This window comes from Panulirus ornatus, chromosome 58, assembly GCF_036320965.1.
Source record: "Panulirus ornatus isolate Po-2019 chromosome 58, ASM3632096v1, whole genome shotgun sequence".
Taxonomy (NCBI): domain Eukaryota; kingdom Metazoa; phylum Arthropoda; class Malacostraca; order Decapoda; family Palinuridae; genus Panulirus; species Panulirus ornatus.
In genome coordinates, this window is record NC_092281.1 from 5,298,073 (window position 1) to 5,404,391 (window position 106,319).

The 106,319-nt window shown below is 41.6% G+C and overlaps 1 protein-coding gene across 4 annotated transcripts; it reads right to left on the bottom strand.

Annotated features, from left to right (window-relative positions):
* Positions 1-508: 508 nt before the first annotated feature.
* Positions 509-98,451, bottom strand: LOC139766866 (solute carrier family 25 member 35-like). Of its 4 annotated transcripts, none has more exons than XM_071695873.1 (8): positions 98,327-98,451; positions 54,873-55,063; positions 49,279-49,488; positions 45,590-45,656; positions 45,085-45,236; positions 21,733-21,847; positions 11,707-11,888; positions 509-7,613 (listed from the first exon to the last, which is right to left on the bottom strand). In XM_071695873.1, the coding sequence occupies exons 2-8, from the start codon at positions 55,035-55,037 to the stop codon at positions 7,563-7,565; spliced, it is 942 nt and encodes a 313-aa protein (XP_071551974.1). In that variant the 5' UTR covers positions 55,038-55,063; positions 98,327-98,451; the 3' UTR covers positions 509-7,562. The 4 variants fall into 4 exon arrangements, with proteins under 4 accessions (XP_071551974.1, XP_071551975.1, XP_071551972.1 ...); XM_071695874.1 differs by lacking the exon at positions 98,327-98,451 and adding an exon at positions 98,164-98,280 and having other exon boundaries at positions 509-717; XM_071695871.1 differs by lacking the exon at positions 98,327-98,451 and adding an exon at positions 98,164-98,280.
* Between the last annotated feature and the right edge of the window lie 7,868 nt (positions 98,452-106,319).

Sequence of the window (106,319 nt, forward strand, 5' to 3'; positions counted from 1 at the left end):
GACTCTAGTTCTGCTAAATATGCTCCCTTAAAGAATGCATTCCTATATGCAGTTGACCCATTCCATGTAAGTGGGAATGGAGTTTATGAAAACTGTTTATACAGACATCTATAATATTGTACCATTCTTCCCTGTCTTCTGTGCATTTTTCATCTTCCCTATGTCAATATTTGTGTTTCAAAAAGTTACATATTTCTTTGTTAATCAAAGTGACCTTAACTGTTCCTTTTATACCAAGAATTATTTCATGAATATTGTAACTGTCTACCTTTACAAGCCATTTCAAATACAGTGATCTGAAGAAAAATAATATCAAAAGAATGCTGTGAAATCTTTACATTCAAATACAAAATATGTAAAACTTTTGAATAATCTCAAGCATAAACGGAAAAGTTAACTTCCTTTGTGTCATCTTCCTCATTTTGTAAGGTGGTAAATGATAAGATTGAATGGATGACTCCATATGCAGTACTAAGAATAATACCTATTAAATCAAGCTAGATTAGTGAAAAAAAAAAAATATAACAGGTTTACTATTGTTGCAATATATCTAGGGTTTAGTAAGGGTGAAGATCATTAAAAGAATTTATGCAATACTGGCATAATCCATCTAAAATCTTCAATCAATCACCATATATAACCCAATTACCAATATTTCTAATGGGCTAAAGGCATGTTTGGTTTTCATCAGCTTTCATCATCATCCTCCTTCCCATGCTGGAAAAAAAAGTCTATGTCAGTAATGAATTACTATATATTTGCTATGCATGGGAAATGCTACAAACTGACAATAAAAAAACTAAAGTAATTCATGTTTAACAAATCATAACATATCAATATAGGACACAAGAAATGCAATAACTTTATGTTAGTTTCTTTTACTTTTTATTTTTTACCTGACTGCCGCTTCCTATGTTAGTGAGGTATCACCAAGACATATGAAGAAAGGCCACATCCACTCACATCCATTTTCTAGCTGTCATGTGAAATGCACCAAAATCACAGCTCCCTTTCCACAACCATGCCACACAGACCTTTCCATGGTTTACCCTGGATGCTTCACATGCCCAGCTTCAGTCTACTGACACCATGTCAACTCCAGTAAACCACAACATACCAATTCACTCCTTCCCATGCACACCTTTCACCTTCCTGTCTGTACAGGCACTGATAACTCAAAATCTTTCTCACTCCATCCTTCCATCTCCAATTTGGTCTCCCCGTTCCCTTTGCTCCCTCCACTTCTGACTCATATATCCTCTCTTAACCTTTCCTCACTCATTCTTTTCATATGTCCAAACCATTTTTGCACAACCTCTTCTGCTCTCTTAAACACATTCTTTCTATTACCATACATCTCCCTTACCATTTCATTACTCATTCAGTCAAACCACCTCATGCCACATAATGTCCTCAATCATTTAATTTCAAACATATCACACCCCCTCCTCCGCACAGCCTTCTCTATAGCCAATGCCCCACATCCATATAATGTTGTTGGGACTACTGTTCCTTCAAACATACCCAATTTTGCCTTCCTAGATAATGTTTTCTCTTTCCAAGCATTCTTCAGTGCCCCCAGAACCTTCACTCCCCCTCCCCAACCCTATGAAACTTCCACTTCCATTGTTCCATTTGCTGCCATATCTACTCCAAGGTGTTTAAAACACTTCACTAGCTCCAGTTATTCTCCATACAAACTTACACCTCAACTAACCTTTCCCTCAAACCTGCTGAACCTAATAACCTTGCTTTATTCACATCACTCTCAAATTTCTACCTTTACACACTCTTCCAAACTCAGTCGCCAACTTCTGCAGTTTCTCACTTGAATCTGTCATCTATCACCAGTGCTAAATCATCAACAAACAGCAACTGACTCACTTCACAGGCCCTCTTATCTCCCACAGACTGCATACTTGCCCCTCTCTCCAAGACTCACATTTGTCTTCCCCTTCACCCCATCCATAAAAAACTGAATAACCATGGTGACATCACACACTCCTGCCACAGATCAACCTTCACTTGGAACCATTCACCCTCTTTCCCTACTTGCATACAAACCTTACACCCTTGATAAAAACTTCTCACTGCATCTAGCAGCTTTTCTCCCACACTGTATATTCTTAAGACCTTCCACAAAGCATCTCTATCAACCCTATTTTATGCCTTCTAAAGATCCATAAATGTCACATACAAATCCATCTGCTTTTCTAAGAATTTCTCACACATTCTTCAGAACAAAGACTTGATCCAAACATCCTCTACCACTTATGAAATCAAACTACTCCTCCCATTAGATACTTTGTACATGCCTGCACCCTGTCAATCAATACCCTCCAATACAACTTATCAGGTGTATACAAAAGACTTATACCTTTGTAGTTTGAACACCCACCTTTATCCCCCTTGCCTTTATACAGTGGCACTATACATGCATTCTGCCAATCCTTAGGTACCTTACCATGATCCATATATACAGTGGAATTCCTTACCAACCAATCAACATCATAGTCACCCTCTTTCTAAATAAATTCACCTTCAATACCATCTGCCTTGCTGCATTTTTAACAATGTAGGTTTTAAAGGATGAAAAGTCATTTCTCTATTGTAGGCAACACCTTATTCACTTCTAGGACAGCACGTGCTTGGTGAGAAGCTAAAACTGTGAAATCCCAATGCCCTGTTCACCTCTAAGACAGCATCATTTGCTTGCCGAGAGGTTAAACACTGTTTTACCCCCCAAAATAAACTGTATAAATGAGGATTCACTCCCTCCTTTGATCATCATAAAGCAGGAACCAAAAGATGTTCTTTTAAAATGGACTCAATGACCATTTAGCATCTTGTCCAGGTCTATGATGTCAGAGTGTTAAGGTGAGGGAGAGTCAAGTGGCCTGTAACCATTATCTGTGCCTGGCCTGTTACCAGTTTTTTTTCAAAAGGGAAAGATGGGATAGAAAGGAAGGGGAAATAAATGGATGCCCATTGGGCATCCAATCCTCACCTGCACACAAGGCAACACAAGCATCAGAGTATAAAACATGAAGAAAGAAAGTAAAAATTTGGCCCCCATTTTTACCATCCTTCTCTGAGGGCAACATATCTAAACCAAAGCCACACAAGGTAGGCTAAACAGATGCAGAGACACCATCAAACAAGGCATTTATCAAAAGCTAAAAAACCCTCTTACATGATCTCCAATATGATACATGAAACCAAAGTTAAGACCACTCTTCCTATAACACGGGCTCTAGCAGACAACCCTGGCTGATCCAACTAGAAAGGTTCCTCATTAATAAAGGCTTCAAGGAGCTAAAAGAAAAAACATATGCTCTCCTTAGTAATTTTGTGAGACAAGGATTTCTTTAAGTATCTTTATTGCATATAAATGATGTTCCAGAGGAGAAATCTTAATGACTTTATCAGGTTTGGATGGTATTGCAGTGGAATCTATTAAAAAAGGGGGTGACTGTATTGCTGACTGGTTGGTAAGGTTATTTAATGTATGTATGACTCATGGAGAGGTGCCTGAGGATTGGCGGAATGCGTGCATAGTGCCATTGTACAAAGGCAAAGGGGATAAGAGTGAGTGCTCAAATTACAGAGGTATAAGTTTGGTGAGTATTCCTGGTAAATTATATGGGAGGGTATTGATTGAGAGGGTGAAGGCATGTACAGAGCATCAGATTGGAGAAGAGCAGTGTGGTTTCAGAAGTGGTAGAGGATGTGTGGATCAGGTGTTTGCTTTGAAAAATGTATGTGAGAAATACTTAGAAAAGCAAATGAATTTGTATGTAGCATTTATGGATCTGGAGAAGGCATATGATAGAGTTGATAGAGATGCTCTGTGGAAGGTATTAAGAATATATGGTGTGGGAGGCAAGTTGTTAGAAGCAGTGAAAAGTTTTTATCGAGGATGTAAGGCATGTGTACCTGTAGGAAGAGAGGAAAGTGATTGGTTCTCAGTGAATGTAGGTTTGTGGCAGGGGTGTGTGATGTCTCCATGGTTGTTTAATTTGTTTATGGATGGGGTTGTTAGGGAGGTGAAAGCAAGAGTTTTGGAAAGAGGGGCAAGTACGAAGTCTGTTGTGGATGAGAGAGCTTGGGAAGTGAGTCAGTTGTTGTTCGCTGATGATACAGCGCTGGTGGCTGATTCATGTGAGAAACTGCAGAAGCTGGTGACTGAGTTTGGTAAAGTGTCCGAAAGAAGAAAGTTAAGAGTAAATGTGAATAAGGGCAAGGTTATTAGGTACAGTAGGGTTGAGGGTCAAGTCAATTGGGAGGTAAGTTTGAATGGAGAAAAACTGGAGGAAGTAAAGTGTTTTAGATATCTGGGAGTGGATCTGGCAGCGGATGGAACCATGGAAGTGGAAGTGAATCATAGGGTGGGGGAGGGGGGCGAAAATCCTGGGAGCCTTGAAGAATGTGTGGAAGTCGAGAACATTATCTCGGAAAGCAAAAATGGGTATGTTTGAAGGAATAGTGGTTCCAACAATGTTGTATGGTTGCGAGGCGTGGGCTATGGATAGAGTTGTGCGCAGGAGGGTGGATGTGCTGGAAATGAGATGTTTGAGGACAATGTGTGGTGTGAGGTGGTTTGATCGAGTAAGTAATGTAAGGGTAAGAGAGATGTGTGGAAATAAAAAGAGTGTGGTTGAGAGAGCAGAAGAGGGTGTTTTGAAATGGTTTGGGCACATGGAGAGAATGAGTGAGGAAAGATTGACCAAGAAGATATATGTGTCGGAGGTGGAGGGAACGAGGAGAAGTGGGAGACCAAACTGGAGGTGGAAAGATGGAGTGAAAAAGATTTTGAGTGATCGGGTCCTGAACATGCAGGAGGGTGAAAGGCAGACAAGGAATAGAGTGAATTGGATCGATGTGGTATACCGGGGTTGACATGCTGTCAGTGGATTGAATCAGGGCATGTGAAGCGTCTGGGGTAAACCATGGAAAGTTGTGTGGGGCCTGGATGTGGAAAGGGAGCTGTGGTTTCGGGCATTATTGCATGACAGCTAGAGACTGAGTGTGAACGAATGGGGCCTTTGTTGTCTTTTCCTTGCGCTACCTCGCACACATGATGGGGGAGGGGGATGGTATTCCATGTGTGGCGAGGTGGCGATGGGAATGAATAAAGGCAGACAGTGTGAATTGTGTGCATGGGTATATATGTATGTGTCTGTGTGTGTATATATATGCGTACACTGAGATGTATAGGTATGTATATTTGCGTGTGTGGACGTGTATGTATATACATGTGTATGGGGGTGGGTTGGGCCATTTCCTTCGTCTGTTTCCTTGCGCTACCTTGCAAACGCGGGAGACAGCGACAAAGCAAAATAAATAAATATAATATTTATCAAAATATGCTTGTTCCTAACTAAAACCCTCTCATTTTTGGCATTAAACTTTTGAGTGTGGATTAATCTATCTATCTATCTCTCTATCTATCTCTGACGTCCATTCCCTCTGGGAATTCCCATCAAGAGGGAGCCACGGCAAAAGAGCCTCCACTTATCCCTGTCCTTACATGCCTCCCTCACATACACCATTCCTCTGTTTCTCACCCTCCAGTATTCCTCTACGCTATTTGCCTATGTCACAGGTGGTTTTCCACACACACTAACCCCTTTACTTGTACTATCATACACTCTCCTTGTAAAATCCCAGTCTTGCATTCTTTCCACATGCCCAAACCACCTCAAAGTAATATTTTTCACCCATTCTACCACTCCACAATTCACTACCTTTGCATTCCTGGCCAAACCATAACTCTCACACAGCCTTTCATTTCTTTCTACATTCCATCTAATCACAACACATGCTCTTCTCAAACCGCTAATTTCCACATCCTAGATTCTTGACTACTGTGCCTCATTCCACATCCATGTTTCAGCTGCATAGGTCACTGTTGGGAGGACTATGCTGTCCCTTAATCCCTTCTTCATTTCCATACTTACACCTCTACCCTTCATTATTCTATTAAGGGACCCAATGACTCTTCTACCCTGTAATACTCTCTTCCTTATCTCTCTTTCCATATCAACACACTTTCTCAAGACAGCTCCCAGATACTTAAATTCCCTCACTTCAGTCTTTTTTCCCCATATCCAAGGCACAAATTAGCACACTTTCTTCTTTCACTCTACATAGTTCTACAAAATCTATACTTTCACACCATTTTCTTTCAAACACCATTACTTTACTTGTACTTGCATTTACCTTCATTCTCCTACATGTGCATACATCATAAAACATACAAGCTTCTGCAACTCCTCTTCACTCTCTGCAAACAATACAGTATCATCCATAAACAGGCTTGCCACTAGCCACCATATCTCACTGCCACACTCCATCTGCACCCCTTTTCCCTAATTTTCTTTCAACTCTCTTATCACTCCATCCATATATATATATATCAAAAAGCCACTGTGACATAACACAGCCTTGCCTCACACCTACATGTATCCCAAGCCTTTTGCTCAGCTCTCCATCCACTCTTACACACATTTGCTCCTCTATACAAAGCTTGTACAGCAACAAATAGTTGTCCCCCTATACCATATATCCTTAATACATCCCACAAAGAAAGACACGACAGCTGTGTCAGAGGAGTACAAACTGACAAACACTGAAGTGCTGGCTAACTAAGCAGCCATTTCTAAACATTCTGATATTCAGGCAGGTAGTACCAGTACCATAACTCCCCAGTTGGTGGCTGCTCACCAATGATTACCTATAGCATGAGAAACAAATTCAAAACATAAAATATGAAGTACTGGTTAGGTTGACACATCACAACTAGATCTAAGGTTGAAGCCATACTGTGACCACTGATGATGGTGGTGTCTCCAAATATACTAGCTTTAAAGACAGAACAAATTACTTACAATATGTATCATGAAAAACACAAATAAAAGAAAAGAATACCTATTTGACACTCTGAAGGCCAAACATTAAAGTGAATCCACTGTAAGCTCACAGACAGCAACATTTAGCTTGCCAACTATGCACCAGAACAGGCAAGAGGATAATGAAATCAGTTGGCAACTTGATATTATCTCATCTCTGTACTGGGACATCAGAGACCTATGCAGGCTATTGTATGCTTGTGAACAAGCATATGACAGTCACATCTGTTTTATCATGGTCAAAGAGGATGAATCCTTATGGATCCATCTTACTTTGGGAAGCTTAAAAAATAGAGATTCAGCTCTCCACTGAGGAAGTACTCTCTGATCTTCACATGGCTCTGTCCTTATGTGAGAAATGAACTCAAGGATGTTGCAAATTATGCTGTGATTTAAGGAAAAAATATGCCTTATTGCTTTTTCCACCTTAGTTAGGAAGCATCAGGAACAAATGAATAACAGCCTCATTTTTGCACATCCATTCACAAGCCATCATGTATAACGTATTCAAACCATACTCCACACAGTATTCTGCTGTTTACTTTGAATGCTTCATATGCCCTGGTCCAGACCAGCGACAGCATGTTGCCCCCAGTACTAAGTCAATCCAATTCATTTTATAACATGCATTCCTCTCAACTCTCCTGAATGTTAAGGCCTCGATACCCCAAAGCCTCCAACTGATCCTTCCATAATATCAATCTGAAAAGTAAAAGCATAAACAAATATCAAAAAGGTGTATGATAAGAACTAACACGTAAAGATCACAAATTATATGCTAAGAAGCATAGCTTAGGATGACAGCTACAGAAGCTAATGGATTTAAGAGCTTTTATGCACCAGCTAAAAATAGCAATGACAGAGTGTTTTGCAGAAAATAAAAATGCAATACCTAAACATGATTGTTTAATAAAAACTTTAGTGATATAATGAAATACTATGGCTGAAAATAAAACACTAAAGCAAAATGAAAGTTTGGAAGAATGTGAAAGCTTGGTATGTTCCTTAATAGAGAGAATTATGATATACTTATCTTTAATAAATGAAACTGAGAAACTGCACTGAACTGTAGACCAGTTTTTATGATGAAAGTGGTCTATAAAGCATCAGAAAAGAAAATCAGAAAATGAATGAATGATTGCTTCAAAGATAGAACTACCCAAATGAAAGACATAGCCTTAGGGAAAGGAAGTCATGAGTAATAAATTTATTAAGACTTCTATGACAGAATGACATAGGTTGACTGTCCCTAGACAGCCAGAAAGCATGACACTGTACTACAAAGGAGGCTGGTAAAGATGAATTTTCGGAAGGGAAGATAAGAAATTACCAGAGTGGAAGGGACCTTAGGTTTCTTGTCTGCAGAGCCTTCTCAAAATGGATTTGGTCACCAGTGGCATGCTATAGGGCAGGCTATTAGGACCACTGCTTTTCTTGGTATATGTAAATAACATGCCAAAAGGACTGAACTCATACTTGGTTATGCTTGTAGATGATGCCAATGTAATGAAAGAAGTAAAGAATGCTGTGGAATGCAACAACTTTCAAGGGTACTTAGAAAACCTATGAAATTATTCTGATACTTGGTTCAAGTAAGTGAATACAAGAAGATGCAAAGTAATGAGGATGGGACAAAGTGAAGAAGGCTTTGTTATGAATATAATCTAGCAAGAAAGAAGCTACAGAAATCCATGTGGTGACATAGGATCAACACTGTACCTAACCTGTCACCAGAGCTTCACCCCAGGAAAACTGTTAAATACAAACTATTCGCATGCAAATATCAAAATTCCATTAAGAATATGGACAAAGACATACAGCTGTATTAAGATAGCTGAAATGCAGTGAGAGGTTAGAGGATATACATCTAACATAAAAGCTTTGTGGAAGATGAAAGCCAGCAAGGCAGAGGGTTTGAATGGTATTGCAGTGGAATATATTAAAAAAGGGGGTGACTGTATTGTTGACTGGTTGGTAAGGTTATTTAATGTATGTATGACTCATGATGAGGTGCCTGAGGATTGGCGGAATACTTGCATAGTGCCATTGTACAAAGGCAAAGGGGATAAAAGTGAGTGCTCAAATTACAGAGGTATAAGCTTGTTGAGTATTCCAGGGAAATTATATGGGAGGGTACTGATTGAGAGGGTGAAGGCATGTACAGAGCATCAGACTGGGGAAGAGCAGTGTGGTTTTAGAAGAGGTAGAGGATGTGTGGATCAGGTGTTTGCTTTGAAGAATGTATGTGAGAAATACTTAGAAAAGCAAATGGATTTGTATGTAGCATTTATGGATCTGGAGAAGGCATATGATAGAGTTGATAGAGATGTTTTGTGGAAGGTATTAATGTGTGGGAGGCAAGTTGTTTGAAGCAGTGAAAAGTTTTTATCAAGGATGTAAGGCATGTGTACGTGTAGGAAGAGAGGAAAGTGATTGGTTCTCAGTGAATGTAGGTTTGCGGCAGGAGTGTGTGATGTCTCCATGGTTGTTTAATTTGTTTATGGATAGGGTTGTTAGAGAGGTGAATGCAAGAGTTTTGGAAAGAGGGGCAAGTATGCAGTTTGTTGTGGATGAGAGAGCTTGGGAAGTGAGTCAGTTGTTGTTCACTGATGATACAGCACTGGTGGCTGATTTGGGTGAGAAACTGCAGAAGCTGGTGACTGAGTTTGGTAAAGTGTGTGAAAGAAGAAAGCTGAGAGTAAATGTGAATATGAGCAAGGTTATTAGGTACAGTAGGGTTGAGGGACAAGTCAATTGGGAGGTAAGTTTGAATGGAGAAAAACTGGAGGAGGTGAAGTGTTTTAGATATCTGGGAGTGGATTTGGCAGCGGATGGAACCATGGAAGCGGAAGTAAATCATAGGGTGGGGGAGGGGGTGAAAGTACTGGGAGCGTTGAAGAATGTGTGGAAGTCGAGAACATTATCTCGGAAAGCAAAAATGGGTATGTTTGAAGGAATAGTGGTTCCAACAATGTTATATGGTTGCGAGGCGTGGGCTATCGATAGAGTTGTGTGGTGGAGGGTGGATGTGCTGGAAATGAGATGTTTGAGGACAATATGTGGTGTAAGATGGTTTGATCGAGTAAGTAATAATACGGTAAGAGAGATGTGTGGTAATAACAAGAGTGTGGTTGAGAGAGTAAAAGAGGGTGTTTTGAAATGGTTTGGTCACATGGAGAGAATGAGTGAGGAAAGATTGACCAAGAGGATATATGTGTCAGAGGTGGAGGGAACGAGGAGAAGTGGGAGACCAAATTGGAGGTGGAAAGATGGAGTGAAAAAGATTTTGAGTGATCGGGGCCTGAACACGCAGGAGGGTGAAAGGCATGCAAGGAATAGAGTGAATTGGAACGATGTGGTATACCAGGGTCGACGTGCTGTCAATGGATCGAACCAGGGCATGTGAAGCGTCTGGGGTAGAGCATGGAAAGTTCTGTGGGGCCTGGATGTGGAAAGGGAGCTGTGGTTTCGGTGCATTATTACATGACAACAAGAGACTGAGTGTGAACAAATGTGGCCTTTGTTGTCTTTTCCCAGCTCTACCTCGCGCACATGATGGGGGGAGGGAGTTGTTATTTCATGTGTGGCGGGGTGGTGATGGGAATGAATAAAGGCAGACAGTATTATATACATGTGTATATATGTATATGTCAGTGTGTGTATATATAGGTATATGTTGAGATGTATAGGTATGTATATTTAAGTGTGTGGATGTGTATGTATATACATGTATATGTGGGGGTGTTGGGCCATTCTTTCGTCTGTTTCCTTGTGCTACCTCGCTAATGCGGGACACAGGGACAAAGCAAAATAATAAGTATAAAAAACATCAAAGTATGGGGCAACTTGATCATTACCTTAATGTTTCTACACCAGATTAACGATGTCATTCATAAACTAATTCTATAAAATACAAAGATAGAGAAACTAGAGGCCACAGCAAGAAGACACTTTGAGAAAATGTAAAAAAGTACTTTTTAATAACATTTTGAATGAATGACATACTAAATGATGAAGCTGCGAATGCTGACAGTACACCGAAGTTTAGAGATATATGAGAGCTGAGAAACTTCAAGAGATGTTGCCATAGGAGCATAAAACTCCCAACTAATGCCGCACAAATATGTAATTACATTAAGGTATATAATATTCACCAAGCATGCATTACTGCTGAGAAGAACCACATCTCTTGGGCTATGAGTGCAAACTGCAAGTGCTAAACTTAATGAACTTATGACAATAGAACTGCTTACTCATCCCTAAGATAGAGACTATCTATGCAATTCTAACAGTATTTACATTATCAGAAATATGAAAATATGTTTCAGAAACCATGGCATGTGAAGCAGTCAAGGTAAATCACAAATGAATTGGCAGTAGATGATAGGCATTTGTTCTAGTACATACATGGCTGCCAAAAAGTGGATGTGTGCAACTAAAGAAATGCTTACAAACGAGGGAGAATAAATTAGGTATGAAAAACTTAGGCATTCCTAGAAACTGTTCTACAAGTGATTTCTAAAAGGATATACAGTAATATCAATTTCAGAATCACCTATCAATCTAGGTAGTCTGTTTGTAACAATTTCCAGCATACAGGCTCAGATGCAGCTGATACTTAAACCAATGATAACAATTTCATAACAAACCTGTCTCCATAAAAAAAATACTAAAAAGTATCTCAAACCTCACTGAATATCATTTTTCTATTCTTGTGATATGCTTGCCTTTCTGCTCACACAATATCAACTGACTGGACAACAGATTTATCAGTTTAAATGTACAAAGTGCTTACCTTCATATAAAACTTCTGCAAATAGTCCCAAAATATTAAGTTGAAGAAGCTGTGAGGTCCAATTCTGAAGTATATGGCAGACCATCCCTTGTAGAAACCCCAGAGGCCTTCAGTTCTAAAGATCTTGAATATGCAGTCACTTATGCCCTTATAGAGCAATCCTCGTCCTTGGCTATCCAATCCTAAGAAATTTACCAAACATTATATCAAAACATTCCAGAAATCAGTTATATTTCATTCTTTAAGCTAGTAGGCTCTTGGTATGAATAAAAAAAATTAGAGGAAAAGAAGTGTTTTAGACATCTGGGAATGGACTTAGCAGCGAATGGAACCATGGAAGCGGAAGTAAATTATAGGATGGGAGGTTGGGGGAGGGTTCTGGGAGCCTTGAAGAATGTGTGGAAGTCGAGAACATTATCTCCGAAAGCAAAAATGGGTATGTTTGAAGGGATAGTGGTTCCAACAATGTTGTATGGTTGCGAGGCATGGGCTATGGATAGAGTTGTGCGCAGGAGGGTGGATGTGCTGGAAGTGAGATGTTTGAGGACAATATGTGGTGTGGGGTGGTTTGATCGAGTAAGTAATACTAGGGTAAGAGAGATGTGTGGTAATAAAAAGAGTGTGGTTGAGAAAGCAGAAGACAGTGTTTTGAAATGGTTTGGTCACATGGAGAGAATGAGTGAGGAAAGACTGACCAAGAGGATATATGTGTCAGAGGTGGAGGGAACGAGGAGAAGTGGGAGACCAAATTGCAGGTAGAAAGATGGAGTGAAAAAGATTTTGAGTGATCGGGGCCTGAACATGCAGGAGGGTGAAAGGCGTGCAAGGAATAGAGTGAACTGGAATGATGTGGTATACCAGGGTCGACGTGCTGTCAATGGATTGAACCAGGGCATGTGAAGCATCTGGGGTAAAGCATGGAAAGTTCTGTGGGGCCTAGATGAGGAAAGGGAGCTGTGGTTTTGGTGCATTATTACATGACAGCTAGAGACTGAGTGTGAATGAATGGGGCCTTTGTTGTCTTTTCCTAGCACTATCTCACACACATGAGGGGGGAGGGGGTTGTTATTTCATGTGTGGCGGGGTGGCGATGGGAATGAATAGAGGCAGACAGTATGAATTATGTACATGTGTATATATGTATATGTTTGTGTGTGTATATATATGTATATGTTGAGATGTATAGGTATGTATATTTGCGTGTGTGGATGTATATGTATATACATGTGTATGTGGGTGGGTTGGGCCATTCTTTCATCCGTTTCCTTGCGCTACCTCGCTAATGCGGGAGACAGCGACAAAGCAAAATAAAATAAATAAATAAAAATGGGTATGTTTGAAGGAATAGTGGTTCCAACAATGTTGTATATATATGTTTATGGAAGGGGTTGTTAGGGAGGTGAATGCAAGAGTTTTGGAAAGAGGGGCAGGTATGAAGTCTGTTGTGGATGAGGGAGCTTAGGAAGTGAGTCAGTTGTTGTTCGCTGATGATACAGCGCTGGTGGCTGATTCATGTGAGAAACTGCAGAAGCTGGTGACTGAGTTTGGTAAAGTGTGTGAAAGAAGAAAGTTAAGAGTAAATGTGAATAAGAGCAAGGTTATTAGGTACAGTAGGGTTGAGGGTCAAGTCAATTGGGAGGTAAGTTTGAACGGAGAAAAACTGGAGGAAGTAAAGTGTTTTAGATATCTGGGAGTGGATCTGGCAGCGGATGGAACCATGGAAGCGGAAGTGGATCATAGGGTGGGGGAGGGGGCGAAAATCCTGGGAGCCTTGAAGAATGTGTGGAAGTCGAGAACATTATCTCGGAAAGCAAAAATGGGTATGTTTGAAGGAATAGTGGTTACAACAATTTTGTATGGTTGCGAGGCGTGGGCTATGGATAGAGTTGTGCGCAGGAGGGTGGATGTGCTGGAAATGAGATGTTTGAGGACAATGTGTTGTGTGAGGTGGTTTGATCGAGTAAGTAACGTAAGGGTAAGAGAGATGTGTGGAAATAAAAAGAGCGTGGTTGAGAGAGCAGAAGGGGGTGTTTTGAAATGGTTTGGTCACATGGAGAGAATGAGTGAGGAAAGATTGACCAAGAGGATATATGTGTTGGAGGTGGAGGGAACGAGGAGAAGTGGAAGACCAAATTGGAGATGGAAAGATGGAGTGAAAAAGATTTTGTGTGATCGGGGCCTGAACATGCAGGAGGGTGAAAGGTGGGCAAGGAATAAAGTGAATTGGATCGATGTGGTACACCGGAGTTGACGTGCTGTCAATGGACTGAATCAGGGCATCTGACGCGTCTGGGTAAACCATGGAAAGTTTTGTGGGGCCTGGATGTGGAAAGGGAGCTGTGGTTTCAGGCATTATTGCATGACAGCTAGAGACTGAGTGTGAACGAATGGGGCCTTTGTTGTCTTTTCCTAGCGCTACCTCGCACACATGAGGGGGGAGGGGGATGGTATTCCATGTGTGGCGAGGTGTGATGGGAATGAATAAAGGCAGACAGTGTGAATTGTGTGCATGGGTATATATGTATGTGTCTGTGTGTGTATATATATGTGTACATTGAGATGTATAGGTATGTATATTTGCGTGAGTGGACGTGTATGTATATACATTATGAGTGGGGGTGGGTTGGGCCATTTCTTTCGTCTGTTTCCTTGCGCTACCTCGCAAACGCGGGAGACAGTGACAAAGCAAAAAAAATCCTCCCCTCCTTGTATTTTTTTTAACTTTCTAAAATGGGAAACAGAAGAAGGAGTCACGCGGGGAGTGCTCATCCTCCTCGAAGGCTCAGATTGGGGTGCCTAAATGTGTGTGGATGTAACCAAGATGTGAAAAAAGGAGAGATAGGTAGTATGTTTGAGGAAAGGAACCTGGATGTTTTGGCTCTGAGTGAAACGAAGCTCAAGGGTAAAGGGGAAGAGTGGTTTGGGAATGTCTTGGGAGTAAAGTCAGGGGTTAGTGAGAGGACAAGAGCAAGGGAAGGAGTAGCAGTACTCCTGAAACAGGAGTTGTGGAAGTATGTGATAGAATGTAAGAAAGTAAATTCTCGATTAATATGGGTAAAACTGAAAGTTGATGGAGAGAGATGGGTGATTATTGGTGCATATGCACCTGGGCATGAGAAGAAAGATCATGGGAGGCAAGTGTTTTGGGAGCAGCTGAATGAGTGTGTTAGTGGTTTTGATGCACGAGACCGGGTTATAGTGTTGGGTGATTTGAATGCAAAGGTGAGTAATGTGGCAGTTGAGGGAATAATTGGTATACATGGGGTGTTCAGTGTTGTAAATGGAAATGGTGAAGAGCTTGTAGATTTATGTGCTGAAAAAGGACTGATGATTGGGAATACCTGGTTTAAAAAGCGAGATATACATAAGTATACTTATGTAAGTAGGAGAGATGGCCAGAGAGCGTTATTGGATCACGTGTTAATTGTCAGGCGCGCGAAAGAGAGATTTTTGGATGTTAATGTGCTGAGAGGTGCAACTGGAGGGATGTCTGATCATTATCTTGTGGAGGCTAAGGTGAAGATTTGTATGGGTTTCCAGAAAAGAAGAGTGAATGTTGGGGTGAAGAGGGTGGTGAGAGTAAGTGAGCTTGGGAAGGAGACTTGTGTGAGGAAGTACCAGGAGAGACTGAGTACAGAATGGAAAAAGGTGAGAACAATGGAAGTAAGGGGAGTGGGGGAGGAATGGGATGTATTTAGGGAATCAGTGATGGATTGTGCAAAAGATGCTTGTGGCATGAGAAGAGTGGGAGGTGGGTTGATTAGAAAGGGTAGTGAGTGGTGGGATGAAGAAGTAAGAGTATTAGTGAAAGAGAAGAGAGAGGCATTTGGATGATTTTTGCAGGGAAAAAATGCAATTGAGTGGGAGACGTATAAAAGAAAGAGACAGGAGGTCAAGAGAAAGGTGCAAGAGGTGAAAAAAAAGGGGCAAATGAGAGTTGGGGTGAGAGAGTATCATTAAATTTTAGGGAGAATAAAAAGATGTTCTGGAAGGAGGTAAATAAAGTGCGTAAGACAAGGGAGCAAATGGGAACTTCAGTGAAGGGCGCAAATGGGGAGGTAATAACAAGTAGTGGTGATGTGAGAAGGAGATGGAGTGAGTATTTTGAAGGTTTGTTGAATGTGTTTGATGATAGAGTGGCAGATATGGGGTGTTTTGGTCGAGGTGGTGTGCAAAGTGCGAGAGTTAGGGAAAATGATTTGGTAAACAGAGAAGAGGCAGTAAAAGCTTTGCGGAAGATGAAAGCCGGCAAGGCAGCAGGTTTGGATGGTATTGCAGTGGAATTTATTAAAAAAGGGGGTGACTGTATTGTTGACTGGTTGGTAAGGTTATTTAATGTATGTATGACTCATGGTGAGGTGCCTGAGGATTGGCGGAATGCGTGCATAGTGCCATTGTACAAAGGCAAAGGGGATATGAGTGAGTGCTCAAATTACAGAGGTATAAGTTTGTTGAGTATTCCTGGCAAATTGTATGGGAGGGTATTGATTGAGAGGGTGAAGGCATGTACAGAGCATCAGATTGGGGAAGAGCAGTGTGGTTTCAGAAGTGGTAGAGGATGTGTGGATCAGGTGTTTGCTTTGAAGAATGTATGTGAGAAATACTTAGAAAAGCAAATGGATTTGTATGTAGCATTTATGGATCTGGAGAAGGCATATGATAGAGTTGATAGAGATGCTCTGTGGAAGGTATTAAGAATATATGGTGTGGGAGGCAAGTTGTTAGAAGCAGTGAAAAGTTTTTATCGAGGATGTAAGGCATGTGTACGTGTAGGAAGAGAGGAAAGTGATTGGTTCTCAGTGAATGTAGGTTTGCGGCAGGGGTGTGTGATGTCTCCATGGTTGTTTAATTTGTTTATGGATGGGGTTGTTAGGGAGGTGAATGCAAGAGTTTTGGAAAGAGGGGCAAGGGTATGAAGTCTGTTGTGGATGAGAGAGCTTGGAAGTGAGTCAGTTGTTGTTCGCTGATGATACAGCGCTGGTGGCTGATTCATGTGAGAAACTGCAGAAGCTGGTGACTGAGTTTGGTAAAGTGTGTGAAAGAAGAAAGTTAAGAGTAAATGTGAATAAGAGCAAGGTTATTAGGTACAGTAGGGTTGAGGGTCAAGTCAATTGGGAGGTAAGTTTGAATGGAGAAAAACTGGAGGAAGTAAAGTGTTTTAGATATCTGGGAGTGGATCTGGCAGCGGATGGAACCATGGAAGCGGAAGTGGATCATAGGGTGGGGAGGGGGCGAAAATTCCTGGGAGCCTTGAAGAATGTGTGGAAGTCGAGAACATTATCTCGGAAAGCAAAAATGGGTATGTTTGAAGGAATAGTGGTTACAACAATTTTGTATGGTTGCGAGGCGTGGGCTATGGATAGAGTTGTGCGCAGGAGGATGGATGTGCTGGAAATGAGATGTTTGAGGACAATGTGTTGTGTGAGGTGGTTTGATCGAGTAAGTAACGTAAGGGTAAGAGAGATGTGTGGAAATAAAAAGAGCGTGGTTGAGAGAGCAGAAGAGGGTGTTTTGAAATGGTTTGGCACATGGAGAGAATGAGTGAGGAAAGATTGACCAAGAGGATATATGTGTTGGAGGTGGAGGGAACGAGGAGAAGTGGGAGACCAAATTGGAGATGGAAAGATGGAGTGAAAAAGATTTTGTGTGATCGGGGCCTGAACATGCAGGAGGGTGAAAGGTGGGCAAGGAATAAGTGAATTGGATCGATGTGGTACACCGGAGTTGACGTGCTGTCAATGGATTGAATCAGGGCATGTGAAGCGTCTGGGTAAACCATGGAAAGTTTTGTGGGGCCTGGATGTGGAAAGGGAGCTGTGGTTTCAGGCATTATTGCATGACAGCTAGAGACTGAGTGTGAACGAATGGGCCTTTGTTGTCTTTTCCTAGCGCTACCTCGCACACATGGGGGGGAGGGGATGGTATTCCATGTGTGGCGAGGTGTGATGGGAATGAATAAAGGCAGACAGTGTGAATTGTGTGCATGGTATTATGTATTGTCGTGTGTGTATATATATGTGTACATTGAGATGTATAGGTATGTATATTTGCGTGAGTGGACGTGTATGTATATACATGTATGAGTGGGGTGGGTTGGGCCATTTCTTTCGTCTGTTTCCTTGCGCTACCTCGCAAACGCGGGAGACAGTGACAAAGCAAAAAAAATCCTCCCCTCCTTGTATTTTTTTATAACTTTCTAAAATGGGAAACAGAAGAAGGAGTCACGCGGGGAGTGCTCATCCTCCTCGAAGGCTCAGATTGGGGTGCCTAAATGTGTGTGGATGTAACCAAGATGTGAAAAAGGAGAGATAGGTAGTATGTTTGAGGAAAGGAACCTGGATGTTTTGGCTCTGAGTGAAACGAAGCTCAAGGGTAAAGGGGAAGAGTGGTTTGGGAATGTCTTGGGAGTAAAGTCAGGGGTTAGTGAGAGGACAAGAGCAAGGGAAGGAGTAGCAGTACTCCTGAAACAGGAGTTGTGGAAGTATGTGATAGAATGTAAGAAAGTAAATTCTCGATTAATATGGGTAAAACTGAAAGTTGATGGAGAGAGATGGGTGATTATTGGTGCATATGCACCTGGGCATGAGAAGAAAGATCATGGGAGGCAAGTGTTTTGGGAGCAGCTGAATGAGTGTGTTAGTGGTTTTGATGCACGAGACCGGGTTATAGTGTTGGGTGATTTGAATGCAAAGGTGAGTAATGTGGCAGTTGAGGGAATAATTGGTATACATGGGGTGTTCAGTGTTGTAAATGGAAATGGTGAAGAGCTTGTAGATTTATGTGCTGAAAAAGGACTGATGATTGGGAATACCTGGTTTAAAAAGCGAGATATACATAAGTATACTTATGTAAGTAGGAGAGATGGCCAGAGAGCGTTATTGGATCACGTGTTAATTGTCAGGCGCGCGAAAGAGAGATTTTTGGATGTTAATGTGCTGAGAGGTGCAACTGGAGGGATGTCTGATCATTATCTTGTGGAGGCTAAGGTGAAGATTTGTATGGGTTTCCAGAAAAGAAGAGTGAATGTTGGGGTGAAGAGGGTGGTGAGAGTAAGTGAGCTTGGAAGGAGACTTGTGTGAGGAAGTACCAGGAGAGACTGAGTACAGAATGGAAAAAGGTGAGAACAATGGAAGTAAGGGGAGTGGGGGAGGAATGGGATGTATTTAGGGAATCAGTGATGGATTGTGCAAAAGATGCTTGTGGCATGAGAAGAGTGGGAGGTGGGTTGATTAGAAAGGGTAGTGAGTGGTGGGATGAAGAAGTAAGAGTATTAGTGAAAGAGAAGAGAGAGGCATTTGGATGATTTTTGCAGGGAAAAAATGCAATTGAGTGGGAGACGTATAAAAGAAAGAGACAGGAGGTCAAGAGAAAGGTGCAAGAGGTGAAAAAAAAGGGGCAAATGAGAGTTGGGGTGAGAGAGTATCATTAAATTTTAGGGAGAATAAAAAGATGTTCTGGAAGGAGGTAAATAAAGTGCGTAAGACAAGGGAGCAAATGGGAACTTCAGTGAAGGGCGCAAATGGGGAGGTAATAACAAGTAGTGGTGATGTGAGAAGGAGATGGAGTGAGTATTTTGAAGGTTTGTTGAATGTGTTTGATGATAGAGTGGCAGATATGGGGTGTTTTGGTCGAGGTGGTGTGCAAAGTGCGAGAGTTAGGGAAAATGATTTGGTAAACAGAGAAGAGGCAGTAAAAGCTTTGCGGAAGATGAAAGCCGGCAAGGCAGCAGGTTTGGATGGTATTGCAGTGGAATTTATTAAAAAAGGGGGTGACTGTATTGTTGACTGGTTGGTAAGGTTATTTAATGTATGTATGACTCATGGTGAGGTGCCTGAGGATTGGCGGAATGCGTGCATAGTGCCATTGTACAAAGGCAAAGGGGATATGAGTGAGTGCTCAAATTACAGAGGTATAAGTTTGTTGAGTATTCCTGGCAAATTGTATGGGAGGGTATTGATTGAGAGGGTGAAGGCATGTACAGAGCATCAGATTGGGGAAGAGCAGTGTGGTTTCAGAAGTGGTAGAGGATGTGTGGATCAGGTGTTTGCTTTGAAGAATGTATGTGAGAAATACTTAGAAAAGCAAATGGATTTGTATGTAGCATTTATGGATCTGGAGAAGGCATATGATAGAGTTGATAGAGATGCTCTGTGGAAGGTATTAAGAATATATGGTGTGGGAGGCAAGTTGTTAGAAGCAGTGAAAAGTTTTTATCGAGGATGTAAGGCATGTGTACGTGTAGGAAGAGAGGAAAGTGATTGGTTCTCAGTGAATGTAGGTTTGCGGCAGGGGTGTGTGATGTCTCCATGGTTGTTTAATTTGTTTATGGATGGGGTTGTTAGGGAGGTGAATGCAAGAGTTTTGGAAAGAGGGGCAAGGATGAAGTCTGTTGGGGATGAGAGAGCTTGGGAAGTGAGTCAGTTGTTGTTCGCTGATGATACAGCGCTGGTGGCTGATTCATGTGAGAAACTGCAGAAGCTGGTGACTGAGTTTGGTAAAGTGTGTGAAAGAAGAAAGCTGAGAGTAAATGTGAATAAGAGCAAGGTTATTAGGTACAGTAGGGTTGAGGGTCAAGTCAATTGGGAGGTAAGTTTGAATGGAGAAAAACTGGAGGAAGTGAAGAGTTTTAGATATCTGGGAGTGGATTTGGCAGTGGATGGAACCATGGAAGTAGAAATGAATGATAGGGTGGTGGAGGGGGCGAAAGTTCTGGGAGCGTTGAAGAATGTGTGGAAGTCGAGAACATTATCTTGGAAAGCAAAAATGGGTATGTTTGAAGAAATAGTGGTTTCAAGAATGATATATGGTTGCGAAGCCTGAGGGTGAGAAGGTGTCACAATCTCATGAGAGGAATTTAGAAAGTGGAAGAAAATAAAATTTGTAGAATTTAGGAGAGCAATAGGTGAAACAGAGGACAAGTGTGGTAATAAGGAGACAGACTTTGAGCCACATAACATTTTTGGAGTTTTGGAATTTGGAGACTCAAGGTCCTTGAGACGTGCAACAGGTGTGCTTATGATGGATTAAGAACAAACACCACCTTAGAACTGGAATCGTGAGGGGTTATACTTATCCATGAAAAAGAGACTAATGAGAACATCATTACATGACTGTATCTCAAAGAGAAGTAAGATATTAGGAAAGGTAATAGACAGATGGTGTTCAAATGAGAAGTTACTAAAGAGACCACAAATGTTGGTACAACGAATAGGAAGAGAGACAGGTCTCACACAGAGGGAAAGGTTGTGGGAGGGGCTGGTACTACTATGGCCTGAGCTCTCCCTCTCATTGGCAGTAAAGTCAGGCAGAAACCCAGACATTTTTAGCAGCCCATGATGCTGGGGACTAGGGGGCCATAGATTTGATGGACTCTGTCATGATGATACTTTTAAATGTTTGAGTGGACAGGAATTGGCAAAAGTGCTTATGTGAAAAAACATAATATAATGAGCAAGGTTTGATTAGGTATGTTGTGCTTGTAAATGAAGATGGTAGGACTAGCCCAGTAGTCCATTTTGATGGGACAGAAAGTAAGACCAGGAATCCTGATATGGAGAGTGTAAGATGGTTTTGGGCACCACTTTAACACTCCTCAGTCAGGATGGTACTACCATCCTGGGCAGCTGTTGTCAGCAACCTTCTACTTTGGTCATTACAGTTTGTGTATATTTCATCAATGCTGCATTTAGAGGAAGGATACAAATCTGTGAGTATAGGATGCTTCAGCTTGAAGTAGATATAAGCTTCTTTCGACATGGAGGCTGGTGACTGGTTATGGAATTGTTTAGGTGGGAAAGGTGTAGAGGTATTGTTGTAAAGAACTGAATGTTTTACATAATGGAATGCAATACTAATACTATATATATCAATAATTATGAATATTCTTCTCAATGTATATTTTCATTATCACTTTTCTTAAAATAGCAGTTACGAAAATAATGGACAATTATACAAACCTTCTTATGAAATGAGTATGCACAAGCCATTTTCACAAAATAACTACTAAACACAAAATACAATAACTACCTTGATTATATATTCTAGTAGCAACAACATCAAAAGGGCTCATGCAGGATGATATAACCAGTCCACTTGTCATTGCTCCAAGAAAGGTGCTCTGCCAACTGTCTCGAGAGTACAGCTGCAAAGAGTATGTGCATAGTTACTGGGTAAGCTGAAAAGTGCAGAGACTGATGATACTAGACTGAATGAACTATTGAACAGCAGGGTTTCTCTTAACATTTTTGTGATAAGAGCAACAACAGTGATCTGGGTGGGAAGTAGGCAATCAACAAAAGTAAAAATGCTGTTAAAGTTTAACAATCATGAAACATCCATATTTCTTGAACTAATACAGGGATCTACATAAATTTCTCTGAATTCTAGCTTGAGACCTCAATCATGATGGTAAAGGAAAATTAAATTCAATAAAATCGTTTTAGGGAAAACTGCACATCATTGTATAAGTATGCATAAAGAAATTGCATATAAGACAAAAACACTATAATAATTCATGTAAACTATAAAATGAGGTATGAATTAAAAAATTTTAAGGAAAAATGAAAATATATCAAAATTTTAGTTCAAAAAGTTACGGCATAAGAAAATCACTAAATCATAATTGCATTTTCTGATATTCCTTATGGTTCTGTGTTTTTTCTTTTTTTAAACATGGGCTAAAAGAAGGCAAAATACCCATGTCAAAAACAGAAAAATATGATAAGGTGATCACAGACATGAAGTTACGAACATGTGTGTGCATGTGCCCACATGTTCGTGTATATAACGTGTGTGTCGTTGTGTATGGTGTTGTTGTTATTTCTTATCAGGACGAGGATTAAGGTCTCCCTCTCAGACTGGTTCGGATCTCACTTCCCACCGAGCATTAGGCTTAATAATTTTGTTTTGAAACCAGATGGCAATCAGTCCTCCAGCACCCGCACCCTTATCAGAGGCGTGAGATTAAGTTGTCAGTCAGCTACAGGGTATGTCATCCCGCACATTATCACCACTGTTGTAAACGAGAGAACAAAGGAGGTTGAACTCTAGGCAAAATGTGGGACGGACTTACGATCCTCCAACCAATCACAATTGGATCTTAGGCCCATAGCCAATCAAGGGTAACATTATAGTAACAGGGCGGACAAACGTTCTTACTTGTAATAAATACCCCTGACACCCGTTGAGCCTTGATTTCTCTCTCTCTAGCCCAGCGAGGTAAGTGGTGTTCCCCCTGTCACTAAGCCCGTTACCCGAGTGAAGTGTGCGATACAGACTCTACATTGTTTTGCCTCTGTCATAATTTTGAGTATCATAGAGTTGTAACGTGTCACAGAAGGGTCTAACTAAGTGTAATGTTATCGAAGAAATTGTCATAAAGGAAAGAGATCTCCTGGTTTGAAATCTTATCTGGAATGTTAAACTCATGTTCAGTGTTAAATTCATGCTCAATGTTAAACTCATGTTCAGTGTTACTGTAAATGATTCATGCCTGATTTATGTGCTTATTTTGTACACAGTGATTCTTTCATTATAAGTAGTTTTATTGCTGGTGTTTGATTTAATCCCATAACTAAGATAGTGTTATCCTGTGTTGTGCAACACAACAAATCTAACGTCGCTGCAAAGACAAGGATCAGTATATTATTTGTAACATATATATGTTATTGGCGACCTTGCTCAAATAAGTACTGAGCTTGTAACAATGATCTATAATCATCAATGATGTTATTCAAAGACAATATGATTAAGTCATTCTATAAAGACCTACACTACAAATAAACCTGTTTATATTGATATTGGGTTATCATTGAATAAACAAAATATTTGGGGTACTCAACAATTGGTTCACTGCAGAGACTAACATTGTACTGACCAGTCTTTAGGCTATCGAATTGGGCACTGGTCATAATAAATAATGGTGAAAATTCAAAGTTTCACTTTTAAAATTGGGATATATATATATTATCAACATTTCATATCTATTTCCCCCATTACAGGATCTTTAATATCAACACAAATGCTTTTGATGGATCAAAGCCATCAAATGTAATACAGGAGTCAGTCAGTCCTTAGTGGTTCAACTGAGATGTTAAGCTGCTAGTTCAAGATATCTTTATAATGAAGTAACTTGACTTGCAGTTCATCTGGGTATTCCTTAGTCATTCACCTAAGTCCTAGTCATATAGCTTCCTATGGTCTGAGTGGAGTCCTGATACTTGCATTGTGGTGAGTTGGCTCAGCTGTAATGTCACAACATGGCTTGGAACTTGGTGAAGTGATTCTTAACCCTACTGGCAGTGACACTCATGACCTTGTTTGCTGTTGCCTTTTTCCCCTCTCTTGTCTGAGATGGAAGTTGCAGCCAACATATGCTACCTGAGCACTTTCTCAACATGTCCTTTGTTGAGCTTATGAAAAGCACAAAACCTTTTACAGACCCACTGCAAATCACTGTCTTACTGCACACTGCAAACTATGTTGATCTACTGCTGATCTTTTCCGACATCCATGTTTGTTTGATTACCAAAATATTAACAAGTCTTTATATCTAGTCATTCCGGAGCTTAAAGTCACCAATTGCTAAAAATGCTTAAAACTTTCAACTGTAACAAGCCCCGTAAACTAAATGCAGAAACCATCCCTACATGGTTGGCCAACACCAAATGGTGCAGTTCCTTGTTGATGAAATTGCTCAAGAAATAGCTTTGTTTTGTTTCATTTGCTACTGTTTCCCTTCACTGTATCTCCCTCCTTCTACTTATGTATGCACAGGAACGACCAAGCTAATCCTTATCACTGGTGTCACTCATGGCACACGACACACAACATGATGGATCGCTCTGGAACTTTGAATCATACTGATGTGGTATATGAGTACCAATGCAATATTGGGGACTGTCAGCCTCACCACATAAACTACATTGGACATACAATCTGAACCCTGAGCAGCTGCCTCTTGCTCCACTTACAAGACAGTGGAATCAAACATCATGAATGAAAAAATGGAAGGAGACTAATGAGAAAGATTATAGTGAATAACACCAAAATCATTATGAGTTGCAGTGATTGGAGGAGACTACAGATATCAGAAGTCATTCACATTAAAGAGAAAGCACCTGTCGTCAACATCAAGACAAACATGACCACTGCCATGCAGCTCTTTGATGGCCCACCAATAGGCTGTAGACAGAAGGGACACGTCACTGACCCATCACAGGCTACCGAGTCCGCCATCCCAGTACAGCAGGAACACATTCCCGGGTTATGAAGGTCAGAGAATCAGACGAGCCCATCCTGACCTCAACTCTGCATCCAAACAGTAATGGTCTTACTTGACCTACTTGGTGCATTTAGTGATGGATTTTCTAAGTTACTACCTCGCGTAATATTGTTCTTCTGTGTTTTTCCTCAACTGTAAGTTTTTCTATATTTCTGTTTCAATATGCTGTACTTAGATTGTTGCTCACACTACCCTTCTTGATTTTGTCAATTGTTTCTTTTCTAGTGTTTTCCCTTGCTTTTATTTGCTATGTACTGTGTTTTTCTGAGTGTTTTTATACTTTGTTTGCATTTTCCATGTCACTTGCTAGTTTTGTGACAGTTTTTTCTACTTTTTGTAGGATCTTGATGATGACTCTATGTAGGAGAAAGCTTGAATGTAATAAATGAAGTATGGACAACAAGTGATTGAACACCCACCTAATGGTAGAAGAATACTGATAAAATCAGAGAACATAAGAAAGAAGATTATGAACTCTAAATAAGTTGTCATGTTCAATTCTATGTGCATATATATATCTTTTATTTCTAAACTTAATCGCTAATTTCCTGCATCAGCAAGGTAGTGCCAGGAAACAAACAAAGAATGGCTCATCCACTCATTTGCGCTACCTCGCAAACGCGGGAGACAGCGACAAAGTATAAAAAAAAAAAAAAAAAAAAAAAAAAATATATATATATGCCTTCCACAGAGCATCTCTATCAACTCTATCATATGCCTTCTCCAGATCTATAAATGCTACATACAAATCCATTTGCTTTTCTAAGTATTTCTCACATACATTCTTCAAAGCAAACACCTGATCCACACATCCTCTACCACTTCTGAAACCACACTGCTCCTCCCCAATCTGATGCTCTGCACATGCCTTCACCCTCTCAATCAATAACCTCCCTTATAATTTACCAGGAATACTAAACAAACTTATACCTCTGTAATTTGAGCACTCACTCTTATCCCCTTTGCCTTTGTACAATGGCACTATGCAAGCATTCTGCCAATCCTCAGGCACCTCACCATGAATCATACATACATTAAATAACCTTACCAACCAGTCAACACTAGTCATCCCCTTTTTTAATAAATTCCACTGCAATTCCATCCAAACCCGCTGCCTTGCCGGATTTCATCTTCTGCAAAGCTTTTACTACCTCTTCTCTGTTTACCAAATCATTTTCCCTAACCCTCTCACTTTGCACACCACCTCGACCAAAACACCCTATATCTGCCACTCTATCATCAAACACATTTAACAAACCTTCAAAATACTCACTCCATCTTCTCACATCACCACTACTTGTTATCACCTCACAATTAGCCCCCTTCACTGATGTTCCCATTTGTTCCCTTGTCTAACGCACTTTATTTACCTCCTTCCAAAACATCTTTTTTTTCTTTTTTTTGCTTTGTCGCTGTCTCCCGCGTTTGCGAGGTAGCGCAAGGAAACAGACGAAAGAAATGGCCCAACTCCCCCCCCATACACATGTATATACATACGTCCACACACGCAAATATACATACCTACACAGCTTTCCATGGTTTACCCCAGACGCTTCACATGCCCTGCTTCAATCCACTGACAGCACGTCAACCCCGGTATACCACATCGCTCCAATTCACTCTATTCCTTGCCCTCCTTTCACCCTCCTGCATGTTCAGGCCCCGATCACACAAAATCTTTTTCACTCCATCTTTCCACCTCCAATTTGGTCTCCCTCTTCTCCTCGTTCCCTCCACCTCCGACACATATATCCTCTTGGTCAATCTTTCCTCACTCATTCTCTCCATGTGACCAAACCACTTCAAAACACCCTCTTCTGCTCTCTCAACCACGCTCTTTTTATTTCCACACATCTCTCTTACCCTTACGTTACTTACTCGATCAAACCACCTCACACCACACATTGTCCTCAAACATCTCATTTCCAGCACATCCATCCTCCTGCACACAACTCTATCCATAGTCCACGCCTCGCAACCATACAACATTGTTGGAACCACTATTCCTTCAAACATACCCATTTTTGCTTTCCGAGATAATGTTCTCGACTTCCACACATTCTTCAAGGCTCCCAGAATTTTCGCCCCCTCCCCCACCCTATGATCCACTTCCGCTTCCATGGTTCCATCCGCTGCCAGATCCACTCCCAGATATCTAAAACACTTCACTTCCTCCAGTTTTTCTCCATTCAAACTCACCTCCCAATTGACTTGACCCTCAACCCTACTGTACCTAATAACCTTGCTCTTATTCACATTTACTCTTAACTTTCTTCTTTCACACACTTTACCAAACTCAGTCACCAGCTTCTGCAGTTTCTCACATGAATCAGCCACCAGCGCTGTATCATCAGCGAACAACAACTGACTCACTTCCCAAGCTCTCTCATCCCCAACAGACTTCATACTTGCCCCTCTTTCCAAAACTCTTGCATTCACCTCCCTAACAACCCCATCCATAAACAAATTAAACAACCATGGAGACATCACACACCCCTGCCGCAAACCTACATTCACTGAGAACCAATCACTTTCCTCTCTTCCTACACGTACACATGCCTTACATCCTCGATAAAAACTTTTCACTGCTTCTAACAACTTGCCTCCCACACCATATATTCTTAATACCTTCCACAGAGCATCTCTATCAACTCTATCATATGCCTTCTCCAGATCCATAAATGCTACATACAAATCCATTTGCTTTTCTAAGTATTTCTCACATACATTCTTCAAAGCAAACACTTGATCCACACATCCTCTACCACTTCTGAAACCACACTGCTCTTCCCCAATCTGATGCTCTGTACATGCCTTCACCCTCTCAATCAATACCCTCCCATATAATTTGCCAGGAATACTCAACAAACTTATACCTCTGTAATTTGAGCACTCACTCTTTTCCCCTTTGCCTTTGTACAATGGCACTATGCACGCATTCCGCCAATCCTCAGGCACCTCACCATGAGTCATACATACATTAAATAACCTTACCAACCAGTCAACAATACAGTCACCCCCTTTTTTAATAAATTCCACTGCAATACCATCCAAACCTGCTGCCTTGCCGGCTTTCATCTTCCGCAAAGCTTTTACTACCTCTTCTCTGTTTACCAAATCATTTTCCCTAACCCTCGCACTTTGCACACCACCTCGACCAAAACACCCTATATCTGCCACTCTATCATCAAACACATTTAATAAACCTTCAAAATACTCACTCCATCTCCTTCTCACATCACCACTACTTGTTATCACCTCCCCATTTGCGCCCTTCACTGAAGTTCCCATTTGCTCCCTTGTCTTACGCACTTTATTTACCTCCTTCCAGAACATCTTTTTATTCTCCCTAAAATTTAATGATACTCTCTCACCCCAACTCTCATTTGCCCTTTTTATTTCACCTCTTGCACCTTTCTCTTGACCTCCTGTCTCTTTCTTTTATACGTCTCCCACTCAATTTCATTTTTTCCCTGCAAAAATCGTCCAAATGCCTCTCTCTTCTCTTTCACTAATACTCTTACTTCTTCATCCCACCACTCACTACCCTTTCTAATCAACCCACCTCCCACTCTTCTCATACCACAAGCATCTTTTGCGCAATCCATCACTGATTCCCTAAATACATCCCATTCCTCCCCCACTCCCCTTACTTCCATTGTTCTCACCTTTTTCCATTCTGTACTCAGTCTCTCCTGGTACTTCCTCACACAAGTCTCCTTCCCAAGCTCACTTACTCTCACCACCCTCTTCACCCCAACATTCACTCTTCTTTTCTGAAAACCCATACAAATCTTCACCTTAGCCTCCACAAGATAATGATCAGACATCCCTCCAGTTGCACCTCTCAGCACATTAACATCCAAAAGTCTCTCTTCGCGCGCCTGTCAATTAACACGTAATCCAATAACGCTCTCTGGCCATCTCTCCTACTTACATAAGTATACTTATGTATATCTCGCTTTTTAAACCAGGTATTCCCAATCATCAGTCCTTTTTCAGCACATAAATCTACAAGCTCTTCACCATTTCCATTTACAACACTGAACACCCCATGTATACCAATTATTCCCTCAACTGCCACATTACTCACCTTTGCATCTTTTTATTCTCCCTAACTAATTCTCCCAACTCTCATTTGCCCTCTTTTTCACCTCTTGCACCTTTCTCTTGACCTCCTGCCTCTTTCTTTTATACATTTCCACTCATTTGCATTATTTCCCAGCATAAATCGTCCAAATGCCTCTCTCTTCTCTTTCACTAATAATCTTACTTCTTCATCCCACCACTCACTACCTTTTCTAATCAACCCACCTACCACGCTTCTCATGCCACAAGCATCTTTTGCGCAAGCCATCACTGCTTCCTTAAATACATCCCATTCCTCCCCCACTCCCCTTACCTCCTTTGTTCTCACCTTTTTCCATTCTGTATTCAGTCTCTCCTGGTACTTCCTCACACAAGTCTCCTTCCCAAGCTCACTTACTCTCACCACTCTCTTCACCCCAACATTCTCTCTTCTTTTCTGAAAACCTCTACAAATCTTCACCTTCCCCTCCACAAGATAATGATCAGACATCCCTCCAGTTGCACCTATCAGCACATTAACATCCAAAAGTCTCTCTTTCGCGCGCCTATCAATTAACACAAAATCCAATAACACTCTCTGGCCATCTCTCCTACTTAAATACGTACACTTATGTATATCTCTCTTTATAAACCAGGTATTCCCAATCACCAGTCCTTTTTCAGCACATAAATCTACAAGCTCTTCACCATTTCCATTTACAACACTGAACACCCCATGTCTACCAATTATTCCCTCAACTGCCACATTACTCACCTTTGCATTCAAATCACCCAGGAAGGTATCAAGAATATATGGTGTGGGAGGCAAGTTGTTAGAAGCAGTGAAAAGTTTTTATCGAGGATGTAAGGCATGTGTATCTGTAGGAAGAGAGGAAAGTGATTGGTTCTCAGTGAATGTAAGGTTTGCGGTAGGGGTGTGTGATGTCTCCATGGTTGTTTAATTTGTTTATGGATGGGGTTGTTAGGGAGGTGAATGCAAGAGTTTTGGAAAGAGGGGCAAGTATGCAGTCTGTTGTGGATGAGAGCTTGGGAAGTGAGTCAGTTGTTGTTCGCTGATGATACAGCGCTGGTGGCTGATTCATGTAAGAAACTGCAGAAGCTGGTGACTGAGTTTGGTAAAGTGTGTGAAAGAAGAAAGTTGAGAGTAAATGTGAATAAGAGTAAGGTTGTTAGGTACAGTAGGGTTGAGGGTCAAGTCAATTGGGAGGTGAGTTTGAATGGAGAGAAACTGGAGGAAGTGAAGTGTTTTAGATATCTGGGAGTGGATCTGGCAGCGGATGGAACCATGGAAGCGGAATTGGATCGTAGGGTGGGGGAGGGGGCGAAAATCCTGGGGGTCTTGAAGAATGTGTGGAAGTCGAGAACATTATCTCGGAAAGCAAAAATGGGTATGTTTGAAGGAATAGTGGTTCCAACAATGTTGTATGGTTGCGAGGCGTGGGCTATGGATAGAGTTGTGCGCAGGAGGATGGATGTGCTGGAAATGAGATGTTTGAGGACAATGTGTGGTGTGAGGTGGTTTGATCGAGTGAGTAACGTAAGGGTAAGAGAGATGTGTGGAAATAAAAAGAGCGTGGTTGAGAGAGCAGAAGAGGGTGTTTTGAAGTGGTTTGGGCACATGGAGAGGATGAGTGAGGAAAGATTGACCAAGAGGATATATGTGTCGGAGGTGGAGGGAACAAGGAGAAGAGGGAGACCAAATTGGAGGTGGAAAGATGGAGTGAAAAAGATTTTGTGTGATCGGGGCCTGAACATGCAGGAGGGTGAAAGGAGGGCAAGGAATAGAGTGAATTGGAGCGATGTGGTATACCGGGGTTGACGTGCTGTCAGTGGATTGAAGCTGGGCATGTGAAGCGTCTGGGGTAAACCATGGAAAGTTGTGTAGGTATGTATATTTGCGTGTGTGGACGTATGTATATACATGTGTATGGGGGGGGAGTTGGGCCATTTCTTTCGTCTGTTTCCTTGCGCTACCTCGCAAACGCGGGAGACAGCGACAAAGTATAATAAAAATAAAAAAAAATATATATATATTCTTTTTTTTTTGCTTTGCCGCTGTCTCCCGCGTTTGCGAGGTAGCGCAAGGAAACAGACGAAAGAAATGGCCCAACCCACCCCCATACACATGTATATACATACGTCCACACACGCAAATATACATACCTACACAGCTTTCCATGGTTTACCCCAGACGCTTCACATGCCCTGATTCAATCCACTGACAGCACGTCAACCCCGGTATACCACATCGATCCAATTCACTCTATTCTTTGCCCTCCTTTCACCCTTCTGCATGTTCAGGCCCCGATCACACAAAATCTTTTTCACTCCATCTTTCCACCTCCAATTTGGTCTCCCACTTCTCCTCGTTCCATCCACCTCCGACACATATATCCTCTTGGTCAATCTTTCCTCACTCATTCTCTCCATGTGCCCAAACCATTTCAAAACACCCTCTTCTGCTCTCTCAACCATGCTCTTTTTATTTCCACACATCTCTCTTACCCTTACGTTACTTACTCGATCAAACCACCTCACACCACACATTGTCCTCAAACATCTCATTTCCAGCACATCTATCCTCCTGCGCACAACTCTATCCGTAGCCCACGCCTCACAACCATACAACATTGTTGGAACCACTATTCCTTCAAACATACCCATTTTTGCTCTCCGAGATAATGTTCTCGACTTCCACACATTCTTCAAGGCTCCCAGGATTTTCGCCCCCTCCCCCACCCTATGATCCACTTCCGCTTCCATGGTTCCATCCGCTGCCAGATCCACTCCCAGATATCTAAAACACTTTACTTCCTCCAGTTTTTCTCCATTCAAACTTACCTCCCAATTGACTTGACCCTCAACCCTACTGTACCTAATAACCTTGCTCTTATTCACATTTACTCTTAACTTTCTTCTTTCACACACTTTACCAAACTCAGTCACCAGCTTCTGCAGTTTCTCACATGAATCAGCCACCAGCGCTGTATCATCAGCGAACAACAACTGACTCACTTCCCAAGCTCCCTCATCCACAACAGACTTCCTACTTGCCCCTCTTTCCAAAACTCTTGCATTCACCTCCCTAACAACCCCATCCATAAACAAATTAAACAACCATGGAGACATCACACACCCCTGCCGCAAACCTACATTCACTGAGAACCAATCACTTTCCTCTCTTCCTACACGTACACATGCCTTACATCCTCGATAAAAACTTTTCACTGCTTCTAACAACTTGCCTCCCATACCATATATTCTTAATACCTTCCACAGAGCATCTCTATCAACTCTATCATATGCCTTCTCCAGATCCATAAATGCTACATACAAATCCATTTGCTTTTCTAAGTATTTCTCACATACATTCTTCAAAGCAAACACCTGATCCACACATCCTCTACCACTTCTGAAACCACATATATATATATATATATATATATATATATATATATATATATATATATATATATATATATATATATACATATGAAAAATGTAAGAAATAATTTAGAAATGAAAAATGAATGTCACATAATGGTTCAACCTCTGGCTATGGAAAAGGGAAATGTATAATTCATTTACACAAACGTCAATAGTAGTTTTCATCAATTTAACCACTGTATCATACTGCCTAGTCCACTTCTCTTATCATGAAACAGGAATATTGGCTTATGATGTTTCTCAATTGTCTTCATTACACAAAGTACAACCATATCTTGGATACATGAGGGTAGATAGTTGGTCATCTGCCATAATAAAGCCTTGACAGACCAAAAATTTATCTGGACCTCAACTTTTCCAGTACATTTATGAAAAACACCTTTTTGCTTTCCATCTCTATCACTTTGAAAAAAACTCCCTTTGTTCACATTTCAATGAAAGAATAAGCTTCAATGTCTAAGCTACATTTTTTTCCAATTTCACTATTTTCTTGTCAGAGCACCATGTATGAAAACTATCACTCCAGTAACACAACTATAAACATTTACTTCCCCTTTAAAAAAGTTCTGGGGAAGTCTGTCTCGATACACTGCGGGTCACTCTACCACCTGGCGAGGTTTGTGTTGCAATGGTTCTTAATTCACAAACGTAGTAGCATCACTGGTGGGCGGAAGAACATTCTTGTAACCAAAGCGAGGATCACAGTCCGTGCAACTACTTGTACCACCACGTCCAAGTATGTTCACCCGAAGCGGTTCCGTGCACCTTGATCCTACACAACTGCTTCTTTGACGCAGTAAGAGTGGTCGATGTCCAAGATGGGATGGGACACGGGACATTCACAGATGTTCCTGTTGCACTCGCTGTCGCTTCTCCATCCTCACCATATTCACACTCCTTCCACATAACTAGCCACCTTCTCTCTCTCTCTCTCTAATTTCCGTCAACCAGATACAGTCGCTGTGGCCCGGAGCACCACAGGGATAAAGTCACCGTCTGTCTCCCGTACAACGTGTTGTTCCTCTTGCTGTCTCCGTCATCGGGAAACGTGTGTGACGAGGCTCAACGATGAATATTTATTTTTCAAAGGAGTCAATTCCCACGCCAAAGCAGACTCCATCAGCCGTACGATGATCAGTATGTATGCACTTCCTTTGCTGCACTGATGTATACGAGTTTTCTTACTCATAAGCCTCTGTAATTTCTCAATACAACAATGTCTTAGTATTTACCATGTATGTACATATACAGTTGCATATTTACTTCACCAAACCAAAATATTGATTTGTTCCAGTCACTATCATGTTCTTCATATCACTGTCAGCATAAAGTAGTCGTCCACTTCCTTAGAATTCTCCTCTTAGGTTTATTCCAGAAAGATCTAGTTGACAAAGGTGAGGCAGCTTTGCTAGAAACTCAAGAGACCTGATACGTGAGTTGTATGCCAAACTTAGATTACACAGTGACTTTGACGTATGCAAGACAGACATCACTGCTTCATCATCTAGGCCACACATCTCCTACTCCAAGCACTCTGTTCCATTACCAGCAAGAAGTTTAATCACAGGAACAACACAGTAGATGGGGGTAGATACAATGCGAACCCTCCGAAACCTGATGACCAGTCCAGCACCATGCTGACAACTCAGCTTGCAGATAACATTAAGAGAGTCAAAAACTTCAAATGCTTCACCATCTAATTTTGCATCCATTACTATCTCATTTTTAACATGATGTGGTCGACAGCTTGGGTTGTGAGCTAGTGTGACATATTTTTTCAGCAAGGATAGGTCAATCAAGCCTGACCCCTGCGGGTAGTAGCCAGAAATATCCAATCTGCAAAATGGTGCTTTCGTTTCTGGATTTTTTCTTGACTTACTTTTGATGAATGTATGAGGTATGAGTTGCAAGATGTCAACAAAAAACATATTAAGCCTTTCTCGCACTACTTGGAGAGTCATTCTATTCGGCTTTATTGTGGGAGATGGTGAGGGTGGCACAAGGTCTCGTAGGACCATGGTCTCATGTGGCCAGTTGATAACAAAAGCACCTAAAGATGTTGATGCTGCCATATGTTTCTTCTTTATGTTCAGACTGTCATAAAAGCTCTTCTGTATGATAGCCTGAAAAAGTGCAGGATAAAATCTCTGAGGAGTGATTGGCAAGATCTGTTGGGCTGTGTCCATGTCCTGCATAATCTTGCACGCACTGAGGAACTCCAGCCTCAGGAAATGTGTACGTGTAGGAAGAGAGGAAAGTGATTGGTTCTCAGTGAATGTAGGTTTGCGGCAAGAGTGTGTGATGCCTCCATGGTTGTTTAATTTGTTTATGGTTGGGGTTGTTAGGGAGGTGAATGCAAGAGTTTTGGAAAGAGGGGCAAGTATGAAGTCTGTTGTGGATGAGAGAGCTTGGGAAGTGAGTCAGTTGTTGTTCACTGATGATACAGCGCTGGTGGCTGATTCATGTGAGAAAATGCATAAGCTGGTGATTGAGTTTGGTAAAGTGTCTGAAAGAAGAAAGTTAAGAGTAAATGTGAATAAGAGCAAGGTTATCAGGTACAGTAGGGTTGAGGGTCAAGTCAGTTGGCAGGTAAGTTTGAATGAAGAAAAACTGGAGGAAGTAAAGTGTTTTAGATATCTGGGAGTGGATCTGGCAGCGGATGGAACCATGGAAGCGGAAGTGAATCATAGGGTGGGGGAGGGGGCGAAAATCCTGGGAGCCTTGAAGAATGTGTGGAAGTCGATAACATTATCTCGGAAAGCAAAAATGGGTATGTTTGAAGGAATAGTGGTTCCAACAATGTTGGATGGTTGTGAGGCGTGGGCTATGGATAGAGTTGTGCGCAGGAGGGTGGATGTGCTGGAAATGAGATGTTTGAGGACAATGTGTGGTGTGAGGTGGTTTGATCGAGTAAGTAATGTAAGGGTAAGAGAGATGTGTGGAAATAAAAAGAGTGTGGTTGAGAGAGCAGAAGAGGGTGTTCTGAAATGGTTTGGGCACATGGAGAGAATGAGTGAGGAAAGATCGACCAAGAGGATACATGTATCGGAGGTGGAGGGAACGAGGAGAAGTGAGAGACCAAATTGGAGGTGGAAAGATGGAGTGAAAAAGATTTTGAGTGATCGGGGCCTGAACATGCAGGAGGGTGAAAGGCGGGCAAGGAATAGAGTGAATTGGATCAATGTGGTATACCGGGGTTGACGTGCTGTCAGTGGATTGAATCAGGGCATGTGAAGCGTCTGGGGTAAACCATGGAAAGTTGTGTGGGGCCTGGATGTGGAAAGGGAGCTGTGGTTTCAGGCATTATTGCATGACAGCTAGAGACTGAGTGTGAACGAATGGGGCCTTTGTTGTCTTTTTCTAGTGCTACCTCGCACACATGAGGGGGGAGGGGGATGGTATTCCATGTGTGGCGAGGTGGCGATGGGAATGAATAAAGGCAGACAGTGTGAATTGTGTGCATGGGTATGTAGGTATGTGTCTGTGAGTGTATATATATGTGTACATTGAGATGTATAGGTATGTATATTTGCGTGTGTGGACGTGTATGTATATACATGTGTATGGGGGTGGGTTGGGCCATTTCTTTCGTCTGTTTCCTTGCGCTACCTCGCAAACGCGGGAGACAGCGACAAAGCAAAATATAAATAAATATATATGTATAAAAGAAAGAGGCAGGAGGTCAAGAGAAAGGTGCAAGAGGTGAAAAAGAGGGCAAATGAGAGTTGGGGTGAGAGAGTATCATAAAATTTTAGGGAGAATAAAAAGATGTTTTGGAAGGAGGTAAATAAAGTGCGTAAGACAAGGGAACAAATGGGAACTTCAGGGAAGGGGGCAAATGGGGAGGTGATAGCAAGTAGTGATGATGTGAGAAGGAGATGGAGTGAGTATTTTGAAGGTTTGTTAAATGTGTTTGATGATAGAGTGGCAGATATAGGGTGTTTTGGATGAGGTGGTGTCCAAAGTGAGAGGGTTAGGGAAAATTATTTGGTAAACAGAGAAGAGGTAGTAAAAGCTTTGCGGAAGATGAAAGCTGGCAAGGCAGCGGGTTTGGATGGTATTGCAGGGGACTTTATTAAAAAAGGGGGAGACTGTATTGTTGACTGGTTGGTAAGGTTATTTACTGTATGTATGATTCATGGTGAGGTGCCTGAGGATTGGCGGAATGCTTGCATAGTGCCATTGTACAAAGGCAAAGGGGATAAGAGCGAGTGCTCAAATTACAGAGGTATAAGTTTGTTGAGTATTCCTGGGAAATTATATGGGAGGGTATTGATTGAGAGGGTGAAGGCATGTACAAAGCATCAGATTGGGGAAGAGCAGTGTGGTTTCAGAAGTGGTAGAGGATGTGTGGATCAGGTGTTTGCTTTGAAGAATGTATGTCAGAAATACTTAGAAAAGCAAATGGATTTATATGTATTATTTATGGATCTGGAGAGGGCATATGATAGAGTTGACAGAGATGCTCTGTGGAAGGAATTAAGAATATATGGTGTGGGAGGCAAGTTGTTAGAAGCAGTGAAAAGTTTTTATTGAGGATGTAAGGCATGTGTACGTGTAGGAAGAGAGGAAAGTGATTGGTTCTCAGTGAATGTAGGTTTGTGGCAGGGGTGTGTGAGGTCTCCATGGTTGCTTAATTTGTTTATGGATGGGGTTGTTAGGGAGGTGAATGCAAGAGTTTTCGAAAGAGGGGCAAGTATGCAGTCTGTTGTGGATGAGAGAGCTTGGGAAGTGAGTCAGTTGTTGTTCGCTGATGATACAGCGCTGGTGGCTGATTCATGTGAGAAACTGCAGAAGCTGGTGACTGAGTTTGGTAAAGTGTGTGAAAGAAGAAAGTTGAGAGCAAATGTGAATAAGAGTAAGGTTATTAGGTACAGTAGGGTTGAGGGTCAAGTCAATTGGGAGGTAAGTTTGAATGGAGAAAAACTGGAGGAAGTGAAGTGTTTTAGATATCTGGGAGTGGATTTGGCAGAGGATGGAACCATGGAAGCGGAAGTGAATCATAGGGTGGGGTAGGGGGAGAAAATTCTGGGAGCCTTGAAGAATGTGTGGAAGTCGAGAACATTATCTCGGAAAGCAAAAATGGGTATGTTTGAAGGAATAGTGGTTCCAACAATGTTGTATGGTTGCGAGGCATGGGCTATGGATAGAGTTGTGTGCAGGAGGGTGGATGTGCTGGAAATGAGATGTTTGAGGACAATATGTGGTGTGAGGTGGTTTGATCGAGTAAGTAATAATAGGGTAAGAGAGATGTATGGTAATAAAAAGGGTGTGGTTGAGAGAGCAGAAAAGGGTGTTTTGAAATGGTTGGGTCAAATGGAGAGAATGAGAGGAAAGATTGACTAAGAGGATATATGTGTCAGAGGTGGAGGGAACGAGGAGAAGTGGGAGACCAAATTGGAGGTGGAAAGATGGAGTGAAAAAGATTTTGAGTGATCGGGGCCTGAACATGCAGGAGGGTGAAAGACGTGCAAGGAATAGAGTGAATGTGCTGCCAATGGATTGAACCAGGGCATGTGAAGCGTCTGGGGTAAACTATGGAAAGTTCTGTGGGGCCTGGATGTGGAAAGGGAGCTGTGGTTTCGGTGCATTATTACATGACAGCTAGAGACTGAGTGTGAATGAATGGGGCCTTTGTTGTCTTTTCCTAGCGCTACCTCGCACATATGAGGGGGGAGGGGGTTGTTATTACATGTGTGGCGAGGTGGCGATGGGAATGAATAAAGGCAGACAGCATGAATTATGTACATGTGTATATATGTGTATGTCTGTGTGTATATATATGTATACATTGAGATGTATAGGTATGTATATTTGCGTGTGTGGACATGTATGTATATACATGTGTATGTGGGTGGGTTGGGCCATTCTTTCGTCTGTTTCCTTGCGCTACCTCGCTAATGCGGGAGACAGCGACAAAGCAAAATTAAAAAATTAATAATATAAATAATATATAAATAATATTTATTCAAACTTACCTCCCAATTGACTTGATCCTCAACCCTACTGTACCTAATTACCTTGCTCTTATTCACATTTACTCCTAACTTTCTTCTTTAACACACTTTACCAAACTCAGTCACCCGCTTCTGCAGTTTCTCACATGAATCAGCCACCATGATCTTGTGGAGGTGAAGGTGAAGATTTGTAGGGGTTTTCAGAAAAGAAGAGAGAATGTTGGGGTGAAGAGAGTGGTGAGAGTAAGTGAGCTTGGGAAGGAGACCTTTGTGAGGAAGTACCATGAGAGACTGAGTACAGAATGGTAAAAGGTGAGAACAAAGGAGGTAAAGGGAGTGGGGGAGGAATGGGATGTATTTAGGGAAGCAGTAATGGCTTGCGCAAAAGATGCTTGTGGCATGAGAAGCATGGGAGGTGGGTTGATTAGAAAGGGTAGTGAGTGGTGGGATGAAGAAGTAAGATTATTAGTGAAAGAGAAAAGAGAGGCATTTGGACGACTTTTGCAGGGAAAAAATGCAAATGAGTGGGAGATGTATAAAAGAAAGAGGCAGGAGGTCAAGAGAAAGGTGCAAGAGGTGAAAAAAAGGGCAAATGAGAGTTGGGGTGAGAGAGTATCATTAAATTTTAGGGAGAATAAAAAGATGTTTTGGAAGGAGGTAAATAAAGTGCGTAAGACAAGGGAGCAAATGGGAACTTCAGTGAAGGGGGCTGATAGGGAGGCGATAACAAGTAGTGGTGAGGTGAGAAGGAGATGAAGTGAGTATTTTGAAGGTTTGTTGAATGTGTTTGATGATAGAGTGGCAGATATAGGGTGTTTTGGTCGAGGTGGTGTGCAAAGTGAGAGGGTTAGGGAAAATGATTTGGTAAACACAGAAGAGGTAGTAAAAGCTTTGTGGAAGATGAAAGCTGGCAAGGCAGCAGGTTTGGATGGTATTGCAGTGGAATTTATTAAAAAAGGGGGTGACTGTATTGTTGACTGGTTGGTAAGGTTATTTAATGTATGTCTGATTCATGGTGAGGTGCCTGAGGCTTGGTGGAATGCTTGCATAGTGCCATTGTACAGAGGCAAAGGGGATAAAAGTGAGTGCTCAAATTACAGAGGTATAAGTTTGTTGAGTATTCCTGGTAAATTATATGGGAGGGTATTGATTGAGAGGGTGAGGCATGTACAGAGCATCAGATTGGGGAAGAGCAGTGTGGTTTCAGAAGTGGTAGAGGATGTGCGGATCAGGTGTTTGCTTTGAAGAATGTATGTGAGAAATACTTAGAAAAGCAAGTGGATTTGCATGTAGCATCTATGGATCAGGAGAAGCCATATGATAGAGTTGATAGAGATGCTCTGTGGAAGGTATTAAGAATATATGGTGTGGGAGGCAAGTTGTTAGAAGCAGTGTAAAGTTTTTATCGAGGATGTAAGGCATGTGTACCTGTAAGAAGAGAGGAAAATGATTGGTTCTCAGTGAATGTAGGTTTGCGGCAGGGGTGTGTGATGTCTCCATGGTTGTTTAATTTGTTTATGGATGGGGTTGTTAGGAAGGTGACTGCAAGAGTTTTGGAAAGAGGGGCAAGTATGCAGTCTCTTGTGGATGAGAGAGCTTGGGAAGTGAGTCAGTTGTTGTTCAGTCTATTGACAGCATGTTGACCCTGGTATACCACATCATTCCAAATCACTCTATTCCTTCTACGCCTCTCACCCTCCTGTATGCTCAAAATGTGTGGAAAGTGAGAACGTTATCTCAGAGAGCAAAAATGGGTATGCTTGAAAGAATAGTGGGTACAACAATGTTATATGGTTGCGAGGCATGAGCTATAGATAAGGTTGTGCAAAGGAGGGAAGACGTGTTGGAAATGAAATGCTTGAGGACAATATGTGGTGTCTCTCAACCACACTCTTTTTATCACCGCACATTTCTCTTACCCTTTCATTACTTACTCGATCAAACCACCTCACACCACATATTGTCCTCAAACATTTAATTTCCAAAACATCAACCCCCCTCCGCACAACCCTATCCATAGCCCGTGCCTCGCAATGATATAACACTGTTGGAACCACTATTCCTTCATACATACCCATTTTTGCTCTTCGAGATAACGTTCTAGCCTCCCACACATTCTTCAATGCTCCCAGAACCTTCACCCCCTCCCCCAACCTGTGGCTCACTTCCGCTTCCATGGCTCCATTCGCTGTTAAATCCACTCCCAGATATCTAAAACACATGTACATATCCATCCTTGCAGCCTTCATCCATTCCTGTCACCACCCCACCACATGTGAAATAGCATTCCCCCCCTCCAGCAAGGCAGTGCCAGGAACAGACAAAGAACCACATTCGTTCACACTCAGTCTCTAGCTGTCATGTGTAATGCACAGAAACCACAGCTCCCTTTCCACATCCAGGCCCCACAAAACTTTCCACGGTTACCCCAGATGCTTCACATGCCCTGGTTCAATCCACTGACAGCATGTCGATCCCAGTATACCACATTGTTCTAATTCACTCTATTCCTTGCACGCCTTTCACCCTACTGTATGTTCAGACCCCAATCACTCAAAATATTTTTCACTCCATCCTTTCACCTCCAATTTGGTCTTCAGCTTCTCCTTCTTCCCTCCACCTCTGACACATATTATCTTCTTTGTCAATCTTTCCCCAGTCATTCTCTACGTATGTCCAAACCATTTCAACACCCTCTTCTGCTCTCTCAACCACACACTTTTTATTACCACACATCTCTCTTACCCTTTCATTACTTACTCGGTCAAAAACCTCACACTTCATATTGTCCTCAAACATTTAATTTCCAACACATCCACCCTCCTCTGTACAACCCTATCTATAGCCCATGCCTCGCAACCATATAACATTGTTGGAACCACTATTCCTTCAAACATACACATTTTTGCTCTCCGAGATAACGTTCTCGCCTTCCACACATTCTTCAATGCCCTAAGAACCTTCACTTCCTCCCCACCCCGTGACTCACTTCAACTTCCATGGTTCCATTCACTGCTATGTCTACTCTCAGATATCTAATACACTTCACTTCCTACAGTTTTTCTCCATTCAAATTTACCTCCCAATTGACTTGTCCCTCAATCCTACTGAACCTAATAACCCTGCTCTTATTCACGTTTCCTCACACCTTTCTTCTTTCACACACTTTATCAAACTCAGTCACCAGCTTCTGCAGTTTCTCACCCGAATCAGCCACCAGCGCTGTAACATCAGCAAACAACTGACTGACTTCTAAAGCCCTCTCATGCACAACAGACTGCATACTTACTCCTCTATCCAAAACTCTTGCATTCACCTCCCTAACCACCCCATCCATAATCAAATTAAACAGCCATAAAGGCATCACACACCCCTGCTGCAAACCGACATTCACTGGGAACCAATCACTCTCCTCTCTTCCTACTCATACACATGCCTTACATCCTTGATAAAAACTTTTCACTGCTTCTAGCAACTTACCTCCCACACCATATACTCTCAAAACCTTCCACAAAGCATCTCTATCCACCCTATCATATGCCTTCTCCAGATCCATAAATGATACATACAAATCTACCTGTTTTTCTAAGTATTTCTCACATACATTCTTCAGAGCAAACACCTGATCCACACATCTACCACTAGTGAAACCACACTGCTCTTCCTCAATCTGATGCTCTGTATATGACTTTAGCCTCTCAATCAATACCCTCCCATATAATATCCCAGGAATACTCAACAAACTTATGCCTCTGTAATTTGAACACTCTTCTTTATCCCCTTTGCCTTTGTACAATGGCACTATGCATGCATTCCGCCAATCCTCAGGCACATTACCATGATCCGTACATGCATTGAATATCCTACTAACCATTCAACAACACAGTCACCCCCTTTTTATATTAAATTCCACTGCAATACCATCCAAACCCACCATCTTGCTGGCTTTCATCTTCCACAAAGCTTTTACTACCTCTTCTCTGTTCACCAAACCATTCTCCCTGACCCTCTCACTTCGCACACCACCCTGACCAAAACACCCTACAACTGCCACTCTATCAAACACACTCAACAAGCCTTCAAAATATTCACTCCATCACCTTCTCACTTCATCACTACTTGTTACCTCCCCATTTGCCCCATTTACCAATGTTCCCATTTGTTCTCTTGTCTTATGCACTTTATTTACCTCCTTCCAAAACATCTTTTTATCCTCCCTAAAATTTAATGATACTCTCTCACCCCAACTCTCATTTATCCTCTTTTTCACCTGCTGCACCTTTCTCTTAACCTCCTGCTGCTTTCTTTAATACATCTCCCAGTCATTTGCACTACTTCCCGGCAAAAATCATCCAAATGCCTCTCTCTTCTCTTTCACTAACAATCTTACTTTTTCATCCCACCATTCACAACCCTTTCTAATACCTGTTCGCCATCAACCATTCCCAAAGCCATCCCTCCACACAGGAAACAGCATAAATGCAAACAAAAACAAAAAAATAACATACATCTCACCAACACCCAATTGCTACCCCCCCTCATCAGTGAGTTTCCACCAGAAATAAATGAAGAGAGGCCACACCTGCTCTCTTCCACACACAAGATGTCATATGTAATACACCGAAACCATACTTCCCTATCCTTATCCAAGCCCCACAGACCTTTCCATGGTTTACTTTAATTAATTTAATAAGTCTACTTTAAATACATTCATAAATTTGTACATAAATCTGCAAATTCACATTAATTATATCAGTAAATATGTACATACAGCTGCAAACTCACTTTATATCTGTAAGTTTGCTTATACAACTGCAAACTCTACTTATATCTGTAAATTTGTACAAACGTCTGCAAACTCATCAATTACATCGATGAATTTGTATATAGAGCTGTAAACTCACTTTAAATTATTTATATTTATTATACTTTGTCGCTGTCTCCCACGTTAGCGAGGTAGCACAAGGAAACAGACGAAAGAATTGCCCAACCCACCCACATACACATGTATATACATACACGTCCACACAGGCACATATACATACCTATACATCTTAACGTATACATATATATACACACACAGACATATATATTTACACACATGTACATAATTCATACTGTCTACCCTTATTCATTCCTGTCGCCACCCCGCCACACATAAAATGACAACCCCCTCCCCCTGCATGTGCGCGAGGTAGCGCTAGGAAAAGACAACAAGGCCACATTCGTTCACACTCAGTCTCTAGCCGTCCTGTATAATGCACTGAAACCACAGCTCTCTTTCCACATCCAGGCCCCACAAAACTTTCCATGGTTTACCCCAGATGCTTCACATGCCCTGGTTCAATCCACTGACAGCACGTCGACCCCGGTATACCACATTGTTCCAATTCACTCTATTCCTTGCATGCCTTTCACCCTCCTGCATGTTCAGGCCCCTATCACTCAAAATCTTTTTCACTTCATCTTTCCACCTCCAATTTGGTCTCCCACTTCTCGTTCCCTCCACCTCTGACACATATATCCTCTTGGTCAATCTTTCCACACTCATTCTCTCCATGTGACCAAACCAATTCAAAACACCCTCTTCTCTCTTAACCACACTCTTTTTATTAACACACATCTCTCTTACCCTTTCATTACTTACTCGATCAAACCACCTCACACCCCATATTGTTCTCAAACATCTCATTTCCAGCACATCCACCCTCCTCCACACAACTCTATCCATAGCCCATCCCTCACAACCATATAACATCGTTGGAACCACTATTCCTTCAAACATACCCATTTTTGCTTTCCAAGATAACGTTCTCAACTTCCACACATTTTTCAACGCTCCCAGAACTTTCACCCCCTCCCCCACCCTATGATTCACTTCCGCTTCCATGGTTCCATCCGCTGCCAAATCCACTCCCAGATATCTAAAACACCTCACTTCTTCCAGTTTTTCTCCATTCAAACTTACCTCCCACTTGAATTGTCCCTCAACCCTACTGTACCTAATAACCTTGCTCTTATTCACATTTACTCTCAGCTTTCTTCTTTCACACACTTTACCAAACTCAGTCACCAGCTTCTGCAGTTTCTCACCCGAATCAGCCACCAGCGCTGTATCATCAGCGAACAACAACTGACTCACTTCCCAAGGTCTCTCATCCACAACAGACTGCATACTTGCCCCTCTTTCCAAAACTTTAATCATATCAGTAAATTTAATGATATACCGGGATAAAACAAGTAGATGGGTATAATGGCTATTTGTAGTTATTCTTATAATTTCTTTCTTGTTAAATTCCATTGGTTATCTACTGGGTAAGTAGTTCCCCAAATGGATACATAGAAAGTGAGGTGAAGGTTCAATAAGTTGTGGTAAACTGAAAGACACTATGCACTTGATCCAATCCATGTAAATAAGATGAAAAAAATCTAATGCTGATTTTAGTTTCCAAAATTGTTTTTCCCATATACGATAAAGATTTAGATAAATCTGCATATTAACAATAAATTCTGAATAGTTTTCATGAGAAAAGAAGTAAAAGAATGTGCTGTTAATTCTATGATAAAAATGACAAAACCATAACAAGGAAAAATGCAACATACCCCATATTGGTCCAACCAGTCTTTACTTTTGGAATATGTGAATAACTGTGATGCAGAGCCTATGCCAACCCGTGGTATAGATGTGGATGCTCCACGCCACAAGCCCTTTATACCCTCTGTCTGAGCAATATTAAAAAATGCAGAGAAAATCCCTGAAAACAAATTAAAGATGTTATGACACCAAAATCAAAAGTTACGCCCATAAAGTTGCTTTATTCATAACCTTTAGATGACTGCCTAATACTACTAACAATCAGAATTTCAGTTATATCCATACAATCAAAACATTAACACAACTTAGATTATCAATAATACATAACCTAAGAAATGTGATTCTAAAGCAAAAACACTGGGTTACATTATCAATTAATACAAAGTATGTATACTATAATATGGTGAACATGTAAAGAAACAAAAGAGTTAGATAAAATTAATGTCTAATTAAGTAGAATCAATACTGATTCTGGGATATGGAGAACATGAAACAATTTATGATAACACTAACCCTGATGTTTATGCTGGTAACCAACAGCAATAGTATCTGCTGCCTGAGACTGTAAATGAGTTTTTACCTGTAGAAATAATCAAACATTGGCATAATAATAATCAGCTAGAAGAATCAACTCACGGGCTCTTAGCAGCAGCATAAGTTTGGAAATAGAGTCAAAAGTCAATTACCCACATATCATAATCACCAAACAATCCACATGTTTGAGCCTAAAATGATTACCAATTTTTTACAAACTATATATCCATCCATATCACAAAAGAGAAAACAATTGGAAATATAATTCTGATCCTATGCTCAGTCTTCAATAATTAAAAGAAATACTGGAATTGTCATATATAGTGGATGTTATTTATTATGACTGCTGGCCAAGAGTGTTGCTGAGTAATGAAGACCACAAAGTATAATAAAAGCAGTATGTTATGATATGATTCCTTCCCTTTTCCCTAGGAAGGGAGGAAAGAGTCATTTCAAACCAGTGCACTAGGTTTTCAGCATACCATATGTTGGTCATTAAAATTTCATCATCTCCCACTTTGTTTTCAAAATGAGCACTGCACAGCATGAAACTCCAAGTGGATGTTTTAGTGACGGACATGCTACTTCCAAATGTAAGCTGTTACATCAAATCTGGAGGAAAGACCATGTGATAAATCAAATTGGTGGAGAAAATGCATTGTCAGTGGTTGATGTGTTTGGAACTGTTGCGTATACTGTTCATTATTTATATACACTAAAGGATGACCTAAAGTTTATAGTGATTGTGAAGCACAGCATATGGGAAAAAACCCAATTATTAACAGGGTAGCATTTGAGTGATTTGAACAGTGTCATGCTTGGAACAAAAGTTTTAAGTGTTTCAAATGAATAAGTAAATGGTAGCTTTGAGCCAGAAAAAAGTATATCAATATGTTAGGATCCTCACTTGACCTCATCCTTGTAGTTCTCCTGTGAACATTCTGGATTATCCTAGGTAGAACACAAGACTAATCATATCATGATCATGTTTAATGCATGCAAAAATTATGTGTACCAAAAGCAAGGGAGAAAGATTTCCTACGTATTTCCTGCATGTCATAGAAGGTGACTAAAGGGGGTTAGAGAGGGGCTGCAAATCCTTCCCTTTTCATATTTCAATTTCTAACATCCAGAAAAGAAGCTAGGTGGGGAGTGCTCAGCCTCCTCAAAGGCTCAAGATGGGGTGTTTAAATAATGTGTGGATGTTGGCAACTCAAGGGTGGGCCATTTTGATAACTGTCTTTTTCCCTACTCCTTGGGGCTTTGGAACTCTCAACCCTCTCATGTATTTCTTAACAGCTATGACCTAGCTCATTTTATAAGACAAATTTTTCAGTTACATCAAAAATCATAAATTCTTTCCTTTATCTCTTCATTTTCCCTTTCATTAACCTCTCTACATTCCAATTAAGGCCTGGTCTAGATGTGGACTTTTGTCCATGACTTGATCCTCTATTTATTTTTTTTTTTTTTTATTATACTTTGTCGCTGTCTCCCGCGTTTGCGAGGTAGCGCAAGGAAACAGACGAAAGAAATGGCCCAACCCCCCCCCATACACATGTATATACATACGTCCACACACACAAATATACATACCTACACAGCTTTCCATGGTTTACCCCAGACGCTTCACATGCCTTGATTCAATCCACTGACAGCACGTCAACCCTGGTATACCACATCGTTCCAATTCACTCTATTCCTTGCCCTCCTTTCACCCTCCTGCATGTTCAGGCCCCGATCACACAAAATCTTTTTCACTCCATCTTTCCACCTCCAATTTGGTCTCCCTCTTCTCCTCGTTCCCTCCACCTCCGACACATATATCCTCTTGGTCAATCTTTCCTCACTCATTCTCTCCATGTGCCCAAACCACTTCAAAACACCCTCTTCTGCTCTCTCAACCACGCTCTTTTTATTTCCACACATCTCTCTTACCCTTATGTTACTCACTCGATCAAACCACCTCACACCACACATTGTCCTCAAACATCTCATTTCCAGCACATCCATCCTCCTGCGCACAACTCTATCCATAGCCCACGTCTCGCAACCATACAACATTGTTGGAACCACTATTCCTTCAAACATACCCATTTTTGCTTTCCGAGATAATGTTCTCGACTTCCAAACATTCTTCAAAGCTCCCAGAATTTTCGCCCCCTCCCCCACCCTATGATCCACTTCCGCTTCCATGGTTCCATCCGCTGCCAGATCCACTCCCAGATATCTAAAACACTTCACTTCCTCCAGTTTTTCTCCATTCAAACTCACCTCCCAATTGACTTGACCCTCAACCCTACTGTACCTAATAACCTTGCTCTTATTCACATTTACTCTTAACTTTCTTCTTACACACACTTTACCAAACTCAGTCACCAGCTTCTGCAGTTTCTCACATGAATCAGCCACCAGCGCTGTATCATCAGTGAACAACAACTGACTCACTTCCCAAGCTCTCTCATCCCCAACAGACTTCATACTTGCACCTCTTTCCAAAACTCTTGCATTTACCTCCCAAACAACCCCATCCATAAACAAATTAAACAACCATGGAGACATCCCACACCCCTGCCGCAAACCTACATTCACCGAGAACCAGTCACTCTCCTCTCTTCCTACACGTACACATGCCTTACATCCTCGATGTAATGTAGAAAAATAAAAAAATATTCATGGTGCTTTCTCTCACACATACTTTTCTTTTTGCTATTCCTTGCTTAGCATGGCAGTGCCAAGAACAGATGAACTGTCTCATTCACTCACATCCACTCTCTAGCTGTCATGCATAATGCACCAAAACCAGAGCCTCCTCCCAGAAGGCAAGCTATAGGTATCAGGCTCTGCCAGCTTGAAGTTATTTTGTAAAAAGTCACCTCAAGTAAAGCTGTACCACTATCAGCTGATGAAACAGCCTTTTAGTCACATCAAAGGACTTCTGTCTTTGAAGGAGTCCATCATGTGTTTGCTAGTAAAAGTAATGAATCCTTGAAGCTGCAGGAGCCCCTGAAGAAGGGGTTCATCTAACAGCAAATACAAAAACGTTTTTGAGATTGGCAAATGAACTGGAGCAACTGTGGTAGCATGATATCACAGACTGCTGCATGAGAAGGTTCAAGCTGCACTTAGTAGGTGACTGCTATATTGTTTTTAAGTATCTTTTTTTTATCACCTTCAAAACATATAGCTAAGCTTTCTACGTGTATCAAATGTGACTGTGGTATGATTACTCATGTTCCCCTCCCTCACCTAGGGTGATCCAATGGCTGAGAAAACTACACAGGTTACAGTAAGTTAGGGAGTCTACTTTCAGAAAAGGATACATAGTGTTGGAACTTTTTTTTGTTCAACACAATCCAGAGTCTCTGTGATATATGGATGGTTATCAAGAATGCTGACTGAGGTTCAGTAATTTCCAATTGATTTCCACAGATCAGACATTTGTTCCCTTACATGAATCATTTTCTTATTTCCAAAATTTCTATACTGCACAATAAAATCTGATAAAGAGAGATGAATAATTCATAATGAGTGCTGAAACACATATATTCTTAGCTAAACATGTTAAACGTTTAGATTATTCAGTATCATTTTGAAATGATTTCACTTTGTGATGGTCAATGTATACAAACTAGTTCAGCATCAAAATGCATTTTCCTGGAACTTACTAGGTATAAAGGACTCCCAACAAAGCCTCCAATAACACCCACACCAGCTCCAGCAAGAACACATCCCAAGGTCGAAACACTTCCATCTGCCTGAGCTATGACACCTGAGTCAAGGACTCTCTTGTATAGTCCAAACCTTATCCCATTCATTACCACTTGATATCCCAAAGCTGGAACCAATCCTTTCTGAAGTCCCAGTAATCCATCAGCCTGTAATACAAAACTTTCAAAAAATATTCAGTAAAATAATCCTCATATAAAGATAACTCACCAGTGATTAGCAGGTATCACAGCCTTTAATCCTAGTTTTCTTTACCCACTGACTGCCAATTTACCATAAAAATCAAGGGATGCCTCTGGAAGTTGACTGCAAATGTGCTGTATACAGTCAGGGGCATTAAAAAATCCCAGGCACAATAGAGTGGAAAAGTGAATCAGGAAACAACTACTGGCAACTTAGACAATGTTTCCACATCCTTCATTCATATCTTTTCAATTCATCTACTCAGTAACAATGAAAATGCCACTGGAGATGGTGAATTACTCTTGCACTGTCCAGACAGCAACAAAAATGTATATGGATAATGTATATGGACTTATATAAATAATGTATATAGATGCATATGAACAGTGTGACACATACAACTGGAAATTAAATAACTGCATAGTGTGAAGTGTATATATTATGCTGTTAGAAGGCAACAAATCGTGTCTGTCAGTGATGCAGCCTGAACATTATACTTGTTTGATAATTTCACCATGCTCATAAGAAACATGTTATTATTCAATTTTTTTTCATAACTGACTGTGTTTGTCATGTTAGTGAGTTAACACCAGGAACAGATGAAGAAATGCTACATCCACCCACATCCATCCTCTAGCTATCTTGTGTGATGAAAAGAAACCACAGCTCCCAGTCCACAACTAGGCCCCACAGACCTTTCCATGCCAGTTGTTCAGCACAACACTTTAATGCCTTGGCTGGCACACTGTCAAGTCCCATGGCCTTTCCAGGCCTAATAAGGTTCAGGGACTGCAATACACAATATCACAATTCTTTCCTCATTTTCCTTCTTGAATGACTGACATAACATTACTGCACTCTTCGCTAAAATAATTTTTTTCAAATCTTGCAAAAATTGAATTTATACGTATGTATCAATGTTTTCAAAAGTAGGGTTGAGGGACAAGTTAATCGGGAGGTAAATTTGAATGGAGAAAAACTGGAGGCATTGAAGTGTTTTAGATATCTGGGAGTGAATTTAGCAGTGAATGGAACCATGGAAGTGGAAGTGAGTCACAGGGTGGGGGAGGGGGCGAAGGTTCTAGGAGCACTGATGAATGTGTGGAAGGCAAGAACGTTATCTCGGAGAGAAAAAATGGGTATGTTTGAAGGAATAGTGGTTCCAACAATGTTATATGGTTGTGAGGCATGGGCTATACATAGGGTTGTGTGGAGGAGGGTGGATGTGTTGGAAATGAAATGTTTGAGGACAATATGTGTTGTGAGGTGGTTTGACCAAGTAATGAAAGGGTAAGAAAGATGTGCAGAAATAAAAAGTGTGGTTGAGAGAGCAGAACAGGGTGTATTGAAATGGTTTGGTCACATGGAGAGAATGAGGTTGAGGGAATGAGAAGTGGAAGACCAAACTGGAGGTGGAAGGATGGAGTGAAAAAGATTTTGAGCAACTGGGGCCTAAACATACAGGAGGGTGAAAGACATGCAAGGAATAGAGTGAGTTGGAGTGATTTAGTATACCGGTGGTTGATGTGCTGTCAATGGATTGAACCAGAGCATGTGAAGCGTGTGGTGTAAACCATGGAAAGTTTTGTGGGGCCTGGATATGGAAGGGGAGCTATGGTTTCAGTGCATTACACATGACAGCTAGAGACTAAGTGTGAATGAATGTGGCCTTTGTTGTCTTTTCCTAGTGCTACCTCGCATGCGCGTGAGAGGAGGGGGAGTGCCATTTCATGTGTGGTGGGGTGGCGACGGGAATGGATGAAGGCAGCAAGTATGAATATGTACATGTGTATAAATGTATATGTCTGTGTATGTATATGTATGTATGCATTGAAATGTATATGTGCTTGTGTGGGAGTTTATGTATATACATGTGTATGTGGGTGAGTTGGGCCATTCTTTCGTCTATTTCTTTGTGCTACCTCACTAACGTGGGAGACAGCGACTAAGTATAACAAAAAAAAAATATAATATCAATGTTTTCTGATTCAGGTATGTTCAGTTTTTATTATAACCACATAATGTTTTTAATCCTCTCCCTGTATCTTTCGCATGACGTGTTCTAAGCAACCCCTCAACCTTTCCCTTGTAAGCTCTTTTTGAATCCAATATTTTCTTAACTGTTTTTGTATTAACCATAGTGTCCCACATTTTCCTTTACATATTAGTTACCACTTATGGTGGTGAGAGATCTCTTTCTTATTAAATCTATCTTCCTCATTGAAAAGCATAAAAATGATTCATCATTCAGTCAAGAAACAATGAATGGCTTGAGTTTGCAATTCTTTTTTTGTACTTTTGCTATTATTTGTAGAGAGATTTTTTTTGTTCAAAAGCATAAAAAATTGCTCCATATCTTATTCAGCTACGAAAGAATGAACAGCTTAGATATGCTCAACACTTAGTCTGAACTTTTGAATACATGACAAAGTGATCATTCTACCAACAGAAAAGTTCACTCCAGATATAAGTGAGATACCCTAAAGAACCTGACTCAGACTGAAGTGTTTATGTAATTTATACTGTACCTGATATTCCAACACATTTACTTTTAAACTTGTTAATTCAGTATAATCTTTTTAGAATAATTTTCATCTTTATGATTGTCAAATCAGTTAAGCTTGTAAACTCAGCAGCAGCACCCAAGAATCAATCTAATCCTATATGTATTGAACAAAGTACGGTGTGTATGGATTAGGTGGTTCTAAACCTAAGGGTGACAGGGAAGGTAATCCATCCCTGAAAACATGGTTGATGAAGTTAAATCCAAGCATATGTCATAAAATGGAGATAACAGTCCACTCTGTGCATGAATGAATTATTGTTTAAATGCTACAGATCAGTACAGGAGCCAAAGGACAAATCCTAGGACCACAAAAAATCCCAAGGTAACAGTTATCACACATATATAAAAGGGACTCATCCAGTAAAAGTTCTGAAATGGGTATGAAAATCAATAATCAAGATACAACACACTAATAATGCAGCAGAAATAAGTGAATCAACATGATTTAAAGCAGATTCCATTAAGCGAAGGGGCCAGCACAGAGGACCACTATCCAGGACCCCATCACCCTCATACTTGGCTTTCATTCACTTGTTTATCACATAGCAACTGCTTCTAATTTTCTCTTTATATATTCTTAGGGTGGCAAAGGATTTTGGTAACAGATAAGAGAGGAAAGTGATTGGTTCTCAGTGAATGTAGGTTTGTGGCAGGGGTGTGTGATGTCTCCATGTTTGTTTAATTTGTTTATGGATGGGGTTGTTAGGGAGGTGAATGCAAGAGTTTTGGAAAGAGGGGCAAGTATGCAGTCTGTTGTGGATGAGAGAGCTTGGGAAGTGAGTCAGTTGTTGTTCGCTGATGATACAGCGCTGCTGGCTGATTCGTGTGAGAAACTGCAGAAGCTGGTGACTGAGTTTGGTAAAGTGTGTGAAAGAAGAAAGTTGAGAGTAAATGTGAATAAGAGCAAGGTTATTAGGTACAGTAGGGTTGAGGGTCAAGTCAATTGGGGAGTAAGTTTGAATGGAGAAAAACTGGAGGAAGTGAAGTGTTTTAGATATCTCGGAGTGGATTTGGCAGCGGATGGAACCATGGAAGCGGAAGTGAATCATAGGGTGGGGGAGGGGGAAAAAATTCTGGGAGCCTTGAAAAATGGGTGGAAGTCGAGAACATTATCTCGGAAAGCAAAAATGGGTATGTTTGAAGGAATAGTGGTTCCAACAATGTTATATGGTTGTGAGGCGTGGGCTATGGATAGAGTTGTGCACAGGAGGGTGGACGTGCTGGAAATGAGATGTTTGAGGACAATATGTGGTGTGAGGTGGTTTGTCGAGTATGTAATGATAGGGTACGAGAGATGTGTGGTAATAAAAAGAGCATGGTTGAGAGAGCAGAAGAGGGTGTTTTGAAATGGTTTGGTCACACGGAGAGAATGAATGAGGAAAGATTGACAAGGAGGATATATGTGTCAGAGGTGGAGGGAGTGCTGAGAAGTGGGAGACAAAATTGGAGGTGGAAAGATGGAGTGAAAAAGATTTTGAGTGATCGGGGCCTGAACATGCAGGAGGGTGAGAGGCATGCAAGGAATAGAGTGAATTGGAACGATGTGGTATACCAGGGTTGACGTGCTGTTAATGGATTGAACCAGGGCATGTGAAGCGTCTGGGGTAAACCATGGAAAGTTCTGTGGGGCCTGGATGTGGAAAGGGAGCTGTTGTTTCGGTGCATTATTACATGATAGCTAGAAACTGAGTGTGAACGAATGGGGCCTTTGTTGTCTTTTCCTAGCGTTATCTCGCACACATGAGGGGGAGGAGGATGTTATTTCATGTGTGGCGAGGTGGCGATGGGAATGAATAAAGGCAGACAGTATGAATTATGTACATGTGTATATATGTATATGTCTGTGTGTGTATATATATGTATACGTTGAGATGTATAGGTATGTATATTTGCGTGTGTGCGTGTATGTATATACATGTGTATGTGGGTGGGTTGGGCCATTCTTTCGTCTGTTTCCTTGCGCTACCTCGCTAACATGGGAGACTGTGAAAAAGTAAAATAAATAAATAAAAAATAAAAGTAAGGAGCTAAACTAATTTCATTGAAAATGCCTTCATTATCCTCCCTAAACATGTCAGCCAATTTCCCTTTTTCCACTCTTTTTTTACAGAAGTATGATTTCTAAAAATATTCATTTTATTCGACATAAATGCTGTGCCTATGTATGAAATAAGAGGAGATTGTGAAAACAAGTTCAGGTAAAAGAAAAAACAGGACCTCCAATATCTATCCTACATGTTTCAGCCACTCTCCCTCCTCACTCACTCTTTTTTGTGTGTGAGTAGTCTAATACCTATAACCATATTATTCACAAACAAAACTGCTTGTGAAGGAAATAAGAGTAGAGTGAGATATCAAGTTCAAGAGAGAGAAAGAAAAACACATTCACATCATCCTCTCTAAATCAAGAGCCGTTAGATAAGTCATCCACACCTCCTCCCCATCACTCAGCACTGAACCTCGGCAACACAACTGTATCTATAATACTTTTAAGTATTTTCTCTAATCTTTGTATGCTAATCTATCATTTAAGAAAGGATCTTTTTTTTTATTGTGCAAATGAGGATGAACACTGCAGTTAATCCCACTATATATGGGTTAATGAGTCAAATTTTAATGGCACTATCTGAACTGATATCTGTGATTTTTGCAAAGCACACCAATCTAGACTAAAACACACTGTTTTCTTATGTATGATTACAGTCTAAATCTCATCCCAATAGTTTAGTTCTCAGTGTATGCTTAATTAAGCATGTGTTAAGATCTAAAGAGAATGATAAATACCTTAGCAACAGCATACCCAGCATGAATTATATTCTTATAAATAATTGCATAGTGTCCTCGAGCTCTCAATTCCCCTTGAAGCTGCATGCGAGTCTTCAAGACATCCATGGGGTTTGAAAACAAGCATGCTCCACAAGCTGCAGCAGCACCAATGACAAACTCCATGATGCAGTTTCAATAATTCGTTATCACTGAAAATGGGAACATATGATACAGCAGGTTCACACAAACAAAATACATTTCATATTATCTGTGGAAGGTATTAAGAATATATGGTGTGGGAGGAAAGTTGTTAGAAGCAGTGAAAAGTTTTTATCGAGGATGTAAGGCATGTGTACGTGTAGGAAGAGAGGAAAGTGATTGGTTCTCAGTGAATGTAGGTTTGCGGCAGGGGTGTGTGATGTCTCCATGGTTGTTTAATTTGTTTATGGATGGGGTTGTTAAGGAGGTAAATGCAAGAGTTTTGGAAAGAGGGGCAAGTATGAAGTCTGTTGGGGATGAGAGAGCTTGGGAAGTGAGTCAGTTGTTGTTCGCTGATGATACAGCGCTGGTGGCTGATTCATGTGAGAAACTGCAGAAGCTGGTGACTGAGTTTGGTAAAGTGTGTGGAAGAAGAAAGTTAAGAGTAAATGTGAATAAGAGCAAGGTTATTAGGTACAGTAGGGTTGAGGGTCAAGTCAATTGGGAGGTGAGTTTGAATGAAGAAAAACTGGAGGAAGTGAAGTGTTTTAGATATCTGGGAGTGAATCTGGCAGCGGATGGAACCATGGAAGCGGAAGTGGATCATAGGGTGGGGGAGGGGGCGAAAATTCTGGGGGCCTTGAAGAATGTGTGGAAGTCGAGGACATTATCTCGGAAAGCAAAAATGGGTATGTTTGAAGGAATAGTGGTTCCAACAATGTTGTATGGTTGCGAGGCGTGGGCTATGGATAGAGTTGTGCGCAGGAGGATGGATGTGCTGGAAATGAGATGTTTGAGGACAATGTGTGGTGTGAGGTGGTTTGATCGAGTGAGTAACGTAAGGGTAAGAGAGATGTGTGGAAATAAAAAGAGCGTGGTTGAGAGAGCAGAAGAGGGTGTTTTGAAGTGGTTTGGGCACATGGAGAGAATGAGTGAGGAAAGATTGACCAAGAGGATATATGTGTTGGAGGTGGAGGGAATGAGGAGAAGAGGGAGACCAAATTGGAGGTGGAAAGATGGAGTGAAAAAGATTTTGTGTGATCGGGGCCTGAACATGCAGGAGGGTGAAAGGAGGGCAAGGAATAGAGTGAATTGGAGCGATGTGGTATACCGGGGTTGACGTGCTGTCAGTGGATTGAATCAAGGCATGTGAAGCGTCTGGGGTAAACCATGGAAAGCTGTGTAGGTATGTATATTTGCGTGTGTGGACGTATGTATATACATGTGTATGGGGGGGGGTTGGGCCATTTCTTTCGTCTGTTTCCTTGCGCTACCTCGCAAACGCGGGAGACAGCGACAAAGTATAATAAAAAAATAATATAATAAATTATCATCATACCTAATCGCTGTTTCCCACATCAGTGAGGTAACGCCAGGAAACAGATGAAGAATGGCCCATCCACTCAAATACACACACATATATATATACACACATATATATATATGGATTGAATCAGGGCATGTGAAGCGTCTGGGGTAAACCATGGAAAGTTGTGTAGGTATGTATATTTGCGTATGTATATTTCCTCACTCATTCTCTCCATGTGCCCAAACCTTTTCAAAACACCCTCTTCTGCTCTCTCAACCACGCTCTTTTTATTTCCACACATCTCTCTTACCCTTACATTACTTACTTGATCAAACCACCTCACACCACACATTGTCCTCAAACATCTCATTTCCAGCACATCCATCCTCCTGCACACAACTCTATCCATAGCCCACACCTCGCAACCATACAACATTGTTGGAACCACTATTCCTTCAAACATACCCATTTTTGCTTTCCGAGATAATGTTCTCGACTTCCACACATTCTTCAAGGCTCCCAGGATTTTCGCCCCCTCACCCACCCTATGATTCACTTCCACTTCCATGGTTCCATCTGCTGCCAGATCCACTCCCAGATATCTAAAACACTTTACTTCCTCCAGTTTTTCTCCATTCAAACTTACCTCCCAACTGACTTGACCCTCAACCCTACTGTACCTAATAACCTTGCTCTTATTCACATTTACTCTTAACTTTCTTCTTTCACACACTTTACCAAACTCAGTCACCAGCTTCTGCAGTTTCTCACATGAATCAGCCACCAGCGCTGTATCATCAGCGAACAACAACTGACTCACTTCCCAAGCTCTCTCATCCCCAACAGACTTCATACTTGCCCCTCTTTCCAAAACTCTTGCATTCACCTCCCTAACAACCCCATCCATAAACAAATTAAACAACCATGGAGACATCACACACCCCTGCCGCAAACCTACATTCACTGAGAGCCAATCGCTTTCCTCTCTTCCTACACGTACACATGCCTTACATCCTCGATAAAAACTTTTCACTGCTTCTAACAACTTGCCTCCCACTCCATATATTCTTAATACCTTCCACAGAGCATCTCTATCAACTCTATCATATGCCTTCTCTAGATCCATAAATGCTACATACAAATCCATTTGCTTTTCTAAGTATTTCTCACATACATTCTTCAAAGCAAACACCTGATCCACACATCCTCTACCACTTCTGAAACCACACTGCTCTTCCCCAATCTGATGAAAGCCGGCAAGGCAGCAGGTTTGGATGGTATTGCAGTGGAATTTATAAAAAAAGGGGGTGACTGTATTGTTGACTGGTTGGTAAGGTTATTTAATGTATGTATGACTCATGGTGAGGTGCCTGAGGATTGGCGGAATGCATGCATAGTGCCATTGTACAAAGGCAAAGGGGATAAGAGTGAGTGCTCAAATTATAGAGGTATAAGTTTGTTGAGTATTCCTGGTAAATTATATGGGAGGGTATTGATTGAGAGGGTGAAGGCATGTACAGAGAATCAGATATATTTTTTTTTTTTTTTTTTTATACTTTGTCGCTGTCTCCCGCCTTTGCGAGGTAGCGCAAGGAAACAGATGAGAGAAATGGCCCCCCCCCCATACACATGTATATACATACGTCCACACACGCAAATATACATACCTACACAACTTTCCATGGTTTACCCCAGACGCTTCACATGCCTTGATTCAATCCAGTGACAGCATGTCAACCCCGGTATACCACATCGCTCCAATTCACTCTATTCCTTGCCCTCCTTTCACCCTCCTGCATGTTCAGGCCCCGATCACACAAAATCTTTTTCACTCCATCTTTCCACCTCCAATTTGGTCTCCCTCTTCTCCTCGTTCCCTCCACCTCCGACACATATATCCTCTTGGTCAATCTTTCCTCACTCATTCTCTCCATGTGCCCAAACCACTTCAAAACACCCTCTTCTGCTCTCTCAACCACGCTCTTTTTATTTCCACACATCTCTCTTACCCTTACGTTACTCACTCGATCAAACCACCTCACACCACACATTGTCCTCAAACATCTCATTTCCAGCACATCCATCCTCCTGCGCCCAACTCCATCCACAGCCCACGCCTCGCAACCATACAACATTGTTGGAACCACTATTCCTTCAAATATACCCATTTTTGCTTTACAAGATAATGTTCTCGACTTCCACACACTCTCCAAGGCCCCCAGAATTTTCGCCCCCTCCCCCACCCCACGATCCACTTCCGCTTCCATGGTTCCATCCGCTGCCAGATCCACTCCCAGACATCTAAAACACTCCACTTCCTCCAGTTTTTCTCCATTCAAACTCACCTCCCAATTGACTTGACCCTCAACCCTACTGTACCTAATAACCTTGCTCTTATTCACATTTACTCTTAACTTTCTTCTTCCACACACTTTTCCAAACTCAGTCACCAGCTTCTGCAGTTTCTCACATGAATCAGCCACCAGCGCTGTATCATCAGCGAACAACAACTGACTCACTTCCCAAGCTCTCTCATCCCCAACAGACTTCATACTTGCCCCTCTTTCCAAAACTCCTGCATTTACCTCCCTAACAACCCCATCCATAAACAAATTAAACAACCATGGAGACATCACACACCCCTGCCGCAGACCTACATTCACTGAGAACCAATCACTTTCCTCTCTTCCTACACGTACACATGCCTTACATCCTCGATAAAAACTTTTCACTGCTTCTAACAACTTTCCTCCCACACCATACATTCTTAATACCCTCCACAGAGCATCTCTATCAACTCTATCATATGCCTTCTCCAGATCCATAAATGCTACATACAAATCCATTTGCTTTTCTAAGTATTTCTCACATACATTCTTCAAAGCAAACACCTGATCCACACATCGTCTACCACTTCTGAAACCACACTGCTCTTCCCCAATCTGATGCTCTGTACATACATTCACCCTCTCAATCAATACCCTCCCATATAATTTACCAGGAATACTCAACAAACTTTATTTATTTTTATTATACTTTGTCGCTGTCTCCCGCGTTTGCGAGGTAGCGCAAGGAAACAGACGAAAGAAATGGCCCAACCCCCCCCATACACATGTATATACATACGTCCACACACGCAAATATACATACCTACACAGCTTTCCATGGTTTACCCCAGACGCTTCACATGCCTTGATTCAATCCACTGACAGCACGTCAACCCCGGTATACCACATCGATCCAATTCACTCTATTCCTTGCCCTCCTTTCACCCTCCTGCATGCTCAGGCCCCGATCACACAAAATCTTTTTCACTCCATCTTTCCACCTCCAATTTGGTCTCCCTCTTCTCCTTGTTCCCTCCACCTCCGACACATATATCCTCTTGGTCAATCTTTCCTCACTCATCCTCTCCATGTGCCCAAACCACTTCAAAACACCCTCTTCTGCTCTCTCAACCACGCTCTTTTTATTTCCACACATCTCTCTTACTCTTACGTTACTCACTCGATCAAACCACCTCACACCACACATTGTCCTCAAACATCTCTTTTCCAGCACATCCATCCTCCTGCGCACAACTCTATCCACAGCCCACGCCTCGCAACCATACAACATTGTTGGAACCACTATTCCTTCAAACATACCCATTTTTGCTTTCCGAGATAATGTTCTCGACTTCCACACATTCTTCAAGGCCCCCAGGATTTTCGCCCCCTCCCCCACCCTATGATCCACTTCCGCTTCCATGGTTCCATCCGCTGCCAGATCCACTCCCAGATATCTAAAACACTTCACTTCCTCCAGTTTTTCTCCATTCAAACTCACCTCCCAATTGACTTGACCCTCAACCCTACTGTACCTAATAACCTTGCTCTTATTCACATTTACTCTTAACTTTCTTCTTCCACACACTTTTCCAAACTCAGTCACCAGCTTCTGCAGTTTCTCACATGAATCAGCCACCAGCGCTGTATCATCAGCGAACAACAACTGACTCACTTCCCAAGCTCTCTCATCCCCAACAGACTTCATACTTGCCCCTCTTTCCAAAACTCTTGCATTTAACCTCCCTAACAACCCCATCCATAAACAAATTAAACAACCATAGAGACATCACACACCCCTGCCGCAAACCTACATTCACTGTGAACCAATCACTTTCCTCTCTTCCTACTTATACCTCTGTAATTTGAGCACTCACTCTTATCCCCTTTGCCTTTGTACAATGGCACTATGCACGCATTCCGCCAATCCTCAGGCACCTCACCATGAGTCATACATACATTAAATAACCTTACCAACCAGTCAACAATACAGTCACCCCCTTTTTAATAAATTCCACTGCAATACCATCCAAACCTGCTGCCTTGCCGGCTTTCATCTTCCGCAAAGCTTTCACTACCTCTTCTCTGTTTACCAAATCATTTTCCCTAACCCTCTCACTTTGCCCACCACCTCGACCAAAACACCCTATATCTGCCACTCTATCATCAAACACATTCAACAAACCTTCAAAATACTCACTCCATCTCCTTCTCACATCACCACTACTTGTTATCACCTCCCCATTTGCGCCCTTCACTGAAGTTCCCGTTTGCTCCCTTGTCTTACGCACTTTATTTACCTCCTTCCAGAACATCTTTTTATTCTCCCTAAAATTTAATGATACTCTCTCACCCCAACTCTCATTTGCCCTTTTTTTCACCTCTTGCACCTTTCTCTTGACCTCCTGTCTCTTTCTTTTATACATCTCCCACTCAATTGCATTTCTTCCCTGCAAAAATCGTCCAAATGCCTCTCTCTTCTCTTTCACTAATACTCTTACTTCTTCATCCCACCACTCACTACCCTTTCTAATCAACCCACCTCCCACTCTTCTCATGCCACAAGCATCTTTTGCGCAATCCATCACTGATTCCCTAAATACATCCCATTCCTCCCCCACTCCCCTTACTTCCATTGTTCTCACCTTTTTCCATTCTGTACTCAGTCTCTCCTGGTACTTCCTCACACAGGTCTCCTTCCCAAGCTCACTTACTCTCACCACCCTCTTCAGCCCAACATTCACTCTTCTTTTCTGAAAACCCATACAAATCTTCACCTTAGCCTCCACAAGATAATGATCAGACATCCCTCCAGTTGCACCTCTCAGCACATTAACATCCAAAAGTCTCTCTTTCGCACGCCTGTCAATTAACACGTAATCCAATAACGCTCTCTGGCCATCTCTCCTACTTACATAAGTATACTTATGTATATCTCGCTTTTTAAACCAGGTATTCCCAATCATCAGTCCTTTTTCAGCACATAAATCTACAAGCTCTTCACCATTTCCATTTACAACACTGAACACCCCATGTATACCAATTATTCCCTCAACTGCCACATTACTCACCTTTGCATTCAAATCACCCATCACTATAACCCGGTCTCGTGCATCAAAACCACTAACACACTCATTCAGCTGCTCCCAAAACACTTGCCTCTCTTGATCTTTCTTCTCATGCCCAGGTGCATATGCACCAATAATCACCCACCTCTCTCCATCAACTTTCAGTTTTACCCATATTAATCGAGAATTTACTTTCTTACACTCTATCACATACTCCCACAACTCCTGTTTCAGGAGTATTGCTACTCCTTCCCTTGCTCTTGTCCTCTCACTAACCCCTGACTTTACTCCCCAGACATTCCCAAACCACTCTTCCCCTTTACCCTTGAGCTTCGTTTCACTCAGAGCCAAAACATCCAGGTTCCTTTCCTCAAACATACTATATATATATATATATATATATATATATATATATATTTTTTTTTTTTTTTTTTTTCATACTATCCGCCATTTCCCGCGACAGCGAGGTAGCGTTAAGAACAGAGGACTGGGCCTTTGAGGAAATATCCTCACCTGGCCCTCTTCTCTGTTCCTTCTTTTGGAAAATTAAAAAAAAGAAAAAAAAAAAAAAACGAGAGGGGAGGATTTCCAGCCCCCCGCTCCCTTCCCTTTTAGTCGCCTTCTACGACACGCAGGGAATACGTGGGAAGTATTCTTTGCTTTGTCGCTGTCTCCCGCGTTTGCGAGGTAGCGCAAGGAAACAGACGAAAGAAATGGCCCAACCCACCCCTATACACATGACTTGATTCAATCCACTGACAGCACGTCAACCCCGGTATACCACATCGCTCCAATTCACTCTATTCTTTGCCCTCCTTTCACCCTCCTGCATGTTCAGGCCCCGATCACACAAAATCTTTTTCACTCCATCTTTCCACCTCCAATTTGGTCTCCCTCTTCTCCTCGTTCCCTCCACCTCCGACACATATATCCTCTTGGTCAATCTTTCCTCACTCATTCTCTCCATGTGACCAAACCATTTCAAAACACCCTCTTCTGCTTTCTCAACCACGCTCTTTTTATTTCCACACATCTCTCTTACCCTTACGTTACTTACTCGATCAAACCACTTCACACCACACATTGTCCTCAAACATCTCATTTCCAGCACATCCATCCTCCTGCGCACAACTCTATCCATAGTCCACGCCTCGCAACCATACAACATTGTTGGAACCACTATTCCTTCAAACATACCCATTTTTGCTTTCCGAGATAATGTTCTCAACTTCCACACATTCTTCAAGGCTCCCAGAATTTTCGCCCCCTCCCCCACCCTATGATCCACTTCCGCTTCCATGGTTCCATCCGCTGCCAGATCCACTCCCAGATATCTAAAACACTTCACTTCCTCCAGCCTTTCTCCATTCAAACTCACCTCCCAATTGAATTGACCCTCAACCCTACTGTACCTAATAACCTTGCTCTTATTCACATTTACTCTTAACTTTCTTCTTTCACACACTTTACCAAACTCAGTCACCAGCTTCTGCAGTTTCTCACATGAATCAGCCACCAGTGCTGTATCATCAGCGAACAACAACTGACTCACTTCCCAAGCTCTCTCATCCCCAACAGACTTCATACTTGCCCCTCTTTCCAAAACTCTTGCATTTACCTCCCTAACAACCCCATCCATAAACAAATTAAACAACCATGGAGACATCACACACCCCTGCCGCAAACCTACATTCACTGAGAACCAATCACTTTCCTCTCTTCCTACACGTACACATGCTTTACATCCTCGATAAAAACTTTTCACTGCTTCTAACAACTTGCCTCCCACACCATATATTCTTAATACCTTCCACAGAGCATCTCTATCAACTCTATCATATGCCTTCTCCAGATCCATAAATGCTACATACAAATTCATTTGCTTTTCTAAGTATTTCTCACATACATTCTTCAAAGCAAACACCTGATCCACACATCCTCTACCACTTCTGAAACCAAGGGAGTAAAGACAAGGGAGCAAATGGGAACTTCAGTGAAGGGCACAAATGGGGAGGTGATAACAAGTAGTGGTGATGTGAGAAGGAGATGGAGTGAGTATTTTGAAGGTTTGTTGAATGTGTTTGATGATAGAGTGGCAGATATAGGGTGTTTTGGTCGAGGTGGTGTGCAAAGTGCGAGGGTTAGGGAAAATGAGTTGGTAAACAGAGAAGAGGTAGTAAAAGCTTTGCGGAAGATGAAAGCTGGCAAGGCAGCAGGTTTGGATGGTATTGCAGTGGAATTTATTAAAAAAGGGGGTGACTGTATTGCTGACTGGTTGGTAAGGTTATTTAATGTATGTATGACTCATGGTGAGGTGCCTGAGGATTGGCGGAATGCGTGCATAGTGCCATTGTACAAAGGCAAAGGGGATAAGAGTGAGTGCTCAAATTACAGAGGTATAAGTTTGTTGAGTATTCCTGGCAAATTATATGGGAGGGTATTGATTGAGAGGGTGAAGGCATGTACAGAGCATCAGATTATATATATATATATATATATATATATATATGTATATATATATATATATATATATATATATATATATATATATATATATATATATATATATATATATTTTTTATTATTTTGCTTTGTCGCTGTCTCCCGCGTTAACGAGGTAGCGCAAGAAAACAGACGAAAAGAATGGCCCAACCCGCCCACATACACATGTATATACATACATGTCCACACACCCACAATATACATACCTATACATCTTAATGTACACATATATACAAACACAGACATATACATATATACACATGTACATAATTCATACTGTCTGCCTTTATTTGTTCCCATCGCCACCTCGCCACACATGGAATAACAACCCCCTCCCCCCTCATGTGTGCGAGGTAGCGCTAGGAAAAAACACCAAAGGCCCCATTCGTTCACACTCAGTCTCTAGCTGTCATGTAATAATGCACCGAAACCACAGCTCCCTTTCCACATCCAGGCCCCACACACTTTGCATGGTTTACCCCAGACGCTTCACATGCCCTGGTTCAATCCATTGACAGCACGTCGACCCCGGTATACCACATCATTCCAATTCACTCTATTCCTTGCACGCCTTTCACCCTCCTGCATGTTCAGGCCCCGATCACTCAAAATCTTTTTCACTCCATCTTTCCACCTCCAATTTGCTCTCCCACTTCTCCTCGTTCCCTCCACCTCTGATATATCCTCTTGGTCAATCTTTCCCCACTTATTCTCTCCATGTGACAAAACCATTTCAAAACACCCTCACACCACACATTGTCCTCAAACATCTCATTTCCAGCACATCCACCCTCCTGCACACAACTCTATCCATAGCCCACGCCTCGCAACCATACAACATTGTTGGAACCACTATTCCTTCAAACATACCCATTTTTGCTTTCCGAGATAATGTTCTCGACTTCCACACATTCTTCAAGGCTCCCAGGATTTTCGCCCCCTCACCCACCCTATGATTCACTTCCGCTTCCATGGTTCCATCCGCTGCCAGATCCACTCCCAGATATCTAAAACACTTTACTTCCTCCAGTTTTTCTCCATTCAAACTTACCTCCCAATTGACTTAACCCTCAACCCTACTGTACCCATTAACCTTGCTCTTATTCACATTTACTCTTAACTTTCTTCCTTCACACACTTTACCAAACTCAGTCACCAGCTTCTGCAGTTTCTCACATGAATCAGCCACCAGCGCTGTATCATCAGCGAACAACAACTGACTCACTTCCCAAGCTCTCTCATCCCCAACAGACTTCATACTTGCCCCTCTTTCCAAAACTCTTGCATTCACCTCCCTAACAACCCCATCCATAAACAAATTAAACAACCATGGAGACATCACACACCCCTGCCGCAAACCTACATTCACAGGGAACCAATCACTTTCCTCTCTTCCTATATGTACACATGCCTTACATCCTCGATAAAAACTTTTCACTGCATCTAACAACTTGCCTCCCACATCATATATTCTTAAAACCTTCCACAGAGCATCTCTATCAACTCTATCATATGCCTTCTCCAGATCCATAAATGCTACATACAAATCCATTTGTTTTTCTAAGTATTTCTCACATACATTCTTCAAAGCAAACACCTGATCAACACATCCTCTACCACTTCTGAAACCACACTGCTCTTCCCCGATCTGATGCTCTGTACATGCCTTCACCCTCTCAATCAATACCCTCCCATATAATTTACCAGGAATACGCAACAAACTTATACCTCTGTAATTTGAGCACTCACTCTTATCCCCTTTGCCTTTGTACAATGGCACTATGCAAGCATTCCGCCAATCCTCAGGCACCTCACCATGAATCATACATACATTAAATAACCTTACCAACCAGTCAACAATACAGTCACCCCCTTTTTTAATAAATTCCACTGCAATACCATCCAAACCTGCTGCTTTGCCGGCTTTCATCTTCCGTAAAGCTTTTACTACCTCTTATCTATTTACCAAATCATTTTCCCTAACCCTCTCACTTTGCACACCACCTCGACCAAGACACCCCACATCTGCCACTCTATCATCAAACACATTCAACAAACCTTCAAAATACTCACTCCATATCCTTCTCACATCACCACTAATTGTTATCACCTCCCTATTTGCGCCCTTCACTGAAGTTCCCATTTGCTCCCTTGACTTACGTACTTTATTTACCTCCTTCCAAAACATCTTTTTATTCTACCTGAAATTTAATGATACTCTCTCACCCCAACTCTCATTTGCCCTCTTTTTCACCTCTTGCACCTTTCTCTTGACCTCCTGCCTCTTTCTTTTGTACCTCTCCCACTCATTTGCATTTTTTCCCTGCAAAAATCGTTCAAATGCCTCTCTCTTCTCTTTCACTAATAATGTTACTTCTTCATTCCACCACTCACTACCTTTTCTAATCAACCCACCTCCCATGCTTCTCATGCCACAAGCATCTTTTGCGCAAGCCATCACTGATTCCCTAAATACATCCCATTCCTCCCCCACTCCTTTACCTCCTTTGTTCTCACCTTTTTCCATTCTGTACTCAGTCTCTCCTGGTACTTCCTCACACAAGTCTCCTTCCCAAGCTCACTTACTTTCACCACTCTCTTCACCCTAACATTCTCTCTTCTTTTCTGAAAACCCCTACAAATCTTCACCTTCGCTTCCACAAGATAATGATCAGACATCCCTCCAGTTGCACCTCTCAGCACATTAACATCCAAAAGTCTCTCTTTCGTGCGTCTATCAATTAACACGTAATCCAATAGCGCTCTCTGGCCATCTCTCCTACTTACATACGTATACTTATGTATGTCTCGCTTTTTAAACCAGGTATTCCCAATCACCAGTCCCTTTTCAGCACATAAATCTACAAGCTCTTCACATTTCCATTTTACAACACTGAACACTCCATGTATACCAATTATTCCCTCCACTGCCACATTACTCACCTTGCAATTCAAATCACCCATCACTATAACACCGGACTTGTGCATCAAACCACGAACATACACACTCATTCAGACGCTCCCAAAAAACACTTGCCTCTCATGATCTTTTCTCTCATGCCCTGGTGCATATGCGCCAATAATCACACCACACCATCTCTCCATCAACTTTCAGTTTTACCATATCAATCTAGAATTTACTGTTCTTACACTCTCTCACATACTGCCCACAACCTCCTATTTCAGGAGTAGTGCTACTCTTCCCTTGCTCTTGTCCTCATCACTAACCCCCCTGACTTTCTCCCAAGACATTCCCAAAAACCACTCTTCCCCTTTACCCGTTAGCTTCGTTTCACTCAGAAGCCAAAACATCCAGGTTCCTTTCCTCAAACTACTATATATATATATATATAATATATATAATATAAATATTTTTTTTTTTTTTTTTTGTGTTTTACATACATTAATCCGCCAATTTTCCTCTCCCTTCCCGCACAGCGAGGTAGCGTTAAGAAAACAGAAGGACGGGTCCTTTGATGGAAATATCCCCACATGGCCCTCTTCTCTGTTCCTTCTTTTGGCAAATTAAAAAAAAAAAGAAAAAAAAAAAAAAAACAGAGGGGGAGGATTTCCCAGCCCCCGTCCCCTTCCTTTTAGGTCGCCTTCTACGACACGCAGGGAATACGTGGGTAAGTTATTTCTTTGCTTTTGTCCGCTTGTCCTCCCCCCCCGTCCCCGCGTTTGCGAGGTAGCGCAAGAAACAGGGACGAAAGAAATGGCCGCAACCCCAACCCCTAACACATGACTTGATTCAATCCACTGACAGCACGTCAACCCCGGTATACCACAATCGCTCCAATTCACTCTATTCTTTGCCCTCCTTTCAAACCCTCCCTGCATGTTCAGAGCCACCGATCACACAAAATCTTTTTCACTCCATCTTTCCACTCTCCAATTTGGTCTCCCTCCCTCTCTCCTCGTTCCCCTTCCACCTCCGACAACATATCTCCCTTTGGTCAATCTTTCCTCACTCATCTCTCCATGTGACCAAAACCATTTCAAAACACCCTCTTCTGCTTTCCTTCTCACCACGCTCTTTTTTATATTTCCACACAATCTACTCTCTAAAACCCTACGTTACGTACCGATCAAACACTTCCAACACCACACCATGTCCTCAACTTCTCAATTTTCCAGCACAATATCCATTCCTCTCTGCGCAACAACTCTATCCATAGTCCCCACGCCTCGCAAAACCCATACAACATTGTTTGTGAACCACCACTATTCCTTCAAACATACCCATTTTTGCTTTCCGAATAATTGTTTCTCAACTTCCACACATTCTTCAAGGCTCCCAGAATTTTTTTTCCGCCCCCTCCCCCACCCTATGATCCACTTCCGCTTCCATGGTTCCATCCGCGCCAGATCACTCCAGATATCTAAAACACTTCACTTTCCTCCGCCCCTTTCCTCCATTCAAACTCCACCTCGCCAATTGGAATTGACCCTCAACCCTACTTGGTAACCTAAATAACCTTGCTCTTATTCACATTTACCTCTTAACTTTCTCTTTCCCACAACACTATACCAAACTCGTCACCAGCTTCTGCAGTTCCTTTCTTCAACATGAATCATCCACCATTGCTGTATCACACGAACCAACAACTGACTCACTTCCAAGCTCTCTCAATCCCAACAGACTTCATACTTGCCCCCTCTTTCCAAAACCTCTTTCATTTACCTCCCTAACAACCCCATCCATAAACACAAATTAAACAACCATGGAGACATCCACACACCCCTGCCGAAACCTACATTCACTGAGAACCAATCACTTTCCTCTCTCCTACACGTACACATCTTTAAACATCCTCATAAAAAACTTTTCACTGCTACCTAAACCAACTTGGCCTCCCACACACCATATATTCATCATAACCTTCCAAGAGCATCTCTATCAACTCTAATCATATGCCTTCCATCCGATCCATAAGCTACATCAAATATCATTTGCTTTTCTAAGTATTTCTCACATACATTCTTCAAAGCAAACACCTGATCCACACAATCCTCTACACACTTCTGAAACCAAGGAGTAAAGACAAGGGAAAGCAAATGGAACTTCATGAAGGGCACAAAATGGGGGAAGTGAAACAAGTGTAGTGGTGATTTGAGAAGGAGATGGAGTAGTATTTGAAGGTTTGATGAATGGTGTTTGATGATAGAGGTGGCAGATATAAGGGTGTTTTGGTCGAGGTGGTGTGCAAAGAGCGAGGGTTAGGAAAATGAGTAGGTAAACAGAGAAGGAGTAGTAAAAGCTTTGCGGAAGATGAAAGCTGGCAAGGCAGCAGGTTTGGAATGGGTATTGCAGTGGAATTTATAAAAAAATAAGGGTGACTGTATTGGCTGACGTGGTTGGTAAGGTATTTAATGTATGTATGACTCATGGTGAGGTGCTGAGGATATGGCGGAATGCGTGTACAAGTGCGCATTTGTACAAGGCAAAGGGGATAAGGAGTGAGTGCTCAAATTACATAAGGTATAAGTTGTTGAGTATTCCTGCAAATTATATTTGGAGGGTATTGATTGAGAGGTGAAGGCATGTACAGAGCATACAGATTTATATCATAATATATATATATATATATATATAAGATATATATATATATATATATAAATATTATATATATATATAATATAAATATATATATATATATATATTTTTTTTATTATTTTGCTTTGTCGCTGTCTCCCTGCGTTAACGAGTAGCCGCAAGAAAAAGAACCGAAAAGAATGCCCAACCCGCCCCACATACCACAAGTATAACATACATGTCCCACACACCCACAATATACATACCTATACATCTAATGTACACATATATACAAACAAGACAGACCATATACATATAGTACACATGACATAATTCATACTGTCTGCCATTTGTTTGTTCACCATCATCGCCAACCTAAGAATCGCCACACATGGAATAACAACTACCCCCTCCCCCCTCATGTGTGCGAGAGCGCATAGGAAAAACACCAAAGGCCCCATTCGTTTCACTCACTCAACTCTAGCTGGGTCCATGCAAAATGCACCGAAACCACAGCTCACTTTTCCACAATCCAGGCCCCACAACACTTGCATGGTTTTTACCCCCCAGACGCTTCAACACACCCGGTTCAAAAATTTCCCCTTTGACAGCAGGGCGAACCCCCGGAAAAACCAAATCTTTCCCAAATTCCCCTCCAAAAACCCTTGGGAACCCCCCCCTTTTTCCCCCCCCCGCCCTAAACAGCCCCCCCGAAAACCTCAAAATCTTTTTCCCCCTCCATCTTTCCCCCCCCCAAATTTTGGGGGTTTCCCCCTTCCTCCTCGTTCCCCCCCCCTCTTTATATCCTCTTGGTCAATCTTTTCCCCCACCCCTTTTTCCCTTCCCCCCCATTTTTTTACCCCCAAAAAAACCTTTCAAAACCCCCCTCACAAAACCCCCCAAAAATTGTCCCCAAACATCTCATTTCCAGCACTTTCCCCCCTCCTTCCACAACCTATCCATAGGGCCCCCGCCTGGAACCATCCAAAATTGGGTTTGGAAACCCCATTTTTTTTAAAAAATACCCATTTTTTGCTTTCCGAGATAATGTTTTCGACTTCCAAACATTTTCCCTTTAAAGGGCCCCCCCTTTCCCCCCCCCTAAAATTCACTTCCGCTTTCCCCTGGTTCCATTTCCCCTCCAATTCCCCTCCCAGATTTTCAAAAAACCCCTTTACTTCCCCCCATTTTTTCTCCAATTTAAAAATTTTCCCCCCCAAATTTACTTAAACCCCCAAAACCCCCCCTGTACCCAATTTAAACCCTTTCTCTTATTACATTTACTCTTAACTTTCTTCCTTTTAAAACACTTTAAAACCCAAAATCATTTAACCCTTCTTTCAGTTTTCTCACAAGAATCAGCCACCACCCCGTATCAATTTGCGAACAACCCAAATGACCACTTCCCAAGCTCTCCAAACCCAACAAGGGCTTCAACTTGCCCCTTTTTCCCAAAAATCCCCCCATTCCCCTCCCTAAAACCCCTTTCCCTAAAAAAATTAAAAAACCATGGAACAAACACACACCCCTGCCGAAACCTACATTCCCCGGGAACCAATCACTTTTTCCCCCTTCCCCAAAGTACACACCTTACAAACCTTGAAAAAACTTTTCACCCGCTTTTAACAAAAATTGCCTCCCCCCACCCCTAATTCCTTTAAAAACCTTTTCCCCAGAGCATCTCTATCAACCCCCTCATAAAGCCTTCTTTCCCGATCCATAAATGCCCAAAAACAAAACCATTTTTTTTTTCCCAAAAAATTTCCCCCAAAATTCCTTAAAAACAAACACCCGATTCCCCCCCCCAAACCCCCTCCACTTTTTGAAAACCAAACTGCTCCCTTCCCTTTCCCCAAACTGAAAGCCCCCCCTTTTCCCTGCCTTTCAACCCCCCTCAATCAATACCCTCCCCCATAAAATTTTCCAGGGAAAAACCCAAAAAACTTTAATTCCTTTTTGTAATTTTTTAGCCAAAACCAAATCTTAAACCCCTTGCCTTTGGACAATGGCACCCATGCCCCATTTTTTCCCCAAAACCAAGGGGACCACAAAAAACCCTTGGGAAACATACAAAACTTAAAAAAACCTTACCAACCATCCCAAAAATACAGTCACCCCCTTTTTTTAAAAAAAATTTCCCCCGCAAAACCATCCAAAAACCTGCGCTTTGGCCCCCGGGTTTTTACTTCCGTAAAGCTTTTACTAACCCCCTTTCTATTTTTACCAAATCATTTTCCCAAAAACCCTTCCCCCACTTTGCACAAACCCCCCGACCAAAACAAAACCCCCCATCCCCCACTTTTAAACATCAAACCCCCATTCAAAAAAAACCTTTTAAAATAAATCCCCTAATCCAATCCTTTTTACATCACCACTAATTGTTTTTCCCCTCCCCTTTTTTTGCGCCCCCCTTCCCCTGAAGTTCCCCCTTTTTCCCCCCCTTTTCCTTTCGACTTTTTTTTAACCCCCCTTTCCCAAAAAATCTTTTTTAAATTTTTCCCCAAATTTAATAAAACCCCCTCTCCCCCCCAATTTTTTCCCTTTGGGCCCCCTTTTTTTCCCCCCTCTTTTTAAAAACCCTTTTTCTTGACCCCCCTGCCCTTTTTTTTTTACCTTTTCCACCCCTTTTCATTTTTTTCCCCCCCAAAAAAAAGGGAAATGCCTCTCTCTTTCCTTCACTTTAAAAATGTTAAATTTTCTTCAAATTTCCCACCTCACTCCCTTTTTCCCCAACAAAAAACCCCCTCCCAAGCTTCCCCATGCCCAAAAAGCAAAACTTTTGCGCAAGCCATCACTTATTCCCCAAATTTAAAACCCCCTTTCCCCCCCCCAAATCCCCCTTAAACCCCCTTTTTTCTCCCCCTTTTTCCATTTCTTACTCTCCTCCCCGGTACTTTCCTCCCAAACAATCTTTCCCCCCAAACTTTCCCCTTTTCCCACCAAACCCCATAAACCCCAACATTCTTTTTCTTTCTTTTCTGAAAACCCCCACAAAATTTTTCAACCCCCTTTTTCCTTTTCCAAAAAAAAAATGATCGACATCCCTCCAGTTGCCCCCTCCCCAAAACATTAAAAAATCCAAAAAAAATCTCTTTTTTGTTTGCGTCTAATCAATTTTAACCCCGTAATCCCCAAAAACGCCTCCCGGCCATAAATCCCCACTTCCCTAAAAAATAAAATTTATGTTTTTCCGCTTTTTAAAAAACCCGGTTTTTCCCCCAAACACCATTCCCTTTTTAGCACATAAATCTACAACCCCCTTTAAACCCTTTCCATTTACAACACTGAACCCCTCCATGGGAATAACCAAATTTTATTTTTCCCCCAACTTTCCCCCTTTTTTCAACCTTTGGGATTCAAATTTCACCCCCTCCCCTATAAACCCCCGGCTTTTTTCACAAAACCCAAAAAACACACTCATTCACTGCCCCCAAAACACTTTGGGCCCCTCATGATTTTTTCTTCTATGCCCGGGGTGGGGATATGCCCCCAATAAACACCCACCCCTCTCCATCAACTTTTAGTTTTTTAACCCATATCAAAACTAAAAATTTTTTTTCTTACACCCCCCTTTACAAAACTCCCCCCAAAAAACTTCCCCGATTCAGGATTTGTGCTACTCCTTCCCCCTTTCTTTTTTCCCCCCCAATACTAACCCCTGAAAAAATTAAACCTTTTCCCCAAACCCCTCACCCCTTCCTTTTTCCCCCTTTTTTTTTTCCCCCCTTTTACTTCGTTTCACTCAAGCCCAAAAAATTTCCCGGTTTTCCCTTTCCTCAAACATAATACCCATCTCCTCCTTTTTTTCCCCATCCTTTGGTTTAAAATCCACCCCAAAAATTGGAAAACACCCCAATTTACCCCCTTTGAGGAAAGGGTGAGCACCCTCCCCGTGATCCTTCCCTTCCCGTTTTTCCCCCCCTTTTGAAATTAAAATACAAAAGGGGAGGTTTTTCTGGCCCCCCCCCCCGTCCCCTTTATTTGCCTTTTTAAAGACACGGGAAATGCGTGGGAAATATTCTTTTAATTTCCCCCATCCCCAGGGAAATATAAAATAAAAAATATTTTTTTTTTTTTTTCTTTTTCCTGGTCCCCCCCCGTTTTTCGGGGGTAAGGGGCAAGGAAACAACGAAAGAAAAGGCCCCCAACCCCCCCCCCTACAAAAATTAAATACAAACGCCAACACCCAAATAATACATACCTACACAGCTTTTTCCCATGGTTTTTACCCAAACGCTTCAATGCCCCGATTTAACCCAACCCGCCCGCACGTCCCAAAAACCCTTTTAACCCCCATCGCCCCAAATTTAAATCTATTCCTTGCCCTCCCTTTTAAACCCCTCCCATTTTTTAGAGGGCCCCCAACACCCCCAAAAACTTTTTCCCCCCCATCCCTTTCCCTCCAAAATTTTGGGCCCCCGCCCTTTTCCTCGGGGCCCTCCACCCCCGACCCCATATAAACCTCTTGGTCCAATCTTCCTCACTCATTCCCCCCCCTGTGCCCAAAACCTTCAAACCCCCCCTTCTGCTCTTCCCCAACCCCGCCCTTTTTAAATTTTTAACATTTACCTTAACCCCCTTTTCGTTTTCTTACTCCAAAAAAAAACCCCCCTCACACCACACTTTGTCCCCCGAAACATCTCAAATTTTTAGCACATCCACCCCCCTGCGCCCCAACTCTAACCCCAAAACCCCCCGCCTCGCAACCCTAAAAACATTTTGGAAACCCCTATTTTCCCTTTAACATACCCTTTTTTTCTTTCCCCCAGATAAAGTTTTCGACTTCCCCCAAAATTCTTAAGGCCCCCATTGGTTTTCTCAGTAATGTAGGTTTGCCGGCAGGGTGTGTGATGTCATCATGTTTGTTTAATTTGATTATGGACAGGGTTGTTAGGAGGTGAATGCAAGAGTTTGGGAAAGAGGGGCCAAGTATGAAGTCCTGTTGTGGATGAGAGAGCTGGAAGTAGTCAGTTGTTGTTCGCTGAAGAAACAGCACTGGTGGCTTATGAGGCGAGAGATAGAAAGCTGCAGAGGCTGGTGACTGAGTTTGGTAAAGTGTGTGAAAGAAGAAAGTTAAGAGTAAATGTGAATAAGAGCAAGGTTATTAGTACAGTAGGGTTGAGGGACACGTCAATTGGGAAGGTAAAGTTTGGAATGAGAAAAACTGGAGGAATAAGTGTTTTAGATATCTGAAAGGTTCTGGCAGCGGATGGAACCATGGGAAGAGGAAGTGAATCATACGGTGGGTGAGGGGGTGAAAACCGGAGCCTAGAAGAATAATGAGGGAAGTCGAGAACGTTATCTGGACAGCAAAAATGGGTATTTTTTTTGAAGGAATGGTTGGTTCCAACAATGTTGATGGTTGTCGGCGTGGCTATGGATAAGTTGTGCGCAGAGGATGGATTTGCTTGAAACTGGAGATTTTGAGCCAAAGTTTGGTGTGAGGTGGTTTGCTCGAGTAAGTAATGTAAGGTAAGAGGAGATTGTGGAAATAAAAAGGAGAGTGGCTTTGAGAGAGCGAAGAGTGTTTTTTGAAATGTTTGGGACAAGAGAGAATGAGTGAGGAAGAGATTACCAATAGGAAATCTATGTATCATAGGTGGAGGGAAACGAGGCGAGTGGGAGACAAAAATTGGGAGGTGGAAAGATGGAGTGAAAAATATTTTTGTGTGATCTGGCCTGAACATAGCCAGAGGTGAAAGGCAGGCAAGAATAGAGTGAAAATGGATTCGATGTGTATACCGGGGTGGACGTGCTGTCAGTGGATTGAATCAGGGCAGTGAAGCGTCTGGGGTAAAACCATGGAATGTTGTGGGCGGGCCTGGATGTGGAAAGGGACGTGTTGTCGGGCATTATTGCGTGAACCGCTGGCACCTGATGTGAACGAATGGTCTTTGTTGTCGTTTCTCCTATGCTACCCCAATCGCACACATAGGGGGTAGGGGGATGGTCTACATGTGTGACGAGGTGGCGCTGGAATGAAGAGGGGCAGACAGTGTGGAATTGTTTGCATGGTATATATGATGTGTCTGTGTGTTGTATATATATGTGTACATGGTGATTATAGGTTGTATCTTTTTTTTTTTTTTTTTTCCAAATGAAGGAACAGAGAAAAGGTCCGAGGTGACGCTATTTCCTCAACGGCCCATCCACTGTTCATAACGCTACCACTTTTACCACACATCGCTAATCGTGGGAATAGCGTAATAGTATGAAAAAAAAAAAAAAAAAAAAAAAAATATATATATACATATATATATATAATATATTATATATATATATATATACATATATACACATAAATGCCCTTACCAATCACATATAACATACATGCCATAATCACAATACATTCTTAAAAGTACACAGACATATACATATATACATATGTATACAATTCATACTTGTTTAGCCTTCCATTCCAATCCTGTCCGCCGGCCCCCCAACCCCCCCCACACCGCCAACACACTGGAAATAGCATCGCTATTCCCTGCTTCAAGCGAGGTAAGCGCCGGAAAACACTAACAAAAAGGGCCACATTCATTCACACTCAGTCTCTAGCTGCATGTATAATCATCATAACCACAGATCCCTACCACATCCAGGCCCCACAGACCTTTCATGGTTTACCCCATATATACTGCTTCACATCCCGGTTCAGTCCATTGACAGCAAGTCTACCCAAGTTATACCCATCGGTCCAATTCCACTCATTCCTTTGCACACCTTCTCACCCTCCTTATGTTCAGCCTGATCACTCAAAATCTTTTTCACTCCATCTTCCACTCCAATTGCTCTCCCCACTGTCTCCTCGTTCCCTATCCAACCGCTGATATATCCCTGGTCATCGTTCCCCACTTATTCTCTTCCATGTGAACAAAACCATTTCAAAACACCCTCACACCACACATTGTCTCAACACTCATTTCCACACATCCACCCTCCGGCAACACAACTCTAACCATAGCCCACGCCTCCCAACCTACAACATGTTGGAACCACTATTCCTATCATACATACCCATTTTTTTGCTTTCCGAGATAACGATGTTCTCGACTTCCACACATTCTTCAAGGCCCCAGATTTTTCGCCCCCTCACCCACCCTATATTCACTTCCGCTTCCATGTTCATCCGCTGCCAACCACCCCAATATCTAAAATCACTTTACTTCCCTCCTCCAGTCTTTTCTCCATTCAAACTTACCTCCCAATTGAACTTAAACCCTCAACCCTACTGTAAAACCCATTAACCTTGCTCTTAGTCACATGTACTCTTAACTTGCTCCTTCACACACTTGTAACCAACTCATCACCACTTCTGCAGTTTCTCACATGAATCAGCACCAGCGCTGTATCATCACGAACAACAAGCTGACTCACATTCCCAAGCTCCTCTCATCCCCAAAGGACTCATACTTGCCCCTTCTTTCCAAAAACTCCTTGCATTCACCTCCCTAACAACCCCTCCAGAAACAAATTAACAACCATGAGACATCACACACCCCTTCGCAAACCTACATTCACAGGGAACCAATCACTTTCTCTCTTCCTAGATGTACACATGCTACATCCTCGATAAAATCTTTTCACTGCAGCTTAACAACGTGCCTCCCACATTCATATATTCTTAAAACCTTCCTCAAGCATCTTCTATCAACTCTATCATATGCCTTCATATCCAGATCCATAAATGCTACATACAAATCCATTTGTTTTTCTAAGTATTTCTCACATACATTCTTCAAAGCAAACATCCTGATCAACAAATCCTCTAACCACTTCTGAAACCACACTTGCTCTTCCCCGATCTGAATGCTCTGTTACAATGCCCATTTCACCCTCTCAATCAATACCCTCCTAACGTCCCTACTCCATATAAAATTACCAGGAATAACGCAACAAACGATATACCTCTGTTATTTGAAGCACTCAGCTCTTAATCCCCTTTGCCTTTGTACAATGGCACTATGCAAGCATTCCGCCATTCCTCCAGCACCTCACCATGATTCTTACATACATTAATTACCTTACCAACCATCAACAATACAGTCACCCCCTTTTTTAAATATTCCACTGCAATACCATCCAAACCTGCTGCTTTGCCGCTTGTCATCTTTCCGTAAAGCTTTTCTACCTCTTATCTATTTACCAAATCATTTTCCTAACCCTCGCCAACTTTGCACACCACCTCGACCAAGACACCCCACATCGCCATCTATCATCAAACACATTCAACAAACCTTCAAAATACTCACTCCATATCCTTCTCCACATCACCACTAATGTTATCAACCTCCCATTTGGCGCCCTTCACTGAAGTTCCCATTTGCTCCCTTGACTTACGTACTTTAATTTACCTCCTTCCAAACATCTTTTTAATTCTACCTGAAATTAATGATTACTCTCTCACCCTTCAACTCTCATTTGCCACTCTTTTCACCTCTTGCACCTTCTCTTGATCCATCCTGCCTCTTTCTTTTGTACCTCTTCCCACTCATTGCATTTTTTCCCTGCATTAATCGTTCAAATGGCCTCTCGCTTCTCTTCCACTAATAATGTTACTCTTCATTCCACCACCCACTACCTTTTTCTAATCATCCCACCTCCCATGCTTCTCATGCAACAAGCAGCTTTTGCGCAAGCCATCACTGATTCCCTATATACATCCCATTCCGTCCCCCACTTCCTTTACCTCCTTTGATCTCACCTTTTTCCATTCTGTACTCTGTCTCTCCTGGTACTAATCCTCACACCTAAGTCTCCTTCCCAACTCACTTACTTTCATCCACTCTCTTCACCCCGATCATTCTCTCTTCTTTTCTGAAAACCCCCTAACAAATCTTCACCGTTCCTTCCACAAGATTAGATGATCAACATACCACCATTTTGCACTCTCAGCACATAACATCCAAAAGTCTCTCATTCGTGCGTCGATCAATTAACCTAATCCAATAGGCACTCTTCTGGCCATTACTCTCCTACTTACAACGTATACTTTATGTATGTCACGCTTTTTAAACCAGGTATTCCCAATCCCAGTCCCTTTTCAGGCACATAAATCTACAAGCTCTTCACCATTTCCATTACAACACTGAACACTCCATGTATACCAATTATTCCCTCAACTGCCAATTACTCACCTTTGCATTCAAATCACCCATCACTAGAACCCGACTTGTGCATCAAAACCACTAACACACTCATGTCACTGCTCCATAACACTGCCTCTCATGATCTTTCTCTCATGCCCTGGTCATATGCACCAATAATCACCCACCTCTCTCCAACAAACTTTCATTTTACCCAATCAATCTAGAATTTACTTTCTTACACGCGCTCACAAAACACAATTACTTCCCCACAACTCCTGATTCAGGAGTATGCTACTCCTTCCCTTACTCTTGTCCTCTCACGCATCCCCTGACTACTCCCAAGACATTCCCCAACCACTCTCCCCTTTACCTTTAGCTTCGTTCACTCAGAGCCAAAACATCCAGGTTCCTTTCCTCCAAACTAATACCTATCTCTCCTTTTTTCTCATCTGGTTACATCCACTAGCATTTAGACACCCCAATCTGACCTTCGAGGAAAGCACATCCTCGCGTGAGTCCTTCTTCTGTTTCCCCTTTTAGAAAGGTTAAAAATACAATGGGAAGGAGGGGAGGGTTTCGCCCCCCCTCCCTGTACCCCTTTATCCCTTCTACGCTCTATGAGAATACGTGGGAAGTTTTCTTAATCCCCTATCCCAGGGACATATATCATATATAATATCTTTTTTTTTATTCTGCTATTGGTCGCTGTCTCCCGCGGTTGGCGAGGTAGCGCAAGGAAACAGACGAAAGAAATGGCCCAACCCAACCCCCATACAAATGTATAACATATCGTCCACACTCACTAATATACTTACCTACACAGCTTTCATGTTTTACCCAGACGCTTCACATGCCCTGATTTAATCCACTGTCTGCACGTCAACCCGTATACCCATCGGATCCAATTCACTCGATTCCTTGTCCCTCCTTTCACCCTCACTGCATGTTCAGGCCCCGATCACACAAAATCTTTTTCCACTCCATCTTAACCCTCCATGTTGTCTCACGCACTCTCCTCGTTCCCTCCACCTCCGACACATAATCCTCTTGTCCAATCTTTCCTCACATCATTCTCTCCGATGTGCCCAAACCATTCAAAACACCCTCTTCTGCTCTCTCAACCACGCCTTTTTATTTCAACATCTCTCTAACCCTTACGTACTTACTCGATCATAACCACCTCACACAAGCACACATTGTCCTCAAACATCTCTTTTCCAGCACATCCACCCGCTGCCACACCTCTCCCTTAGCCCACGCCTCGCAACCATACAACATTGTTGGAACCACTATTCCTTCATAAACATACCCATTTTTATATGCCCTTTTTCCGAGATAATGTTCCCGCTTCCACACATTTCTTGCAAGCTCCCATTTATAGATATATATATATTTATATATATATATATATATATAAGAATATATATATATATATATCATATATATAGTAATATATATATTATATAAATATTAAAGTTTATATATATATATATATAATATTTATATATATATATGAATATAAGTGTATATGAACGCATGCACCTTCAAGAAATACAAAGCCTTCCAACACCAGGACGAACCTGGACCCCCTTGTGCAAGAAGGCAGGCATGCTAACCCATAAGCCAAAAAGGGACTGGTATAAAAGAAACAACTATTCGAAATACTAATACTCTACGAATACCCTACCCTTCGTCTCCACAATGATATAGGGTATTCAGTTGAATTTATTAAAAAAGGGGGTGACTGTATTACGACTGATGGTAAGGTTATTTAATGTATGTAGGACTCATGGTAGGTGCCTGAAGGATTGGCGGAATGCGTGCAGGTTAGTGGCATTTGTACCAAGCAAATGGGATAAGAGTGAGTGCCTCAAATTACGAGAGGGATAAGTGTGTTGAAGTCTTCCTGGTAAATTAATGGGAGGGATTGATGAGAGGGTGAAGCATGTAACAGAGCATCACATTGGGGAAGAGCAGTGTGGTTTCCAAAGTGGTAGACATGTGTGGATCATGTTTGCTTTAAAGAAGTATGTGAGAAATACTTAAAAGCAATATGTGTATTAGCATTTATGGATTCGGAGAAGCATATTATAAAGTGATAGAGATGCTCTGTGGAAGTATTAAGAAGATATGGTGTGGGAGGCAAGTTGTTAATGCAGTGAAAGTTTTTATCTTAGGATGTAAGGGCATCTGTATGTGTAGGAAGAGAGGAAAGTGATGATCTCATGAATGTAGTTTGCGCAGGGGTGTGTGATGTCTTCATGTTTGTTTAATTTGTTTAGGACAGGGTTGTTAGAGGTGAATGCAAGAGTTTTGGAAGAGGGGCAATAATGAAAGTGTTCTGTGTGGATGAGAGAGCTAGGGAAGTGAGTCATTTGTTGTCGCTGATGATACAGCCGTGGTGCTATTCATGTGAGAAACTGCAGAGGCTGGTGACTGAGTTTGGTATAGTGTGTGAAAGAAGAAAGTTAAGATAAATGGAATAAGAGCAAGGTTATTAGGTACAGTATTGAGGTCATGTCAATTGGGAGGTAAGTTTGAATGGAGAAAAAACTGGAGGAAGTAAAGTGTTTTTTAGATATCGGGGAAAGGATCCTGGCTGCCGGATGGAACCATGGACAGCGAGTGAATCAAAGTTGTGTGAGGGGTGAAAATCTGGGACTTGAAGAATGTGTGAAGTCAGAGAACGTTATCTTGGACAGCAAAAATGGTTATGTTTGAAGAATGGTGTTCAACAAGGTATGTATGGTTGTGAGCGGGCTATGGATAGTGTGTGCGCAGGAGGATGTGTGCTGGAAATGAGATTTTTTGATGACAATGTGTGGTGTGAGGTGGTTTGATCGAGTAAGTAATGCAAGGTAAGAGAGATGTGTGGAAATAAAAATAGAGAGTGGTTTGAGAGAGCAGAAAGGGTGTTTTGAAATGGTTTGGGCACATGGAAGAAATGAGTAGGAAAGAATGACCAAGAGGGATATATGTGTGCAGAGTGAGGAACGAGGAGAAGGGGAACCAAATTGAGTGGAAAGATGGAGTAAAAAAGATTTTTGTGATCGGGGCTGAACATGGCAGAGGGTGAAAGGCAGCAAGGAATAAGTGAATTGGAGCGATGTGGTAATATTAACCGGTTGACGTGCTGTTCAGTGGATTGAATCAGGGCATGTGAGCTCCTGGGGTAAACCATGGAAAGTTGGGTGGGAGGCCTGGAGTGAAAGGGAGCTGTGTTTTCGGCATTATTGCGTGTACATCTGGGCGACTGAGTGTGAACGAATGGTCTTTGTTGTCTTTTCCTATGCTCCCTCGCACACATGAGGGGGGAGGGGGATGGTATTCCATGTGTTGTCGAGGTGGCAAGGAAATGAATAGGGCAGACAGGTGAAATGTTTGCATGGTATATATGTTAGTGTCTGTGTGTGTATAACATGTGTACATGTGATGTATAGGTATGTATAGTTTTTTTTTTTTTTTTTCCAAAAGAAGGAACAGAGAAGAGGCCAGTGACGATATTCCCTCAAAGGCCCAGTCCTCCTGTTCTTAACGCTACCATCCGCCATCCGTGGGAACTAGCGAATAGTAATGAAAAAAAAAAAAAAAAAAAAAAAAATAATATATATATATATAATATTATATAAGATATATATATAATATATAATTTATACACATAAATGCCCTTCACATGCACATATACATACATGCATATATCAACATATACATTCTTATATGTACACAGCATATACATATATACATATTACATATTCATACTTGTTTGCCTTCATCCATCCTGTCGCCACCCATCCGCCACACAGAAATAGCATCGCTTTTCCTGCTCAGCGAGGTAGCGCCAGTAAAACACACAAAAAGGAAAGGCACATTCTTTCACAACTCATCCTCGTGAGCTTGCATGTATAATCATCATAACCAAAACCCCCAAGATCCCTATCCACATCCAGGCCCCAACACCATTTCCAGGTTTACCCCATATAATTGCCTTCACATTTGCCCTGTTCAGTCCCACTGACAGCAAGTCTACCTCAAGTATACCTACATCGTTCCAATTCACTCTATTCCCTTGCCCACCTCTCACCCTCCTGTATGTTCAGAGGCCCTCTGATCATCAAAATCTTTTTCACTCATCACTTCCACCTCCACTTAGGTTTCCAGCTTCTTTTTGTTCTTTTGCCTCATGACACATATATCCCCCTTGTCATCTTTCCTCACTCATTCTCTCCATATATCCAACCATTTCAAAACACCATCGTTCTGCTCTATCCACGACACTCTTTTTCCTTTCTCGCACATCTCTTCTTACCCTTCAAATCCTTAATCGATCAAACCAAAAAAATTTATATCTAATAAAATTCTGAAACAATGAATTGAAAGAATTTCAAAATGTGTACTTATTTGTGGGTGCAAATGATAAAAAATCAAATGCTTCCAGGTGTTTTTTCTTTTTTTATCAGCATTGCAATGACTGAAATAGCAGATAAACAGTAACAAGCTACCCTATGGTTATGCAGAAAGTTCCCACCTGTTTTAAGTTCTAAAATAAAACAGAGTATAAGTGAAGTGCCATCTGCTGTTAGTTTTAATCTATAATCAATATCAGCAATGAAATACTGTGCTATGTAAAATCTGTGACAGGGTAAACATAAAGAAAAAAATTAAAGCACACTAGCAAACATGGGAGTAACAATGAAATGAATAAGGCAGTACTATTGTTATTAAAAACTCAATACAAACCTAATATCGCAAAGAGATAACTTATTATAAGGAAATCATGCATCCTTGTTTTTGAACAGATGATGCTACTGATTATATGGCAAAATACAATTTTGAAGACAAATCAGGCCTTAATCTTATACACAGGCCAAAAGTTGTGTGACTACTGCATTGTGAAACAAGATTTACTAAACATTCCAATATTTGTTATTTATGCGCGATCATTTCTTCTATCATATGTCCAAAGCTTTATTTACCTCCCTAACAACCCCATCCATAAACAAATTAAACAACCATGGAGACATCACACACCCCTGCCGCAAACCTACATTCACTGAGAACCAATCACTTTCCTCTCTTCCTACACGTACACATGCTTTACATCCTCGATAAAAACTTTTCACTGCTTCTAACAACTTGCCTCCCACACCATATATTCTTAATACCTTCCACAGAGCATCTCTATCAACTCTATCATATGCCTTCTCCAGATCCATAAATGCTACATACAAATTCATTTGCTTTTCTAAGTATTTCTCACATACATTCTTCAAAGCAAACACCTGATCCACACATCCTCTACCACTTCTGAAACCAAGGGAGTAAAGACAAGGGAGCAAATGGGAACTTCAGTGAAGGGCACAAATGGGGAGGTGATAACAAGTAGTGGTGATGTGAGAAGGAGATGGAGTGAGTATTTTGAAGGTTTGTTGAATGTGTTTGATGATAGAGTGGCAGATATAGGGTGTTTTGGTCGAGGTGGTGTGCAAAGTGCGAGGGTTAGGGAAAATGAGTTGGTAAACAGAGAAGAGGTAGTAAAAGCTTTGCGGAAGATGAAAGCTGGCAAGGCAGCAGGTTTGGATGGTATTGCAGTGGAATTTATTAAAAAAGGGGGTGACTGTATTGCTGACTGGTTGGTAAGGTTATTTAATGTATGTATGACTCATGGTGAGGTGCCTGAGGATTGGCGGAATGCGTGCATAGTGCCATTGTACAAAGGCAAAGGGGATAAGAGTGAGTGCTCAAATTACAGAGGTATAAGTTTGTTGAGTATTCCTGGCAAATTATATGGGAGGGTATTGATTGAGAGGGTGAAGGCATGTACAGAGCATCAGATTATATATATATATATATATATATATATATATATATATATATATATATAGATATATATATATATATATATATATATATATATATATATATATATATATTTTTTATTATTTTGCTTTGTCGCTGTCTCCCGCGTTAACGAGGTAGCGCAAGAAAACAGACGAAAAGAATGGCCCAACCCGCCCACATACACATGTATATACATACATGTCCACACACCCACAATATACATACCTATACATCTTAATGTACACATATATACAAACACAGACATATACATATATACACATGGACATAATTCATACTGTCTGCCTTTGTTTGTTCCCATCGCCACCTCGCCACACATGGAATAACAACCCCCTCCCCCCTCATGTGTGCGAGGTAGCGCTAGGAAAAACACCAAAGGCCCCATTCGTTCACACTCAGTCTCTAGCTGTCATGTAATAATGCACCGAAACCACAGCTCCCTTTCCACATCCAGGCCCCACACACTTTGCATGGTTTACCCCAGACGCTTCACATGCCCTGGTTCAATCCATTGACAGCACGTCGACCCCGGTATACCACATCATTCCAATTCACTCTATTCCTTGCACGCCTTTCACCCTCCTGCATGTTCAGGCCCCGATCACTCAAAATCTTTTTCACTCCATCTTTCCACCTCCAATTTGCTCTCCCACTTCTCCTCGTTCCCTCCACCTCTGATATATCCTCTTGGTCAATCTTTCCCCACTTATTCTCTCCATGTGACAAAACCATTTCAAAACACCCTCACACCACACATTGTCCTCAAACATCTCATTTCCAGCACATCCACCCTCCTGCACACAACTCTATCCATAGCCCACGCCTCGCAACCATACAACATTGTTGGAACCACTATTCCTTCAAACATACCCATTTTTGCTTTCCGAGATAATGTTCTCGACTTCCACACATTCTTCAAGGCTCCCAGGATTTTCGCCCCCTCACCCACCCTATGATTCACTTCCGCTTCCATGGTTCCATCCGCTGCCAGATCCACTCCCAGATATCTAAAACACTTTACTTCCTCCAGTTTTTCTCCATTCAAACTTACCTCCCAATTGACTTAACCCTCAACCCTACTGTACCCATTAACCTTGCTCTTATTCACATTTACTCTTAACTTTCTTCCTTCACACACTTTACCAAACTCAGTCACCAGCTTCTGCAGTTTCTCACATGAATCAGCCACCAGCGCTGTATCATCAGCGAACAACAACTGACTCACTTCCCAAGCTCTCTCATCCCCAACAGACTTCATACTTGCCCCTCTTTCCAAAACTCTTGCATTCACCTCCCTAACAACCCCATCCATAAACAAATTAAACAACCATGGAGACATCACACACCCCTGCCGCAAACCTACATTCACAGGGAACCAATCACTTTCCTCTCTTCCTATATGTACACATGCCTTACATCCTCGATAAAAACTTTTCACTGCATCTAACAACTTGCCTCCCACATCATATATTCTTAAAACCTTCCACAGAGCATCTCTATCAACTCTATCATATGCCTTCTCCAGATCCATAAATGCTACATACAAATCCATTTGTTTTTCTAAGTATTTCTCACATACATTCTTCAAAGCAAACACCTGATCAACACATCCTCTACCACTTCTGAAACCACACTGCTCTTCCCCGATCTGATGCTCTGTACATGCCTTCACCCTCTCAATCAATACCCTCCCATATAATTTACCAGGAATACGCAACAAACTTATACCTCTGTAATTTGAGCACTCACTCTTATCCCCTTTGCCTTTGTACAATGGCACTATGCAAGCATTCCGCCAATCCTCAGGCACCTCACCATGAATCATACATACATTAAATAACCTTACCAACCAGTCAACAATACAGTCACCCCCTTTTTTAATAAATTCCACTGCAATACCATCCAAACCTGCTGCTTTGCCGGCTTTCATCTTCCGTAAAGCTTTTACTACCTCTTATCTATTTACCAAATCATTTTCCCTAACCCTCTCACTTTGCACACCACCTCGACCAAGACACCCCACATCTGCCACTCTATCATCAAACACATTCAACAAACCTTCAAAATACTCACTCCATATCCTTCTCACATCACCACTAATTGTTATCACCTCCCTATTTGCGCCCTTCACTGAAGTTCCCATTTGCTCCCTTGACTTACGTACTTTATTTACCTCCTTCCAAAACATCTTTTTATTCTACCTGAAATTTAATGATACTCTCTCACCCCAACTCTCATTTGCCCTCTTTTTCACCTCTTGCACCTTTCTCTTGACCTCCTGCCTCTTTCTTTTGTACCTCTCCCACTCATTTGCATTTTTTCCCTGCAAAAATCGTTCAAATGCCTCTCTCTTCTCTTTCACTAATAATGTTACTTCTTCATTCCACCACTCACTACCTTTTCTAATCAACCCACCTCCCATGCTTCTCATGCCACAAGCATCTTTTGCGCAAGCCATCACTGATTCCCTAAATACATCCCATTCCTCCCCCACTCCTTTACCTCCTTTGTTCTCACCTTTTTCCATTCTGTACTCAGTCTCTCCTGGTACTTCCTCACACAAGTCTCCTTCCCAAGCTCACTTACTTTCACCACTCTCTTCACCCTAACATTCTCTCTTCTTTTCTGAAAACCCCTACAAATCTTCACCTTCGCTTCCACAAGATAATGATCAGACATCCCTCCAGTTGCACCTCTCAGCACATTAACATCCAAAAGTCTCTCTTTCGTGCGTCTATCAATTAACACGTAATCCAATAGCGCTCTCTGGCCATCTCTCCTACTTACATACGTATACTTATGTATGTCTCGCTTTTTAAACCAGGTATTCCCAATCACCAGTCCCTTTTCAGCACATAAATCTACAAGCTCTTCACCATTTCCATTTACAACACTGAACACTCCATGTATACCAATTATTCCCTCAACTGCCACATTACTCACCTTTGCATTCAAATCACCCATCACTATAACCCGGACTTGTGCATCAAAACCACTAACACACTCATTCAGCTGCTCCCAAAACACTTGCCTCTCATGATCTTTCTTCTCATGCCCTGGTGCATATGCACCAATAATCACCCACCTCTCTCCATCAACTTTCAGTTTTACCCATATCAATCTAGAATTTACTTTCTTACACTCTCTCACATACTCCCACAACTCCTGATTCAGGAGTAGTGCTACTCCTTCCCTTGCTCTTGTCCTCTCACTAACCCCTGACTTTACTCCCAAGACATTCCCAAACCACTCTTCCCCTTTACCCTTTAGCTTCGTTTCACTCAGAGCCAAAACATCCAGGTTCCTTTCCTCAAACATAATACCTATCTCTCCTTTTTTCTCATCTTGGTTACATCCACAAACATTTAGACACCCCAATCTGAGCCTTCGAGGAGGATGAGCACTCCTCGCGTGAGTCCTTCTTCTGTTTCCCCTTTTAGAAAGTTAAAATACAAGGAGGGGAGGGTTTCTGGCCCCCCGCTCCCGTCCCCTTTAGTCGCCTTCTACGACACGTGAGAAATGCGTGGGAAGTATTCTTAATCCCCTATCCCCAGGGACATATATCATATATATATCTTTTTTTTATTTTTGCTTTGTCGCTGTCTCCCGCGTTTGCGAGGTAGCGCAAGGAAACAGACGAAAGAAATGGCCCAACCCACCCCCATACACATGTATATACATACGTCCACACACACAAATATACATACCTACACAGCTTTCCATGTTTTACCCCAGACGCTTCACATGCCCTGATTTAATCCACTGACAGCACGTCAACCCCGGTATACCACATCGATCCAATTCACTCTATTCCTTGCCCTCCTTTCACCCTCCTGCATGTTCAGGCCCCGATCACACAAAATCTTTTTCACTCCATCTTTAACCCTCCAATTTGGTCTCGCACTTCTCCTCGTTCCCTCCACCTCCGACACATATATCCTCTTGGTCAATCTTTCCTCACTCATTCTCTCCATGTGCCCAAACCATTCAAAACACCCTCTTCTGCTCTCTCAACCACGCTCTTTTTATTTCCAGACATCTCTCTTACCCTTACGTTACTTACTCGATCAAACCACCTCACACCACACATTGTCCTCAAACATCTCATTTCCAGCACATCCACCCTGCTGCGCACAACTCTATCCATAGCCCACGCCTCGCAACCATACAACATTGTTGGAACCACTATTCCTTCAAACATACCCATTTTTGCTTTCCGAGATAATGTTCTCGACTTCCACACATTCTTCAAGGCTCCCATTTATATATATATATATATATATATATATATATATATATATATATATATATATATATATATACATATATATATATATATATATATATATATATATATATATATATATATATATATATATATATATATATATATATGAATAAAGTGTATATGAACGCGCACCTTCATAGAACATACAAAGCTCCAACAGCCAGGATCGAACCTGGGACCCCTTGTGCAAGAGGCAGGCATGCTAACCGCTAAGCTAAGGGACTGTATAATAGGAAACAACTATTCGAAATACTAAGTACTCGAATACCCTTCGTCTCACAATGGTATATATGGTATTGCAGTGGAATTTATTAAAAAAGGGGGTGACTGTATTACTGACTGGTTGGTAAGGTTATTTAATGTATGTATGACTCATGGTGAGGTGCCTGAGGATTGGCGGAATGCGTGCATAGTGGCATTGTACAAAGGCAAATGGGATAAGAGTGAGTGCTCAAATTACAGAGGTATAAGTTTGTTGAGTCTTCCTGGTAAATTATATGGGAGGGTATTGATTGAGAGGGTGAAGGCATGTACAGAGCATCACATTGGGGAAGAGCAGTGTGGTTTCAGAAGTGGTAGACGATGTGTGGATCAGGTGTTTGCTTTAAAGAATGTATGTGAGAAATACTTAGAAAAGCAAATGGATTTGTATGTAGCATTTATGGATCTGGAGAAGGCATATGATAAGAGTTGATAGAGATGCTCTGTGGAAGGTATTAAGAATATATGGTGTGGGAGGCAAGTTGTTAGATGCAGTGAAATTTTTTTATCTAGGATGTAAGGCATCTGTATGTGTAGGAAGAGAGGAAAGTGATTGGTTCTCAGTGAATGTAGGTTTGCGGCAGGGGTGTGTGATGTCTTCATGGTTGTTTAATTTGTTTATGGACAGGGTTGTTAGGGAGGTGAATGCAAGAGTTTTGGAAAGAGGGGCAAGTATGAAGTCTGTTGTGGATGAGAGAGCTTGGGAAGTGAGTCAGTTGTTGTTCGCTGATGATACAGCACTGGTGGCTGATTCATGTGAGAAACTGCAGAGGCTGGTGACTGAGTTTGGTAAAGTGTGTGAAAGAAGAAAGTTAAGAGTAAATGTGAATAAGAGCAAGGTTATTAGGTACAGTAGGGTTGAGGGTCAAGTCAATTGGGAGGTAAGTTTGAATGGAGAAAAACTGGAGGAAGTAAAGTGTTTTAGATATCTGGGAAAGGATCTGGCAGCGGATGGAACCATGGAAGCGGAAGTGAATCATAGGGTGGGTGAGGGGGTGAAAATCCTGGGAGCCTTGAAGAATGTGTGGAAGTCGAGAACGTTATCTTGGACAGCAAAAATGGGTATGTTTGAAGGAATGGTGGTTCCAACAATGTTGTATGGTTGTGAGGCGTGGGCTATGGATAGAGTTGTGCGCAGGAGGATGGATGTGCTGGAAATGAGATGTTTGAGGACAATGTGTGGTGTGAGGTGGTTTGATCGAGTAAGTAATGTAAGGGTAAGAGAGATGTGTGGAAATAAAAAGAGAGTGGTTGAGAGAGCAGAAGAGGGTGTTTTGAAATGGTTTGGGCACATGGAGAGAATGAGTGAGGAAAGATTGACCAAGAGGATATATGTGTCAGAGGTGGAGGGAACGAGGAGAAGTGGGAGACCAAATTGGAGGTGGAAAGATGGAGTGAAAAAGATTTTGTGTGATCGGGGCCTGAACATGCAGGAGGGTGAAAGGCAGGCAAGGAATAGAGTGAATTGGATCGATGTGGTATACCGGGGTTGACGTGCTGTCAGTGGATTGAATCAGGGCATGTGAAGCGTCTGGGGTAAACCATGGAAAGTTGGGTGGGGCCTGGATGTGGAAAGGGAGCTGTGTTTTCGGGCATTATTGCGTGACAGCTGGCGACTGAGTGTGAACGAATGGGGCCTTTGTTGTCTTTTCCTAGTGCTACCTCGCACACATGAGGGGGGAGGGGGATGGTATTCCATGTGTGTCGAGGTGGCGATGGGAATGAATAGGGGCAGACAGTGTGAATTGTTTGCATGGGTATATATGTATGTGTCTGTGTGTGTATATATATGTGTACATGGAGATGTATAGGTATGTATATTTTTTTTTTTTTTTTTCCAAAAGAAGGAACAGAGAAGAGGGCCAGGTGACGATATTCCCTCAAAGGCCCAGTCCTCTGTTCTTAACGCTACCTCGCTATCGTGGGAAATAGCGAATAGTATGAAAAAAAAAAAAAAAAAAAAAAAAAAATATATATATATATATATATATATATATATATATATATATATATATATATATATACACACATAAATGCCCTTACATGCACATATACATACATGCATATATCAACATATACATTCTTATAAGTACACAGACATATACATATATACATATGTACATATTCATACTTGTTTGCCTTCATCCATTCCTGTCGCCACCCCGCCACACAGGAAATAGCATCGCTATTCCCTGCTTCAGCGAGGTAGCGCCAGGAAAACACACAAAAAAGGCCACATTCATTCACACTCAGTCTCTAGCTGCCATGTATAATGCATCATAACCACAGATCCCTATCCACATCCAGGCCCCACAGACCTTTCCATGGTTTACCCCATATATATGCTTCACATGCCCTGGTTCAGTCCATTGACAGCAAGTCTACCTCAGTATACCACATCGTTCCAATTCACTCTATTCCTTGCACACCTCTCACCCTCCTGTATGTTCAGGCCCTGATCACTCAAAATCTTTTTCACTCCATCCTTCCACCTCCACTTTGGTTTCCAGCTTCTTTTTGTTCCCTTTGCCTCTGACACATATATCCCCTTTGTCAATCTTTCCTCACTCATTCTCTCCATATATCCAAACCATTTCAAAACACCATCTTCTGCTCTCTCAGCCACACTCTTTTTCTTTCCGCACATCTCTCTTACCCTTTCATTACTTAATCGATCAAACCAAAAAAATTTATATCTAATAAAATTCTGAAACAATGAATTGAAAGAATTTCAAAATGGTGTACTTATATGTGGTGCAAATGATGAAATAATCAAATGCTCCAGGTGTTTTTTCTTTTTTATCAGCTTGCAATGACTGAAATAGCAGATATACAGTACAAGCTACACTATGGTTATGAGAAAGTCCCACCTGTTGTTAAGTTCTAAAATAAAACAGAGTATGAGTGAGTGCCATCTGCTGTTAAGTTTTATCTATAATCAATATCAGCAATGAAATACTGTGCTATGTAAAATCTGTGACAGGGGTAAAGCCATAAAGAAAAATTAAAGCACACAGCAAAACCTGGGAGTAACAATGAAATGAATAAGGCAGTACTATTGTTATTAAAAACTCATACAAACCTTAATATCAGCAAAGCAGATAACTTATTATAAGGAAATCAGCATCCTTTTTGAACAGATGATGCTACTGATTTATATGGCAAAATACAATTTTAAGACAAATCAGGCCTTAATCTTACACAGGCCAAAGTTGTGTGACTACTTGCAATGGTGAAACAAGATTACTAAACATTCCAATATTTGTTATTTTATGCGGCGATCATTTCTTCTATCATATGTCCAAAGCTTTATTGTCCTACCATACCAATAGCTGCTTTTATCACTATAAGTTATGCTTCCATTTTTCTTCTTATTCTTTTATCATCAAAGATATTAATATAAAATTATTACACTTAGCAACAAATGGTGACATAAAGTTATCATTCTGATATATCAAAAGTGTAGTTGCATTGCTTTGAATGAAAAACCTAGACAAAATCTATCCAAAATCAAAAGCTTATCCACCATTCACTTCCAAAGGTATTAGCAATCAATTAAAACCTAAAAGAACTCTCCTGCAATGAGTCCTGACAAAATCATCAGTTTCACGTGAAAAACTTTGACCTCATGGCAATCCAATTACTTATGAGATAACTGCAACCACTCCTGGCTAAACATCAACAATCTCAACATCTGGATACTTGCTGACATAATTCCACTCTTAAAACCCTCCAAAATACTCAATTCCCCCTACTCCTACCTCCCAGTATCAGTATCAGGACATTACATGGAGACAAGGCATGGGCTCTAGACTATGAGAATGTACAGAAGCATGTGAAGGTGGTGGAAACTAATTGAGAACAATATATTGTGTAATGAGGGTTGACTGATGAAGAAATAATAGGGCAGTATACAGTTTCTGAAAAACTTGACTCTGCCACCAGTGCTATGTCATCAGCAAACAATAAACGACACTTCAAAGACCCCCCTTATCCCCTAGAGACTGCATGCTCACCTCCAAGAGTCTTGCATTTACGTTCCTCACCACTCCATCCATAAAAAGTTAAACAGCCATGGTGACTCCATACACCTCTGCCGAAGAGCAAATGTCACTTGGAATCATTCATCCTCCTCACTTCCTACACGTACACATGCCTTACTTCCTTGGTAAAAATTTCTCACTACTTCTTGCAACTTTACTCCCACATCATATATTCCTAAGACCTTACACATGGCATCCCTATCAACTCTTATCATATGCTCTCTCGAGACTGATCCAAAAATCCAACAAATAAATCCTTGTTTCTCTAAGCAATGCTTGCACACTTTCTTTAAAACAAACGCCTGATCCACATATCCTCTAACACTTCTGAAGTCACATTGTTCCTCCCTAATCTGATGCTCTATATATGCTTTCATCCTCACAATCACTATTCTCCCATACAACATATTAACAGGAACACTACATAAACTCATACCTCAATTGTTTGAACAAACAAACTTATACCTACATATTCTAAACACTCACCTTCGTCCCCCTTGCATTTATTCGGTGGCACTATACATGCACAATACTGATCCCCAAGCACCTCATCATGACCTATACATACACTAAAATTCCTAACTAACAAATCAACAACAGTCACCCCATTTCTAAGTGACTGAACCTCAATACTATCCACTCCAGCCAACTTGCAACATTCTATCTTACAGTAAGGCTTTCACTACCTTTCCTCTTCACCAAACCACTCTCCATGACTCTCACTTCACATACCACCCTGACCCAAACATCCTATAACTGTCAACCATCATCAAACACATTCAACAATCCTTCAAAATACTCACTGTGTCCCCACTTCATCACTTCCTATTACCAATGCCCCATCTGCCCCTTCCACCAATGTTCCCATTTTTTTTCAAACACTATTAACCTCCTTTCTGATACTCATTCAACCCAATTCTCATTTGCCATCTTTTTCAACCCCTGCACCTTCCTCTGGATCTCCTGCCACTTATGTTTATGAATCTCCATAATCTGCACTCCTTCCCTGTCAGTCATGTTTTGCCCATATACCTCTCTTTTCTCTTTCAGTAATAACATACTTCATCATCCTGCCTCTAACTATACTTACTAACTTGCCCACCACCCCACTTAAGCATGCTAAATGCATCACTTGCACATGCCAGCACTGCTTCCCTAATTTCCTCCCATTCCTCAACCACTCATCGTGCCATTCTACAATCAATCTCTTGTACTTCTTCACACATGTCTCTTTTTAAGTTTCTTGTATTTCTTCACTCGTCTCTTTTTAAGATCAATTTTCACTTCTCTCTTTTTCACCAGTTGCCCCTCACAGACCATTCACATCCAGAAGTCTGTCTTCTGCACACCTATCAATCATTATATAATCTATTAACGTCCACTGACCATTTTTCATATTCTCATACATATACTTGTGTATGTCCCTCTTTTCAAACATTGAATTCCAAATCATCAGCTCTTGTCCTGGACACACCCCAATGAGCTGTTTACCATTTTCATTCACACTGCTGCAGAGTCCAAGCCCCCAGTTATACCCTCAACTTTCACTTTGCTTACCTTTGCATTTAAATTGCCAATCACTAATAACTGGTCTCTTGCATCAAAACTACTGACAAACTCACTCAGCTGCCCCAAGTGCACAAGCACTAATAATTCCTTATCTCTCACAACCCACTTTCATTCTTACCGACATCAGTCTGAAATTCACTTCCTTACACTCTAGCACACACTCCCACAATTCGTGCTTCAGCAGTAATGCTAACCCTTCCTCAGCTTTTACCCATACACCAACCCCTGACTTTACTTCTACGACATTTCCAAACCATTCTCCCTATACTACTCTTAAGTACATCGAGTAATTCTTTCAAAGTTCCTACATCATGCTACTCTCTCTTACTGTCATGCATTATTACGGTGAAGCAATGCACCTTAAAAAAGTTATCTTTTATGTAAAATTCATTCCATAAAAGTGTGCATTACTATGATTATGAGCAATATTTTCAAGTAAATAAGCATCAAAAAGAGCTAAAAACTTAATTACAATAATCATCTATAATCCCTTTATGTCCTGGAACATCATTACATAATGCAAGAGGAAATGCACACCAGGTACAATGCCTTTCTTTCATGCAAGTAGTAGCACTCATGCATGAGACTCTTGAGAGGAAGCAACTCTATGAGCCAGTTAGTGCTATCAAAATGTTAGTACCACCCTTTTATTATATTTTTCTTCTATTCTATCTATATTTCTGAAGCCTGCTCCAAACAGGAACTCCCTCAAGGGGTGGCCACAGCAACAGTCTATATAACTAGTGAACTCCAGTGTGGCTTCTTAGCCTTTATTGCCTCAACTGTAACAGGCCACTGGCATAGGCCAACTCTACTGCAGTGTTTGCAGAGACTCCTACCTAATGTCCCTACCACTACTTCCACTTAATGCCCCAACCCTCTACGCAGTGTTTGCATAGGCTCCTAACTAATGTTCCTACTACTACTACTTAATGCTCCTACCAACTATTTTTCTTATTTACTGAATACAAATCACACTTCTATAAGGTAGAAATAAGAAATTTATGGATGCTAATTTTTCAGCAGAGAGAGGTAGCCACAAATTCTAAATGTGCAATTCAAGGGTTAAGAGCACTTTTCCAAAGACAAATAGAATTCATGAGTAGAAACTGTAAGTAATCCTTTCAGAGAGCTTATATTTCTTACCTGATGCTGAGCCCAAGTGATGTGACAGCTCATATATATCTCAAACTTTTAAAATTACACAAGCTTTCCTAGGTGGTCAAAGCTTACATAATTTCTGAGGAGTCTGGTGAGTATTAAGGTGTAAAAATGTCATGAATAGTCTGACTGTCAGTCCCTTATACCTACCCATGTTCACAGCAAGTGACTCCCTACTGGGTGGGAGCAAGCGAGCACATTCAGCTAACAAACCTCCCTGATGATATAACCTACACATCATTACTAGCTTTTACATATTTTACTTATGTTTTGTAATGTTTACATAGTTTTTCAAATATAATTAAGGTTGTTCGGCATGGTTCAGAGTATTACATTTTGTTCTACAATAATAAATATGGCAATAATAATAAGGATTAGTTATATATGGGGGAACTGTAAGGTTCCGTAATGTAAGAGTAAACACAATAAAACACTTGTGTAAATCCAGCAGAACCACTGAAAACCTCACCTCAATTTCCTTACAGTTCAGATTTATCTAAACATTCAATATTCTAGATGAAACATATCAGTTACAACTGCATATAAATGTCTAGAAACAGATGATAGGCCGAATGGCCAGTTGTGTCCCCATCCCTTCCCAAAATCGCTAAATCTGTGGTCACCAGAAGAAGACCAATCTAATGTTAATATATTTCTATTATACATCTTGGCTATCAGGTGAGGTTTTCATAGGTTCTGTTGATAATCTAGGTATTTCAGCTACTTTTAAATTGAATTAACCAACCACATTTTCCTTGAGACACATAACCCTCACTATTATTGCCTTATTAAGCATCACAGAATAAAATCTAATGCTCTAAATCACACTCTGCAACTTTTAGTTGTATTCAGATAACACTAAATCAACACTGTAATTCATCATATTTTCTAAACAATATATTAACAATGTAAAAGAAAATAATTCACAATCCTGAGCAAGTTTGGTGTGAGTAAAAAGATAATTTACCACTGTCAGTAACTGAATATAATCAGCGAACCAAAATAATTATTTTTTTCAAATAGCATTGAAAATAAGATACACTTCAATTGCTTGGGGAAGTCAGGTGAGGTTTCCATAGGTTCTGTTGATCACTACAAGTGTTTTACCTACTTTTAAACAGACAGTACTATTATATCTTCAGTATCTACTTCATATCTCCGATCACTGGTGACTTAATTATTATTGTAAGATAAAGAAGTAGTAGCTGCATTCTGTCCATAAAGATACAATCTTTCCTTATCACACATAATACTTGACAACACTTAACTCACATAGCTCAATCTTTGTAACACTATATTTTCCTTGGTAAGTGCTATGTGCAAGCCCTGCCTTTTGGCAAAATGGTAGGGGCAATAAATAGATGTAGTAAGTAGGAACATTTAGGTAGGAGTATTTGGTAGAAACATTAGGTAGTAGTAGTAGGTAGGGATATTAGCCAGGACCATTTGGTAGTAGTAGACATAGGAACATTAGGAAGAACCCTATGCAAACACTGCATCTGCCTTGCACTTTACCAGTGGCTTGTTAAGGGTGAGGCACTAAAAGCTTATTAAAGACACTAGAGTTCATTAGTTATGGAGACTCATGGCAGTGACAACACCCTTGAGAGGGTTCCATGAGAGTACAGGCGTGATACTGATAGTTGGAGATTCTAATCATGCTCCCAGTTTTAATTCTATTGAAGATAAGTTAAAAAAGTTGCAGGACTAACATACGCTTTTATCAAAGACCATTATTATGCTTTCTGCTTCTGAAAGCTAAAACATTTCTTTATGAATCCCTACCTCCCTATACCTCATATTTTCTCAAGGTGATAATGTATGTTTCCATTCAATTTGCTTAATTTTTACTCACTATCAAGGTAGTAGCACGGCTCTAGCTTAGTTCCAACCCCGACCTAGCCCTTATCCTTACTATCTAAAAGTATAATTAAGCTTTATCCATCCCAACCAAACTTGGCACCCGATTACGAAACCAGTCACCGTTACCCATAATTGTTTCCTTACACAGCCCCTCTCATACCATTCTATCCTGGATGGTATAACATTTGCTCATCAAAAAAATATTACTTATATACAAAAATTGGTCGTTTAAAACTAACCCATTCGTCAACCAGCGATATGTATGGACGTCACCTACAGGAAATCATTTTGTCTACATTAGAGAGAGCAGCACCGATGGCCCGTTTCTGTTAGCTTAGCAACCAGCTGTACCTGATGACAACCACAAGTGGTAACCAAGGTGATGATGATGATGCCACAAACCTCATGCTCATGTAACTTTGTTGACTTGTTTGACTGGTATAATATGTTTTTTGGTGAAGGCTAGGTCACCAGGATAATGATGCCACAAATAACGCGTTGTTGCTAGACCTTAAGCTATGCGTTCCATAATGGTATAGTCATGTTTTCCATTTTGTGGTGGCCGGTAACAAATGAGATGCCACAGACACCATACTGCTGGTCAAGATTTGTATGGAATTCATGTAAAAAATGAATACTGTACTCCCGAGGACACCACAAAAAACACAAACATCTCGAGGTTCTCCATCAATTATGTCATCCATATAATTTCCTTACAATATATAGTTTCTAGAAAAACCAATAATTTCGAGAAAGATGACCCATGTAAAACATACCATATTGAATCATGTCATGGATATATGATCTGTAAGTCTGAACTCTGGATACCGCTTATGCGGTAAATCAAATAATTATTGAAAATTCGAGTAACACTATTCCCTACTGATATCATTTCCGATCCAAAAATTAGTAATCAATAACACTAAGTGAAAAATGATTATGCTTACGTCAAAGTAGATGAGCTATACAGAGGCGCCCATTTCCATTTTAAAACTCACGTTACCACCTGGCTACATTGGACTTAAAAACCCAGCAAATGTGTTTAGTTTCATGAAATGTGATTTTACACATGAATATAGGGTGTAATTGAAATTTAGATCGGCGTTTGGTTTCATGAAATGTGATTTCACAAACGGATCTAGGATGTAATTAAAATTTTGGTCGAAGTATGATTTCGTCATACTTTTGCTTCATGGTTTCAATAAAGGTATTGTTCAATATATTCTTTCATAAACATAGAGAATGAAAATGTTAGATTGATATGTGATTAATTCACTTAAAACGCCCACGATGAAAGTCTAGCAGAAACTAGGTTGGTCAAAAAGATTTGGTGCTGAAAGAAAAGGGGTATGGCCTGAATGCTGAAGTTCAATGGTGATACGTCTTGGAAGTACGGAGATAGTCATGAAAGCAGGTAAGTAGATGAGTCATAGAACCTCAGGCTCAACTAACTTTCTAAATTGTCAGTCAGTCAGGCAGGCTCATAAGGATAATCCATGGCAATAGTGCCCCTGCTGAAACCCTAGCGGGTGTTCACATGGCACTGGAATGCTGCACCCAGACATCCCGCCTAATTCCATTTACCTAAACAGTGGACAAGAAGAGCCTGGAGGAACTTGTGGAATACATTGCTCCAGATTCATAATGCTTCAAGTGAAGGTGCAAAGAGAGGTAGACCAAGGAAGGATGGTTAAATGAAGAAAACATATTTGGGTTAGAAATATCTGGGACGAGGATACCAGAGGAATGTTTTAGGTGTCGGTTCAATCTTTTTGGAATAAATGTTGGGGTATAAACGAGTAGCATAGAAATGATATATCAACAATATTAACAAATACAAGTATGTGCAGGTCTATGGCGAAGTGCTAATGCTGGTATAGGAGTAGAAAAAGAGGCATGAGTCCTTGGTGTTGCTACAAGAAAGTGAGTTGTTGCCTGCTGTCGTGGAGCTATTGGAAGAGAGATGAGCCACTACGAAAAAAGAAGGCATTGCCGAATTCCAATGATCATACTGAAGAATGGAAGTGACTCTGTCAAGGTCCCGTGATTGTACTGCAGAAGAAAAAATGTCCTGTTTCTGTGACAGTGCTGCAGAAAGATATCGAGAACCCGTGACTGTGCGGCAGAGGAAAGATGTTGAGGACCTGTGACTGCTGCAGAATGGAGATGTCGAGTTTCTGTGACTATGCTGCAGAAGGGAGATGTCGAGGTTCTTTGACTACTGCAGAAGACGGATGTTGAGGTCTTGTGACTGAGCTGCAAACGGGTGATGTCGAGGTCCTGTAACTGTGTTGCACAACGTAGATGTTGAGGTCCTGTGACTACTGCAGGTGAGGGATATTGAGGTTCTGTGTCAATGCTGCAAGAAGGGTGATGTTGAGGTCCTATGACTGTGCTGCAAGAAAGTTGAGGTTGAGGTCCTGTGCCTGTGGTGCAAGAAGGGTGATGTTTGGATCGTGTGCCTGTGCTGCAAGAAGGGTGATGTTGAGGTTCTGTGGCCGTCACAGAAGGGAAGATATGTTGAGGTTGTGTGGGGATTGGAGTGATTGCAACAGGTCGTAAGCTATTAAGAGACTCTGGGGTTGGTAGATTTAGGTAGAGGAGTGACATATGCTGTTTTCCAAGCTGTGGGGCATTTAGATTGTTTGCGTGAAGCATTAATTTTGGCGGATAGCGGTGTAGGTAATTCATGGGAGAATTCTCTGTAGAGTTTCACTGGAAGATCTATGGGTGTGGTTGAGAATCTGGTTTTAAGGTGCTGGAATGCTTAGCTACTTGATATCTAGGTATGTTGGGAGGGAGATGATGCTGAGTTGTGGTACTCGTTGGCAAACATTGGAAAAGTTATTGCTGATTTGTGTGCGGCCTCCTTATTCCTAAGTTGGTCTACACATGGGGAAACGGGAGAGCCTGTGCTTGTCCCATCCAGTTAGTTTTTTTTTTTTCATTCTCATCCAACTGTCCGATGTTGGCCTGCTATAAATGCTAGGCCTTGTTTGGGTAATAGGCATTCTTTGCGGCTCGTACTTCGTGTTGCACTTTGTTGTGAAGTTGTTTGCAGAGCTCGTTGTTGCCAGTGTTGAACGCTTGATTTCGCTGCTGCATGAGCCGCTTAATGCGGTGGGTGATCCAGAGATCGTTGGCTGGGTGCAGTGTTACTTACCGTCGTCTGGGGAAAGAAGTTCTGGTACGCCTGACTGCAGGTTTCATGATACTTCTCCCACATGACCTTAACATCATCTTCACTGGTCACACCAGTCCAGAGATGACGTTTTATCCACCAACCGAAATTTTACTCTGCTGTGTCAGTAAGTGGCCTATAAGATTTGGTGTCCGTCCGCTTGTGTTGGGACGGGGACCACAACAATGGTAGATGAGTACTGCCTTTGAGAGGAGGAGAGGCTTGGGTGGTAGGTAGTGGTCAGCCATGTCAGGAAGAATCAGGTCGTCTTTTGACCAAGCGTGGGAAAGTGAACAATCTGAGATAGACATAGTTGTGTTTGGAAGATAGTGATGTATATCTCAGAGAAATCTCCTCATATCACAAGCTGGTGTATATGTGTGTATTTACAGGAGGGTGATATGCCTCTCGAGGTCATCATGGTGTGTGTGTGTGTGTAGAGAGAGAGAGAGAGACAGAGAGAGAGAGAGAGAGAGAGAGAGAGAGAGAGAGAGAGAGAGAGAGAGAGAGAGAGAGGTCAACTATCTCCCGTGGTCATGACTGTTCTGGTGAAGCTGACTGCATTCCCAAGTGGCCTCGACCCTGCGAAACCCCACCCTATCCTCCAGACGCCGATCGGTCAACACCAAACGCCGTACGAGGCTAGTCTAGCCAATGTGATGGTGAGACTGGAGGACTGGCATATGACAGCATGAAGAGAGGCTGCCTCCAACCGGTGCTATTTAACTTCGTCGACTTTTCCTGTTGTTTCGATAATTTCTTTTACTATTCCTGGTCCCAATGTTCGATGCTTTTCACAGTATAATTTCTTTCATGGAAAGAACATTTACATCTTTGAAGGTTGTTACGTGCGGCAGGTAGAACAGGGTGCGTCGTCAAGCATTTGAATCATGTCATCGGGCGGAGGTGTGCCGCACTCACGCCCGCAGCCACCACGCCAACGGAGGGAGAGGGTCAAGCATGGCTCGTATAGCTGACCTTCACACACACACTGCATCAACTACGATTCTATTCTTACGATCCAGTTCAAAATGGGTTTTCGTTAAAACAATAAGAAATACATCAACATCCTTGGTTGGTTCGAAGACTTCATTTAGTATTTTCCGAATTGGAAAAGGAATGTGTTTAGATGATCGTAGTGTTGCATTAACTTGAGAAACTTGCAAATGAGACTTCAGAATCTCTCGTCCTGTCATGACTTAGTTCGAAATGGGTAGAATTACAATGTTAAGCATGTTCGAGAAAATGTAAAAAATGATAATACTTAAAACACCAAAAAGCAGGTCTAACAAAGTTATACTTTAATCAAAATAAAATCAAGCATGGACTCACTGTCTGCCCTGCGCGACGCTGCCTGAATATTTGTGAGGAAAGTGTGTCCCCAGCAGGGGTGCCGGCCGGGCCCGGGGACTGCCTGGGGTGTCGCCTGTAGCTCAACTAAACATTCACCCAGTGAAAGCGCTGCTCCTTCCCACCAGTTACTATATCTGGACGTCTTCGCCACACTCCTTATAATTACATTAGATATTTCCGCGTTCAGTCGTCCTCATTCAACTTTCCCAATTTGATGTTAGTTGCCTCAGTTGGCATGAGTATATTTGTATATATGTGTATATGCGCGGGTACATATATACTACAAGATGAGTCCCAGGTGTTACCAGGGAAAAAAAATGGCTGCATCTGGTATGCTACATCTGGTATCCTCATTTCAATTTACACGCAAACCATTCATTTTGATTCCGTCCACTCGCTCCTAACCGATGCTGCATCTCATCACCTTACTTTATTCCCTTTGACTCACAACTTCCTCCTTTCATACGCTCTCCCAAACTCTGATACTGCCCTCTGGGATATCTTTTTGGAGTCCACCACTAGAGGCATGCCACTTATAAACGACAACTGACTCATCACTCAAGCCTCCCAACTCTTACAACAACAACATACTGTAGACCCGCCTATTGCATTGACCTCCTTTAACACTTTTTTCATGAACACATTAAACACTTATGGTGACATCATCCACGCTTGATGGAGACCCACCTTTTCTTACCTCCACGTACATCTTACTCTCCTGGTAAAACTTCATTCCATTGTTAGTTACCCTCCCACACCATATACTCACATCACCTTCCAAAAGATATCTCTTGCAATCCTGCCATATGCTGTTTCCATTCGCACACAAATTCCATAGAGGAAACATCTGATTCATACATACTACTACCACTCCTGAGATCACACTGCTCCTTAACAGTGTGATGTTCCGTGGACCACACCTCTTGCTCGGTCACTGCTCTGCCATACACTTAAGCAGGTATACTCAGACAGACATACCTCCGTAGTTCAAGTTCAAATATTCATATTTGTCCCATATGCTCTTACGCAACGGTATAGACATTTTCATGTACACACACACACACACACACACACACACAGACAACTCACATAACAGGTAGAGATGATGTGACTAATCTATCTCTGTTGTTGTTAATGGATCAGCGTCTCCTCCATTTTCCATCAAGAGCGTTGTTTTCCTAGGTTCTGTCTTATCTCCAACACTATTTCTCCCATTATCAACGATTTCCTTTCTTCTACAAATAACCAAATGTTCTCATACACTGACAACGCACCATTGTACTCCTCCACATCGTTCAATTTTGCGCTTTCTCTCACTCAGTCTGGATCGTGTCTCGATACAGCTTCTTGGACACGATGTCTCATTAGGGTAGACGAAATCTGGTTAAGTTTAACGCCTTCAAGACTCAGTTTCTGGCAATCTCTCTATCGAAAATTCATCTTTCCTCTCTCCTTTGACAGTTCCGTAATTTCTACTTAACACAAAGAACATCCACTCTACCTTGGAAATCCCACTTTACGAAAACAGCTAAGTCTGACTCTAAGAAACTGGGAGTCCTTGTTTATATGTCATTTGTTTTTCTTCCGAACAGTTGCTCCGTTCATACAAAAGAATGATCCGTCCTTGTTCTTACAACTATCTCTGCCTCCTACTTCACAGAGTTTTGTCGAAATCGGTCCAGCTCAAACTGCCTCAGGCTAACTTCAAAACTTGACCCACTTACCCTATACCACAATGTTGGTGCATTTTCCCTCTTCTACAGGTATTACTTTGGTTTAAACTTCTGAGAGCTAGTTGCTTGTGTGCCACCACCACTAGCTAGACCACTCAATGCTCGGCAAAAGGCTGCGTCACATAGTTACTGTGTGGCCTTTGGTAACTCAAGAGTGGGCAATTTTGATGACTGTTTTTTCCCAACAATTTGGAACTATGCCGTTTCATGTCTCTTTCCAGTGACTATGACTTAAAAGTCAGGTTTTTCACTTCTCAAAGAATTCGTAAATACTTTCTCTTGTCTCTACTTTTCCCTTTCATAATTCTCCATATAGTTCAATTAAGGCCCGGCCTCGGTATGGATAGGCGCCTCCAACGAGAGAGAGAGAGAGAGAGAGAGAGAGAGAGAGAGAGAGAGAGAGAGAGAGAGAGAGAGAGAGAGAGAGAGAGAGAGAGAGAGAGAGAGATGAATATGTGTCAGCACTTTTGATGCTAGAGACCGGGTATTAGTGATTTAGATGCGAATGTGAGTAATGTAGCAGGTGAGAGTATAAATGGCGAGTATTGGGTATTCAGCATCATAAATGGAAATTGTAAACAGCTAGTAAAATTGTGTGCTGAAAAAAGACAGATGATTGAAAATACCTGTTTTACAAAGAGGGATATGCACAAGTATACGCATGAGGAGGAAAGATGGTCAACGGGCATTATTAGATTACATATCGATTGATAGACGTGTGACGTGCTGAGAGGAGCAGCAGGCGGGATGTCTGATCATTACCTTGTGGTGGCGAGGGTGAAGATTTGCAAAGTTTTCGGGAAAGAGAAAACATTATGGGTGAGAAGAGAGTAGTGAGAATAAGTGAGCTTGGAAACGAGACCTGAGTGAAGAATTATCAGAAGAGACTGAGTGTAGAATGGCAAAAGGCGATAGTAAGCGAAATTAGGGGAGTGATTGAGAAATGAGAGGTATTTATGGAAGCAGTGCTGGCATGTGCCAGAGGAGCGTGTGGCATGCGTTAGATGGGAGGTGGGCAGATTGATTGGTGGGATGAAGTAAAGTTGTTAGGGAAAGAGAAAGAAAAGGTATATGGGTGGGGGAGGTATCTGATCTACGGTATATGGGTGGGGGAGGTATCTGATCTACAGTTCCTCTGATGGAGGAGACATGAGCACTACAGTTCCTCTATTACGACAGAGTGACACATCATGAACATCGGAGCGGCAAACGTTTACCTAACGCCAGGCGTCAGGAAGTCACATTACGTACCAGTGATGGATGAAGGCACTACCCTGGCTAGTGCGAGCCTCCTCACACGCGCATGACAAGAGACGACCTGTGTGTGTGTGTGTGTGTGTGTGTGTGTGTGTGTCATCAACGTGGTAAGAATTTTTACTGTAATAATTCATGCTCTCTCTCTCTCTCTCTCTCTCTCTCTCTCTCTCTCTCTCTCTCTCTCTCTCTCTCTCTCTCTCTCTCTCTCAAGTATCAAAGGTATCACATAAAATTCCCGGCACGTAAGTTTGGTCTTGTGGGTTTGTGGGAAAGTTGAGGGAGAGGAGAAAGTGGTGAAGATGTGTGAGGTGGGCGAACACTACTGATGGCGAATGTCGCTGTTGGATGATGTAGACTGTCTCAACCCCAAGCCTCGTTATATACTGATTTCACCCAAACTACAGCATCGAGTACTCTGTACAGACAATTAGCACATGAGGCAGTACGTGTGTAGCATGAAAGAAACACTTGCACAGACACGTGTGTACATTGATGTACAGTGTAATAGTACCAGTTACATCTGATTCTCTAACATCAGTGAACATGCAACACTGCTATAATCATCAGCCACTACTTTACATTTAAAAACAATGAGATAAGAATAAAGGCATGAATGATTACGAAATGTATTTAAACTATGAATCTAAATGACGACCAGATCAGGTGGTTCTATGAAGAACAAGAGTGAAAATAGTAATGAAGGGAAATATAAACTTTGTCTCCCTTACACCTTACCCCAGTTCTGTTGACTGTACTCACATACGCTGCCCGCCATCATCCTCCAATACCTTGCCCCAGCATCACTTGCTTGTTAACATCTGCTCATATCAAGCAACACCTCCCTGGTGAACATGACCTCTCCCTGTGATCT

Coding starts and splice junctions, on each gene's coding strand:
- LOC139766866 (XM_071695873.1), bottom strand. CDS start 55,037: ATGGAGTTTGTCATTGGTGCTGCTGCAGCTTGTGGAGCATGCTTGTTT. Junction 11,889..21,732: donor TACTAGAATATATAATCAAG/GTAGTTATTGTA, acceptor TAAATTTCTTAG/GATTGGATAGCCAAGGACGA. Junction 7,614..11,706: donor TGCAGAAGTTTTATATGAAG/GTAAGCACTTTG, acceptor TTTACTTTTCAG/ATTGATATTATGGAAGGATC.